Below are 143,808 nucleotides of genomic sequence, written 5' to 3'. Positions count from 1 at the left end.
GGTATGACTGTTCCTATTTCAGCAGTTAAAATCACAATCTATGTGCAGCTTGTCTCTAGGAGCTATTTGGGACAAGGCTGCATAACCTTCTAGAACAATAATGATATCCAAGGATGCTTGGGCAGAACTGGATTATCTTCTCGCTTTTTATGTTTCCCTCTTAACAAAGAAAGCACAAAGAAAGACTGTTTAAGTACGGTAAACAAGAAAAATAGAAGGTTTACTCACATGAAAAGTCTTGCCAGGATTCAATGGATACAGCTACAAGAATTAGGCAGGTAATAATCCTTTAAAGTTACAAAAGTCCATAGTCCAGTTGAAAATGGATTGCGCTCCCTGGAGGAAAGCTCAGAGACACCCTAGCCCACTGCAGGTAAGAAGAAGAGTGTGTAATGGCAGGAAGAAGTAAATATTACATTTCTATTATTCCTCTTCCCACCACAAAAGTTTAGAAGATATGATATCATAGAGTTCCCTATTTGTGATCATGTATTTGTGATTTGGCTGCAGATTCTCTGGTACTTAGACTGAGCCATTTGGGTCTGGGACAGATCTGACCCAACCCAAGGACAGAGCCAGAGTGCAGAGTGTTCCAAGCAGTTCTCGTGAAACAGTTCAGTTCCCAATTCCTGGAAACCCTCTTAGAGAGAAGATGCTCCTAAACCCACCACAGCATCCCCACAGGAGAGCTCGGGCGGGCACCAGTGTTGCGGCCCACCCACTTGTGGGATAATAATTGCTCAGAAATCCAGCCTCTGCCTAAGCAGAGAAAACACACGTCAGCCAGAGGCCAGCAAGCACAAAGGTGGTCCAAGGGACAGACTCCTGGCATGTGGTTCTTCAACAGCTTCTGGGCCTCTCTAGCTCTGTAACATCCCCTTCTTTTGGGGAACACATACCCCCAAAAATTTGTGGCATGTTTATTTTGGGACCTCTTAAGGGGAAACAGGACCATCACAGCTTCTTCACAAACCACACAAACTACATTTTCCAGGATTCTTTGGGGAAAGTTATGACTGTAAAAGTGGCACACAAATGCTTTAAGTTTATGGTATGGATGTATGATGTTCTTTTCTGAGTATAGTTTGGTATCAAAACTAAACTTCCATCCCATGGCACAGAGAGCTTTGGCTTTGGCAAAACCAGGTATGCCTTTCAGCTGCGCCCTTGAGCAAGTTCCTCTGCCATTTCCTCAACAACTCCTCTCCTGGAGCACCATGTGAGGAAGTGCTCCTTAATCAGAAACATCCCCATGTCACATCCAGTCTTTTGTTCAACAGGTTAAAAGGAGCACAGGGTGCATTTCATTTCATTTCACAAAATGTGCATACCACTTGCTAGAGCAAAATACCTCTAAGTGGTTTACAAGACAATGCACATGCAAAAAAGGATGGACAGGAGTTTCTTCAAAGTGAGATTTACTGAAAGCACAGAGGCCAGCCATCCTAGTGAGCAACAACTAACATAAACAACTCAGGGGTAAGCTCTGATTTCAAAGGGAGATGGATGGGAAAATGAAGGAGGGGCAAAGTGTCAGGCTTGCAGGGAGATCCACTCAGGAGGGCTAGAGACCAGAATGAGCTGAGGTTTGCAACAGATGTCAATAACAACAAGAGGGGTTCTTTGGTTTTGCCCAGAGCAAGAGGCAGAACAATGAAGTGGTTGACCCACTATGAGGAGAAGATGGAGAAATGTTAGTGGACGGCAGAGTGAAGGCAGAGCAAGCTAGATGCTGACTGCCTTACTCTTCTCTGCCACAGAGGAAACTGCTCAACCAGGCAAAAGCAGCTCAAAGGATGCAGAGAGGGAGGTGGCTTGAGAACACCTGGCCACTTTCAAGGTCTTCAGGGCCTGGTGCATGGCATCCTGGGGTAGCAAAAGGAGCTTGCAGAAAGACCAGGCACAGGCAGGTCACTATGGTTTGCATATTGGGCCCTTTAGACTGTGCCACAACCTACAGCAAGCAACCCATCTGCTGGGACACCAGGCGAGGGGGGGGAGGAGCTTCTCCCCTATGACACAAACACACTCACACACAAGGGGGAACGCTCTCCCAGTTGAGATCAGGCAAGCACCAACTATGGCGCATTCTGACCATCAGTGGAAGACATATCTTTTCCTCTTCCCCCAAAGACCCCTGGGAACTGTAGTTTACCCCTCACAGAGCTACAGTGCCCAGCACCTTTACAAATTATAGTTCCCAGTATTCTTTGCGGAAGCAAAGTTCTTCACATTTTTGGTGTGTATGCGGACTGGGACATATTTACTGCTGACTGTTGGTTTTCACCAAGTATTGTTGCATTTTCATGGTGTGAACAGTTTTAGCATTTCCTTTGTGGTATAGATAGACCTATTTTTAAAAAATAAATAAATAATAGCTGTAATATCAGTGTCTCATTTTTGAAAAGGTGAAGCACTGCTAGACTGGAGGTGGGAAAAGGCTGTCCCTGTCTTCAAAAATGTGGGGTGGGTTAGGGATCCAGGCAACTCATCGGACAGCCAGTTTGATGTTGGTACCAGGAAAGGTTCTAGAACGGATCACAAACAAGTCAAGCCAAATGAGACTTCTCTCCCTTTGGGAAGTGCTTCTAGCCTGGTAGAGCTAGGGGACATTTTGGGCACTGCACACCTCAGTTTCAGCAAGGCAGTCAACAAAGTCCCAGTCCCCCCCCCCCAAAGACAGGCTTGTGTTGTGTGTGCTACGTGGGCCAAAACCATTTTGATTGCCTGCCATTCCTTCCAAGGCAGTGGACGGGGCTGGATCTTATCCCAGACCTGGCAATGGGGCAGCACCCCCTTCTGCACCTAAGGCAAGTGCCCCAGCCATTGGCTGGTGATATTTCTTACCTGCCCTTCCGCATGAGGTCCCAGGATGTGTGACGGCATCTCAAAACACAATACAATGAAACGGCAGTCCTACAAAGCCCACCCATAATGTTGGGGCTACAGGGCGCCCAGCAACAGCCCCACTGCTCTGTCCTCCAGCATAAGGGCACAACTTAGCACCTGACACCCGAGGCCACTGCCTCCCTCTGCGTCTGCTACTGGGAGGTGGACTGGGCATCAGTAGCAAACGGATGGGCTGTACCCAAAGGATGCTCATTGATGGGTCCTCACCAGCCTGTAGAGTGTGGGAATGTTGAGGGTGGCTGTCAGGGAACCACCAGGGGCCAGCGAAGAGCCTGGTGGATCGGAGCGAGGGCTCTCGGAGGAAGAAGGAGATGCAAACCCTTAGGGATGTTGGGAAGACGGGAGCTCCAGGGGGAGAGTTGCAGAGGGCGGACCCAAGCAATCAAGAGGAGGAGGCTCCAAGAGCCACAGCACCAGTCCCTCAACTGAGTAGCTCTAGCGGAGAGGGTGCTCCACCAGCACCCTCACCCCAACAAGAGGGGGGGGGAAGAGGAGGGACCAACGGAGGAGGTTCAGGATGCCCCGGATGTTATGCTGGCGGAAATTGAAAGGGGGGCGCTTCCGGATTCTGAATCAGATTAGTACAGTCATGCTTTTTGATGCTCTGTCTTGTACATATGTATATAATAAAACCCTGTAAAAAACAAGGATGGGGTTTGGAGCCGCTTAATCGTGAGGAAGCTACCTACACCATTACAGTGGCAGGAGAGAATATATTGATTATTAATATCCTTCCTAACTCGCGCTTGCAAGTTTCTTTATATAGCAGAGTTACATTCCCCTTCTTATGCAGCAGAACAATTCAATCTGGCTTGCCCAGATTGAGATATATTCTATTATTCCTGGTAAGACCCCTTTGATCCCTCCTAAAAGAAAAAAAGACACCACAGTCTTATTCATAAGTAACAAAAAGTAGTTTTACTCACGATCAGGCCGAGCACAGTGTGATCCCGGAAGGCAGGCTTAAGGCTTAAAGTTACAAACATGTACAAACAGGTTTACCCCATATGGGAGATAACCTGGGGGAAGTGTTGGCTGGCAGCCAGCAGTCCAGTCCAGGTGAATCAGGAAATTTGCAGGACGAAAAAGAAGATCGAAGAGAGGAAGGTGGATGCGTGACTTGGCCTTTTACTAGGTCTGGAAGGGTCACGCCCACCTACTAGTCACATGCAAGGAAGGATGCTCCAGGCCAGGTGTAACAGGAAGGTTGACTGTCTGGACCAACATCCCCTGCATGACCACTCTAGCAAAACAGGTAATGTTGTACTTGACTGCTCCCAGTGGATTTCATCCCACATAGAGAAGGGATGGATGGGGTGCCAAAGGGCTCTGTCCTGGTCCCAGTGTTTATCAATGATTTGCAAGGAGGAGTGAGGCCCATCAGAGCTGCAAAGGACCTCAGGCTGGATGGGGTATCCGATACCTAGGCAGACAGAACGAGGCCTTAAGTTGGATAGAGAAGTGGGCCAAAACTAACCATTTCTAGTTAGGAATTTCTACAGGAAAAAGAAAAGGCAAAGATTATGGTTGTTAACTCTGTTTTATATATTATAAAATGAAATTTTAAAAGTTTTACAAAAAAATAAAATAAATCAAAGTTCTGCATTTAAGCAGGAAGAATCAAATGAAGGGGGAGTAGTACTTGGCTCGACATCATCATCATCAGGATGTTTATTCGACTTTACGCCCATCATAAAACACAACAAAATAAAACTAATAAAACAGCAGACTCGTTCAAGCCACAAATAATATAACACAATTCACATCTCACAAGGACAAATATTAACAATTAAAAAAAAAAGTTTAAGATTATAATTAAAAAATTTAGACACTAAATCGACAGCCACTCATGGGAAGAGGATCTAGGGGAAGTAGTTAGCCTCAAGCTAAACATGAGTCTTAGCTGCCCACTGAAAGTGATACACGTAGGAGAATGTGCAGAGCGCCTTGCCCTGGTGTCCAGTGCTGCTTCCCCCAACCTGGAGTGAGTGCTAAGAGTTCTAGGTCAGGGGGCATAACTCCCAGGTAGGCTGAATCCCCAGCATAGCTGCCAAGTTATCCCTTTTTTAAAGGGAAATTCCCTTATGCTGAATAGGCTTCCTCGTGAGAAAAGGGAAAACTTGGCAGCTATGATCCCCAGGCCCTTTTCTTTACTTCACCCATTCCTTTCCTCTGAGTCTCAGCAATGCTTTGGCAGACCCCCTCCCTGGGCTCTTCTTTTGAAAGTATGGGGCACATTTAACCCCACAAGTGTCTGGAAATGGTCATGTTTATGTCTGCAGGGATTTATTTATTTATTTTTTAAAAAAAAGTCAACAGGTGTGGGCAATTTCCTTAATCAGGTCCCGTTTCAATCCACCCTCAATTGGTGCCTTTGCAGAGGCTCTCTGGCCCTGCCCTGCAATTCCACAAGCATCCCTCCTGCAGCTGGGGCTGATTAGAGGGGCAAGATGTGCAGGAATCCAGACAGAGCTGGGATTTTATATCCGCTTTAGCCACCACAGCTACAGCCTGAGTCAACATTATCAGGCTTTTCACCTTGACCCCAAGACCTCTTTTCTGGCCAGTCATCATAAAAGCATCAGCCACTTTCTTAATGATCCCAGCATGAACCCTGCCATTTTCAAAGCAGCTACATTCCAGGCCAATGTCTCGTGATCGCCAAAGAAGAAGAAAGAACCATATGCATAGCAGGATTCATGTTAAGGGGGGCAGAATATCAGTTAGTTATCTTTATTGATTTACTTGATGGGGGGGCAGCTGCCCCCCTGGGCTACGACCATGACATTACCTAAATAGCTCCTTCCTAGCCAGCCTGACCCCAAAGCATAGGTATAAAGGGGTGGTTGACCTGAGGGGCATCACTTTATATTTGCTCTGAACCACACTAGTCAATTTACTGCCCATTCACCCACTTTGCAGAGATCCTTTTTCTTTGAACAATTGGGCATCATCAGCAAACTTGGCTGCCTCACCACTCACTCCAAACTCCAGATCATTTATGAACTGGATAAAAAGCGCCGGTTGCCATATCAAGCCTTGGTGGATCTTCCATTCCTCCATTTATTCCATCTCTCTGCCTCCTGTTCTTTAAGCAGTTACAAACTCCAAGGAGGACCTCTCCTCTGATCCCATGACTACTAAGCTCACTTCTGGCAGACCCCAACCCAGGGCAGACATTAGGCTAACTGGCCTGCAATTTCCTTTTGCACAGATGGGACCCACATTGCTCCTTTCCAGTACTTTGGCACACAGGCTGGTCTTAGGGATAAGGTGCACATTTTTGTTACGATATAAGCAATTTCACATTTGACTTTAAGAACTCTTTGGTGGATGCCGGTTGGACCCAGTGATTTGCCCACTTTTAATTTGTCAATAAGCACTACTGTAGAACTTGTCATCAATATTAGCCTCAGTTCCCCAGACTCCCTTCCTGTGAAAGTTGTTAGTTCAGGCCCTGGGATCTGCCCTATATTCTCCATTGCGAAGACAGATGCAAAAAAATCATTCTGCAATCTCCTTTTACTCCTTTAGCACCCATTTGACTCCCTTGTCATCCAAGACTCAAACTGCCTCCCTAGCTCCCAAGGCCCTTTATTGGTACATCAGGATGGTTCCCATTTACAGAGACATCAGTTCACACGTGTTTTGTGTAAGGCGATTAACGCTTGTGGTCTTCCCGCCAATGAATACGCAGCCCACTCTTTCAGGATCGGGGCTGCCACAACGGCTGCTCACCTAGGCCTGCCGACAGATAGAATAAAAGAGTTAGGACGATGGAAGTCAAATGCATATAAAGTTTACGTTAAGAAAAACCTTTAAAGCACAACCACTTACCTATCTTTTCATTCTCTTCTTCCTCAGCCCCATCTATTGTGCAAATCTGGATCTGTGGGCACAGTATTGTCCATTGGGCCCGTGTGCGATCCTGCAGTTGTGGCAGCGGCAATAACCTGGATTTGCCTGTGAAAGTTCATGTTTCCTGGATTTCAAGACGTGGCATGCGTTGGGATGAGCTTATGCCATTGGTGAAGGCGAAAGCAGCACATTGCGGCCCTCCCAACATCATTATTGTTCAGCTTGGGGGAAATGATCTGGCTTACAGAAAGAACGTGGACTTATTATCTAGCATAAAGAGAGACTTTGATGACCTCATGGCCTTATTCCCCCAAACAACATTGTTTTGGTCCGCCCTGCTAAAAAGGAGAGTTTGGTGTGATAGTTTCAACCCTGTGGCTATCAACAAATCCAGGAAACTCATTAATCGTGTGGTCGCACGCAAGCTGCGTTATTTGAATGGTCGTGTGATCGAGCACCCTGACACCGGTTCAGCGAGGTGGCTCTGTTTCGCAATGATGGCGTTCACCTTTCCGATCAAGGAAATGATGTATGGTTGGCAGATATCACCAAGAGCATTAGGGATTGGTTGCAGCTGTGAGGGTATTGGCAGTGAGCCTCTTTGGGCTCGGGTGGCGGTTAGGCATTGGATTATTCAATATGTGATGTATCTGTGTTGTGTGTCGGAGGTCAGGTTAAGGCCATCACCTACCTCCTAAGGGGATCCCATTAAGGGGATCCGGCGGTCGTGGATCCCATCCGATGCCCTACTTGGGTTAGTGCCATGGCACGACCCCTGGTGATGTCAGGGGAAGCTTCCAGTTGTATTTGCATCAACAAGCTCCTCCCACTGTTCGTTAACCTTTAAGTGTCTCCACACCGGTCGGGTGGAGTCACGTGTTGTGTTCCCGTCCAATGCCTAAGCCAATACCACTCACATGCTATATAACCAATAAAGTTGTGGCCTTTATTTACCCATTAACCTAAAACCACATGTCCTTGTGTCTTATTTACTCCACGCGGGTGACGCGTCATTGACGCGCAAGCAGGGCTGAAGTTACTGCTCACCAACTCAACACTGCTGGATTGGCAGGGTGACTTGGGAGCCCAAGTGCACAGCTAGCCCCAGATGGCTGCCAGGTGCTTGCAAAGCCCAGGGCAAGGGACTTTGGGTGGGTGGGACAACCCACCTTCCATTCTCCACTGTCATCATGATGTCAGGTGATTGACTGGTGGGTTTTTCCACCCAGCTGTCAAAGTTTGGTTGCTGTGTCAAAAACAGTCCCTAGCCCCATGTTTCAATAAAATCTCCTGGCTGGGACTGGCTGAGCCAAGGGCTCTCCCTTGCTTGTAGACTCATGCCAAGGGCCAGAAGAGAGCTGGGCTTCAGCACCCCCTGGCAGTGAGCACAGTGGCTGGCGGGGTTGACAGAATTGCCTCCCAGCCCACAGATTCCCACTTTTTATCCTCTGTCCAAGCAAAGCAAGTTCCAGCAACATTTTTATACTGCTAATTGCTTCCACTGCTACATTTTAAATCCATGCAATTCCATTAACTGTGCACAGGAGGGACCAGCTAACCTTTCAAAGGGTATTTTTATCCACTCTCCAAATGGCATAGGCAGGGCCCATGCCCATAACTTGTTTTGCCTGTTGGCCCTGAGTGCTAGGGTAGAGGAAGCCACAGTGCCTCTGAGGATGTTCAGAGTCCTCTTTCCTCACCTCAGGGTAAGCATTGGGGTGGGAGGTAACAGGTTGCAGAGAGCTGGACTGGGGACCTTTTCCAAATCAAGCTTTGCAGGTAGAGGGTGAAAGCAGTTGGGGAAATAGCTGTGCAAAGGTATGTCCAATTTTGCCAATGTGTGCAGAGGGGATATTGGGAGTGCCTTGTGCCAGGAAACAACAGGAGGTGGGGGACCAATCAGCTCACAGGTGCAGGCAATAGGGGGGAACAGTGGAAAGATTCCCAAGCCCCACCCCTTTTGAGAAGAGGGGTGAGGCATGCTAATGGTACCTTGTGGAGCTCCACCCCTTGTTCATCATTAGCTCCTGGGGGCGGAGTTTCTGCCTGGAAGATCTCCCAGCCTTCATCATGGAGCCAGGAGTCTTCATCCAGTCTGGAGCTGCTCCCTTCTGAGGAGAGGTTGCAAAATTTGGGACTTCTTAGTTTAGAGGGGAAAGACAAGCAGGTGTATAAAACCATGCACCTTGTGGAGATGTTTTGCACCTGTGGAGATGTTTTGCATGAAACCATCCATGAAGCCAAATGTTAGAAGATACAGGACAGGTGGGAGGGAGGCACCGCTTGACACAGTGCTGCTCCCACAAGATCTGGGGATGCCTTTAAAGCAGAATCAGGGAGAAGGTGGCCAATGGCCCACAACACCCAGGGGCTGTTTTTCCCCTCCACTGTCAGGAGGTGGTGGACTCTCCTTCCCTGAAGGATTTTAAACAGAGGTTGGATGGCCATCTGTGAAGGATTCTTTATCTGCGCTTCCTGCATTGAAAAGGGTTGGACTAGATGACCCTTGGGGTCCCTTCCAACTCTACAGTTCTATGATTCTAATGCCAGTTTCAGTGCAGCCGGTGCCCTCGGGTCCTGCTTGTGGGCTTCTCATGGAGCACTATGAAAACAGGCTGCTGCTTAATGGCCAGGGGGTGAGTGAGGAGCAGGAGGACTCCACGGGGCTTCCAGTCCCCACTGCATGATCTGGCCTGAGGGAAGGACCTGAAGCTCCTCTCCCCCACCTCTTGCTTGGGCTCCAAGGCCAGGCTAGATGTCCACTGGGTGGACCTTGTAACGCATGGCTCCCTGGAGTGCCAAACTGGCCAGCCCACCATCTTGCCAGAGCATCCCCAAGTCTTGCACATCACCAAATGCTTTCCATTTAAATGCAAATTTTGACTTTTCCCCTCTGGAGAATTTTTCACACTGGAATGAGGGTCATGATAATAATTTATCCACAGGCCTCTTTCTACAATTACTGTTTGTACAAGGAAAGTGTTTATCCTTCTGCAGTCAGACACAGGGTGCTCACCGAAGCCATCTGGGCAAGGAGCCAGCCGAGCCCCTCACTGATGCCTCCAGGAGAACAGGAGAAGCCCATGGAAGGGATGCAAGAGGGGCCTGCAGGGGGTGGAGCTCTGGGCTGCCTGCTGAGCCCCACCAGCTGAGGAGCAGAGTGCTTTTGTGTGATGGGCACCTTCTCCTGGTGGAGGGTTCCTTGGCTGAACTCCATAGTTGACAGAAGAATCGGCAGGGAGGGGTCCTTAAAGAGGGACAAAGGAAGCTTTGATGGTTGTGCCACCTCTCCCTCTTCATGATATTGCTGTTGTTTAAAATTGAGCTTCCAGTCCTTCCAAAGGTCACCAGCCCTTGAGGTTATACGGTAGGTCTCCTCTCTTGCCTTGCAGGGGACTCCCAGCTTGCTCAAGGGACTCAAGCCAACCCCAAACACCTGGTGGGGCTTCAGCCAGTCGCGTTTCACAGGAGTCCATCCTGAACCACCGCCCCCCCCCCCAGAGGCCTTACATGTGAGCAAACTCCAATACAGACTCTAACTGAATTTATTTATTTGCTTAATTTGAAGTATTTTTCTTTTTTCTTTTGAAGCAATACCTTGTATGCATTTTGGCAATATTTATTTTATTATTTCATTTATTACATTTACCTTTATCTTCCAAGGGGCTGAAGGTGGTGAAAAGGATTGTCATTGTTGCTGCTGTTTCAGATGTACTCTTGATGGGTCTCCCCCCTTGTTGATAGGCAACTGAGGCTGACACAAAGGCTCGTGGCACAGTGGCACAGTGCCTACCTTGCCAGCAAAGGTCCCGAGTTCAATCCCCAGATGGCATCTCCAGGTAGGGCTGGGAGAGACCCCCCCCCCTGTCTGACACCCTGGCAGCTCTTCTGCCAACCAGTGAAGGCAGAACTGCCTCGGATAGATAGGGGACTGACCAGGGCACAAGGCAACTTCTGATGTCCCTAAAGTCACTCATCCAAGAGCCGCAAATGCCCCCCTCTGCTCAAATCCATGCTGTAGCCACTTAGCCACACTGCCTCCCTGTAGGAAGGTCACAGAGGGCACCCGCTTCCAGGGTTCTGCTCCCTGGTACAGCCAGCCACATACCCTCCTGGCCTTTGTGACTCTACCCCCCCCCCCAAGAGCCTGAGGCAGGAGGGAGAGAACTGGGGGCTGAGGTCACCTCCCTTCCTCTAATGGGAATTAATATGAGTTCAGTCTTAATTGTGAGGATTTTCTGTTAACTAAGCAAGAAATCTTATAACAACACAATAAGGTGCCATTTCACAGCCTCCAAATGGAGCAATAAGCTGGAGCCTCATTTACATGCCATTTCGCCACCACCACAATTGCTGACGCGGCGCCTTTTAATGTATTCACATTGGCAGGCGCATTTGCGTCAAGATGCAATTATGAGTTAGGCGCTCCCTCCCCCCAAGCTCTAGGAAGAAGGGAGACTCAAACTGGGCTTGGGGGGGCCCCTTCCTGGTCCATCACGTGTGTGTGTGTGTGTGTGTGTGTGTGTGTGTAGGAGGGGGGGTCCAATTAAGGAGGCAATAAATTCACATTTTCCCTGGGAGGGGGGTGGACAGGAGGCCATCCAGCCAAAGCAGCTGAAGGTGTCCAGAAGATGGAACGTCCTAACACCTTCCTTCAGTGAAGAAAGACCACAGAGCTGAGGGGAGTGGGGCTCAATTCAGCTGGAAAAGAGCATCACAGAAGGACATAAAATCCTGATTAATGGTGCCCCAAAATCCAGCACCATCCATTGATCGGAAAGGTGGCAGGTTTTGGATAAACCAAAGGTATGTATTCTCACCATGCACGATCAGCTGGTGGAACTGACTGCCACAGGATATGTAGGGTTTAAAAGGATCCAATAAATGCATGGAGGAAGAAGACAGGTCTGTCCATGGGCGAGAGTGCAAGAGAGAAAGTTGGAAGGTGGGGGGGGGTCCCTCTGATGTCCAGAAGGGGGGAGCAGAGAGTGCCATTGTGGCTCCCCTGCCTCTGGTTCATCTGCTGCCCAAAGCCTACATGGCGAAGGAGACAGAGCCCAGTGAGCCTCAGCTTGACTCCCTGCTACCCATGAAAAGCACTCGCCCTCCTCCTGGGCTGCTTTGCACTAAAGGGGTGGGTGGGTCTCATGCCCCGCCCCCAGATGTTATTGGCTCTGGAGGGATGAGGGAGGGGCCTTGGCTGTTGCCCCTGAAACCTAGGAGCCAGAGGTGCCTGCAGCAGGTGCAGGGGAAGGCCTGCTGCCAGGCCCCCTGAGGGGCCAGAGGCAGGATCTCACCCTCTCTCCCTGCAGCAGAAGCACAGTCCCACATGGCAGTCCTGGGCAGGGATGCAGAGCAGGGCCCAAGGAGGGGAAGTTTGGAGGAACAGGTAGAGCATGGAGGGCCTGTTGTTATCATGATCATTATCATGATCATGAATGATATCCTACCTTTCCTCCAAAAAGCTCAATGTGGAGTACATAGTCCCCCCTCCATTTTACCCTCACCACAACCCTGTGAGTTAGATTAGGCTGAGAGAAGCAGTGACCAGTCCCCAAGGTCATCCAGTGAGCTTCATGGCTGTTAAGAGTGAGCCAGCAGCAAATCACACTGTGCAAGTTGGAATTAACTCTTTATGAGCAAACACAGGATCTGCACAGGCGGGTCAGGCCTCATGAGCACAGTGACACATCTCTGGTAGGTCCTGCCCCCATGAAGCAGATGCTGAGACTGAAGGTCCCGGCCTCCCCAGGCTTTCCCCAAGCAATCAGAGAATCCAACTGCATGAAGCCTGCTGCTGCCCCACCTGTTTCAGCCCTCTTCTAGTTCTGAGAACTTGTAGTATAAACACTGAAAACTGGGAAACCCTGACCGAGCGCTCCAGTTGGAGAACGGCCTTTACTAAAGGTGTCCTGGGCTTTGAAGACACTTGATCTCAGGACGCAAGGGAGAAACGTGCTAAGAGGAAGGCACGCTTGGCAAATCCACACCATGATCAACTCCCGCCTGGAAACCAATGTCCCCACTGTGGAAGGACGTGTGGATCCAGAATTGGCCTCCACAGTCACTTACGGACTCATTGTTAAAATCGTGTTTATGGAAGGGAAGAGAAACTTACTCGGCTACGAGGGATCGCCAAAGAAGAAGAAGGAGAGTTCTGAGAGACACAGGGGGAGGGGAGCTTTTTGCAGCAGGAGGGGGAGATACCGTACTTTTCACTCTTCCCCAGCCGGACTCATCTCTGCCTCTCAGCCTCCCTCCTCTCCTGCTTCAGCTTCTGCCTCTGATTCTGGACTTCTCTCTGCCATAGATTATCCCAGCTCACCAAGCCCTGTTACCTCTTCAGCTTCCATCACCTCCTCCCAGTCTGCTCCCTCTGACCACTCCCTCTGTCGCACCCCCACTCCCCGGGCTCTAAGCCTTCTTCCTTTCAAGGTTCCCCAGCCGGTGCCGCCAACCATTCCTCTGCATCCAGCCAGTCCATGACAATGGCCGAGTGGGAATTGGAATGCTGCCTTGCCACTCCCAGGGGGCAGCTCCAGCCTCAGCTTGCACCACTTGGTCCCTTGTGCAAGGTCCCGGGAGGCCCAAGGAGCCTCTTTGGCGGAGGAGGCACCCCCTCTGCCCAAAGCTCCGAGGCCTCCATCATGGTGGGGCACTGTGGAGGCACCCTCCTCACCCTTTCTGTGGGCTCCCTTTTTGCCCCCCCCCCATCTGCACCCTCCAGCACTAGAAAAGGTCGGCGAGAGCCTGGAAAGGAAAGCTTTGCCATCTGAACCCGGGAAGAGCTGGTGGAGGGGAGCTGCAGGAAGGTGGTCAGGGGAGCGGCAGGACTGGGAGAGGCTGATAAGGGGAGCTTCGGAGGGAGAAGAAGGGTGCCTTGTCTATCAGCCCATTAAAGGCTATTCTTACAAGTTCTTCTCTTCCCCCCCCCCTCATTAATACGCAGGGTGAATAGAACATTGAATAAAGATCAGTACTTAGTGCACAATTGTCAGATTGAAAGGTAACTGTCAACAGAAGGAAAGAGGTTACAAAAGGGCCCATTGCAGTGCTTAGCAAATGGGTTTCAGGCTGTCATCTCAATGGGCCCCTGTTTCGCAGAGATTGTGCTTCCTTGAATAGCATTTTATTACCGGCCTTTCTTTTTCTCTCTCTCCTCTCCATCCCCCCCCCCCCCCGCCCAAACCATGTTGTGTCTTTGCAGGCGCTATTCACATACAGATGGGGTGATCCTTTTCATTTGCCAGAGGGACCCTGCTTTAGAAACTGTGGTTTGTCCTAGAGAAGAAAAAGCCCCCCTGGAAGTCAGAGGCCGAAAGGGGGCAGACCCAGCCTCTCTGCTGGGACCACAGAGGAGGAAGGGAGCCCCACCAAAGAGCCTCACATTGGGGGAGGAATGCTCAGCAGCACAGATTCCCACCCCCACCCCAAAAATCTAGGATGGTGGAGTCCGTTTTCTGTCAACCCTTTTGGGAGTGCATCTTTCAGGACAGGGCCTTCAGTATACCCCAAAATTCTCTCGGAGCCCATTTTTTAAAGTCTCCCAGGCCTCAATAGTGCTGTGGGAGAAATGGGATTGTAAAAAAGAGCCCAGCATGATATAATAATAATAATAATAATAATAATAATAATAATAATAATAATAATAATATTTTATTTGTACCCCACCCATCTGGCTGAGTCTCCCCAGCCACTCTGGGCGGCTCCCAATTGAGTGTTAAAACAACACAGCATTAAATATTAAAAACTTCTCTAAACAGGGCTGCCCTCAGATGTCTTTTAAAAATAGGATAGCTACTTATTTCTTTGACATCTGATGGAAGGGCGTTCCACAGGGCAGGCGCCACTAATGAGAAGGCCCTCTGTCTAGTTCCCTGTAACCTCACTTATCGCAATGAGGGAACCGCTAGAAGGCCCTCGGTGCTGGATCTCAGTGTCCGGGCTGAATGATGGGGAGACGCTCCTTCAGGTATACTGGACCGAGGCCGTTTAGGGCTTCAAAGGTCAGTACCAACACTTTGAATTGTGCTCGGAAACGTACTGGGAGCCAATGTAGATCTCTCAGGACCGGTGTTATATGGTCCCGGCGGCCACTCCCAGTCACTAGTCTAGCTGCCGCATTCTGGATCAATTGCAGTTTCCGGGTCACCTTCAAAGGTAGCCCCTTGTAGAGCGCATTGCAATAGTCCAAGCGGGAGATAACCAGAGCATGCACCACTCTGGCAGACAGTCTGCGGGCAGGTAGGGTCTCAGCCTGTGTACCAGATGGAGCTGATAGACAGCCGCCCTGGACACAGAATTAACCCGTGTCTCCATGGACAGCTGTGAGTCCAAAATTACTCCCAGGCTGCGCACTTGGTCCTTCAGGGGCACAGTTACCCCATTCAGGACCAGGGAGTCCCCCACACCCGCCTGCCCCCTGTCCCCCAAAATCAGTACTTCTGTCTTGTCAGGATTCAACCTCAATCTGTTAGCCACCATCCATCCTCCAACCGCCTCCAGGCACTCACACAGGACCTTCACCGCCTTCACTGGTTCTGATTTGAAAGAGAGGTAGAGCTGGGTATCATCCGCATACTGATGAACACCCAGCCCAAACCCCCTGATGATCTCTCCAAGCAGCTTCATATAGATATTAAAAAGCATGGGGGTGGCATAGCTGTCAAGTTTTCCCTTTTCTCACGAGGAAGCCTATTCAGCATAAGGGAATTTCCCTTAAAAAGGGGGAGAACTTGACAGCTATGGGGGGTGGGCGGGGGTGGGGGACAGTTCTGGGGGAGGGGGCCGTTCTGCCCAACTAAATAAGGCCTTTCCATCTCATTGCTGTCAAAAGAAGCCTTCTGAGGGGGCTTCTCTCCCTCCACTGGACTGAAGCCCTTTTGCATGTGGCCCCTCTCCTATTTTGTACCTGGCTGCTTCTTTTTTGAGCATGCGGGGCGGGTGTGTCTGGGTGTGTGTGGAATCAGTGGAGTTATGTCTGGAGCTCCTCTCTGTGGAAAGAGCATGTTAAAAGCCTCCAGGACATGTGTTTGGGTAAGTGTGGAGGTCCTGGGGGAAGGTCTGGGAGAGATGCTGACACTCATCGGGCCTTGAGCTGATCGGTTTCCTGCCGGGGAAGAGAGAAAATATATATTCATCGCGACTAGCATCAAGTGTTGTTACGAATTTTAAAACCTGACCCTCATTCCCAGACTTGAGGCTTCAGAACATTTACTGGATGTTGATGTACATGGGAAATGTCATGGTGAGAGGGTCCATGTCCCAAAGCCCCTCCCCCCGAAAAGGCGGGACCTGCATTCTGCCCAGGGTGGCCCCTCTGCACAGACTCCGCAGTGGTGCTCTGGGGTCCCCCACCCCTCTTCCTTCCTTCCCACAATGCTCTGCCCATGTGGCTCAGGGCTCAGAGGTGCTGCTGCTTCCTGCCATCGCCCACCCAGGACTTCCAGGGGGCCTTGTTGGCATCTCTCCCTTTGGAGAGGGCTGCTGAATTGGGAGCACATGATATGCTCACCCCAAAGTCAGGGGGTTGTGTCCTGCCAGGCTGGCATTCTCCTTCCCCACCAACACAGAATTCCAGCTAAAGCCCAGGGGGCTCCAGAGAAACTGGCACACTCTAATTATAGGCTGAGTATTATTTTGGGATTGCCACTCGCTCCTTCTGCAGCTGTTGCTGGAGAGGGAGGGAAGGAAGGAAGGAAGGGGGCTGGCACAGCTTTGGCCCTCCCTTCTGGGGAGTAGGAACCCACACAAGCCAACCTTGATAAAACCACAGAAAGCAGAAAGGGGGGTCACTCTGCCCTATTCCTGGGGGCCTTGAAGTTGTTGAGAGAGTTGTAAAATTGAGAGACAGGGTGCCTCTGCCTCCAGCAGCCGCTGCCCCACTCTTCTTTCTGCTTTGGATGAACAAGATGCATGTCTGGATTTCCCGACACAGTTGCAGGGGTGGGGTGCCCCTACCTCCCCGAGGCAACCTTCCAACAGCAGAAGCCATCCAAACGGGCAGTTTGCTGGAGTAAAGTTCCAAGCAGTCCCACCCCCTTGAGCTGGGGGAGGCGAGCAGAGCTCCTTACCTAGGGCTGCCATATGCCTGGATTTTCCCAGACATTACTGGGATTGTAAAGGTGGAATTGACGTCTGGGGCAGAAATTGAAAAATTGCTGCACTTGCTGGAATTCAGAGCCTTAATTGCTCCTCCATGGAAAATCTGGACATTTGACCTTGTTGCTCAAATGGCAGGGAGAGTCCTTGCTGATGGCCCCTCAGAGGACTGGAGACACACACACACACACACACACACACACACACACACACACACACGTCTCAATGGACGTGAAACCAGGCAGGAGCAGAAGAGGAGGGCAGCCTCTGCTTTCGGTAGTGGTTGTAGTGGGAACTTCTGGGCTTCTTGCATAGCTGTCACCCCCCGGATTTGAAGATGAGGAATCCTATAGGGCTGTCAACTCCCGGATATGAAAGTAAGGGTGCTGAATAAGGGAATTTCCCGCAAAAGAAGGAAAAGTTGACAGCACTGGCATAGGTGTCCCAGGAAAAGGATTTGTCTGAATGGCTCCCTGGAAACACTCAGGAATTTGCTCTGGTAAGGAGGGGGGGGGCAAAAGGGGAGGCTGCTGGGCCTGTGGCAAAGGATGCAGAGAAGCCACTACTGGAAGTCACATTGCGGTTTCCCATTTCTTCCTGAGAAAGAGTTCTGTGTAATCCAGGATAGAAGCTTTCTGCTATGCTTAGTTTCCAAGACCAGATGGTGTTGTCCTACCCAGGGACATTGACTCCTAGGGGGCCAAACACTTTGGGGCCCTCTTAATATTTGTCATCCCCCACCCCGGCCAAAGGTTGGTGGAGCCTGGGATGCAGCAGCAGCAGCAGCAGCAGCCGTGTGCATCCTCCTCCTGCTGCTGCCAGAGCAGGAGGAAGAGGAAGAGGAGCTGCATTCCTGGCTCCTCCAGCCTGGTGCCACATCCAGATCTCGCACATGACATCCTGTTGGGACGTCGTCACAGGCAGGACGTCATACGCACAGCATCACACTCCCAAGTCAGCGCCTCTGCTCCTACCTGCAGGCCCCTCTAGGTGGGCCCAGAAGCTGCTCCTGTGGGAAGGGAGGCAGAATGGCTGTCACCTGGGTTTCTAGAGGCTGCCATGTTGACACAGGTGGTGGTCTGAGGTCTGGCAAGCAGTTCCCTCTTGTGCCACAGGACATAATTCTTCTCTTTGGATCTACCACCTGCACATGTTCTGTTGCTGGAGCTCACCTGGGTAGGCAGGTCACATCACCAGGTCATCTCTCTCTCTCTCTCTCTCTCTCTCTCTCTCTCTCTCTCTCTCTCTCTCTCTCTCTCTCTCACACACACACACACACACACACACACACACACACACACACACACACACACCAGCCCACAGACAACTCTCTGTGGTGGCAGGGAGCTCCATACTCTTGCTCATCACAGCACTGATTCAGCCACACAGAAGCAGCATTTGATACGACCTTTCCTGAAGTGTGTTGTGTCATTATGCAGGCAGGCAGGGGAGCAGCAACATGTACAAACAAAAACAAAGCCCTTTGCACGGAATGCAAAGGAGAAGTCTCCTTACCCATTTAAATGCTTTGGGTGAATCCTGCTAAGGACTTTTCCATGCCTTCCCCTCCCCCCACCTTAGGGCCCTGATGTCTGTCTTTCCTGGTGCAAGGGCGCTTGTCTCCTGATCATGTGCATTTCAAAGAGGCCAGCAACAGCTAAAAATACACACCTGCCATGTGTACAGGTCAAGAATTTTGGACCACATGCAAAAAAGAAATCGGCCTTGAGGGGATTCACCTTGTAAAAGCTCCCCGTCTCTCTCTCACACCCACTGCTGCCTTGCCTGCCTCCTTCCTCCAGGTCAGGACTCAGCATCGCAGCCTTTGGAATTGGCATAAACCTCCAGAGTCTCGCCAGTGTGCATGAAGATGCCAGCGTGGAACTGGGACTGGATCCCGCCAGATCATTCAGCAGCTGCTCAGTCCACAATCCTGTTCTTTAAGAAGCTCTGGGGAAGCAACTGAGGTGATCCACTTGCCCCCAGATTCCACCACACACAGAGGGGAGACCCTGCCAAGGTGTGGCTGGAGCTGAATAATGGAAAGTAGCCCAGATGGGGGGTGGGGGCACAAGGCAAAATTTATTTCTGTCAAGCAGTGGTCTATTTCCCTGATAGCATTTCCTTGTATACAGATAACTCCTTATCTTAAATGGCCATGTCTCTTTCAATTTGTACTTAACAGTCAGACCCATTTTCCTTATACTGTATGATTCTATCACAGTGGGATGAAAAATACATTACTATAATCCCCCAGGATCTTCATATATCAATATCAAATGGTCTGAAATTGACCCATTATAAAAAGCAACCTTTCAAGTGGGGGCTGGGGGGAGCCAGCAATAGGAATCCTGGCCGCTGTTGCTAAGGGGGTCCCGCCCAGCCCTCCCCAAACGGCAAGTCAAGAAGGGCAGTGCTGCACCCACAATACACCCCTGGTGACAGGTCAGGGCTGCCTCCCAGGTGGGTCTAGACAGGACCCTCCCCCTGCTTGCAGGGGGCTGAGTGGCACAGCTCCCAAAGGGTTTCCCCCAAAAATCATTCAGAGCCTTTGGACTGGGCCCTGGGACTGTCGATAGAAACACGCAACTTCTTTCCTGCCTGTGCCTCTGCCTTTCCTCATGGCACAATTTGTTTCTTTCCTGTTGTTCCCTTTCTTCTGGGTTTCTTTCTGCCTGGTGCAAAGCAGCTTAGGACTGAGGCTTGGAGGAGAATGGCTGCTCCTCACCCAGACTTCTCCTTCTCCTTCCATGGAAGGGATTTTCATTCGGGTGCAATTCCAGTCAAAGGGGGGGGTGCTCCCCCCGCCCTGTCCCCATCTGTGGAAACTGCCCTGCAGGCATTGGAAACATGGAAATTCTTAAAACACAAAGCCTAAATAGCTCCTGACTCTGCCAGGTGTGGGAAAGTGGACAAAAGGGGGTATGAAAAGTGAATTATTTTAGAAAAACATGAATAGCCACTGAGAGGGCCCAGGAGGAGGAGGGGAGGGCAAGGCTCAGGACTAGGGAATGCAATTCGGGACACTTTTAAAACTGAACCTATCAATGTGGACTTTCTGAAAGAAAATGTGAACTCAAATGGAAATTCACATTTGGCCAAATTTTGCAATGTGGTTCTCCAAGCAAACTATGTTTACAGAAATGCATATATTGCAAAGTATGCATAAAAACCAAGATATTAGTGGGGGACGGGAACAAAAAGGCCTTATACTAGGGGGGGGGCATTGCTTTGAAGAAATGTGTAGATTAATCAGAACTGCATACAAAAACGTGTTTACTCAGAGAAATTCGCACTAAAAGGCTGGTGAATTTTCACGATGATTTTTTAAAAAATTGTAAATTACTGTCAAATGTAGAAAACTGAATACAAGAGAGGAAAAATGAGAAAATGAAATTGACAGATCCTTCTGTTCCTACTCAGGAGGACACAGAGTACAAGAAAAAATTAAACAGCCAATTGCCAAGGCAAAGATACAATCACTGTCTTTGGGACTCTTATTTATGTAGCTATTTGTTTAAAACATTCTCAGCCCCACCTTTCATCAAGGCAGCTAACAATAAAACAAAACCACAAAGGATCATTTTGAGGCATCTATTTCAACACAAAACACACACAAAAACCCATCTATTCATTTATTTAAAAGGTGGCCCCGGGATGGGATTCAACAATTGTATCCACAAAACCAGAGAAAACCTTCCAACCTGTTAGGGAATTTTATAGGGGGGGGCACCCAAACGAGGCTTCATTTGGGAATCAAGATTGGCACAAATGCCCTCAAGGGGACCCCATTTGATCCTATAACACCACTCTAGTATCGCACCAACACAAACCCCCTCAAGATCAAGCCCTGTGTAATAAAGGCTCCCTTTCCTACCCTTTTCCTGTTGCCTGAGACTCTATGTAACCATATTTCTTTATGAATGAATACCGTGTATCTTTATTTCTAAATGAAACCCCTTTTGCTACTCTGGCCAAGGGCTCTCAGGGATGCAGGGAACAGCCATAATCCTTTAAGCAAGAGGTGAGGTAGCCAGGGTGGTGCTCCTCTGCATATCCATAATCCATTCAGGTACCATCTCCTGCCATTCCCAACCCTCCGAAGCCAGAGGCAATACTCACACCTGGACCCATTGTTTTTCCCTGCCAGGTACTCAAGGATCCCCTCCCAGATACTTACTGGTACTTGCTTAACAATGTCCTGAGATATTGTGCATTGTTTACCTCCTGTTTACTTGTATGCTAATGCCCCTTGCACCTTCCCCTTTTCTGAAGTTTTACCCTGTCACAAGTGATGTAGGTATGATGCTTTTGATGTGCATTATGGGATGGTGGTGGGAACTTTTAAAAGTTCTTGCAGCCCTGTTCACGGTGTTCAGTCTGGCATTGAACCTGCTGCGCAGTCATAAACCTTGCTGTTTGCTCCGGATCGTGGCTGGACTCCTTCCTTTTATACTCCGCAACGACCATAGGCCCTTGCCTGATGAGCTGGGTGGCTGAGCATTCTCGCACCCAGAATTTTGCCCTAACAAACCAAACCCAAAAGAATATAAATTCAACTATCCAAGATGCCCCAACACTCAAAGGCCAGGGGGCTCAAGGCCCCCTGTGGGGAGGGAGGGTGTTGCACCGGGAAAGCGCTGCCACCCCACCCCACCCCACTCAACTACTGTGAGTGGAGAAACCACACATCCAAATTTTGCTCGCAAAAATGCAAGTCCCTCCAGGCCTTTTGACAAGCATATTGTGTAAGGTTATTTTTCTAGCTATGACTTTGTAGTCAGTAGTTTGATCATTTGTGCTCCTTTTAGCATCTGCAACAGCTTCTTCGTTTTATTCTTTTAATTGCCAAAAGCTCCCTCGAGGGCAGACAGAGGCAGAGCAGGGCAGGGCAGGGCAGGGGTGCCAACATCTTAAAAGTGAGAAATAAAAACAGATGAGTTTGGTTGCTGCCTTCTTCTCTTTTCAGCAAAGATATGTGTAGCTTTGTCATGAGTACCTAAAGCCTAGGCCCATTTCCCTGCTTAGAACAATGGTCACTGAGTCTGTGGCGCTTGTTGTGGCCTGATCCTGCTCAGTTTCTCTTCTCAGAAATGCTTTATAAGTCAGAGTAGGACCCTTGGGTGGGCAGGGGGCAGAGCCATTTCCTTTGCAGAGTAAGCTATGTCATGGGTGTAGCCAAGTGGGAGCAGGAGGGCATCTGCTTCTCAAATAAAGTAAAACAATAAAAATACATAATTGAGGTTCTGCCCCCCCCCATTTAAGCTTGCTCTCCTAATAGGGTTGCCATGTGTCTGGATTTTCCTGGACATATAAGGAACACTGCAGTTGGCAGCAGGGCAGAAATTGGTATGAAATTGGTCTGGGAAAATCCGGACATATGGCAGCCCACATCAGCAGTGCCATTTCCCCATAAAAAATACCTCAAAACTTTTGCACAAAAAACTCAACAACTTTTCTGTCTGGATTTTCACTGTTTGAAACATGGCAACCCTAGACTAACACATGAGCCACATTTGAGCCAATGGGAATGTGGGGGGTAGGGAGAGACGTTAGAGGTTTTACACCCAGACCCCTGTCTCATCCTGCAGGCAAAGAGGAAGCACAGTCAGTCAAGCCACATCCAGCCCCCAGGCCTGGGCTTCCTCACCTCTTCCAGGAAGCCTGTTTAAACCCCACAAACACATTCAAATAGCTGAAGGGCTCTTACAAACAAGCTTGAGGGTAGGACCTGAATCAGTGGATCCACATGACAAGAAAGGAGATTCTGACTGATCATCAGGAAGAACTTATTGACAGTAAGGGCGGGTCAATAGTGGAACGATCTTCCTTGGAAGGTGCTGGACTGTCCTTCCTTGGAGGTTTTGAAGCAGAGGTTGGATGGCCACCAGTCAGGGATTATCTAGCCACTATTCCTGCATTGCAGAGGGTTGGAGTGGGACCCTCTTCAATTCAATGACCCACCTTTGGTATCTCCAAGCCACCTTTTTTCCCTTTAGGGGCTCTCCTTGCTCTTTTCATCAAGGTTCTCTCTCACAAGCACCTCGTGAGAAGAAGGGACATGGGTCAACATATGTGGAAATGGCTTTGAGACTTCTCTCTCTCTCTCTCTGTTTGCATGAGGGTGGCGGCGGCAGCAGGAAAATGAGTGGTGCGAAAGGGCTGGCTCCGGAGAGGGGCTGCTTAAAATGGCACTCAGCCAGCTCAGCCTAGCGCTCTTCCTCCTCTAGGCAGGACAAGGAGAATCCTGGAGGAGGGAGGAAGGAGGCACCACTGCAGTGTGTGGGAGGGAGGGGGGAAATGGAATGGTGCAGGAAAAAATGGCGCAGCCCAAACGAACAGAATCCCCACTCTGATCCACGGACAGTCTGCAGGCCGGATCCTGAAGGCATTTGGGCTTGATCTGGCCCGCGGGCCTTAGTTTGCTGACCCCTGATCAAGAGTGAGCACTTTGGCCTTGGAAACCCAGAGCAGGGGCCCCTTGAACCCCTGGCGCTCTTCCTCTTCCGCAAGCCTGGAGAGCAAAAGCAGCTTCTCCACTGGACAGACTTGGCTTGCACTGCAGGCTGAAAGGGTTAAAAAGCATTAGCCTAAAAGAGCTTTCAACAAGTATGAAAAAGGTGGCGGGGGAGGGGGGCAGGATGGTTGTAAATTCCACCTGGGGAATTTCACCATGAATACACTTCACCTTTTGCAGAGTCTCCCGCCCTGCCTCAGAGGATAACTGACCTTTGGAGAAAAATAATGAAAAGAAGAAATTCCTTGGAGAAAATCTTGTGGCCGGCCGCGGTAATGAGATCTGCTCCCTTTATGTTTCCATGGCAACAACAGTCATTTTATAATATGAAATACATGAATGGGAAGAAAGAGGCCTCCCCTCTTGCCAGAGTGAGCCGGGTGACAGGGCCGCATCCAGCTGCCCCAAAGGGCAAAGAACAGGCTCAGGTGGGGTGGGGGAGCCCTGGCCCTTTTGTCCCCTCCAGTCTCAGAATTCTGGTGGGGGGAGGCGGGGGGCAGTGATGAGAATGCAGAGCCCTCCCCATTCCTCCCAGGTCTTCCTTTACAGACTTTTGCCTGCAGGCCAGAGGTCAGCTTCACAGCACAGAAGGAATTTGGAGTGGACTTTGGATTTTGACCCCGAATCTGATCCTTGTAGTTGTTTTGCTTGCTTTCAGGCAAACCCCTTCTACCCTCCCTTGGATGGGTAGATGCCTGTCCAGGAGCAAGGCTCCAGTTGTGCCTGTTGGTTACGCGCCAGGGTCACGATCCTGTGATTCTACTGCTTGGTGCTAAATAGGGCTTAGCATGCTTCAGTCTCCGGGGGGGGGGGTGTTGGTTACCTGGAAAGGCTCTGCATGAATCATGTGGCAAACTGGCTTTAATTGTTGCTTTTCAAGAAGCAAAGTGGCAAATAAGAATTGGGGGGATTGTTTTCAAAGCAACAACATGTTTCCCTGGTGGGAAATGAGGCAACCTGCCAGAGAGAGACAGAAATGAGCAGAGACTTCTGGCTTCACCATGCCCAGAGAGGAAAACCTGCCATTTTTACTGTACCCACCCCAAGACTTTCTTGAAGAGACCCCAACCTTTGTCTTCTTTCTTCTGAAAAGCACAAACTGGTCAAGATAGGCAGCTCTCTCTCTCTCTCTCTCTCTCTCTCTCTCTCTCTCTCTCTCTCTCTCTCTCTCTCTCTCTCTCTCTCTCTCCTCTCCAAGACCCAAACCTGAAGTAGAAAACTGTGTGACCCCAAGGTTGACCCCCAGTATTTCCAAAAGTAAGAGAGAGGGGAACTCTTGCTAGCTCCTCATGCATTTCAGGAGACATGGCAACGTTCCTGGAAGACAGGCGTGGAGGAGACTCTTTATCGCCCCAACTGGAGAAGGAATTCACCCCCCTGTCGCAAAGCCTGCTGTGTGGCTCCAACCCACACAGTGGCTTTTGGACGCAGATGCTGGGAACTTTGCAGGACAGCTGGATGCTCAACCTCTGGAGGGCAACAGCAGTAACAGGAGGGAACACCATCCTGACCGGTGCTGAGCAGACTTGCCCAGAACAGAATCGCACCTCTAGGAAGAGGTGGAGAGGAGGATCAAAATGGGCAGGGTTTGATCACGGGGGGGGGGGGGGGGGCTGAGGGCAGCCTCTCCCCAGTTGCCTCATCAATTAACTTTGGGTCAAATTAGAAGGGCTGGAGAAATGAGCTGTAAAGAGAGGGTTTGGGAGTGCAGGGCTGTAATAAGAAGCAGTATTGATTACCACCACCAAGGCTTTATAAATCATTCATGGTCTCTATCAATCTCCCCAGCTGAGTTCCCCAAAGCTGTTTGCTGCGGAGGAGGAATTAAAATTAAAACGTTGAGCCCAGCAATCGCAGGCAAGGTTCTGATGACACGTTCCTGGCTCCAGGCATCGTCCTAGCACAGCACCAAGCCATACCTGGCCCAACCATATCTGGATCTCACAGGGGTCTAAGGAAGGGATCCTGGCCAGGCCTTCCAGGGTCTCCTGGCAAATGAGTGCCAGGCACTGGTGAGACTGACAAGCAAGGGCAGCTGCGTCTGGGGAGGGCAGGTGAGCAAGGAAGAATCCTGTGGGGTTTGGTAGAGCCCAGCCAAGGTGCGTGCCTCTTGCCTCCTTCTCAGCCCCCCCCCCAGCTGGAGGGCACCATGAGAAGGATGCAACAGTCCATGGCGACCTCCCTGCAAGGAGTGCCGCTTGCACAGCCCTCTTGCACCCTTCTCATGGTGCCCTCCAGCTGGATGCAAGAACTCGTGAAGGGTTAGGGCGCCATGATGCCCCCCCCCAAAAAAATACTGTGCCCAGGGCAATGCCAGAGAGGGGGGGGGAGTATAGGTGCAAAAATGGAGTTGTGTTTATCCTGAAAATAAAATACCAAATGAAGAAAACGGTGAAGCTGGCATACAAAGCCCTTCCTATAATTCTGAAAGAAAATGTCACCAATCCAATTTAAATACTGTCATTGCAATGCTTCAGCAGCCAGCCATTTGGTAGGAAACACGTGGAGTCTTGATTCCTTTATTGTAAATGGAGTCTTACACTGTTTACTCAGAAGTAAGTCCCACTGTATTCAATGGAGCTTACTCCCAGGGGAAAGCCTGTGTTGCCTTACACTGCAATCCTAAGCATTTTTACTCAGAACTAAGTCCCACTGATTTCAACAGGATTTACTATCTGTTATGTTCCTGATCATTCTCACAGTTTTTATTATTATTATTATTATTATTATTATTATTATTATTATTATTATTATATTATATCCTGCCTTTTCCCCTGACATGGACTCAAGGCAGCTTATAGCTAAAATTTATTTCGTTCCATATTTATCTGTTGAAAGTGTTGCACGTTATCCCTTCCCTCAAACATTTTTTCTTCACAACAATCCTGTGAGGTAGGTTCAGCTGAGAGGTTGCACTTGGCTCAAGATGACTGATGTCAATGTGCAGATGACATCTATGTGTGAGGGAGATCAAATGCGGGAGAAGCATCCTGATATAGAATAGGGTGTCTCTATTTTCCTCTGAGAAATGCTGGAGGGTATGAGAACGTGGGGTGCCCAAAGGGTGCCAAGTCTTCTTTCTGACCTGGCACACATACACACCTGGTCTGTGGGTCTGTGCCTTCCGTGCCCCTCTTCTGGCTCTCTGCTCATGCCTGGTATTCTCAGAAGAGGAGGAGGAGGAGGAGGAGGAGGCGCCATGCCTCTGCTTTGTTCTTGCCAGCCCCATCTCCTACTTCAGTCACTTCAGGCAAGAGGAGATAATGGCTTAATTGCTGTCAATTAGCCCTGCTGCAAATGGCATCTGCCAGAATTCGGCACATGCCCCCCAGCCCCACACCAGAGGCAGCCCCCAAGTTGACATCCTTCCAGGTTAGTTCAGAAATCAACAAGATTTAAATCTCCAGTTCCCGGGATGGGGGCAGCAGACGGAATATTGCCAACTAATTTGTATAGAACTAACACCCTTAATTAATAGCAAACTAATTAGAGGCTATTGACTCAAAGGCAAGCGACACCGCTCATTTCTTCGTGAAAAGGGGGTCAGAGGAATGCGGCTGCACAGGCTAGGCAAAGAGGGGCCGGGAGCCCACATCTCAGAAGGTGGGAGGCAGAGAAAGGGAGGCTGCCCCTTCAGGATATAAAGGATGGGTCCATTCAGCACACAGCCATGCGTTCTCTCTCACACACACTTGCACTCCCTGCAGAGAGCTCTCCAGGAACAATTATTCTTAAAAATTGATATCCCGTGTGGCAGCCACGCAAATAGCACTCGCGAGCCCTGTCTCCCTCATGCCCTTTTGGTTCCTCCTCTCAGCCCCCCGTTTTTCCACCCAGGGCTGCCACCCCACAAGGAGACCCACTGAGAAAGGGGGGGCTGTGCCCCCATGCCAGCTCTGAGCATGGTAGCAAAGGCCAGATCCTGGTCACAAGAGGCCAGGCTGAGAACCATGTTCTATGGATTTCCAAAGGATTCCCCAAGGCAAGATGAGCTGTGATGCTAAGTAGTGTACAGCATTTGACAGAATAGGGCCCAGACCGGGGGGGGGGGAGCGCTTGCTGTGGCTTAATGGTCTCAATTATGGGGTCGCTTTATTGTTTTCCATTTAATGTTTACTTCTGCATTGGGGCTGCCTGTTGTTGGTTTGAACGTATTTCCCACCCAGAGTGTTCCGGCAGATGAGTGGGATAGAAATGGCAGAAATAAATATCCCGAATCTCCCAGGGCGAACAGTGTCAACTTGTTCTGGGGCTCATTAAAATTCCCTGCCACTCTGGGCCTTTCCCACAGAGCCAGGGCACAAAGGCTCCTGTGCCCCCCAGGTCCCCCGAGGAAGGAGGGCCACCCAGAGTTTGCTGGGGGGGAGGGGAGCCAGGGGGAACCTGCATCTCCCCCCAAGGGGCTCAGTGAGGGTTAAGCCCAAACACCCAGCCTCATGCCCAACTGGCTGGGGGGGGGAGGCTCCATTTGTTTCTTTACATATAGAAGCGGGGGGGGGGGAGAGGATGGTGCAGCCCTCTCGCCTTTCTCTTTTCTTTATCCCAAAATCTGTGTGCAGGGGGGGGGGCAGGGACATCAGCTTCCCCTCCCTGCACTTCATCTTCTTGCTTCAGGCCCATTTCTCCCTGTTGGAGTCATCCCTATTTTCATTGGGCAGGGGCGTGTTAGAGGGTATGCTATGGGGAATTGCAGAGGGTGAGGCCTGGAGCTGTTCTCAACCCCTTGCTGTATCCCCAGTGAGGTACGGCTGACCGTGAGGTGTGCCAGGTGATGGGTGGTTGACCGTGGTGCCCCCCCCCCGCCAGGCCATCCTTCCTTCTGCCCAGGGTGCCTGTCCATGCTGCCTGAGGCTCTCCAAGGACACCTGCTGGGAATCGGGCTAGTTTTGTGAAGTTCACTGCCCGGCTGGCCTTCTGCTCAGGGCCCCTAAAAGCAGCCAACAGTCCGAGACTCTGCTCCAAAAATGCTCCCTGAGAGGGAGAGAGGGAGAGAGGGGCGAGAAGCATCAGTCGCAGTCAGATGCACTTTCAAAGGGCTTGCAAGGGAGCCAGGCGGTTGTTTAGAGATGTTTGGGGATTTGGCCAGGAAGTCAAGTTGCTACAACAAGCCCTTATCACTGGAAACAACAGCCGTGCAGAGATGTCCCGGAAGGCCAGTTCCAAAGGAGGCTCTCTCAAGCAGCCCAGCCAAGCGGGTGTTGGTGGAGAGGAGGAGGAGGAGGAGGAGGAGGAGGAGGAGGAGGAGGAGGAGGAGGAGGAGGAGGAGGAGGAGGAGGAGGAGGAGGAGGAGGAAGAGAGCTTTGCTCCCTCCCTCCCTCCTTCCACACCACCCCCAGCTGCCTGCACGGCTTGAAGGGGGCTCCTTCCCACCAGAGAAGAATTATTTGGGGTTTCACACAGTTGAAACAAATCCTGCTTTCACTCCTTGAATTCCTCCTTCTCCCCTCTCAGCCTGCTGGTGAAACAACACTGCATGCATCTCTCTTGCCAAGGAGGCTGAGGCGATGAGGCAACTCTTTCCATCCACCTCGCTGCAAAAAAACCCCTTTTACAGCTTCCAGAAATGGAGCCTTGCCAGACCAAAGCAGAGCGCTTGTCAAGCTCCCCGACCCTCCCTGAGCAGCAGCAGGGCCCAGTTGGTGAGGGCAGGTCCTCCTCTCCATGTCCATCTCTACCTCCAGCTCCACTTCCACGCTTGCTCTCACCACTCTGGCTGTGCCCCACCTACCCACCCACCCACCCCGCTCATGGTGGCAGCTGGGACCACTTTCTCTGGAGCAGCAAACTTTCCTTCCCCCTCACTTCAGTTGCCGAAACCAAGTTGAGGCCTCTGCAAGAGACGCTTGACTTGGCTTTGTCTGATCCATCACCCTGGCACAATGGCACATGCTTTGCATGGTGAGCCCTAGTGGGGGAGAGGTCAGGAGCAAAAGCTGGCTTCCCCGTTCACCTTCAGTCTGCCAGGCATCTTATTCCTCATGTGTGGCCATGGATTTATTTTTGCACCCTCCACTCTGCTTGCAAAAGGGACACAAATTTGCATCTGACACAAAGCATATGCATTTTTTGTGTGCAAATTGTGTCATTTATTGTGTGCAGGTTGAAGAGCCACATCCACATACTGTGTACTGGACTGTCCTGGCTTTCCCTCATGCTCACGCCTCAAAAAAAGAAACAAGCAGGGGCACTTTCTTGGACATAAGAAATAGATCTTTATTCTAGGAAATAATGATACAGGCTCAGCAGTAGACACAAGGATCAGGACTTAAAGTGCAGTACAAGACATTCAGAAAGACGAGCCATGGTGGTGCGCCTTGCGGTAATGTCAGGATTGTAAAGGCATACGCCATTGGAGTGGGGGGGGGCTGCTCCCATTTGCAGAGATGTCGCCTGGTTCTACCGTAGGTGACAAGGCAGCACCTAACTATCCCAGCTCTGTGTTCTACCATTGCCTCCTCCAGTTCCGCCTCCCTGTGGTGGGACTGGCACCCCTGCTCCCTCTTCCCAAGTGATGGAAGTCAGGGTGGAAAGGAGAGACCTCCCTCCTCCAACTCAGATCCCACCCCTATTTCATTCTGCCCCCTCCCATCCCAACATCACTATGGGGCTCGTGACATGGGCCAGAGTGCTGCTGCATTCATATCCAGCTTGCTGGCTTCTTCTTGGCATCTGCTTGGCCACTATGAGAACAGGATGCTGCCCTAGGGGCCCATTGGCCTGATTCAGCATCCAGGCTTTTTTATGCAATGAAATTGGCATTGTGCACTGAAATCTGCCTTCCGCAAGTGCGTGTCTGAGAGGCTAGAGCTAATGCTAAGAATCTTGCAGCACTGCAGTCCAATGTTAGATTTATCCTCATCAATGTCTGCCTTTGTTAGACAAGCTGCTCATGCACTGCAGGGGGCTGGACTAGATGACCCTCAGGGTCCCTTCCAGCTCTACAATTCTATAATTGTATACTTCTATGCCAACAACCTGTCCAGATGCTGTTGCATCCAGTGAGGAACAGGGCTTTGGGTCACACCAATCTTGCACCAGTGTGTGTGTGTGTGTGTGTGTGTGTGTGTGTGTGCGTGTGCGTGTGTGCGTGTGTGTGTGCTCAACAAAGGGCCTTCACAGATGCACTGTTGGCAGAGCAGAAATGCGTCCCCTTGAGTCCCGTCTGTGGGATCGGCCCTCCTGACCCTGCAGCAGGAAACAGTAGGGAACGTACTTTAATGAGATTTGAAAGCGGCAAGATCCTTGCCTTGGTGCAGTCGATTCAGGAACTGGTCTGCTGGGTGGGAAATAAGCAGCCTTGTCACAGGCAATTGTCTTTTGACCAATTCAGATGTCAGAAAAGAGCTGGCGGACTCGAATCCTCGCTGTTTACAACTCTGTGCTCTAAACATGCCCCTGCGCTTGTCCAGAGCCAAATTACCATCGGTTGCCAAGGAGAAAATGGAGAGGCCTCCTCTTCTGCTGGCCTAGTTGCACTGGAGCACACAGTTGCTCGGCACTCACGGGAGAGAGCAAAGGAGGGCAGGCTCCCTCCTCCTCTCCAGAAGCAGCCCCCACCCTTGGTCTGGGGATCAGCCTTGGACCTGTGGGCAATGGCAGGTCTCACTTAGCCCCCAACATGTGTGGAAGGATTCTCTTGAGTCCCCATGCCCACGACTTATGGAAAGGTCTAGGCTCAGTGTTTTTGCAGTAATCTGCAGGTGTACCAGTTGCGAGGCCTGAGAAGGCTGAGGCAGCCGGTGGACAGGCAGGGCTGGATCCTTCAGCAGCAGCAGCTCAGCCCAAGTCCCAAAGTCAGACCCCAGGTGTCCAGGGCAAGGGCACTAGCCTCCTCCACCCCTCATAGTCCATGGTTTCCCTCCCAGGGAGCCTGGCACACAGGGGGGGGGGTGTTTTTGTGTTCCTTGCTGCATCCGATCAGCATCCATGGCCCTCTTCAGTTTAACAGGGGGCAACATGTGCAGGACAGAAGGAAACGGGAAGCTGATAGGCCCATGGATGTGGCTGCAGCCTTCCAGAACCCCCCCGAGATTCCTTGGGCACAGCTTTGCTAGTGGCCTGTCCTGAGGAGTAACCTAATACCAAAGCAGCCCCTTGGCATTGCCAGGCAGTGGCTCTCCGGTCAGACGGGCCTTTCTCAGCTCTCCCTGGAGGCACCATCAGAAGCGGAACCTGGACCCATCTCCATGCAAAGAATATGACTCTGGCCACTCCTTAAACTGCTCCATGTCTTGAATCTGCACAGAGACAGCTGTTGAGGCGGTAAGAAACCATTGGGAGGTGGTGGCCTCTCCTTTGCTGGAGGTTTCTAAGCAGAGGTTGGATGACCATCTGTCCTGGATGCTTTAGCTGAGATTCCTGCATTGCAGGGGGTTGGACTAGATGACCCTGGGGTCCCTTCCAACTCTACGATTCTATGCTTCTATCCCATTTCTCACACCACACAACTGTCTCGTGGGTTCAGGGGTCATGCAAACTTGGGTCAGGCAGCTTCTCCTGAGATCAGGCACACACAGGACAGTCTGAGCAGAATAGTAGCCTTTGCTACACAACGAAGCAACCTTTGAGTAGGGTGGTGAACCCCGGGGGGCTTTCCAGATGTGGCTGGACTCCCCCTCCATCCCTGACCATTGGCCATGCTGGGGCCGCTGGGAGCTGGAGACTGGCCCCAGGTTCCACCACTGCAGGCCAGGCGACCCAAACACTGGGGAAGAGACACGCCCAGAGAGGGTGGAGGCAATATGCTCACATATCTCAAGACAGCCCCATGGCCAGAAAGGCCTTACAGACAAGGCATCGTCTCAGACAATATGTGGGGAGAATCCTTCCCGGATTCCTGCTGCCACCATTGGCCTCTATGTATCAGAGCTTCCAGGGCAGAGAAGGGGGTCTTCAGTGCCCCCTTCTTGCCTTCAGCCAAAGCCTGGCAGATGCATAATGGAGCCAGTGATGCTCTACCTGCCATGAGAGTCCATGGTGGGGGAGATGGTCGCCTCCTTGGTTTGTCCAGTTGTTGCAAGAGGTACAGAAGCGGCAGACGTTTTAAGAGATGGTGACCCTGTTCTGGGCTGGGCTGGGAGAGGTCCCAGCCTCCCTCCGGCCAGGGTCACTACTCTGACCACTTCTCTGCAGGGGGACCAACTCCCAGTGTTACTTCTGCCCCCCCCTTGCCCCTGCACAAACATTTGGGCCAGCCATGATTTGTAAAGCTCTGGCTTGTCAGTTCAGCTCCAGAGTAAATAAACTTTCCCCTGAAAGGAGAAGAATTGGATGCAAGAGCTGCCAGCGCTGAGAATGGCTCTGTCGGAAGACGTTAGGCCTGCAGCTCAGCCCCGGTGACAGTGGCAGGCAAGCGAGAAATGGGCCTGCCGGCACACGTTTGACGGAGAGGGATGCATCAGCTAAGTGTTTCCAGCAGCGTGCCGGGAAATCGAGCGCCTCTGCTCCAGCGAGGGCTGAAGAGCAAGCAGAGAGAGAGAGGGAAGTGGAGAGAGGGAAGGGGGGGAGAGGGGGGAGCGGGGGAGAGGGAGAGAGGGAGAGAGAGAGACCTACCCCAGAGCATTTTCCAGCAGCAGCAGGAAAGGACAAGCGCCCAAGATGCGCCCCCTGCTTCCTAGGTGCCTGGAATTAGCACCCCACAGTGGCTGGGAGCAGAAGCCACTGCTTAGCCCGTCTTGGGAAGGAGGCCTGTGGTGGACATGCTCTGGCATGGTGGCTAAATGGTTTCAACAAGCTGGCTCTCACAAGGCCCATGCCACAGAGGCAGCCAGGTCTGCAGCTGTGAGGGCCCGGCTCCAGTAGGGGACTGTTTCCTCTACCCCATCTCTGCCTCATCTAAAAATGAGCTCCAGTCCAGTCTGGGAGGGGCTTTCACTTCATGCTGGGTGGTTGTTTGCAGGGCACATAGTCACCCCCACCACAATATCTAAGGGGAATAATGTTTGCAGATTTATATAGTGCTTCAAAAACCTGCAAAGCCTGCTTTGACCAAGAATGACAATGGGACTAAATCCAAAGGGTGCCTGTGCCCTCCGGAGAATTATGCACTGTCCATCAGTATTTGCAGTGGCCAAACAAAGCCTATGGATGCTTTGCAAGGATCCTGTGCCAGGAGTGGCTTGGATTTTGCTGTGCAAAACCCACATGCAAGTCCCAAGCACAAAAGCCATAGGCGTATCCGGGGGGGCAGGCGGAGGCAGGCGGAGGCAGCTGGGGCCCCCCAAGCAAAAAAGTAACGTATTTTACAGACCATAACCAGCACTTTTCCCCTCCAAAAACTGAAGTGGAAAAGGGCAAACGGGAGACAGGCTTTGCTTTAGTGAGAGCCGCTCGGTCTCCGCTTGCTGGGGGGGGCGGGAACACAGCTGTAACAAAAACACATCAAATAAATAAAGCAAAGTGGCTCCCGGTAGTTAAGCAGTTAAGACAATGGAGCAGATATCCCCTTCCAGGCAAGATTTGATAGCTCACCACTTCACCCTATTGTTCTTCAGTGAGAGTTGTTAATGAGCATTCAGGGATCGCATTAAGAGTTCTATTGGCGATTTAATGAGGGTGCAGAGGATTCAATTTGACTGAGGTGGCTCTGCAAGGCTAAAAGGAAGTGAATAAGAAAAAAAGGGGGGCTGTAGCTTTGATAGACACAGTAATGTTTGTAAAAAGCAGTGGTGTTCCAGTCTGCCCCTCCTCCTGCATCTGTATACTGTAAATCAGGGGTGGCCACCTCCCAAGAGACTCTGATCTCCTCACAGAGTTAAAAACTGGGAGTGATCTACCCCCTTTTGGGGGGTTCAGGTCAAAGCTGTTGAGTTTTTTTTAAGGAAGGGAAGCCCTGTTTTGGGGGGTTTAGGTCAAACTTGTTGAGCTTCTATTAGGAGGGAGGGAGGCCCATTTTTGTTTAGGGCTTCAGGTCATAGTTCAGCTTTTTTTAGGGAGGAGGAAAATTTTGGGTGAGCTTTTTTTTAGGGGTGCCAGTGACCTAGCAGTGATCTACCACAGACATCCAGTGATCTACTGGTAGATCACAATCTACCTGTTGGATGTGCCTGCTGTAAATGAAGCAGAGAGAAAGCTGCTTACAAGGCTCCTGTACAGGCGTACCGGTATCTTCCTCTTGCTGCAGAGTTCCAGCATCACAGCGTCACCCAGAGGCACCCACTAATGTGAGTTATCCCTCTCTCTATTTCTTCCTTCCTTCGCTCCCTCTTCCATCCTTAATAAAATACTTGGGGGGGGCAGGTAAGCCCCACATAGAAAGCCCATCAACATGGAGGGGGATGACTCTTTCAAATACGGTATTTACCAGTAATTGGGGGACGGGGGAGGCACCTAGGCCTCTAGGAGTTGGCTGCTATGCCTAGGACAATTCAAGAAAGCAGAATGATGCATATGCTATGGTAATATATCAATAGAATCATAGAATTGTAGTCGGAAGGGACCACAAGGGTCATCTAGTCCAACCCCCTGCAATGCAGGAATTTCCCCCTAAGGTGGGGCTTGAACCCACGACATGGTTGAAATATTATGCTGATATGCAGCAATGCCTCGGAGCCGTCGTGACTGTGGCTGTGCCTTGCCTCGCCCTCACCCGCCCTGCCACCCCCTCTCGCCTGCCCGACCCTCCCGTCCTCTCCAGCCAAGCAGGGTAGCCACCGCCGCTGCCAGCCCCAGAAGCATAAGGTGGCTGCTGCCGCCGTGGCAGCAATGTCATCGGGCCCGCTGGCCCTGTAGCCCCGCCCACATTCCCACTTTGTGGCCACTCCCCTCCCGTGCCTTGGCCCCGCCCCTGAATGACCATGGCTTGCCCCCCCCCAGTTTTGATCCTGGGTACGCCCCTGACAAGAGCTGTGGTTCCCCTCCTGCAGTTTGCAGGAAGTGTTGCTGTCTCCACCATGGCTAGTTACTGCCTTCCAAAGCCCTCTCCTCCCTGAGTTTGTATCAATCCCTTTTAAAGGTCCTCACAGCCTCCTGTGTGACTGACTGAGTTGTTCCCTGTTTAACTCTGCACTGCGTGAAGAAGGACTTCCTTTCTCTGTCCTTAAACTTCCAGCATTCTGCTTCATTGGATGTCCACAAGTTCTAGTGTCATGAGAGAGGCAGGAAAACTTGTCTCTCCCCACTTTCTCCATTCCATACATCCCCTTTTACTCATCTTTTCTCAATGGGGAAAACAGCATGAAAGAATTGCATCTTAGTTGGCCCTTAGACTGCAACCCTATGCAAACTTCCTGAGAGGATATCCCATGGAACAAAATAGGAATGATTTCTAAGTAAACATGTATGGGATGGATACATGGATAGGAACTGATTCTTCCATTCCTGCTCCCCATGGAGCAGGTGGGCTTTAATTACCCGGTTCCTCCTTATTATTTTCATTTTTTATTATGGAACAAAAGTATTCTGCTATTGAAAAAGGGAAGGGAAACAAGTGAGAGGGAACCAGACTTTAAATGTTAAAGGGTGATTAATCAGTCATGCCATGTCCATGCTGAAGAGGAAGCAACTAGCACAGAAGCCAGGAGGAAGCTTCTAATTAAAATGGCAGAGGAACTTTGCAGACCGGGGCTTATTCTGACCAGGGCTCTTGGCCACCAGGAGGGCGACTGCCCAATAATCCAGTGCTATATTAAATGCCTTCTGGCATGTGTACTCCGATTCTGCTTGCACCTGATGCAAGGCTGTAGCAGCACTAAAGAAGCAATCAGGAGTTCAAAAGCAGCAACAGGAGCCCCAGTCTTGAGCCATAAGCAGGACCTTCCACCTCTTCATGCCCCCTGTAGAGTTGGGCAAAGTGGCAAACGTATCTATTGCTGGACAAGTCTTCTTGGTGCACAGAGCAAAGCAATCCATCTCCGCATTGCGCAACCGCACCTGGACAACCTGTACTGCAAGTGACAGAATCCATCCTCAAGCCCTGCCTTGGGAGCATCCAACAGGACTCGGTTAGTGCACAGAGCTCCTCAACATTCGTTTTGTTGAAGAGTTTGATCCTTTTGTTCAGAAGCACCAACACATCCCTTTGAGCCTTTCTGTAGAAATGATGACCAGCTGGCCATCCAGCCATCAGCCACCCTCACCCTCCAGAAGTTGCCTTATGGAGAAGCAGCCAGAATGGAGGGCAGGCCTGCCTTCATTGGGGTGGGGGGTATCTCAGTGACCAGTGCAATTGCTTGCCTTATTGGGGCAGGAGATGTCTGTCCTTTTAATTCCTGAGAAGCCTGCTTCCAAACAGTCCCAAAGCTGAACTGTCCCAACCCTCTCCTTTATCCCAGCCCAGAAGAGTGGCACAGCCTCAGCATCTGATGCCAGCAAAATGCTAAATTTTATGTTTTGCAAAAAAAGGGGGCTCCTCCCTGGTTTCTTGCCCTCTCTCTGTGGGGAGGCACATCCCCTTAGGGCCATGGAGACAGGCAGCGCAGCACCACAAACCAGGTGATCCCCTCAATGCAGCAAGAGCTGGTGGCCAGTTGCCTCTCCTCCCCTCCTCCCCCTCCTCCCCCTCCCCCCCTCATTTTGCTTGTCTCTCTAAATTAACATTTCCCCCTCTTCCTCCCTCAGTTTGCAAACTTTTAAAAAATTAATCCCATCATTTCAACAAGTGTAACAACTAAATTATCATCTTTACATGATTAAAGTCTGTGCAGTGTCTTTTCTTGGCAAACATTACATGCCCATAATTTTACTAAATGTAATAAATCAACCATAGAACTATTAATTTTACCATGGTATTCATAACAATTAGAAATGTGTGAACCTTAAAATGATAAAAACTGAACTGAATGTTAAAATAGCCTCAAATGGGGAGTGCCCCCCCCCGCCCACTCCACATGATAGTGGTAAAAGAATGTTTTGACTATATATTTCAGGAGGGTCCAAACAGCCACTGAGGCAGAGCTGTGTGGCTTTGGTGCACTCCAAATTGCCCCAGGATGCCTTAAGCCAGTAATGGGGGGGGGGAACTCTGCTTGGCCTGAAAAGTGAATGACAGAGCAGAGACACACTCCCCCCCCCTCTCTCTCTCCCCTCAACCCACCCACCCACTAAGAGCTGGAACTAAACCTTTTTGTGTGTGTGTGGAGTGGGGAGGCAAGAGAGAAAATGCTCCAAAGTACAGAAAGAATTTTCTGGCTTCTTGCAAAAGAAACCAGACTGAGGCCACCTGAGATCGCCTGGCCTTTTTGGTTGGCCCTAAATCTTCAGGTCTGCCTCTTTGGGAAGTGTTTGTGGACCACGAAGACGGAAGGAGATCAGGGCGCATTTTTCTTCCTCTGGGGAGGATCTTCTACATGCTGTCTCCTTTCATGTATTTTAGGCTCAGCCAGAGTTCAGACAAGCACACTGGGGGTAGCCCACAATGTCTCAGATGCCTGGACTAGAGATGGGAGACAGGGTGCAGGCAGCTTCCTCCAGCCTCATCTCATGTCCCTTCTGCCAATTGAGAATATCCTGCTTTACAGAATTCCCCGTGAGGGCAGCCCATTCATTCTTTGCCATTTCCTTTCCTCAGACAGCCCATCTCCAAAATGATATCTATGCTGTGAGCAAGTGGGTGGACCTGCCTGGGGGAGAGCCAAGGGGATGTAAGTGGAGAGGGAGTTCCCTTGCCCTTGGCCCAAGAGGTCCACAGGTTTTCCTCCTCCTCTGCAGGCCTCCCAGCACCATCCTGCCCCCCCCCCGGGCTCCACCAGGTCTAGATGGAACAGTGCAGCTGGGATGGGCCACTGAGCCTCTCAGGGAGCCAGGTGCTTTGGAGAGCTGGTCCATCCCCCAGCCTGGAGCCACAGCCTTTGCTGGTGCGCAGCCGAACAAACAGGAAAGCCTCGGCCTTCAAAAGGCATTGTTTTAACTCAAGATGGAACATTCTGATCCTGTCACATGTCAGTTGCTAAAACCTTCAAGAGGAGAAGCTTCAGCAGACAGGAGGGACCCTGGAGTCTGCAAGCGCCCGGCTGGTCACTAAAAAGAAATCCCAGTTCGAGTCTGCCATTTGCGGAACAGATTTGTGAACTGCCCTGCAATCTTCGGATGAAGTATACAAATATAAATAAAAATAATAATAAATCATCAGTCAGTCGGTCTGTTTTCCCCTCACTTGCAGGAGTCATGGAGAGCTGCTCAATCCACCAACAAGTGTTACTGCTCTTTAACAAGCTTGCTACAAAAAAGGGGGGGTGGGGGAAGGAGTAAAAAGTGGAAGAAATGCAATAATTAAAGCCTCCCCTGTGGGAACAGAAACTGACACTGGTGCATTAAAAACAGCCTATTCAGGGGGCAATTCATAAGAACCCCCTCCCTCCTAGCAGTGGCCAACAGCAAGTTATAAAAGAGTCAGCTGCAGTGAACAGGAAGTGTTTTAGCTCTGAAGCACAACATTCTGTCAGTTCCTACTGGATAGTCTGATGCTACTACTGTGCTTTATTTGTCCCAAATCACCTTTGAGAAACAACAGAAAGGCCATGTAGAAAACACTGGAACAGAAGAGGATGCTGCCTGGATGCTCCAGAACAATGAGTGTGGCACAAAGGGGGCATTTCTGGAGAAGAGTCAAGTGTGGCAGCAGCCTGGATCTCCAAGGGAGGCTTTGTGCAGCTGCTTCCGGCTCTTGCTGGGGATCTCAGTCTGAGAACTGCTCCTGCTACCCCAGTCTCTGCCAAACGGAGCATGAGATCCCTTGGCACCAGGGTCTGTGTTCCTCTGGTGAAAATGAGGCATGGTGGAGTCTTTGAAATAGGATTTATTTGCACATATTTACACCAGAAGCTTTCAATGGAGAGAGATTTCACAACACTCACATCTCGGGAGGAGTCCGCCCTTCACAGCCCAACACTGCATTCCCAGACATCCTTGAGTCTCTCTTCCAGCCTGCCTTCAGCCAGCCTGCCAAAATGGCTCTGGCCTTCACAACAGCTTGTGGAGTCCTCCCCCTTCTTCCCCAGCCTCCAAATTTCAAAAGGGTAGGTTTTTCCCGTGTGGCATCACACCTCTTGTAACCTCCCCCTCCCAACTCAGGCAAAGGGTCAGTTGCTCTTTAGTGGCCCAGCACTTAGTTCTCCTTGGTTCTTAATGGCATCGCTATCAGGGATCTCCTGAACAGAACTGATTTAGCCTTCCTTACTCCAAATATTATCGCAATTCTACCATTTATTTATTTCTAACATTCACTAACTCTAGCAGTTATGGCAGCCTTTGCAGCCCTAAACTCTCTTACCCCAGATTTGTAACAGAACTTTGCACAGAAGTGGAAAATCCATGCACTAGTTCAGAGTTACCTGGTGGAAGAAACTCTCCAGCCTGAGCACTAGCCGGGGAGTCAAAGCAATTGGGATCCCTTCCCTATAATGACTTTTCCCTCCTCCCAAGTAGACCCTTTGCTTCTTGAGCAGTCCTAGGTGGATTCTGGGCTTCCCACTAGTCCTGCTGTCTCCTTTGCTCTTGAGGTGGGGGAGCTCAAGGCTGAGCTTAGGGTGTGGCTGGGCCCACCAGGTACTTCAGGCTGCCTTAGGACTACAGCAGGTTCTTCTGGGTCCCCAACAGTGCTGGGGTTCATTGTGGGTTCCTACGCCTTGAGTGGAATGTGGGCACGATGGCACGAATAGTGGAGCCCACTTGGGGTCCACACAAAGGAAGCCCCCTGAGCCCACAAGGACTGCAGCCTCCAGAGGGAGGATGGTTGGTCACTTGCAGCCTTGGCCTGTGTAGTCCTTTTGGAGAGATGATGGCATGGATGCAAAGGCTCCCCAACAGACGCTTTTCTGACCCAAGCAGCCTGGCATCGAGAACTGCAGCAGGGAGCTGAGAAGGCCAGAGAGGCCATGGAATCCTTAGCCCCGCTCCCCGCCCTTTCCTCTACAGCTGCTCTCTGGAGAGGAGAAGGGGCCAAGTCTGAGGCAGCCAAAAATGAGGCCCCAGTGAATCACCAGCTAAATCCTTCCAAAAAGAAAAGGAGAGGAGTTGGCGCCCAAAGGCGGATTGGAGTCCCAGGCGTCCTCCGCACAACACGGGCAGCAGGAGAGGTGCCCCCAGGCCGGGAGAGCAAAGACCAGCCATTGCCTGTGGGGCTCTTCCTTGGCCCAGGCCCTTTCTGGGCTCCCACAGTGAACAGCTCTGAAGGACCCTCTTGCTTGTTCACTTGCTTGTTACGTGGCCTGGAGAAGGTGGAGAGAGAATAGCTGTTCTGCCTTCCCATCACACACCAACTTGTGAACACCCAGAGAAGCTGATCGTTGAAAGAGTCAGGACAAAGAAAAGGAAGGACTCATTGGCACAGCACTTACCGTAGTTAAACTATGGACCTTGCTCACATGGGAGTCGGGGGGGGGGGCTACCAACCTGGATGGCTTTAAGAAAGGATTAGACAAATTCATGGGGGGCTATTAATGGCTACTAGCCAAGGCAGCAATGGAAACCACAGGACAGGAGAGGCTCTTGGGCTCAACTCCTGGTTGCGGGACCCCAGAAGCCCCACTCCACAAACTGACCTGGCACACGTGCTGCTAATGGCCAGGAGCCCCCTCCCCAGTGGGCGGCTGCCATTAGCGGCAGGGCAGCGTGGGGCAGGGGGTGGCGAGCAGTGGAGGTAATTAAAGCACTTGTTTGATTGAACACTCTGTGATTTATGGGACCATAAAATCTCTCTCTCCACTTACTGACCAAGGCCTAGCATGTAAGCAATTGCCTAATGGATGCTCCTTTCCAGGGGGGTGATAGGACACAGCTGAGCTGGAAACCTCCTTGTGAAGCCCGCCCCCACCCTTCCCATCACACAAGGGGGGTCCTCCCTGGGCACCCAGAGCCAGGGCAGGCCAGGAGGGCATCCCTCCTCCCCCATGTGTCCCGCTGGGCGAACGTTGAGAGAGCACTTGGGAAGGAGCATGGGGCGCAGACAGTGGCCTGGATCCCATGCTTTGAGCTGTGCTGGGAAGGTGAGGGCAGCCTTGGCAGTGGAGGCAGGAGCAGCTCAGAAGCCTGCCAGCTGGAAGAGGGGAAATGGGGTGAGGCAGGGCAAGATGCTGGGGGGTTGCTGGCAGGAAGCAAGGCAGCAAGGGATGTTTCTTCCCAGAGGCCTGGCTCCTGCACTCCTCAGTTCAGGGCACCCATTCAGGGTCGCCCTCGATGGCCTTCTGACTTTCGGAACATGAAGGTGACCAACTAAGCCATGGCTTCATTTGAAATCAGACTTACAAAATTCCTTTTTGGTGCTAGAGCTTAGCTGCGTGACTTGTGGAATAAAACACTAGAGTGCTCTGAACATGTGCAGAGTGCCTTTCCCACCACCACAGCCCTACAGGGTGGTGGGAGTTGGCTTTCGTGTCAGAGGGTGTGACTGACTTCCAGGCTAGCATGAGTTCTCAGCCCTTCTCACAAGCCCTTCTTTTCAGAAACAAAATACTGATAGAAAGTGCCCATCAATCTGACAATTTTCTTGGGGAGACAGGAGGTCTTGGCAAACGGCCCCACCCTGCAATCCCCGGATGCAGTGCCTTATTCCCCGGTGAGGTGGGGCCAAACACTAATGGCCAGGACACATAGGGCAGGAGGCCTGGGCGGAAGTGCTGCCTGGCATGACTTTCCAAATCCCCTTTTTCTCCAGCCTGAGCTGCTTCAGCAGTTGGCACAACTGTCTGCATCTTGCTCCCAAACCAAAACTGCCATATATCTGGCAGTGGGGGCAGCCCTGGAGTGTTTTGTGGGGGCAGGTTCTGGGGACACAATCCATTGTCACCACCACACTCCTTCCTTCCACTTTTCTTCTGTCAGCAGGTCCCTGGTATTTTTAAAAAAATGAAATGAAACTGCTCTTTTGCAGTGAAGAGGTCTTGCACAAAACAGTTGTATTAAAAATAAACTGCCCTGGCAGATACAGGAGGCAGGGAAGGCAAAAGGGAAGGAAGGTGGGGGGGGGTTAAAAGCTGCTTTCACACAAATAAACACATGCTTGCCTGCTTCTGATGGTTGGGAAGTACTAATCCAGGGGAGGGGGCAACACACAGCAGGTATGCATCCCATAAAGAGTGCCTTGCCACATCCAGACCAGCACCTACCTTTAAAGGCCTGCAGCCAAGAAGGCCCCACCAGAGAGGCTGTTTCCACACGAGCCCTGTTCAATGGAATCCTTTGCTCTCGCTTTCTTTGAGGAGAATCTAGATGCTGCCCTTGCCCAAATCATTACCATCCACAGTTTTGCTCAGCAGAATGCTCTCTTCTCTGGTGTTGCGGTTCTAGGGCTCTCCTGACCCCCGAGAGCCCATTTGGAGGAGGTGGGGTGGGGGGACAGAGCAAGGAATGGCACTGCTGGATGCTATAGGACTCAGGGAAGCCATCCGTGGCCCCATCTCAGCTCCTCCATTGTGAGAACACCACTGGGGCAGAAGCAAGCTCCGTCTCACGGTGTGTGTGTGGTTCCTATTTGTGGCAACAGTTCAGATGAGAAGGGGAGACATTTCTGGCCAACTTCCCTGAGGTCTCTTGGGTGCCTTCCAGCCAAGCCTTCCCCAGCATCTCAGCTCCTGGCAATCTCTGCCCCCCCCCCACCTGCTGTCCTAGATGAACCTGGGGAGGATCCAGCCTTGACCAAGGCAGACAGAAACTCCCACTGGCCATGCTCCAGGGTTTCAAGTGCTGAGAAAATGTCCTTTGATGATAAATCTTGCCAAGCCCCCAAGACAGCCACAGATCTTGTGCTTTTAATTGCACACTCCATCAATCCTTCCGCCAGGGTGGTATAAATGGAGGCTACTTCACCCGTGAAGGGTGATTATCTTTTATGAGTGCCGGAGCTCCATAACTCAGGGATGGCAAAGAGCAGGAGTCACACTCTCTGGGGTCTTACTGGGCTGGGGTTTCCATGGTGGCCCTCCTGAGTCACATCTCAGCCAGGATCTCCAGCCTCATCCTGCACCACCTTGAAGCCAGCTGCACGCACCAGGCAGGCAGGCAGGCAGGCAGGCAGGGTTAGCCCCTGCGAAGACGGGCCAGTCTCCAAAGGGCCTCTGCGGCTGCCTAGTGGCCTCTTTTTATTAATCCAGAATCATTCATGCTCATCCTCAGCATGCCACAGTTGATTCAATACCACAAGGGTGAAAGTACTTGGGTCGTGTAAAATGTAGTAACTTCTAATATGGCTATTGCAGTCAAGTGATTTTTCGGGGGGGGGGGGTGTCAGTACAGCTGTTTGCCAAGCTGCATCAAGCTGACACCCCCCCCCCCAGTGTGAAGTGCAGAAGCACCTGAGGAAGCAGCATCTCACAACTCTTTAGCAAAGGAGATCCATCTTATGCAGATTCCAAGTGGGGTCTTTCTGAGTCCCACTCCTGCCTGGAGAAAAGAGAGGAGCATTTTTTGCACTGGGGCAGCGGGAGCAGCAGCAGCAGCAGCCGCCTTCTGCTTCTGGGCTGCTGCACATGTGCATTTGCAGTTAATAGATCTCACTGCTTCCACTGCAGCAACAGCAGCAGCAGTGGCAGACTGCACCCTGGCACTGGGTGGCCAAGGGGTGGGGAAGCAGACTGGTGGATTGTTGACCATTCCAATTTTGCCAGCAGTAAAATTAAAACAACTCCATTTTAGATTAACATGGTAAATAGCAGGCCAAGTTTGTTTCTGGATGCATTAGAGGTACCAACAGGGTGTAACAAGGTGGCCAGCGTCAACCTTTTCTCCCTTTGCAGAAGCAGAGAGACCCAAACAAAGTGGCCTTTGGCCTGGAGGACTGGTCAAAGTGCTGGGGTTGTAACGGGGGGGGGAGAAGGGTGGCCGGCAGGCTTTGTGGTTGCACAGTGGGCAAGGGTGGAAGCTTTGGCTTTGCCAGGGCCAGCGCATGGTTGGTAGCAAAGTGCCTGAACCCGGTCTCTAAAAAGAGGTTCTGGGGCGGTGGACCTGCAGCAAGGCAAAGGGTTATTGGGGAATGATTTGTAATGGTTAAAAAAGAAGTTTAAAGCGATGATTCCCCAGAAACCCGAGGCCTTTCTGCTAGGTATAACGGGACCAGAGCTTTGTTTATGTATACTATGACAGTGGCAGGAATAGTCTACATGCAAAAATGGAAAGAAGAAGAATTTCCAACCGAAGAAGAATTGCTCGTGAAGATGATGGAATATGCTGAGGTGGCTAGACCATATGTGAGAATTGGAGAACCGAATGAAGAAAAAATTCTTGAAGAATGGAAATATTTTGTGGGATATTTCAAAAAATATCATGATTATATTAAAATATATGCAGGATATTAAGTATAGCAGCAGATAAGAATTGCAGTTTAATCATTTATAATTATTAACGTACATAATCGGCAAAATACAAGTAATATAGCAACTGCTGGTTGTTTAAAAGATTTTGTAAAATTTGAAAAGCTAATAAAAATGTTTTAAAAAGGAAAATGGATTATGGGATTCAGCACCTGGTTCAAGGATGCTTGCAGTGAGGTGCAGAGCTCCTCTATGATGTCACACTGCTGAAGCAGGACGGGAGCAGGAGAAGCATGGAGGAAGAGGCAGGCTGGCCTGGAAGGCCAGGGGGGGGGGTCCTGGCTCCGGCATTTGGCACTGCCAGCCCTGCAGCCCTGTAGGCAGCAGGGGAGTGGCCCATTTCCAGGTGACGCTTCAAAGAAATGGGTGGGAAAGCAATGGATTCCTCCTCCTTGGCTAGGACACCCACATGACGCACCACAAGGTCAGGGGGAAGCCAACTAAGGCACAGAAGCCCCCTTGGTTTTGTCTCTCTTCCTCTCCCACCCCCAGCGTTCAGGGCTCCATAAAATCCACCTGGGATACTTTTGCCCCTCCTGCCCTGCAATGCTGCTGCTGGGCTTCAGATGGGGGACATTTGAGGGCTGTCCTTGCAGTGAGGCAGCCCACGGGTAGGGGCCCAGCCAGCTGGTGGTGATTACCACCTCTTAACTGGCACATTAAACGCATTGCAGGCATTAGAGTTTTCGCTCTGCTCCCTACTTAAGAATAACAAAGTCACTTGACCTTTCAGCAGCCACCACAATAGGCAAGGAAGCGACTTTTTGACAAATGCACTTTGTAATGGTCTCTGGTCTTCTTTATGCGGCTGTTGGAACAGTTAATATCTCATGTCACAGACGCAGACAGACTGAGGCTCATGATTAATTTAACTTGCCAATTAATCACCCCCAAATGGGCTGTTTTGTCACCTCTTCCTAATGGGAAGATGTTGATGCCTCCTGGTGAATCTGTGGAGAGGCTCTTGGCTGGTGATCAACTGGTGCCGTCCCAGCACAGCTTTCCAGGAAGGACCAAGAAAAAGAGGGAGGGGGAAATCCCTCGAAGAAACACAAGCAGGTTGGGGAGGAGAGCATTTGCTACGCAGTTCCACATGGACATCTCTGGGATGACCCGGAACATTTGCAAGGGTTGGATTCTCCTTGCCCTACGTAGCATCCTGGTGCTTATGCCTGGGCTCAAGCCTAGAATAAAGTGCCCCTGAGCTAATGCAAAGTGCATTTCTTTGCTCCCATTTAGGAGTTATTAGAATCAGCACCAGTAGGCCCACCATCTGGCAACAGGGCCAGGATTTGCACATTGACGTCTGGGGAGGTGAGGGCTGCAGCCCCACTTCTCTCTCTCTCTGGAGGAACTACAGTGGTACCTCTACTTACGAATTTAATGTGTTCCGAACACATTTGTAAGTTGAAAAAATTTGTAAGTCGAATCCCATAGGAATGCATTGGGAGAAAAAATTCGTAAGTCGAAGCAACCCTATCTAAAAATTCGTAAGTAGAAAAATCCTATCTAAACCGCATCCAATATGGCGGACGGAGCTCCATTTGTAAGTAGAAAAATTCGTAAGTAGAGTTATTTGTAAGTAGAGGTACCACTGTATAGGCCACTTTTGCCTGACCAACGTGTGTGCTGTTGAACCTCGTGACACACACACACACACACCCCTTTCGTGGGAACTGCATGGCTTAACTGCAGTGGCCCCCCGAATTGATGGGGAGAGGCAGGACTGAGAGGGAAGTATCTGCCTGCTGACTCCAGCATTTGCTGACCCTCCTTGCTGTGCCTACCATGGCACCCTGAAGCCAGGCAAAATTTCCACTTGGCACTCAGCCAGGGTTGTGTGTCTTTCAGAAATTAGCCACTGTGGAGACTGCAGGTTTTTTTAAAGAGATAAGGTTTCTTTACACATATTTACAACCTGTCTCTAGGTGGCAAGAGTTCAGAGCATTCACTTATCCAGAGCAGCTTGCTTCCTGCAGGAGCGCAACCTTGGATTCCAAGCACAGCCAAAAGCCATCCTCTGCGATTCTTTGTTCCAGCCTGTCATTCCCAGCTCACGTAGAATTCTGCCCCTGCTTCTATGGCAGCTTCCCTTAATACCTCAACCATTGAGTTATTCCTGACCTTTGCTAAATCTAAGAAGGTGAATCTACCCCTCCCCCCCCACACATTAGTATAACTCAAGGCATAGGAAAAGGGAAGCCAAGGAGTCTTATCCACCTGCCCACCTGCCCACCTTCTTGCGTCCTTCTTCTGCCCTTCCAACATTCAGGAGCCTTGGATCCAGAGGGTGTCCTGGGTTGGGAGGCCCTTCCTGCTCTTGACTGACTCTTTGCTTGCCCTCCACAGTCAGCTGGGATGTCTTGAATTAAAGCTGTGCATTATCACGGCCGCCACAAACCGCCATGAGCATGGCATGGCGCAAGCCTCATAAGTGCCCGAGTGCCACTCAATCTCAGCTGGCATCCTCATTTAACTTTTATTGACAATTAATACCATGGGAAGGAGCATCACTGTTGTGTCAGGGAAAACATAATGTTGCTTTATGGCCTCATCAATTAGATGTTTCTGGAAACAACAGAACTTTGGGCCCTGAGCCAGCCCTCCTCTCTGTAGCAACTGCCGCTGCCGCCTCCCGATCTCAGAGCCACAGACCAGGCAGACAAGCAAACGAAGATCTCCCTCCCACTGCAAAGAGGCAGCATGGATGGCAGCAGAGATCAGCACCACTCTGGGCATCCCAGAATATCAAGTGGTTCTCTTCTCCCTGCCCCACTGGCTGGTTTCAAGGGGGGGGCAGGCCTCCCCAGAGCACCCAGGTAGCACACCAGCCTTGGAGTGGAGCGAAGCAGCTAAACAACCACCTCCCCTGAAGGGAGGTGAAGCAGTTCCAATACAAAACACCCTCCCTAGAAGATGGCCATTTTGCTCTTGTTAGTTTCTGTCTCTTGGGGAAGGCAGGGATGATAATAAATCATCATCATCTTTTATTTGTATCCTGCCCTCCCCGGCTGAGACTGGGCTCAGGGCGGCTAACATCAAATATATAACATTGGTATAAAATCAACCTAATTAAATTAAAAACAAGTCAGGGTCAAATTAAAATCCAATTAGATGGCTTTCCTCAGGATTAGGGTTGGGAACAGTAAATGTTCATCAGGCCCAACTGTTTACGCTGATCTTATATGGGCCTGTGAGAATGCTGGGAGGCCTCTTTCTTACTAGTTCTTATACAAAAAGAGAAGCGGAGTCAGGCTGAGCCCTGACCAAAGGCCTGGCAGAACAACTCCATCTTGCAAGCCCTGTGGAAAGAGGTCAGATCCTGCAGGGCCCTGGTCTCTTGTGGCAGAGCATTTTACCAGGCTGGTCGAGGCCAGCCTAATCTCCCTGGGGCCCGGGATCTCCAACCTGTTATTATTTGCAGACCGTAAGTCCTCCGTGGGGCATACCAGGAGAGGCGGTCCTGTAGGTACAAGGGTCCTAGGCCTAGGGATAAGCAGTCCAGGCCAAAGTGATGATGGGCACAGAAATGTCTGGGGCTGCTTTGCCCTGCTCCTCCTCAGGCCACCCTGACCTCCGAGTCACGTGAGAGACTCCAAGGGTTGCAGCACTCACTCAGGGTTCTGTTTCCTTGAAATGAAGGTCAACAGAGACTCTGCTGTCTTTTGGATATGTGGTTTTATTTATACACATATATAACCTGAGCATAAGATGGAGGGGCTCACAGCATCAACACCCAACAGATCTTGCTTTGGATCCAGCAAAAGAGCAAGCATCTATCTGGCTCTCTAGCATTTAGGTGAGGGGGCTGGAGGAAAGGCCAACCCCTGAGTTGAGGTCCCATCTTGCAACCTAGACCATTTTTTTGAGATGCGGATGAGTGTCCAGCTAAGCTCATTGTCTTCCCAAAAAACTTGTGTGACCAGTTCAGCAACCTCCTCTATTAGATTCTAACCCACACCGGGTATAGAACTTCAAGAACTCAAAGGGACTCAGGGCATCATGCAGACTGACCCCCCCCTCCACTGCCCACAACCCTGTTTCCCTTCCTCTTTCTCAACCTTCTATCCAGTTCCCTCAGCCTTCTGTCACAGGGCCTGGCTTGGCTCCCTGGGTTCAGCAGGTGCCCTTCCCTAAGTCCATGGGCTGCTTCTCCCTTTAGTCAACAGGAGCAGAGGATTCATGGAGGAAGGATGCAGAGTGGGGTGAAGACTTGAACTCACCACCACCCGCTCCCTGTCTAGTTTGAGGGTCCTTCAGGTGGTGTTTCTGTTAAGTGGCTGGTGCTGAAGGACAATCTTCTGTTACAGACACACACAGGGGCAGAGGTGGGCACGGCAGCACTGACTCAAGAGCCACAGCTGAAGAGTGGAGCACCTCCTTTCATCTACCCCCAGGTGCAGCCCTGGGCATCGTTAGGTAAAGGAACCCGGTCTCTGCAGGCGATGTTGTCCTGGGGCTTGCAGAGTCCCAGTGAAATGTGGGGGGCAACTCCCCAACTAAGCTGCAGGACATGGTCACACTATTTGCTACAGCAGGGAATGTCAATGGGGGGTCAAAGCCACTAATATAAACAGATTTATTATCAACTTTGGGAAGAAAACTCACTGTCTGGTTAGTTAAAAGAAAGTGACTCCCAATATGAGCTTTGAGATCTCTCCAAGTAATAATTACACTTAAGTAGCACAGCGGGAGAACACAGAGCAATGCTGTAGCAGCCCAGGAAATCAAAGACAAGATCAAGGTGACTTAACTTGCAATATCCCCTTTCAAACAGTCTCCTTTAGAGATTAGGCACACAGCTCCTGCCTGCTGCCAGCAGGTGGCAGGATGCAACACACACCCAGGAATTGAAATACAGCAGAAAGGGAACCCCGTGTTTGCCTGTGGACCTGCAGGTGGGGGTGGGGGTGGACCTGCAGGTGTGAACTAGGCCAGTCAGATCCCTTTGAGGAGCCCAAACTAAGATGCTGTGGCTTTCCTGAAGCAATAGCTCCCTCTGCTGGCCATGAACAAAAAGGGCTGATTCCATGCACTTGAATGCGTTTGATGGTTGTTCAGTTAACTATGCAGCAAGCTCGCCAATGCAACTACTTGGCACATGTGGATGGATACCTGTCAAGTCAATTGCCCATAAAGTCCTGCCAAGTTGAGGGGAAATTCCCATCCATCTTCCTGCTGCACAAGATTTATGATCAGACTAGCTGTTCACGGCCACGCGTTGCTGTGGCTCAGTCTGTTAAATGGGAAAGTAACTCCCCCACCGATGCGCATTGTGAAAAGTCCCCCCACCCTGTCCTGACCCATTCATCCTCCCCAAACCCATGGGCCCCAAACCCATCAGTGCTCTGTTCCCCACCCCAGCCGCATGATATCACGACACCCCTCTCTCTGGTCCCCCCACTGTGTGACCTTATAATTCTCCCACGTGGTGGCATTCGCCACCCTGACCCCTCTCTATCCCCCTTGCATACCCCATGCGCATCTTGGGGAGGGCCAGGCCGGTTCCCCTTCCCCCATCAGGTCCTGGCGGACAAAGGGACAGGATCCGGCCCCCGCTGACCAGACATCCACACGCTCGCACATTTATATTCAGTAGGTTGCCATTCTTTGTGATGTCACAGATAGTCTTTAGCCAATGGCAGCAGCTGAGGCCTGAGATTATGATGCAGCAGCCTCAGCTGTGTTGCTTTAACATTCAGCAGATGGCGCTGGTTTTCTAAAAAAGCATGTTTTTACCTGTCACAGGTATGACATCTATATAATCTAGGTACTGTATATAAAAACACTCACGTATGCAAATGCAACGTTGTGTCAAAATTTCAAAGCAATCGGTCAAGTACTTTCGGAGAGCATAGATTAGTAACAAACGGAAAGTTAAATTTTTATTTATATAGATGTAGAAGTGTGGTAAAACTGCATTCATCTCTCAGCACAATGTTACAAAATAAAAAAAAATCCTTCCAGTAGCACCTTTTTTTCCCAACTACGGCAGACCAACATGGCTACTTACCTGTAATCACAATGTTAAAGGCTTAGCAAATGCTTACCCCAGGCGCACAGTGGCAGGAGACTTTTGCCTGAAGTCTGTGAGTTGAAGGTTCTAGAGGGGCAGCAATGCCAACAGGAGACAACATGGGGCTGCCCAGTGCAGCGCAGAAGGGAGAAGGGCAAGGGGACTTCTATGGCTCCTCTTCCAAAACTGCCGTGTTCCAAGGAGGGTCGTGGGCCTGCAGGGGCCTGCAAAATCATTTCTGCCTGGGAGCTGCACTGGCTCTGGCTTGCAGCCCTTCACTCTTCCATGAAGTTATGGCATCTCTGCTTCAGCTCCTGAGCGACACTTGTTGTTGTTGTTGTTTGTTGTTTAGTCGTTCAATCGTGTCCGACTCTTCGTGACCCCATGGACCAGAGCACGCCAGGCACTCCTGTCTTTCACTGCCTCCTGCAGTTTGGTCTCATGTTGGTAACTTCGAGAACACTGTCCAACCATCTCATCCTCTGCCGTCCCCTTCTCCTTGTGCCCTCCATCTTTCCCAACATCAGGGTCTTTTCCAGGGAGTCTTCTCTTCTCATGAAGTGGCCAAAGTATTGGAGCCTCAGCTTCACGATCTGTCCTTCCAGTGAGCACTCAGGGCTGATTTCCTTCAGAATGGATAGGTTTGATCTTCTTGCAGTCCATGGGACTCTCAAGAGTCTCCTCCAGCACCAAAATTCAAAAGCATAATTCAAAGTGACACTAGATATGTATCAAATGCATTATTATTATTATTATTATTATTATTATTATTATTATTATTAATCATGATGAGCCTGAGAGTTGAAAGCAGAACTTTGCTGCCAATCTCCCTTGAATGCCTGCCATCCCTATCGATCCTGCTCTGCTTTCTGAATTACACAAGGGTGGTGTTCTCTCCCCCCCCCCCCAATCCACAGCCATTCCCAAGGAGTCGAGATGTTCCACTGATTTCTCCCATCTTCGCTTCCGAAGGGCACTTGGGGGTTGAACATGTCATCTCTGGAGCACAGAAAATCTCGTGACCGCAGGGAGTGGAAGCGCTCTCAGGCCGCTGCTGGGCTGATTTAACTTGAAGTGACGTGCCTGTCATAGCCAGGATGGGGGCCTGTGCCACAAGGACCCCGCTTGGCTGCTAGTTCAGGCGGGTGACTCTCTCCAAAGGCACAGGAGAGTTGGCAGGATGAGGTGGGGGGGAGGAAGGTGCTGCCAGGTGGGGCAATGCAAGCCTCTTCCTGCCAAACACACGACACAAGAGCCGGCTCAGAGGCGTTGGCGCTCTCCCATGCTCTGCCCCTGGTGCTGACTGCTGTCTCTGAGGGGCTGATGACCCATGGGAATCCCTTGACTAGAGGAGGGGAGCAGCCAGAGCTCAAGTCCTCTGAAGGGAGGGGCAGGGTTGCCTGATGCATGGAGACTACATGTTATTATTTGGTGGGGTGAGGGGAGTGCACTCTGCACATGTTCAAGAGCACCCTTTTCTGTATTATTGCATCACATGTTCCAGGCTGAACCCTGAACTTGTAGGTGCTCTCTAGGAATGGGGGCACTTTTAACCATCTCCATAAAGCTGCTCGTTCAGTAACGCCAAAGCTGAGCATCCACAGAGACTCTGCTGCTGCTGGTTGTCAAATAAAAGCCACAGAGTGACAAGTCTTGGAATGCCGTGCACAGTTCCGGTTGCCTCACTTCAAAAGGGATATTGTGGTGCTAGAAAAGGTTCAGAAAAGATCAACCGGAAGGATCCAGGGGCTGAAGAAACTCCTGCATGAGGTGACAACACAAGGCTTCTTTGTTTGGAGACAAGGGGAGTCAGAGGTCACATGAAAGAAGAGAGAGAAAAGCTTTCCTTCCACATTCATAATACTAAACATGGGGCATTCAATGAAGCTGTACAGTGAAAGATTCAGAACAGACAAAAGTACCTGGTCATGCCATTAAACTGTGGAACTCCCTCCCACAGGAAGCAGGGATGGCCGCCAACCTGGGTGGCTAAAGAGAGGATTGGACAAATTCATAAAGCACTAGCTGGTCCTGCATGCGTTGCTGTGCATTAGTCTGTCAAATGGAGGGTAATAGGCCCCCTTCAGATCCCCCTGAGCCTCAGTCCCCCTGTTTTACAGGATCTCGTGGCGGAGGCGGGGTTTGTGAGTGTGTCAATGATCTATTCTGTTTGTCCCCCATCCCCCCCGTGACCAGCGTATCTCATGACATTTTGAAGGATGGTATTTATTTTTGTCTTGTGGTTATTTGGTGGGGGATTTGGGGTGGTTGTAGTGGTGCTGAATTTTAAAGTAAAAACCCCTTGCCATGCCCCCAAGTGCATTGCTGTGGGTTATCCCCCCCACCCCGGGTCTAGTGGGGGCCTGGGGGCCTGGCAGGGGCCTACATAAAACAAAGGCCATGCTGCGGCCTGCGATCCGGGCACTCCTCGTCTCCCCACCCCGGGCCTAGTGGGGGCCTAGCAGCCTGGCAGGGGCCTAGGGGACTGATAATGGCCGCCTTGGTGGTTTCAGTTGCTTGGCTGATGGTGTCATTTTTTGGTTTGTGGGTGTGGTGTAGATTTCACAGGAAGGGGGGGTGTACTGTGGGAGGAATTCCACTTGAGGATGCTGTTTTACTTTGTGGAAAAGCAGGTTCATACCTGACCAGGTGTGAAATTTGATGGATTTTTATTCTAACAACGCTCAGGGAGTGGCCTGGATCGTTGTGTCAAAATTTCAGGACGATCGGTCAAGCGGTTATGGAGAAAAGTGGAACACGCACTTTCACGATTTTTACATTTATATATATATAAGATAAATGGCTGTACTCCGCCATTCACTGCCTTCATCGTGGGAGGCAGTTACGCTTCTGAATCCCCCTTGCTGGGGATGCCAAGCAAGGAGTGTGCTGCTGCTGTGCTCAGGTCCTGCTTCCAGGCTTTCCTTGGACATCTGTGTGGTCCCTGTCAGAAGACGATGCTGACCAGGATGGCCCCACTTTGGCCTGATCCAGCCGCAGGGAGGGCTCCATTGACACAGCATGCCATGTCAAGCTACCGAGAAGCCCAAGCAGGGAGGGTATGCAGGGCTGCCCCAGGAAATGCAACTGAGTGGGCAATCAAAGAACCATCGAATTGTAGAGTTGGAAGGGACGCCCAAAGGCCATCTAATCGAACCCCCTGCAATTCAAGAATCTCAACTGCACAATACCCATAGAGTCACAGAAGCTCCAGAGCAGAAGCTGGCGAACAGTCTGCTCTGCTCACACTCTGTGACTTACAGCCCTTCAGTGTGAGCCAAAGGCAGTGGTGGCCCTTGCTCTCCAGGGTGGTCAAGGGCTCAAAGTAGGCCTACCTGTGTGTGAGGAGGACAGGGGCACCCTGCCAGCCTCGCTTCTCGTGGCCCCTCTCTTTCTAGGAAACAGGCACTGCTTCCTGTGCCCTGTCAGTGCCCTCTAGCTCTTCAAGGCCCATGGGAATGGCCTGCCACAAGCCGCAGTCTGCGCCTGGGCACTGCTTCAGAGAGGCTCGGTCTCCTGCCTCTCTGAGCTCTCTGCTGGTTAATTGCTGGCACACTCTCTCCAAACGTGCGAAACACCCTCTGACAGGGCGTGTGATTTATTGCTGCCCACTGCAAAACGGAACAAAATCAATTGCCTATTACCTCACTTAGCAAGAGCCTGTCACCGCCTGGGAGCAGCTTGGGGGAGTGGAAAGGCAGGCCAGGCCAGGCCTAGCCAAGCTGTGGCCACTCTTTGCCCCACCAGCTCCAGGACAGATAACATTTGCTCTGCGTGGCAGGGGGGCTGGGGAGCTGCTCCAGCTTGACCTGAATCCCTGCGACATTGGTGCATCACAAGACCCTTCCGGCCTGGTGCATTTCCAAGGTGAATGAATCCCTTTGCTTTGGTCTGGCAAGCAAGCTCATGATGGAAAGAGCTGCCATGGCACCCTCTGGCCCAGAACGCCCCCCCCCCAGCTGAAGCTGTGAGAGAGCTGGGGGGGAGGGTGCACCCCTTGCCCATCCTCAAAGGCATTCTCCCCCAGTTGACCCCACCCCAAGGATCAGCCTGGGGCAAGGCATTGAACCCCCCAACTAAGCCTCAGGCAGGGAGAGAGACAGGCTGTGGGGTGGGGTGGGGGGAGGCACATGGCTAGTGGGGGTGGGAAGCAATTGCAAGCAAGCGAGTGGCATTCCTTCCATTTTATCCCGAGGCTGAATCTGTTGTGATGGCTGTGCAGAGACTCTTCTGATGGTTTGGGGTCTGCTAGAGGCGGCCTTGGTGGAAGAGAAGCCCCTTCCCTGGACCAAGAACAAAGGCAGGATATGTGACCACCCAGATATATTGTCCCCACTGTGGAAGGACGGGTGGATCCAGAACTGGCCTCCACAGTCACTTATGGACTCATTGTTAAAACCGTGTTTATGGAAGACGGCTCCGAAGGATAGAAGAAGAAGAAGAAGAAGAAGAAGAAGAAGAAGAAGAAGAAGAAGAAGAAGAAGAAGAAGAAGAAGAAGAAGAAGAAGAAGAAGAAGAAGAAGAAGAAGAGGACTTGTAGCAGAGCCAGCAGCTGCTCCCGCCTGGGTGCTGCATGGAGGTGAAGCCCAAGCCCAAGTGGGTTCCCAGAACGATTCCAGCAGCTGCATCCCAGGAGGGCAAGGGGACATTGGGGCTGGCATCAGTGGCACTCCCAGCCTCCAGTTTGCCTTGGCTCCTTCCTGATTTCCTCCTTAGGTTGGCATGTTTAAGGGCTTCCGCAGTCCATATGTGGGGCAACTCCTGGCAAGGGGTTCAGGCACACCATTTAGGGAGAGGCGGGCTCAGCCTTCTGCTGATGTGTCACTTTTGGGAAGGGAGAATCATGATGCGCTGTGACTGAGCACCTGCTTTGAGTGCAGAAGGTCCTGCTCCAGACCTTGGCCAGCACTGCCCATTCAGCTTTCTCTGAGAGACTCTTGGAATGGGGACCCCTGAGCTGCAACCTGTGCAAGTGGGTCTGCTCCCGTTCCCGCCCCTGCCCGCCCCTGCCCCACTCCCTGCCTTTGCAACCCCACAAGGCCCACATTGTTCTGCTCTCTCCATAGCCTTGTTCTGCACAATGCATCTTGTGGGGGCTGCTTCTCCCCCCCACCCACCCACAGGTTGCCATGGCTACCCCTTGGGCTCTGTGACTACATCAGAGAGACCTTGGCTTCCCTCCCCGCTCCCTGCTCCTGGGAAGGGAGGGAAGGTGCTTGTGAGCATGCCTGGAGATGCCACAATGGCAGGAGGGGGTCTGCGTGGGAGGAAGGGGTCTGCGTGCATTTCAATGGGCCAGACAGCAAAGGCCTGGCAGCCCCCTCCTCCCCTCCCCCTCCCGGCCTTTGTTATGCCCAAGAGCCAAATTCCCTGAGCTCCTCTGCTGGGGACCCCCCTGCCTCTACCCCAGCTCTCAGGGTGTCAGGTTACCTGGACAAAGGGGGCTTTGTGGGGAAGAGGGGCAGGTGCGGGGGGGGGGTTGCTGATGCAGCAGCCCGCTTGTTGGTAGGAGGCTGGGCTTCAAGGGCAAGGGAGGGCAAGGCCTGGTGCCTTCCTTCTCTAGCCACCCTCCTCCCCACCTGCCGGCAAGGCTCTCTCCTGGCCTAGAAGCTGATGATGTGCCTCATGTTGCCCGGCCCTTTGAGGGTGGACCTGCCTTCCACTTACAAAGGAAAGGGTGAATCTGTGAGTGTGTCTGTATGTATGTGTGAGAGAGATGTTCAAAACATGCACAGAGGGCAACAGCTACTGAATCATCCAGGAAGCAGGGACGTCCTGTAGGCTAGTCTGCCTTCAAAGGAGCAGAAGGGTCCTCCATCCTGCAAAAGATGCTGTGGAGAAACGGGCACAGGGCGAAGAGAGCCTGGCACGGAGGAGCGTGCCAACATCTGGTGGTGCTGCTGGCCCCCCTGCTGCGTGGAGCCTCAGAGATGGGGCTCATTTGTTGCCAGGGTAAACAACCTCAGGCAACGGCCAAAGGCAAAAGCTTGTGGTGCCTACTGTGCCAACTTTTAAATGCCTGCTGAAAACTTCTTTATTCCACCAGGCCTATGCAGGCAATGAAGAAGACTTCCTCCCACAGTGGTCTATGGAGTTTGTTGTCTGGTTTCATGTTTTTATATTGTTGTAAACTGCTCACTGCTGTGATATATTTTTTATGATATAGCAATATGTAAGTATTTCTATAAACAAACAAACAGACAGCTGGGGTCCCATATAGAGGTCCCCCCCTGCATGCACATTCTGCCCCCTTTATGGTGCCTTTTCAGAGGAGGGCTCTGAGCTCATGCCTCTCAATTTAGCCTGCTGCTCCTCTGGAAGCTGCCTCTGGCATGCTCTGCTATGGGGAATTTTTATGGCTGGGATTTGCAAGGGTATTTTGAGGGCCAGCCTGTTGCCAGGCAGAGGGAATATGGAGGCTTTAGGGGGGGGCGAGAGGCAGGCTTCTTCCTACTGGGGCCTATATTTAGAGAGGGCCTTGCTCCACCCCTAGACCCCCCCCCCACTCCTGCTTTCTCCTCATCCCCAACCTCGGAGCCTGAGGCCCACAGGGTGCCTTTGTCCGCCTGTCCTTTGCTTTGGGGCTGGAACATCTAAACCTGGTTTAGCACAGGCTCATCTGCCAGAAACTTCTTCCATCCCCAAAGAGGCCCCCCACTGCCACTGCTGCAGCCACACACATGGCCTTTGCAAACCCCCCTCTGTGGCACTGATGACTCCGGGTTTGAGGGGTCCTGGCTGCCTCCTCCTCCTCCTCCTCTGCCATCCCATGAAAGGCAGCACACTGGGAAAAGAGGTCCAAGGAGAGCCTGCCGCTGCCTTTGGTACCTGATGCGGGAATCCCCCTTCCTCTTTTGCTGCCTTTGCCAACAACAAAGGCGTTTCAGTTCAAAGGAGAGATCTAGCCCACCACCAGCTCCCTGGTGGCCAAGCGAGGAGCCTTGAGGCTGCAGCCGGCCAGCATCCACAGGGGGCAAGGGGGAAGCGTCCACTCCAATCCATCCATCATGTGTTGATGACAGGTGACTGGGAGCCCCCTGCTGTGATCTGTGGACAGCTGACCAGCCCTCAGCTTCAGTTGGGGCTGATGCTGGGCTGGGGCCGGCTGGGTTTGACTTGCCTCTTTTTCTCCCAGCACAAGTGGCGGCTCCGGAAGGAGGATGACCTTAGTTGTCAATCACTTGTGGGACTAGGAGGACTCTGGCTGGCCAGAGGCAGTCCTTAGGCACACAGCGTATGCCCTGGAAAACCTTTGTCTCCCAAAGCTCCATGCGGGGGAGACTAGCCTGGATTTCTAACTGGGGACACACCCCATGCAGATTTATTGCAAATTCATCAATAAGCTAGTCAGGCTTGTGCCTGTCCAGAGATTTGACTGAGATTCACAATAAGGCAGAGAATATTTCCATGTGCTTAAAAAAGTGGTACTTTGGCAAAGAGGAGGGGGAGGGGGAGGAGAAGGAAAGCAAGGTATGGTTCAAAGGAGGACAAGAAGAGAGCAGCACAAGGGCACAGGCTGGGCAAGAGGAGAGTCTTAGCACGGCTGCCCACTCCTTAGTGCCCTTGCGAGGGAGCTGGCAGGCAGCCTCTGCCACCTGCCTTCAGCTCACCAGGAAGGGAGGAAATGGCCCTCCCCGGCAACCACCACAAGGGGAGCAGTGGCAGACCAGGTGGAGGAGGAGAGCTATTAATAGGCCATCCTTATTATTATTACCAAGAATCCTACCCAGTTGTGTCCCTGAGTGGGGAATCCTTTCCATGCTGAGGTCTGCTTTGGTGGGAAACTGCTGGCTTAGCAATTGTTTGAGTAGAGGAAAAATAAAATCATGGAATTTTACACTTGGAAGGGGCCCTCAAGGGTCATCTAGTCCAAGCCTCTGCAATGCAGGAACCTCAGCTAAAGCATCAATGACAAGTGGCCATTCAACCTCTGCTTAAAAACCACCAAGGAAGGAGAGTCCACAGCCTCCCAAGGGAGACTGTTCCATTGTCCAACAGCTCCTTCTGTCAGAAGGTTCTTCCTGAGGTTTCAGCAGAATCTCCTTTCAGCTGAATGAACCAGCATCTGAAAAGGCAAAACCCCTTCCTCACCCTGCTCTCAATTAAAGCTTGCGAGTCATTAGTCACTCTTGCTAATAAGTTGCTCTCTTACGTAAAGTGCTCTTAAGTGACAAATCTCTCCTGTTACCAGTCTGCAGAGCATTGTTATTATGGCGCTGAAAAGCTTGTGTGGACCTCTCTCCTGCATCTTGGGCTGGGTGAGTCCCTCCTTCGCTGCCATGTAGCCACCTCTTGGGAATCTGACCTTGCTGGAATTTACTCAGGGGGAGGCAAGAGCCAGGAAGGGGCGTGAGGACTCCCAGCCACAAAGTGTCCAGCCAGATGAACATAGCTGCCAAGTTTTCCCTTTTCTCGCGAGAAAGCCTATTCAGCATAATGGAAAATCCCTTAAAAAAAGGGATAACTTGGCAGCTATGCAGATGAAAATGTGAGCCACAGAGACAGCCCAAGCGCACCAACCCCCATATGAAGGAGCAGCCAGGCAGCCAGGTCCTGCGGCCTGATCCAAACCAGCGATTTGCTTCTTCTTGCTTGCCGCTTGGTCCTCCTCAGCCTGCATTTCATTCCAAGATGGACTTTGGACTCATTAATTTTAAGAGACTCTCCCTGGCAGAATCTCAAATAATTCTCTCCCACTAGATAGCTACAATTATGAATGGTGCTGGCTCCCTCGATGGCTGGCAATTCCCATTCCCTTCCCCTGATTTAATGACCTATTTGTATTCTATCAATAAATGAAGTTCTCAGGGCCACCCGTAAATGGAAGAGGCACACTATGCTCCGGTAGCCAAATCCGGGGGGGAGAAATCTCATCAGAGAGCCCAAATGTCTTGTAGGATGTGACTGCTTGACTTATTGGCCTCTCCTCTTGGCTGCACTTGAATATTAAGTGTTGTATTAATAGCTCACTCTTAATTATCCATGAGTAATGTACTACAACTGGAAAATTAATGGAGGGGAGCACTACAAAAATGAGAATTTCTACTCCCTCTCTTGGATACATTTCCGAGGAGGCTGCAGCAGGCACGTGTGGGCAGCAGCACCCCCTCCTCACCAAGGCTGGTGGGGCTGGGGGGCTACATGAGTCCACACAGACCCCTCCCTACAGAAGTTGCAGGAGGCTTAGAAACAAACACCTGGCCTATCAGGCGGTTGGCATGGGGGAGTACTATATCAGGCTGGGAAAGGTCAGAGTGGAAAAAAGCTGGGGGGGGTCCCAAGGTCAAGCTGATTTGCAGTGGCTGCCACTGCTCCCAGGTATATAGCAAGGTGCACAATCACTAGGCAGGGGGTGCATGGGGGGGCCATAGGGCAACTGGCTCCTTTATCACCAGGCAGCAGCAGCAATTGGGCAGCTAAGTGGGCCAGAAAAAGAGTCCTGTCCAAAGAACAAACCTGTCACTGGAGCCAGAACGCACCAGGCCTCAGCTCTGGAAACTGGTTCCAGTGCCAAGGACTGGAACATGTGACATAAAGAATAAGGAAACTGTGCCTCTGAGCACAAGCAGAGTGACTCTTTCTCAGCACTAAGAGCTTGCCATTGTGACCCACAAGTCTGCACTGGAAGATCGTAGTTTGCTGCCTCGCTTCCAGAGGGCTGTGTAATCTGCCCCCACCCTTGGCCTGGTCTCAGAACATCCTCTCTGGGGAGGGACCATAAGGCAAAGACTGCAGATCCCAACATACAGTCCCAGGTAAATAAGCTGCTTCCCGTGGGCAGGATCCCGCTGCTCCTAACAGTGTTTTCCAGAAGCCTGGAACCCTTTCCTTGTGATGCCAGGGGGCCCATTCCAAAATGGGAGCCCCTAAAGAGGAGCGGCACTTCTTTTGCTTAGTCCAGACCAAACCTGCTTCAAGCACCTGTCCACGCAGGCATCCAGTTTATCTCCTCTGGCCTTAAGAACTGAACCCCATTCAAGATGTCTTTTCCGCAGTCTACATCCACTGCGAGCTACAGCTCTTCTCCTTCTCATCAAATCTGACCTACTTGAGCTCACTTCCCCCCATGGGACAATATATACCTGTTGTCTGAGCTGCACGTCATGCAAAGGGTGTTACACCTGCTCCCCTCGTGGTCCTGGTGGAGCCTGGAGAGATGCGGGACGTTTCAAAAGAGCTACAGGAAGGAGCATGGCTGCATATTCTGCAGGGGTGTGTGGATGGCTGTATCTAACAGCAGCCTCTTCCCCTCCAATACGGTAAATGCAAACTGTTTCCAAAGGTTCTTTTGAGTCATGAAAACTCACGGTAAATCACTGAGGAATGACAGTGCTGGGTCACCTCCATAGCAGAGTGCTTTTCAGGAGAGATTCAATTGCATCCTGGGAATTCAGGTTTGCACAGCTAAGGGGGATTAAAGTGGCCCTTTGGGCCTGGGCTTCTCCAAGAAACCTGTTCCCTGAGCTTTCATCCTAACTTGCTTTTGCGGAGGCTTTCCTTCTTTCCCTCAATCAGTCATTTATCTCACACTTTTTAATGCATTTCCCGTTACTTTCCTAACCACAAAAAGTCCAGTTTTGAAAGGTGTTGCAACTGAGTGCTTTAATCTATTATAATTGTGCAAAACTAAATTTCTGATAAGTGATTAAATCCCACCCACAAAAGATGGAGAGTCTGGAGGCAACCTCCGTCACAAGAAGGCCACTTTTTAAAAAATGCCAAACCTTTTCAGGTTAGGAAAGTGACACAAAAATTCACTTAAAATGTGGGATAAACTTTGGTCATATCTGCACCATATATTATTACCATCAAAGAATCCTGGGAGCTGTAGTTTGTTCAGAGTGTTGGGAACTGTAGCTCTGTGAACTGGGGGCAGGGGAACGATGTGCTTCAAATGTATGGCACCATCTTCTCGGTTCAAGCATGGATGGATGCTCAATGAATCGGTTATGGGAGAAGCCTCCTATCTATCACCACACCAGATGGCTGACTTTTCTCTTTCTCTTTCCTGCTGCTGCTAAATATCTCATCAGAACCTAATGACGCCCCTGTCCCTGAATTAGGTCAAGAGCCCACCCAGTCCCACCCCAGTGGCCAACCAGAGACCCACAAGGGAAGCCCACAGGCAGGACCCTCCTCACTTGGGATCCCCTGCATGAAGGTCTCTGGCAGGGGAGGGAGAGCCCAGCCGCCAGGATGAGGAGCCACTCTCCTTCCATGCCACCACCATCCATGGTCAGGAGCATGGGCCTATAAATAAAAATGCTTAACTAAAAGTAGAAATAATCAGAATATTTGAAATGGAAATACTCGCTGAGGTCACTTGGACGATGCAACTGGCACCCCCATCGAGACGAGAGAGAGGAGTGGCTTCCTCAAACTGACGATCACATTGCAGGTAGCTTGGTTCTGGAAGCTTCTCATAGTTTCTGGCATTTTCTCCTAAATTTTTCTTATTGGATTTGCTGGAATGGTTTCCAGCAAATCCAAGAAAACTTGTTTTGTTTGGGTTATTAAAAAAATAAGATGAAAAAAGGGCAAAAATCCTGCAAAAATCCAGGCCTGCATGGTGCAAGGAAAATCCAATGGCAGATTTGCTCTGCGTCATGTACCACTTTTGGAATAATCTTGGTGGTTATCTTTGGATTTTCAATGCATTTGCAAACATGGGCGATCTCTCCCACCTCCCCTCTGTCTTTCCATGCCCCCTGCCAAAGACTAGTGTCTCATTTGAGTTTCCAGTTGCTGAACAACAAGGTTCTGGGGCTCACCAGGAGGGCTGTGGGGATTTCCTCCCAGTTACTTTCTCTCTCTCTCTCTCTCTCTCTCTCTCTCTCTCTCTCTCTCTCACACACACACACACACACACACACACAGAGAGAGAGAGAGAGAGAGAGAGAGAGAGAGAGAGAGAGAGAGAGAGAGAGAGAGAGAGAGACGGAAACAGCTGTGTCTTGGATGGGAATTAAACTCTGGAGGTTGAATGGTTGTGTTTTCTTTCCCCCACCCACACACCCACACACTTTAAAAAAAAAAATTCACTCATTTTCCCATTCTGATGATGGGATTCAATCACAAATCTGCATAAACCACATTTCTAATTGCTGCCATATTCGTATTTCTTATTGTTATATTTGATTATTAATCCAAATTTAATTCCATTGTGTTTTATGCTCGTTTAGTATGGTATGTAAAACTGGTCTGGGACCGTAATAAAATTTTTATATAATCTGCATAATCACAAATCTGCAAAGTGTGGGCTTGCAAAATTATGGAACTTCTCCCAATATTAAATACTTCCTTATGGAATTAAAAATGGTGGCACACACAGACACAATTTGGCTGCACATGCTCAGCCCAGACTAGCAAGCTGAGTGTAGTTGGCAGCAGATACAATTAGACAATAAGTCCAACTGAAGAGTGGACAGAGGAGGAACAGGGTGAAGGGGCCAAGACAAAATGCAAAGCAAAAAGGGCAAGTGTGAACCCAAAGATGACGCACAGAGCAATGAAAGTGTGGACAGGCCCTCAGAAACGATTCCTAACAAGCATCAGAGAGAGGCATGTGGAACAGAGGTGGGAAGTCATTGTCTGGCTTTTCTAACCAGAGATCAGTGATGGATGGTTTAGTTGAGATTCCTGCATTGCAAAGGGTTGGACTAGATGACCCTTTAGGTCCCTTCCAACTCTATTATTCCTCTCATGATCTGGGCAACTCCTAATGCTCCTCACTTAGGGCTTATCTGTACTTAACCTTTCCAGGCAGAGGTCCGTGTTTTAATGGTCTGTGTCTGAGCGTTCTTGTGTTTCCCTTCTTCGTTCCCCACAAAAACCCTCTCTTTAAACCTGAATCGGAGCAAACATCAGTTTGGATTTCTACGGATTGACGTTTTTCTTGATTGAGCTTTAAAGAGAGCCTGGGAGGGGGAGGAGCTCTGGAGCAAAAAGAGAGAGGCAAGTGGTGCTTGGACCTGGCTCATTGAAGCACAGACCATGCCTGGGAAGAGTAACGAAAGGTAAGTGTGGAGAAGTCCTTCCTTTCAGCCTTTTGCCTTCCAGTTTAATCCAGTTTAATTCTTCTTCTTCTGCTGCCTCTGCATAATTCTTTCTTTTCCTGCAGGTTTTGTCTTTGGCTTGCAGATCACCCAAGGATCTCTGGTCAGCCATTACTCCCATGCTGCTTTTTTTCTACAGAGGGGCAGATAAAAGCTGCCCTCTGCCGCTGCATGCAGCTGTCACCCATCTCTGGCACACACAAGGCCTGTGTCTTTCCCCCTCCCCCGTTCCCCACCCCGGAAGTGGCCACACCTGCCTGGCCAGATGCACAGAGGCAGAAAGGATGGCTGTTGGTGCCCCATGTCTTCACCCACCAGCTGGATCTCTTTTTGCATAACACGGCAAGAGCCCAACTCATCTCAGCAAAATGCAGAACCTTAGCTGACCCCTTCCCTCATTCCACCAGTTGCCCCCCCCTGCCCTGTCCCTGCTGCCCCCTCCCACTCTGGCTCTGCCTTGTCTCCTGAGGCTGGCAAATGATGCAGTCCCACAATATGGCCCTGATACCCGCCTGCATAAAGAGCCTGGCTGGCTGCTTCCACCTGCAGGCTGCAAGGCAGTTCAGGGTGTCTGCTAAATGCTACCTGGGGGGATCTGATCCTGCCATCTGGAATTAGAGGCAAGGCCTCTCTGGGATGCCCAGGCCCTCTGCAAAGTCTGCTTCTTGGCATGTCGATTAATGGTGGCGACAGGGAGGAAGAAGTTGCCACATCTCATCCCGGTTCCTTCTTTTGGGGCTGAGCAGATGACGGATGGCAGAGTCAGACTCCGCTCTGGTGCTCCTGGCACTGCCTTCCACCCTGCTGCTTGAGTTGCTGGTCTGTCTTCCGGGGGGGGCACTCTGGGATGCACCTGATCCATTCAGGAAGAAGGGAGGTGCCTTTGCTTGGCCCAAAGGCCAATTTTTTATTCCCTGCTTTGCAAACCCCCATCGACAGTAGCTGCACAGGGCAGGGGGTTCGTGTGAAATGTGTGCCAATGCCTGCCCTTGAAAAATCTTGGAAAGACAATACTGTCCACTGGCAGGAAGTGGGGGGGGGGCTGGTGGCCCATAAGGGTTGTGCCAACCTAATTGAATTCCCAGTCCTGGAATTAATGGGCTGAGGTGAGAAAGGCAGCAAATGAATCCAGAAGAACGATTGTCTGGATCCTTGGAATTCCAAAGGGGAAGAAAGTATAGTGGCTAAGTGGCTTTAGAGAGTTCAGTCCTCCATCTGAAGGACTCTCTGAGTCAAGTCCAATTTAAAGATAACAAGCTGCAACGACCTTGGGGGGGGGGAAACTCCTAATTTCTCCACACCCTGCTAAATATTAGAGGGACATAACCTCTAATAACAAGGAACATCACAAGGGAGCTGTCAGAACAGCCATCCATCTAGCTCTGTATTGTCTGACTATCAGCAGCTTTCTAGGGTTTCAAGCAAGCAATCTTTCTCAGCCCAACTGCAGGCAGATCTTCTGCATTCAAAGGAGGTGCCATACCAAGGAGCTGGGGCCCTTCTCACATTCTCACTGGTGCTGTGTCCTCCCTTACTCACCATTTTTTCAAAGGGAATGAACCTGCCAGGAGCTAGAAATGTTTCAGAGACAGGTTGGGGGCATCCCTGGCCGGGATTTCCTGGCTTTAGGAAAGGAGCTGCACAAGAGCTGTGTCTCTGTAGCCTGTAAAGGACACTGGCGGGCAGGGAGGAGCTGATGATCCCCCAGAAAAACTAGCCGTGGTGCCTCTTCCACTCCCCCACCCAAGGCCTTCTGTTCACCAACATCAAGAAAGGTGGTGTCCTCATTCCTGGCCAAAGGCTGACCATCCTGCTCCCTCCCTGTCACTTTAACAAGAGAATCATCCAGCAGAGATACTGCAGAAGCAAAGGAGTCTTGACAATCTTCCTCTGCTAGATGCATTTTCCCACTTGGGGATCTGACCTGCACCTTTGCCATCTTGCAGGTGGGGAGGAAGCCATTTGCTCCAAAGACTAGAAGGACGTCCCCACGCCCACCCCACCCATAGCTATCAAATTTTCTCCTTTCTCGCAAGGAAGCCTATTCAGAATAAGGGAATTTCCCTTAAAAGGGGGAGAACTTGACAGCTATGACCCCACCCCCACGAGGCAAGGTGCTGGTTGGCCTGACAGAGCCCTCCTGTTCACTAAGAGAGGGGCAGCCTCTTCCTCTGAACCCAGTAGGATTTCTCAGGCAGCCAGGGGCCTCCTTCCAAACCCCACCAGCAGTTCATGGTCACTATCACGCACCAGTTTAGAGCAAATAAGCAGAAAGATATGTTTGGCTCTTGCCAGCCCTTTGCAAGAGAAGGTGGCTAGGAAAGGGGCTGAGGGTCTCTGGCAGGTGATTCCCTGCCTGCTACAGCTAGCCTCCTCCAGTGGAACGGAGGCCCCTCTTGGCCAGCTCTGCTGCCCCTACCCAGGAGGGCAGAGGCTGCAGTGGGTGCCATGGCATCCCCCCAGCCTGGGGCCTCTGCTAAGGCAAGGCAAGGCAAGGCAAGGCAAGGCAAGGCAAGGCAAGGCAAGGCAAGGCAAGGCAAGGCAAGGCAAGGCAGTCCCAGGCAGGGGGAATGTGCCAGGCCCTGGCTGCAGTCACTGCTGAGTCATTTCCGACAGGGTGGGGGCGATAAGAGCTCAGGCCTGCTCCCATCCCAGCCCTCAGGCCGCAACCTGAATGGAATCAGCAGACTCCCATTCAGTGCCCTTCCCAAGACATGTGGGCAGGTGGGCAGGGATCACCTGCATGCATTCCTTTGGGTCCTCTGCAGCTGCCCAGCCACAATAGTTCTACTGCGTCTTCCAAGGCATGGCAGGTGCCATGGAGGTGCCACCCCACGCAAGATGCATCCCCGCCCACCGAAAGGAAGGGCCCAGGTTCCCCTTCCACAAGGCTGGGCTCTGCAGGGTTAGTGGGGAAAGCAGGAGGTGGCAGCTTTGGTGCCTCCAGTTGAAGAAGAAGGAGGCAGAGGTGGGCTGGGCTGGAGCTGTCCTGCCACCAGAGTGCTCTGCTCTCACAGGCGCTTTGCAGCCAGGCTGTTGGCAACTTACATAACCGGGCAGGGAGTGGCCCCAGCTGGAATAAACATACTGTTGAGCCGGGCGGCTGCCATGCATGTCTGAACGGGAGGCTTAGCATGTCATGCTCAACACCTCCGTCCTCCCTCTGGAGCAGCCAGCTGCCTTCCTGCTACACCTTCCAGGCCTCTCGGAGGGAAGGAAGGAGAGAGGGAGAACAAGAGGGAACACTCTTCTTCTTTGGCGATCACACGTCCTTCCACAGTGGGGACATTGGTTTCCAGGTGGGAGTTGATCACGGTGTGGATTTGCCAAGCGTGCCTTCCTCTTAGCACGTTTCTCCCTTGCGTCCTGAGATCGAGTTTCTTCAAAGCACATGACACCTTTGACAAAGGCTGTTCTCCAACTGGAGCGCTCGCAGGCCAGTGTTTCCCAGTTGTCAGTGTTTAGACTACATTTTTAAAGATTTGCTTGAGACAGTCTTTAAACCTCTTTTGTTGACCACCAGCATTACGCTTTCCATTTTTAAGTTCGGAATAGAGTAGTTGCTTTGGAAGACGATCATCAGACATCCGCACAACATGACCAGTCCAACGAAGTTGATGTTGAAGAATCATTGCTTCAACACTGGTGACCTTTGCTTCTTCCAGTACACTGATATTAGTTCACCTGGAGGCGGAGAGAGGTGCTGGGGTGGCAGGAGGTGAGGGGTTGTCTTCCCATTTCAATTGCCAGAGGTCAAGTGGAGGGACTTCTGCCCCCCCCCTGCACCAGAGGGCTTTCCACCCATCACCACCTACAAGCTGGCCAAGAAGAGTCACCCTGGGGAAACTAACCCACCAGCTCTCTTCAGTTTGCTCCCTGGAGCTGGACTTGTGCTCTTTTGTGAGATGCCTCCACTTCATGGATCCTTGAAGAAGTGTGCATGCACATGAAAGCTCATACCAAAATAAAAACGTAGTTGGTCTTTAAGGTGCTACTGAAGGAATTTTTTTCTATTTTCCTTGAAAAGTGGTTCTTCTGTGCAACTGGGAAGGCAGGGAGGAAGGGTGGGAAGAAAGAGTTTGTGAGGCATTTTTAGGATGCTGGTGGGGAATCATAGAATCATAGAGTTGGAAGAGACCACAAGGGCCATCCAGTCCAACCCCCTGCCAAGCAGGAAACACCATCAAAGCATTTCTGACAGATGGCTGTCAAGCCTCCCCTTAAAGACCTCCAAAGAAGACATCATCAGACAAGATTGAGCTTTGCATTGAGTACCTTGGCTTGGAGCTGTTGAATGGCTGCTGCAGAAGTCTCCCTCACTCTGCGCCAAGCAGGCCAAGGAAAAGGGCTTTCCCAGGTAGACCCCTCACTCTGCTGCCTCTTGCTGCAAAGGAAGGAGCCCTCCCTCTAGCAGGAAGCGGGAGATCTGTGCGGGAAGGAGCAAGGAGCAGCAGTGGGATGACCAGCCGCAGAAGTTAAAAGGAGGAGGCGGCAGCCAAAAAGAGCAAGAGGCGGGGAGCAGAGCATTCCTGGGGGGCTGCCGCTCCTCCCAGCTGTCTAGAGCCTGCCACCCTGAAATGCATTGCCCCACCTCGCCTCATGGGCGATGACTATATGGCTCTGCTGGCAATGCCCATCTTTCTCTGCCTGCCCATGCCACTCTAGTGCCACCCAAGCTGCAGAGAGCTCTCGAATGGCTGTGCCTGCCCACTTGCCTGCTCACCATTGAAGTGCTCCCTGCAGCTCTCTCCAAACCCTGACCTTGCCCTCCCTAGTCTGAAGCAACACAGCCTTTCCTGGTGACACAATGCCCCTCCAGGTGGCTTCCTGAGCTCAGCTCTAGTCTGGGTCCTGCTGGTTGGCAGCAGGGGCACAGAGAGGACCCAGAACCCCAGCAAGATGCCTGCCCCATGAAGACATGCCTTGAGCAGCTGCCGCAGAGTGCCAGCCTCTCACAGCCAGCGCTGGGTGAACTCAGCCACCCAAGAAGTGCCCATTACGAGGCCACCGTGCAGGGCCTTTGTGTGCTGCCCCAATGGAGGGGAGGGGGCAGTGGAGTCAGCCCTGTTTAGGGAAGCTTTTAATGTTTGACAAACTATTGTATTTTAATATTTTGTTGGAAGCCGCCCAGAGTGGCTGGGGAAACCCAGCCAGATGGGCTGGGTATAAATAATAAATTGTTGTTGTTGTTGTTGTTGTGTTGTTGTTGTTGTTGTTGTTGTTGTCTTTTAGGGTATCCTTCAGTCACTGCAATGAGTCCACAGAGCAAGAACGGCAGGCAGGCTGTGGGGGCACCAAATTTTGGTGTCGTACAGAGCACCCGAAAGTCCACCACTGCTGGAACCCTTTTCAATATGCCCCCTCAGGGCTCTACATACTGTTGTGCACGAGAGGGTTGAGCCCTCCAGGCAGGGGCGTAGCAAGGGGGGCAAAGGGGGCAGGGTGCCCCGGGTTCCACACTGGAAGGGGTGACACTCAGCACACACACACACACCCGCGGCGCCCGGTAAAAAGCCTTGCTCAGCGCAGCGGCAGCTGGAATGCAGCCGCCATGGCGCCGAGCGATACTTTTTCCTGGGCACTGCCACGGCGCTCGACTTGGGAGTCACGGGGGGGCACCCCGCGATGCAGCATCGCACGACGTCTGTGCATGTGCACAGCATCGCAGGGTGCCCCCCCCATGACTCCCAAGCCAAGTGCTGTGGTGGCACCTGGTAAAAAGAAAGCCTCACTCGTCATGGCAGCAGTTGGAAGCCAGCCGCCGCAACGCCGAGCGAGACTTTTTACTAGGTGTCGCAGAACATCTGTGCATGCGCCAAACGCCATAACGCCCCGCCCCGGGTGCCGCTCTGGCTTCCTCCGCCAGTGCCTCCAGGGACGTGGAATTCAGTAGGACAGAGTTGCCTCCACACAGTAGTCAGGCCATTGCCCCACACTGCAAATCCTACACCCACCAGGAAGCAGGCAGGCTGGGCTGCCTTTGTGCTAACTGCGTGGGATTAGCAACACTTACCTTTTGCCCTGCTTATTCCTGGCACAGCTCTCTCTGTCTGAGCCTGCATAGAGCAGGGGGAAGTGTGGGGAACCCCCTGGGGTGGCACACAGCTGAAGGGTGCCTTTCTGATTCATGTCCTGGGCGAAACCCAGCCCGATAAGGTGCTCAGCATCTCTGCTACACATGAACAGTGCAAGTTTCTAGGGTGGGCTGCCAGACACAGAACTTCTCCTCCTCTTGGATGGAACCCTTTCAACCTGGGGTGGAGCTCTTTCACTTCTCGCCAGCCAGGCCACTCGCAGCTAAGCAAAGCCCCTGGAGAAATCAGCGGAGGAGCCTCCCCAGCCAGCCAGGACTCTTGCTGGTGCCTGTGCAGATGTCCTGTCAGGGCACCGTGGAGTGCGGATGCTCCTGATCATTTCTGATCTCCAGCCTAAATTAGGCCTGAGGCAAACATGGCGGTCTGTGAACCCCAGATCTGTCAGCTAGGATTAGAGTCAGCAAAGCAGAAGCTTTGAGCTGTCTGAAGGCAAGGGGAAAATAAGGAATGGTTGGACTAGGTCCTCTGAGTAGGATTTCAGGGGGGCTGCCCAACTCAGGAGAGCCTTCTTGGAGTGGAAGCCCCTGCCCCGCTAGTTGTGGGATCAGGAAGAGGGCTGGCCCCTCTAAAGAGCCAAGAGATGAAACATTGGGGGGGGAACTGTACGAGAAAGGAGCTCTACCAAAATACCTTTATTGGGACCAGAACTGTTGACTGTATCCATGAAGCATTTGGTGTTTGGGGTGAGGAGTGTGGCGGCTGTCTTTGTACATGACACCCATTCATCACTGGGGAGATGAAAGAGACCCACAGAAGCCCCCACCAGGAACAAAATAACTGGCAGGGGACATTCAATGTGGAAGTGCAAAGTGGGATACACCCCATCCGCCACCCCCATTCCAGATAAGTCTAAGGACCCAGCAGAGAAATTGTGGGCAATGGAAATAGGCAAAGGTCATCACCACTAGGAGAAAAGGCACAAGAAGTGAGGGAAGGAGAACATTTGTGATCCATGGACTGGGAAGAATTTACCGTATAAACCACTTAATCAAGGAATCCCTAAGCTGGGCGCACAGAATTTATCACTATACACAAAAAGTCAGTAAAAATGGAAAACAGCTAAACATATCTTGTTTCTTTGCCAATAGAGAGGCTTCCCTAAACAAACACATTTTAATGGGTACCTCAAAGCGTGCCAGGCCTGCAGGGTGCCAGGTCTGAAGAGCACAAAGCTCCTCCTCAGGAGGTTCTTGCAAGAGTGCAAGCCCCATAGATTGAAGCAGTTGAAGGGGCATATGGTGGGGCGGGGCAGGGGGGGCAAGGAAATTCTTCAAGTAAACTGATGGAAGCAAGATAGAAATTTATAAGCATATGAATGGAGAGAAGGAAATTCAGAGGAAAACTATTATCTCTCCTCTGTGTGAGGAACAGCTTGGGGCCACCAGTGAAGATAAGCCTTGACATGGAGCCTCCACCTTCCAAGGCAGTATACCTCAGGGATGGATCTTTTCCTCCTCCCCTGCTCTGCTCAGGAGTGTCTGGCCTTTGCCCAGAGCTCCACGCTGCTTGCCACCAGGCTATGTTCATGGTGTTGCTGTGATACAAAAAGCTTGGGACCCGTTTGTTTGCAGGATTGTGTTACCACTTTCATCTGCAGAACTGGTCCTGTTGCAAGTGCCAGATGATCTCCATTCCACCCCTGGATCAACTGATCTTTGGTGTGACAGCACTTATACTTTGGAACTCCCTGCCTCTTGACATCACTCTTTTCTTTTCAGTGCTTGCTCATGACATTCGGACACATGGATGCTGGTGTGTTTTAATCTCTTTTTAGTTAATATATCCCTTTTAACAAACTCCTAACCATCATGAACTCCCTTCCCTTTTAGTATTGCTGTCCATGGGATCTCACCCAGCATTTCCCTGAGTTTTCTGAAGTCAGCTTTCTTAAAGTCTAGAATTTGAGTCTTAGTATGCTTGGTTGCTCCTTTCCACTGTATAATAAACTCCAGAAGAGCATGGTCACTCCCACCTAATGATCCTGCCACTTCTACCCCACTAACCAGGTCATCGCTATTGGTTAGGATCAGATCTAAAATGGCTGATCCTCTTGTTGCTTCTCCCACTTTCTGGACAATGAAATTGTCTGCAAGGCCAGTGAGGAATCTGTTTGACCTTATGCTCTTGGCTGAGTTTGACATCCAACAAATATCAGGATAGTTGAAATCCACCATTACTACTATCTCACTTCCTTTTGAATGCTTGGTCATCTGTTCCAGGAAGGCTTCATCTGTGTCCTCAGTTTGGCTTGGGGGGGGGTCTATAGTAAACTCCCACAATGAGATCATGGTTATTTTTCTCTCCCTTAATTTTGACCCAGATACTCTCAATATGGCTTTGAAGTTTTAAATCCTGGATCTCTTCACAGGTATACACATCCCTGACGTATAACGCCACTCCTCCTCCTTTCCTGTTTGGTCTATTTCTCTGAAATAGATTGTATCCCTCTATTACTACCTTCCAATCATGAGACTCATCCCACCAGGTTTCAGTGATGCCTATTTTGTCGTATTTAGTTTGCTGTACCAAGAGCTCAAGTTCATCTTGTTTATTTCCCATGCTCTGTGCATTAGTATACAGACATTGAAGACCATTGATCATTCCCCCATGTCTCTTATTTAAGGATTTTTTCCTCCCACGTGCTGTTTGCTCCATTTGGTCCTTGACATTTGGGTAATCATCTACAGCACTTGGTAGACTCCTACCTTCAGAACCACTGTCTCCCTCCCCCACATAAGTCAGTTTAAACCCTCCTGATGAGGTTTTTGAGATTCATGGCAAAAACATTCCTCCCAACCTTTGTGAGGTGCAGCCCATCACTTGCCAGAGGTCCATCTTCAAGAAACTGCAGACCGTGATCTAAGAATCCAACCGTTCCTGTTTGCACCATTCACTTCCCCTATTTTTCCCTCTCCCTGTGCCACGTCGTTCAACTGGGAGGACAGATGAGATGACAATTTATGCATTTAATTGCTTCAACTTCCTGCCCAGAGCCTCATAATCACTTTTGATCTTCTGGAGGCTATGGCTTGCAGTGTCATTGGTTCCCACATGGACCAAAAGGAAGGGGTATTTGTCAGTGGGTTTTATGATTCCTTGCAGCCGTTCTGTTACATCTTGGATCTTGGCCCCAGGGAGACAGCACACCTCTCAAGACGTCTTGTCAGGCCCACAGATCACTGTTTCTGTACCCCTATCCCCTATCACCACTACATGCCTCCTAATAGGCTTGGTCGGGATTCTTCCATGTGGTGTCCCTTCCAAGGTCACCTGCATATTCCTGGAGGACTGACTTTGCTGCTCGTCTTCATATTCCTGATCAACTGTGATGAGGGAGAGATCTTCAAATGGAGTCTCTGCATGTTCTCTGCAGTGATGCTCACATGCCCATGTTTGCTATAACAACAGCAACAGACCCACTGGTTGCAAGGCAGGGAAAGGGCAGTGCAAGGAGCAACACAGTGTCAATTTTAACGCTTTGGCCTGCCTGAAGAAGAGGACTCTGGGCCAGAGAGTGTGTGCAGAGAGACCCCAAGGAGGAAGAGGAGGAGCCTTTGGGGCATCCCTCGCATGAAGGCACTGCAAGCGGCTCTTCCTGAGGACACCTCTTGGCTACAGCCAACTTCATGTGCATTCTCCATATTAATAAATGGGGGACAGGGGCCCATAAATCTCCCAGGTGTCAATTTGCACGGGGCTTGCTCTTTCCCTGGCTATGCACTGGCACCTTTTACAGCCCATTAATTACTTTCCCTAATAAAGTTTGACAAAATGATAACTTGCTCATGAAAAGTGTTGTAATAAATACATTTTCCTTAACTTTAAGCCATTATTGCATGTCTGCCTCATAAACTTTGGTTGCGGTTCAGCACCTTAGTCCCTCTCTTTACATATATATATGTCTCCATCACCGAAGGAGCCAGGAAAGGTGCTTCCATGAGCTCGTCACCACAGGGTGGTGAGTCACATCATGTGGTGAGCTGTGAGGTTCAGAGGAAGCAACATGCCCTCCCTCCCACCCCCCACCCCTGGACCTACAAACCAAGGTCTCCTTTGTGTGATCCCACGGGACCTCCAGGGAGCTCCTCCTATTGGCTAAGTACCCAATGCTTGCCCTGAGTGCCTCAGGGCACATGGGCCTTTCCTCGCTGCTCGTGTGCAGTGGTGCCTTGGCAGGAGAGAGCCACACTCCTGTCCTTCTTCACGCTGACCTACCAGGGCTCTTCTCCTGTAACGTCACCCATGGAAGCCACCCAACCAAAGCTTTGGAAACGGAAGGTGATCCAGGGTTGGGGCAAGTTGCCTCATCTCCTCCTGTTCCAGAGGGGCAGAGAGGCCAAGCCAAGTGGGAGCCCAAAATACCTCCCAGGGTCCTTCTCCCAAGTGTTCTGAATTAGGAGCCATCTGCTCAGGGGACTTATTTATATGGTGACTTTGGCACCGGATCTTGTCCAACTGTTTCACTGCAAGAGCTGAGCTTGAAGCCTCTATAAAGACCTCAGTGTGTGCTTAAGCCGAGGAATTGTGGGAATGTTAAGGAAGGTAGGAGAGGATATATTGTTTCGATATTATTCCTCCTCACTCATGCTAGTGAGTAAACAGCAGAGCACATTCTGTTTGCAAATTATTGGAAGCAACCTGATGATTCGTTTGAATCCTTTAATTAAGGGAACATTTAGGGAACATTCCTCCACCTGGTGCTCTGCACATACCCCAAGCACAGGCAACCCTGTTTCCTCAATGGTGCACCCCAGGCATGCCCCCTTCACAGGCTGGGATATTCTGGTGCCTGGAGCCCCTTATGGCAGGAGCGGGTAGCTCAAATAGAGAAGCCATGCATTGCACACAGGAAGAGGACCCTCTGCCTGTCTGACAACTCCACTCTCCGCTCAATGCTCTCCTCTTAAGCCCCTGAAAGAGAGCCAGTCTCTCCTCCTAATGGGGAACAGGCAAGCTTTCATCCATAGGGCAGATGAGGGATCTCCCACCTCCACTGCCTCAAGAAGGCACCTTGTGAGCACTTGAAAGGCAGGTGATGCTATAAGGCTCCTCATTGGTCGACAGCTTCCCAGGGTGCCCCTCTTCCTATGAGAAGCAAAGCTGCTGGGGGCCATTGATCCTTCTTGTCCTAAAGCAGACTGAGCCAGGGAGAAGGGCATTTTGCCTTGACCAAGCCATGGTCTGAGGGGGAATCTGCCCATCTTCTGCAAGGCTTCACCTAGTCAGCCCTCAGCTGCCAATGGATACTTGTAGGCTGTGCATTTACTGCGGCTCCACCACACCAAACTCAGTGTATGCATGAAGGTAGCCCCCCATCCACACGAATCGTGTACATCAGGGGTGGCCAACTCCCAAGAGACTGCAATCTACTCGCAGAGTTAAAAACTGGCAGTGATATTTAGACCACAAAGACCTCATAACCCGCCTATTTTCAGCAACCAGAAATGTCATAACCAGGCATTGGAGAGACCTGTCAGGAATAAGCATGGACCAATGGTACCAAGGAGTATGGGAAACAGCCTTACTAGAAAAACTAACCAACAAGCTGAAACTGGCACGGGAACAAATAGAAGAGGATGCCTTCATCCCGGTATGGTTCCTCTTTATCACACACACCGCCCAACAAGATAATGACAAAAATTTACCGCCAGCATACAAATCAGTATGGCTAACCTGACCCCAAAAATACCCACCCACCCCACTCACACACGAAAACAAAGACCATCATAGCCAATCACAAATGAACAACCACACCCTTGGCCAACCCCAATCTCTCTCACCATCAAAAGAACACAAGCGAATAAAGGAGTACCAACACAAACAAAGCTGACATCAAGCCCTACATACATTAAGCAAAACAGAAACACCGTCACCTACTCTCACCCCCATCCACCCTCCCATCCCCTATCTACCTCCTTTTCCCTCTTTCTTCTTAATGTCTTAACAAATAAACTTGATTTGCAAAAATGATACATGTTAAAATATGAGAGACACTGCACACACCTTTGTAATTCAAGAAATCTTTAATAAAAAATATTTTTAAAAAAAAACTGGCAGTGATATACCCCCTTTTGGGGTTCAGGTCAAAGTGTTGAGCTTTTTTTAAGAAAGGAGCAAGGCCCATTTTGGGGGGGGTCCGGGTCAAAGTTGTTGAGTTTTTTCAGGGAGGAGGTAAAATGTTGAGCTTTCTTTAGGGGAGCCACAGTTGTTCAGCTTCTTGGGGGGGGGCAATGATCTACCGCAGACGTCCAGTGATGTACCGGTAGATCACTGTCTACCTGTTGGACATGGCTGGTGCACATCCTTGAGAAATGCTGCCATTTGATGAGTTTTCCCTCAAAGCAGCTTCCATCCTGTGGTGAAGCTGCGCTGGGGACATTTGAGGAGGGACCAGCGCATGTGCAAATGACACCTTGACAGAATAAGCATTGGGAGGGGGTGGTTTCAGGCTCAGGAAGAGGAATCAGGGAGTGCACATCGGGCAAATGCATCCCTGTCTATTCTCTGGTGTGTACAGCAGTGTAAAAATGCAAGGTCCAACCACCTATGGGACGACCGGGTCATTTTGCTACCCAAGTTGCAACCCTGGGCCTCCCTTTGCTGCGATTCAGAAGCTGTGACTTGGCTTCGGTGAGCCCCTCAGTTCAAGCCTTTGCCCCTCTTTTGTATTCTCATCAGGCCCACCAAAAGGAGTTTGTTCAAAAAACGCAAGGTTGCATTTTGTAGCTGCTGTCTCCTCCAGACCCAGCTCCCTCCTCCAGCCACAAAAGGTCTCTGCTTGTCCTAGGGTGCTAACAAAACAGGGCTGTGTGTTTGGGTTAGGCAGCAGGGGGTTAATGGAAAAAGCCCCACCAAGAAGGAGGAGGGCCGCAGGGTAGAGCCTTCCAACTCCCTGCAGCCTTGCACTTATTGATGAATGTGGTAATGTGCTGGATTTTATTCAGTGGGGGGGGGGCAGGGGCTAGAGCGCCTCTCTGTCCCCAGAAAATTCTCACAATGCGTGGTTAAACAAAGAGCTCTTCACAAAGAGCAAATTTACACAGCAAAGTTTTCTTGCAGGAAGAATCCCACCGTTATAATGGGGAAAGTGGGGGCGGGGTGGGGGTGCATTCTGCAGAGGATAAAAGGGCATGGAGAGCAGCTGCCCCCCCCCAACCTCAGAGCAGAAGTTTCTGTGTCAGTTAACTCGGCCTATTAAATCCCCACAGGCTCCTCACCAAAAGCACAGCCTCTGGGAATACGGGACTTTTTGTTCAGAAGGTAGAATTCCGTGGCAGGGGTCGTGCACTGGGAAACGGGGGTTGTTTGCAAAAAGGCAGGCAGTGAAATTATCATCCCATCAGCAAACAGGAGGCACAATTACATCAGGGCCCTTAACGGATCCTCAGGAGACCCACATCAGATACACCCCAATATGTACCTGAGCATGCATAAACAACATGGAGGTACCAGCAGCCCAATAGACCAATGGGGGTGTGAAGGCCGCCTGCCTGCCCCCCCCCCCCCCGCTCTGCAGAAGGCAGGCAGTCCCACTCAAAGAAGGAATAGTTGGTAGGGAGGAGGTGTGGATGTAGCCCGGGGGGGGGCAGCTGCTCCCCTACATAAAAAAACTTAACCAACTACCCAATTGCATTGCATATAACTCGGTTCTGCCCACCAACACAAAGCCTGCCCCCTAAAATCCTGGCTATGCCCCTGGGAGGAAGACTAGAAGATGCCCATCCAGAGTTAGCAGCACGTGAAACAGTGGACCAAAGAGACACAGACCAAACCTGCTCTTCACAACCATTAGGGGGAGATTTCCATGGGGCATTTCTTTTTAAAATGTTTAAATCCAGGCCCCCTCACACCAGCAGGCTCACTCACACAGAGACAGAGAGCCTTCTCCTCCGCTGATCCGCGCAGATCCGATGAGTGTCTTTGTTCCTCAAATGATCAGTCTGGTGAGCAGGAACTGATGAGCTGCATGCCCATCAAGCCACTGGACTCCATCCATCCCACTGACATGCCTGCCCGGATTGCCTCCAAAACTGGCTGGGACTTGGAGGGGTGTGAGGAAAATTGTAGACACACTCTGGGCTCATCCACATTTCCATTTGTCCCATTCCTAGAAAGCATCTGAGCAGTTTCCCCCTTGCCATGCCACTGTCCATGGAAAACCTGCTCTCTAGTGCTAAATTGGCACCAACGTCAATCCGCAGAAATCCCACAGGTTTTTCAGGAGGAAAACAAAAGGACGAGCCCTTAGCCCCCAAACTGGGGGGGGGGTAGCTACCCCAAATTTAAACAAGCAGGTAGGTAGCCGTGTTGGTCTGAGTCGAAGCAAAATAAAAAAATTCCTTCAGTAGCACCTTAAAGACCAACTAAGTTTTTATTTTGGTACAAAAGCTCATACCAAAATAAAAACTTAGTTGGTCTTTAAGGTGCTACTGAAGGAATTTTTTTATTTTGCATTTTGGTAGTTACTGCATATTAAAAGGATTTCCACCCTTTATCAAACACACTGTACTAAAGAGGTTCTAGGTCTTCTAATAAAGGCTAAAGAGGCCAAATAGCCCAGACAAAAGGGCCTCTTTTGTTCTTTGGGTAGGGCAAGAGGAGCCCATCCAACTGAATCAGACAGCAGCAAAAGCAACAACATTTTTTAGTTTTTAGTTTCTTTCCTCAGAGGTCCATAAAGCAATGCATAGTGTGGAGAAGGTGGATGGAGATATTTTGGGTTTTTCCATCCCAGTACTAGAAGCTGAGGTCATCGCATGAAGTGTGGAGGGATATTCAAGACTGAGAGGAGGTGGTACGATGGAACCTGCTTGCTTTGTAATGGTGGCCACCAACTTTAGTTGGCTTTTCAAAGGGCAATTAGACAACTTCATGGGCAATAAGGCTCTCCAAGGCTACCTGTTGTGATGGCTGTGCACTACTTCCAGAACGTAAGAAAGGCCTGCTGGATCAGGCCCAAGGGGGCAATAGTGCTTATATCGCTGACAGCATGTGCTTGACCACTGTAGGGAAGTGGAGGCTGGACACGCCTTTAGTCTGATCTAGGAGGGATCTCATGTTCTCAGAATTCAGTCAGGCTCATGAACACCTGGCTCAAAGCATGTAAGTGCTGCTGCAAGAGAAACTATTGGAAACATCTCTACTTTCCTGCTCCCACTCTGCCTCACCACTTTGATCTCAATGGATCCCAATATCTGCAAACACCTGCCCTGCAGATTTTGACTTTATATGGCTCGGCTGCTATGTTAACAGCAATGGCATCGCTATAACTCTTTGAGATCTGCGGAAAGAAAATGTTAAAATCATCAAAATGGCATTCCTTGACTGGCACAGATGTGGGTGGCAGTGAAAGTGAGGGGGATGCCCCATTTAGAGGAGGACAAGCTGAAAACATCTGGTCTCAAACAAGCACATCATGAAAGGGTGTTGACATGTTACAGCTGGGAGGGAGAAGGAAGGAGGGCCTTAAGAAGCAGAGATGAGCTTTGGCCAGACCCACCCAGCCCTTCTGGATAAGCGAGGGCATGTTGCCCTTGCCCGTCTCTTTCAGCAAAGAGAAGAGGACAGAGAAACACCCTCCGTGCAGCACTCCAAAACATTGGAGGAGAGAAGATATACAAAATTTAAGGCAAAAATATCCAATAGTCACCATTAACATCATATTTATTGTTATTTAGTTGCTCAGTAAAACATATACAGATATATACAATATGCATGAATACAGAAGACTGCACTTTACATATTTTAAAAAAGAAAAAATAACACTCACTTTTCATGAGCTTTTGTCACAGTCTTCCAACCAAGCATTGAAAAATGAATTTAAACAAAAAATCCAGAAAGGGGAGGGGGGCGAGAGGAGGGAGGGGAAAGGCTAGATTACGGATTGCCCTCCACATTCATATCTTACATGTGCAATAATGTTTGTCAGGCTGAATTTGCTATGCAGTAAGGATTTGCGAGGGATTGGGGAAGGGATTTCTTTTTAAGGAATTAGATTCAATACAAAGTAATAGCATCATTTTGTCTATAAAAACTGTTTTTAAAGCTGCAGTTGTTTTAGGGGGGGGTGAACACAGACAAAGCAGCAAAGTGGGAGTCCCCTGAAATTTAAATTTAATCTTAGAATCTCTCTGCAGAAATGAGTTGTCCAATGTTTCTGGTTTATTGCAGGTCAGTTTTCACCGGAAGAGAAAGAATTCTGCTGAACAGTTCCGGACTTCCTATTGAAGCGAGGCAAAATCTAAGAATTCAAGGAAAGAGGGTTCTGCAGCGTGCAGAGAATCAGACCAATGTCAGAGCAAATTAACCTGTTACAGGTAGGTAGCCGTGTTGGTCTGACATAGTCGAAACAAAAAATAAAAAAATTCCTTCCAGTAGCACCTTAGAGACCAACTAAGTTTGTCATTGGTATGAGCTTTCGTGTGTATCTGAAGAAGTGTGCATGCACACAAAAGCTCATACCTATGACATACTTAGTTGTTCTCTAAGGTGCTACTGGAAGGAATTTTTTTTTATTTTTTGTTTCAAATTAACCTGATTATGGTTCTGACAGAAGCCCTGCTTTTCAGAAGGAACAGCCAGGCTGGTAAGTGGAACATCCAGCTTTGGAGAGGATTTTCTGGATGTCATGAAAGCAGACTGTCCTCCGTGCCCAAGTGCCAATTAGGGCAAGCCACCTAACAGCCATCTCTCCCCAATACGAGGGCCTACAGTCAGTTTCTTGTGATTTCCAACTTGCATGGGGTGGGGTACCAAACAGGAAACTGTCGGCAGGAGTTTGCTGAGATCCATTTACTTAGCTGCAAAAGTACTTTCTGACAATGAAAAAGATTTCAATTTGGAAACTCCCACCCCCCAATTGCCTGAATGAGAGTTTAATCTACTGGATGATTTTTAAAGTTCCTATTTTGTTATCATCATTAATTTCTTGTTCTTGAATAATTTTCTTATTCTTTAAACACTTAAAATTTCAGTTGTGTTGATTGTTCAAGAAAGCATAATTTTAAAAAGAAAACAAATTAACCTTGTTTAAAATAATCTTTTGAGGTTTGATGGGAATGTCCCCAGGCCAACTGTGCTCCTAGACTGGGACTGCAAGCAGCAGCTCACCTGTGCGGTCTCAAGGGGGGGGGAGCTCCTCCAGCTCTGCTCCCCCAGCCCATTCGCCCAGAGGTGGCAGGTACCAAAGGGTGGAAACCCAAGCCCTTCTGAGTAGCAGATCTCCTGCCCAGGAGGCCTTGCTTCCTTCTCTTCAATGTGCCTGAAGCAAGGAGGGACACCTTCATTCCTGTAAGGCAGTGTTTTGATCTGCCTCCTGCAACAGGGGGGAGGGGGATTCAGTCACAAACCAAATTCAGGTTGTACAACTCAAGTGGGTTTGGCACTCCCACTGCCCTTAAAACCAGACTTTTCAGGAGAAGGAGCGTGATGGCCTAAAACACAAGAGAGCATGGGGTGGTTGCTAGGTGACACCATGTCCATCACCCATCCTGCACACAAGTCAGAACGAACGCTCAGTGAACAGGTCATGTGGAAGGGACCAAAGACTCTCTGGCTGGCCTGGAGTTGCACATTTCACAGGGAGAAAGGAAGAAAATGTAAAATCTAGCTTTACCTACATGAAAATAATTTCACACAAGTTGGAGTAGACATTTAAAATGCTTTCATTTGAATTTCTTGGGTTTAGGAAAGAGGAGGTGGCCTCCTCCAATTAAAGGAAACTAACCAGAAGCTCAGAATAGAAAGTCAGGAAAATGCAGTCAGTGAGGCAAAGGTTGAAAGAACTGCCTTGCCCAGAGCCTAAAAGGGCCTTTCCTTCATCCCAGGACACAGACTTGCTGGCTGGGGACTGCTGCTGCCTAGCTGTAATACATCCTGCCCAAAAGCAGGCAGAGGAGGTGCCTTTCCCCTCCACAACTTTCCGTTCCCATTACCTCAACATTTACACGGCTTTAAAGTATGATATGGGGGGGGGGGGGAGAGACCCCAAGGGCTTGGGAGGAGATCAAGTTGCAGCAACAGCCTGTGCCTGAAAAGCAATGGCCCAGACAGATGGAAGCTAGCAGACTCTTTCTGGGGAAGGCTGAGCTGAAGACCAACAAGTCCTTGACATCTTAGGGCTTCCCTTTGCTGTGAGAATCAAGGCAATGCCAGCCAGTGACCACTCGCCCAGGCAGCTTCAAGTAGCTAAGGCAACAGGCACCCTGCTTTAAAGGTGGCTATGGAATTAAGCCCTTTTGAATCCAAAATGTGTCCAGCCTGCGAATCACGCTCAGCCTGCCTCTTCTGGCCCATGGGAGGGGAGAAGGGGTCTCATGTGGGCATGAGAGAGAGAGAGAGAGAGAGAGAGTGAGAGTGAGAGTGAGAGTGAGAGAGAGAGAGAGAGAGAGAGAGAGAGAGAGAGAGAGAGAGAGCAGGGTGGGAGGCACAGACAGACAGGAGAGTCCTTGAAGTGCATGGAGGGAAGCAGCAGGAACTGGATCACAAAAGGAACTGCAGACTGTGGCAGACACCCACATCACTCAAGTGGCTTTCTAAATCTCATGTGGCCTTACCAACACATTTTGGGCGTTTTCCAAGGGCCTTTCCAAATTCTCTCTCACACACACTTGCCCAAATAAGGTCAGTCCATGTGTTAACTACCCAGCAACTGTTGCCTCAGGCAGTGGACTGGGAGGGGTGGCAAATGGTCCCCCCCATGCCAGTCTGCCCTGCACCTGCCTGTCATCGAGTGCCCCACTAGCAGTGCTCCCACAGGACTTGCTGGTGGCACTGGACCACCCAGGACTTGCTCTGAGCAAGGTCCTTCTGCAGTGACATATTCTAGTGCGGTGGCCCCAGAGAGCGCTTGTGCTACTCTTAAAATTTAAGAGCTATTTTTGGACACTGGAAAACGGCAGAGGCACAGAAAATATTTTGATCCCCTGGCTCCAAATGCCCCAGTCTGCCAAAGACCTTAGGTTCCCCAGGGTTCTTCACCAGAGCAAGACATAGTCAGCCGGGAGGTTCTGCAGAACCTCAGACTACCTGGGCAGAATGTCTTGCGCTGGCCTTGCTCAAACCCTAGAGGCGGAGGGACTGGAAAAAGCCACTCAGTAGTGCCAATGCTACTTAAAAGTGATGGGAGGGCAGCAGACTGCGTGCCATCTCTTTTTAGGGTTCCCTGGGTAAATGGCACAGGGGCACAGGACGCGCTCCTCTGGAACACTCCTCTAAAAGCCAGGGGCTCCATTAGACTCCAGCCAATGGTTGGTTGGCCTGTGCTAAATCTGCCCCAAATGATGAGGGCCCCGTCACTTTGGATCCCAGCAAATGCAGAGAAGTTGGGGGGACTGACCACCAATGAAACTAGCACCTTCCAGCACCACAAGAGAGAGGGGGGCCTGCCCAGCTTTTCAGCTCTGCCACAGGGTCACAGCTTAGCCCTGCCCTAGAAGAGCTTGCAGGATTCAGCAGCCGCTCCTGCCCTCAGCTGCCTCAGCCCGGTTCCACAGGATGACAATAGGTTTTTAAAATAAAATTTAATAAATCCCTGTTTCAATTGCTTTAGCAATGCACGCCTGTAAGGAAGCATACACTTGTCACACAACCAGGAACAACACTGAGCTCAGCCGAGACAAATTCTGCGAGGAAGAAGGAAAGTCACCCTCTGCCTCCTCACAGGCCTTGGGTGAGATGGAAGAATCGGTGCCCTTGGAGGGAAGCTGCCACGGAGACACTTGGCTCTGTCCCCTGCTTGGGCAAATGGCTCTGGCGGCCCCTCTGGCTGCTCCAAGAAGAATGGGGGATGAGACTCTGTGACAGAAAAGCAGACAGGCAGCAGGAACATTCCCCCTCCCCCCCTCCTAGTTTCGCTCTCTAGAAAGAAACAGCACAGGCTGAATCCTGGACTTGGCTTGCAGGAGATGCACAAAAGCTCATCATCCATTCGGTGGCTTTAGGGTGGCAATTTCACTTCAAGGACAGAACAAAGCATGGCGGGGGAATGTGTACAAAGTAAAACCGCCTTGCCTCACCACAGAATACAGAGAGACAAGGAAGGCCTCAGCTAGCAAGGCACACTGAGATCAGTCCTCCTGGGGGTGGGTGGGTGGCAGTAGTAACATACCATGGTGAGAGGTGTTTTTTAAAAAATCATGGTGAGCTTTATTTTAAATTAACCCTTTCCAGTCTCTATGCCGCTAAGCAGGTACCAACCTAGAAAAAGAGTCCAACTCGCAGGAGTGGCCCTTTAAACAAAAAAAGAAAAGAAAAGAGAAAAGAAAAGATCCTCCTCCCCCCCCTTCTTCTTCAAGTCAGGGCAGCCACAAAAGTCCCAAATCTGTTCGAGATGTCCGAGTGCAGGGATCTCCACGTTGGCACTGCAGTCCGTCCCTTCGCTTCGCCCATGTCGTCCGTGCAGTGGACAGAAAGGCACTGCAAATGGCTGCCACTCTGTGCCGCGGCCGAGGTCTTGCTTGAGGGGAGGTCGTGGGCTGCAGAGGGGGGACAGAGAGGTTATGGTTAGCTCAGTGTAGCAGCAGCAACAACAACAACAACAACAACAACAACAGAAATAACTCAATGCACAATGTTCTCAGGCTTCTGATGGCAGCCTCAAGATGTTCTGGGAAGAAGAAGGGAAAGGAATGTGGGAGGAGGAGGAACAGGAGGAGGGGAGACAGTGACATCTGTCAGGAAGAAAGGGTGGAAGGAGAGTGTGGCAGGACTGGGAGGGAGGGAGGGAGTCAAAGGCTCTATGGGAGTTGCTCTGTCGCCCCAAGGTGTGCATCATTTGGTACAGTGCTATAGAAATCAAATAAACCATTTACGCAGCAAGGTTCTACTTAGCCCTTTGTCCCTAAAACTAAAGAAATCTGAATGACTCGCACTGTATCTTTAATCTCTTTATTAAAGGAAGTTACACACTTGACAATAATACGGTACCTATATCTCAAGGCAGCAAACCCTGCAGGTATCACAGTAAAAAGCAAACATTTCACAACCTGGCATTATTATGCAAAAGTCTATGCTAGCAGTGTTGAATTCCGGCACTTTCTGGGTGAGAGAGAAGGAGAAACATGGGTGCCCATCTGCTCCCCACCCAGCCTAATCCACACACACACACACACCCGCCCTGAAAGAAGCCAGAAGACCAAACTCAGACGGTACTGGAAATGAGGAGTGGGCAAATCTGCCAATTTCACTTTCTAACTTTTTCCATTTCTCCAAATTTTCTCATTAGTTTGCTTAAAAAAAGTCCTCATGAAATTTCATCAGTGGATTTCTGCTAATGTTGTATGGAATTTTACCATATGTACATTTTTCCAAAGCCATTTTCACTATAATAAGATGATGATGATGATGATGATGATGATGTTATATTATTTATACCCCGCCCATCTGGCTGGGTTTCCCCAGCCACTCTGGGCGGCTTCTGAATATTAAAAACAGTACAGCATCAAACATTAAAAACTTTTCTAAACAGGGCCACCTTCAGTTGTCTTCTAAAAGTAAAATAGTTGCTTATTGCCTTGACATCTGCTGGGAGGGCGTTCCACAGGGCGGGTGCCACTACCGAGGAGGCCCTCTGCCTGGTTCCCTGAAACTTGGCTTCTCGCAATGAGGGAACCGCCAGAAGGCCCTCGGCACTGGACCTCAGTGTCCGGGCAGAGCGATGGAGGTGGAGATGCTCCTTCAGGAATACAGGACCGAGGCCATTTAGGGCTTTAAAGATCAGTACCAACACTTTGAATTGTGCTCGGAAACGTACTGGGAGCCAGTGTAGATCTCTCAGGACCGGTGTTATATGGTCCCGGCGGCCACTCCCAGTCACTAGTCTAGCTGCCGCATTCTGGATCAATTGCAGTTTCCGGGTCACCTTCAAAGGTAGCCCCTCGTAGAGCGCATTGCAGTAGTCCAAGTGGGAGATAACCAGAGCATGCACCACTCTGGTGAGACAGTCTGCGGGCAGGTAGGGTCTCAGCCTGCGTACCAGATGGAGCTGATAGACAGCCGCCCTGGACACAGAATTAACCTGCGCCTCCATGGACAGCTGTGAGTCCAAAATGACTCCCAGGCTGTGCACCTGGTCCTTCAGGGGCACAGTTACCCCATTCAAGACCAGGGAGTCCTCCACACCTGCCCGCCTCCTGTCCCCCACAAACAGTACTTCTGTCTTAACAGGATTCAACCTCAATCTCTTAGCTGCCATCCATCCTCCAACCGCCTCCAGGCACTCACAAAAGACCTTCACTGGTTCTGTACGCTGCTCTGGTTCGCCAGAAGCAGCTTTGTCATGCTGGCCACATGACCCAGAAGCTGTATGCAGACAAACGCCAGCTCCCTCGGCCTATAGAGAGAGATGAGCACCACAACCTCAGAGTCGGACATGACTGGACCACAGATCAAACTTCCAATGCAAACCAATCAGATCTCTCCCCTGTCCCTACCTGGAGCACATGGTCATAACAAAGAAGCTGCTTGCATCCCAGCAGGTCCTGCCCTAACTCTATTCTCCCCCATCAAAATGTGAAACCCAAAGCCACAGACTCACCACACAAACAATGGCAACTGCCACACCCAGAAAAACCAAACTTTGTGCCGAGGAAAGAGTAAATTTCTCTTACTTTGCATAATTTATTCTTGCTTTATTGTCTTGCGGGGTGGGGGTGTCTTTGCCTCTATCCCCAAACTACTGGAAATCTTATGCAGCTGCCCCCTTGGGCCAAATGGGACTTTCCCTGATGCAGATGGCCAATCTGCATTTCTCCCCTACCTCTCCTGGGAACTTCCAACAGTTGAATCAGACTCATGACATGATGTCACAGAGCTCAGTGTTCAGCACCCCTCCCCCTCCAAATACACAGGCAGCAGTTGCCAATTAAGTGGTGCAAGGGCAGGGAAAAGCTGAGCACAATGGCATCCCGCTTCATGTCAGTTTCAACTAGACATTCCCAGGAGAGATGGGGAGCGGAGGGGAATGGTGACAGTTGCACATTATAGGTAACATCAGGTTTGGGCTTCGGGCTTCTAGAGTTCCCCCAAGGACTGTGCACACAATTTCAGACATACATTTTAGCCATAAGGGATAGAAACTTGAAAAGGAAAGGAAAAGTTGAGGTTCCCAAGAAGCTATGTTGCCTGTTGTTGTTTCCCCCCCAGAATCCAGCCTCTAAAATAACAAACCTGGTTCCTGTGGAGCTTAGGAACTGCCTCCCTTTATCAAAACTAAGGGCTCATCCACACTTACCTTCTGTGTCCACTTTTCTTTTCTTTCTTTCTTTTTTGCCCCACTGGTTGTCTGGTTTCCCCAAGAAAACCCAATATTTACTGCTGAATCAGAGCAAACATCAATTCAGATTTTCTGTGTGGAATTGTTTCCACCACTAAAGAGTGGGTTTTTGCAGGGAAAGCAGTAGGGCAAAAATAAAAGTTCTTGGACACAGACCTGGAAAGCCTGGACCTGGGCCTAGAAATGCAGGCTCTTATACACATACACACACACACACACACACACACACACACACACCCTTGAAGGCCGCTTTGCAGTTCCAGAGCCCCCTACAGCCTTTAAGAGATTTGCCAGAGCTTGAGCACAGTGCAAGAGTTTTCTAAGCAGACACTTCTGTCTTGGTGACAAAGTTAAATAAGCACAGGTCATTTTTCATTATTATATATTGTAACCTTTAAAATACCATGCCACCCTGCCCCGAGTCTCATGAGTGAGAGATCAGTTCAAATCAGCACAAGATGTACCGCCAAGGAACACACGTCGGCCCCAACTGATCTAGTCCGTTCTTCCTTTCCTTCATGGTCCTAATTGGAGCTCAGGAGATCACAAGAACATCAGACTGCACCAAATTTGACGGCACAATCCTGTCTCGGGTTTTAAGTGAATTGGCTTGGTGGATATTTAAGCCTACTGGTATGAGGGTTTCCCAGAGAACTGGAGATAGGGAGGTCAAGCCTCGGAGTCTGCTCAACACTGGCAGCTCTTATTTACTATTTTCTTTTAATATTTCCATCCCACCACTCCACCAAATCTAGGCCTCTCTCCTCCTTGATAGAGAAATCCACAAACTAGGGGTGCCTATTCAGAGTCACTAACCAGATGGCTGAAAACGGCAGCAGCAAGTTTTGCTATTACTGTATGCCCTGATCTCACTGTGGATTGTGCAAACCTCCCGTCTGATCCTCCAATGGATCCTTTGGTCCCACATAAACACAAAACTGTCTCCATCAGTGCTGGCGGACTATAGTGACAGGATCCACACTGACTGTGTCGCTCAAGCCAAAGATCCCACCACAAATGTGGTCTCATGAAAGTCTGGCCACATCAATGCCAACGGGGAAGGAGATCCATCCGTCAGTATCTGCCGTCTTCTCCACCACAGCAAGCAGCTCTGTGGCATTTCTAAACAGCACCAGCACTCTCCTTTCCCTGCCACCTCTTTTAGTGCCCCGAAGGGTTCTGTGGCAGGTAATGCATATGTAGCAGCAAGGAGCTGAGCAGCTGTGATGTCACACAAGGTATACTTGGCTGCATATTACCTTTCCATAGACCCTCAATATCAGCTGCTGGCGACTGAACCTAGGAGATGCCTAGTGCACTCATATCCTGCTTGTGGGTGGGGCAGCCCCCCCCCCCGAGACATCAGGATGGCTGAGTGGGAAGCAGGACATTGGAATGCATGGCCCTCTTTGGCCCGATCCAAACAGGATTCTTCCTACGTTCTTAGGGATATTTTGACAGGCTCAGTGAAGATTTCTAAAAACATGAGACTGCCAACAGCCAGCTTCTGAAAGAGAATGAAAAGTCAGCTTGGCTGGAGAAAACTCTCACAGAGGCTTTAGGCAGGTGAAGACAAGCAGCATCAGCAGAGGAGGCTGAAAGGGAGGTGAGAAGAAGTTGCAGGAAGACAGAAGGCGGCCACAGAGGGGGAGCAAGGAGGAGCTCTGGGGAGGGGCGAGATCAGGGAGTCCAAAGGAAGCAGAACAGTGAGGCAGGGAGCTGGAAAGCAAGGAGCCAAGGAAATACTGGGGGTGGCAGGCTGGGGCCATGGGGCTGCAGAAGGCAAAGGAGAACGGGGGACCAAAGACAAGCCCACAAACCCTTTCTTCTCAGGAGCGGCACAGAGAAGGGCATGGGGATGAGTTTCAGAAGACAAAGAGTCCAGCCAAATCCTGGGCCAGGATGCTCAGTGGGGATGGGGGGGGGGAGGCTCTGCTTCAGCTCTCTTTGTGGCAGCAGTCACACTCATCCACTCGGGCACACTCATCCTTCCAATTGTGCAAGGAGCAGGAAGAAGCATCACACAAGGCCACGAGTCCCTCAGAAATATCACTGCCAGCAAAGAAGGCATCTCCCACGTCACCACCTGCAAGGAGTGTTGAATTATGAGCCTACCACAGCTTAATGAAGGCAACAGGAGATATGGCAGAAAGGCCAGAAGCCGTCTCTTTCTTCCGAAGCGATAGAGGAGGAGGCAGCAGAAGCATAGGCGCATGCGCGCGCACACACACACACAACCAACGAGCAACTGTGAGCCTGGTCAAGGTCTGGCCATCCAACGCTGTCAATTTGCTCTCATAGGAGGAAGAGACCTCCTGCCTCAAGGCTCATCCCTTGCACCTCTCAGAAGGCTCTGACAAAGCCCTGCAGCTACAGGCAGTCGTCGGCTGAGCCAGAGTTGCATCCTGGCCGATGGCACTCGGCCCTCTGTGGCCAGCCAACCGTGAAGCTCCTTGATTAAGGTTAAGGCTGAAGGCTCAAGCCCCATCTTCTGGGAGACTCCCTCCTCCTCCTCCTCCCCCGTCATGTGCTTTGGTGCACAAGGCCAAGCTCTCCCGAGTGGGAGTGGCTTCCAGGGCGGCGGCTGCATCTCGCTATTAAAATTACTGCCTTAGGACAAGATCTTTTTCACTAAGTCTCCCCCGTGACAGTTTGACATATTGGTTTGGACACCTAACTGTGCATCTGTGCACACCACAGAATACTCAGAGGGCACAACACCGACACAAGCGACATGCTGCCTTTCACACCAACGGAGCAATCTGCTCTTGCAACTGAACAGAAAGGCTCACCCACAAAGGGGTCATGGTCAACGCCAGGCAAAGGAGATGTGCCGTGCACACCCACCACTGTCCCACACAGCACTTTCTGAAATGACCACACCATTTTTAAAACGGGAAGCAGAAGCTTACGCTCCTCTCCATTTACCACAGCAGCAAAAACTACATTCCTTCCCACAAGCTGCTTCCCAGAGGCTCTCCTCGCTCCCTCCCTGAAAGAATGGGCTCAAGGCCAGAGGAGCCCAACCTTCTGCTCCTACAGAGGCCTCTGATAAGTCCACAAGCAGGACAGCAGTGCAGCAGCCCCCCCCCCCCCGCATGTTCCTCAGCGACTGGTCATCAGAGGCAGGCCATGGCTCTTGGAGGTGGCATAACTGCCAGCATGACTTGTAGCCATTCAAAACCATTTTGTGTGTGCCATTTCCCCCTCCAGTTGATCAGCCTCCCGCTGCTGGGTGGAGGTGCTTTTGCTGCACCTCTGACCAGTGCTCAAGGAGGCACACACAGCTCCTAAGTAAGTGCATGCTTCAAAATCTGGGTTTCTGACCCTCCCGTATGCTCAGCATGTCTTAAGCCCACAACGAGAGCCACATCTGAAGCAGTAGCATCATGCCATGAGACACTTGGCTTGCCTAGGAACTGGCTGCACTCCAAAGGCCAGGAAGAAGCATTTTTATAGCCATGCCACTCACTCAGCAAAAACCACTTTTTCTGGAGAAAGCAAAAGGCTCTTTAGCAGATGCTGTGGAGGTGCAGAGTGGGACGCTCTCCCCTGCTCCAGTCATTGAAGTATTAGCAGTCATCATCGCTCCCTGTGGAGACGGGAGAAGGAGGGAAACCTGGGTGAATGCACACATTTGCATTGGGAAGGAGCCCATTTATCCTTAATGCCGCCGCCTCTGTGCCTGGCCCTTCCTGCATCAGCTCTTGTCAGCCCTGGCAAGTGTCCTCTAATCTTCAAAGGCTCTTCCTTCACCGACAGGATGATTAATGGAGGTGCTGCCTGAGATTCTAAAGAGAGCATGGATCAGGCCATGTGGCAAGGATGTTTGTTTTGCTTCTCAGGCTCCAAGAGCTGGCAAGGAGCTGCCGACCCTTGGCTTTTGCCGAGAAAACCAGATACCAGCAGATAGCAGGGACCGGCTGGAAACTAAGACACCTTGGGATTATGTTCCTACTCAGTCATTTTGGTTTGTATTTCCACCCAGAGTGGAAGGTTGGCCTAACAGTGGTGGGAGGGCGAACAGTGAATTTCTCCCACAGGCACTGCTGCGGAAGGCTCTGCAAAGGAAGGAGCAACGGCAACCTCACTAATTCCACCGAAGAGCCTGTGATGCTGAAGAAAGGGAGGGTGACATTAAGAGAGGCTACATTTGCACCCCAACCAGCAGTGGCTGACCTCATCCCCATCATACATACAGGCACCCAGCCAGGGCCAAAAAGGAAAGGCCAAAAGGAAAAAGAAGAAAGCCCAATACTTCCCACAGGCTTACAATGCAGAGAAGGGCAGAGAGGAAGGAGCTCTTTACTGGCTCTTGCATGTCCACCTTCAGGCAGCAGTGGAAAAGCACAGGCAGAGGCCAACATCTGCACACACAAAAGGAGGCAACAGTTCTTTTGTGCTCAACAGGCAAAACTAAAGGAAAAGCTGTGCATGATGATTTGTCACATGGTATGTATAGCCTTTTGGTGGCTGGATTGGGGCCATGGAGGAAGGGAGTTTTAGTCCTTTGCTCCCATCAGAAATGTCTCCCCAGACAAATGTCTATTTGCACCCAGTGCAAATAGAAGGTGCAGCAAAGGCAGTTCTGAATAGGATGAGCGAGAGGGCAAAAGATGAACACAACCACCCAGCCTCCCTCGCAATCTGGCTCAGGACCCCCTCACACGGTCTCTTGGTCAGAGCATACACACCAGCAACCCAAGGCCAAACTCCATGAATCAATGCCATGGAAAGGTGCCTTGAGCCTCTGTTGTGATGGGGCAACATTTGTCTATCAGGCTCTGTGGCCAAGCTCAGCATTTCGGAAGCAGCCACCACCCAGAGTGCCCCCAGCAAAGACTACACACATCTCCTCACATTCTGGCCTATCAGCTACTCTCACACCCCAGAGCAGAAATTGAAAGGAGGGACTCCAACCGCCTGCAAGTATTTTGTCTAAACCCAAAACTATTCAGCACTGGTTACCTAAACCACCTCCAATTCCCAACTTTGTATCTACTAGTTTGGGAGAAACTAAAAGAGCAGCAATTGCGTCTGTTTAAATATCGAGCCCACCTGAAATAAACTGCCATCTTCTTGACATTGAAGTCTTGTCCACACTTCTGCTTCTTCCGCCACTTTCCCTCAGGGGAACCTGCTGTTTACTGCTGAATCGGAACAAACATCCATTGCTTTTTCTGCAGATTGAGGTTTGTTCAGATTTAGCAGCAAACAGCTGGTTTTCCCAGGGAAAGTGGCAGGCCAAACAAAAAGCCATTTGAGGAATCACACATTGTTGCACTTATTAAGCAGAGGCTGCTAGATAATGAATTTCAAAAACTCTATCCTTTTCAGCCCTCTGTATGTTCCCCTGCCTATCTGGGGCTGCAACCCCATCATGGAATGATACCTAACTACTTTTATGATTTAACCACTCCACCACATCGTAGAGCATTTATGTTGGCCCGCTTAAACGCCTTTCCGTCTTCTGTGTTATTTGGAAGGCCCCTGCGGCCAGAATGTGCCGGACTCTATGGACCACATGATTCTGGAATGCCCTCTTTCTAACATCTTCCATGCTGGCCCTTCGATGCCCTCTTTGTGGCTCAGGGCCCCTTCCAATAAACAGCACATGGTCCAGTTCCTGTTGAGGGACGACTCCCCTGTACTCACTAGAGTTATGGTGCAATACCTGACCAGGATTTTTGAAATCAAATCCAGTACATCTGGCCTCCCCAATCGTGACTGCTGAGGATTCCCTATCCTCCACCCTTTCCCCCTATTCACTGTGTGTTTTAGAATCTTTTATATATAGATGGTTTGTATGATTCTATTGTTTTATATATGCCAATAAAGGTGTTGAAGAACAAAAAGCACACATGGCCCTCTGCTTGCTAGGCAGGGGACAAGCAGAAGTGTGGATGAGCCCTAAGAAGGGAAGCCCATCAAAGAGGATGGATGGCAGCAACCTCCAATCTCGTGCTTGACTTTGTCCTGCCCCAACATTCCCCCCATCCCAGCCACTGGAGAGCTAGTCATTGAAAAACTTCAGCAACGTTAAGAACATCATCTTGCAGGTGGGACATTGCCCTAGCCACAGATTCGTGTACTGCAAAAGAAGAGGCTGGGTGTTGCTTGAAAAGCAGAATGCGGCTAACGTCTGGTCACCACAACTTCACACTGATTTAAAAAATATACCATATATACCAAATATACTGATTTAAAATATATACCATAACCTAACACATTCCAAAACATAGCAGGAGCCTCTAAACTGCACTCATAAGGCAACATTTTCCCTGTCATGTTTCTGTCCCGTTTACTCTTTCCAATGCTTCACCTTACCTAAATAGCGCATAGGGTACACTACTCAGATATATCACCAACTGCTCCTGATAGCCTCTCACACCAAAAGCAGAACATTATGGACCTTGGAGGGAAAATAAAAGTCCAGCAAACTGAATACATGGGGAGAAAGCCAGGTAATGGCAGCCATTAGGAGGCGCTCTGAACAAGTGACTTCCGTTGTCTGTGCCTTGGGCAACCTTTAGGATGGATTGCAACAATGTGTTGTATGAGGGGCTGCCTCCGAAGACTATTCAGGGACCGCAGCTGGTGCAGAATTCAGTGAGCAGATTCCTAACAGGCCATATGATCAGAGTACATAACATCCGATTCTAGTTCAATTGCATCAGCTGCCAATTCATTTGGGTCCGACTCAAACTTCTGATTTGTACAGCTGAGGACCAACGTCTTGTGGAACATCTTTCCCCATCCATATGAGCCTGAGGTCATCCTTTGTGTAAAGTGACTAAGTTGAATAAATTGTCATTTTCAGAAGCCCTTCATTTTGGTAGCAATTCAGAGGCTGGCTACAAGAGGACAGGCCTTATCCACCTATGAAATGCCTTCTGTAGGAATCCTGATGGAGTGGTGCTGGCACGGACATCTTTTCGGCATCAAGCAAAAGACCTCTCTCCCAGATGCAGGAGTGTTCATTTTCTGAAGCAGTTGAAGGTATTGGGGGGCATCTGTTTGGTGACTGAGTCTATGGGGGTTTAGAGGGATTTGTTTTATGGTTTTGAATACCTTCTCATCTGTCTGTATGATATCAGGGCTCATCCACACTGTCTGTCTCGCCATTTTCCTCTGGGAAAACCTGCAGTTTAGCCCTGAATCTGAGCAAATGAGGTTTTCTGCAGATTGCTGTTTGTTCCAATTTATCACTGAAGAGCGGGTTTTCCTGGGGAAAGTGGCAAGGCAAAGGCAAAACTATTCAGACCTGTGCCTAGAAAGCATGAGACAAGTGGAAAACCTCTTGGACTCATGCTTTCTAGGCTCAGGACTAGCATTCATTGTGAATGAGCCCTCGGAAGTGAAGTGAAGCCCATCAGAGGACAAACAGCATGTCAGATTTTAACACTGTATTTTGGACTCTTACTTTCAAGTTTTTTGTTAAGTCACTTTGATACTTTGTGGGAAGAGATTCCTAGATTGAAACAAATGAACAAGAAAAACTACAACTATGTAGGAAACGTCAATTTCCTTAAGCAACACGTAAGAATCAGCCCTCCACTCTGGCTGGCACCATCCAGGCAAGGAATCTTGGCTAAGAAGAGGTTTAGAGTTGGAACGTATCAGCCTGTGAGACTACCCTCTATGACCCAATCTAAGGACCTGGAACAGGGATCAAGGGGGGTGGGATAGAGAGGGAGAAGGAAAAGGAACACTCCCCACTTCCAGTGGTGCAGCTTCTAAATACAGTCAATTTATAAAAGGTGTCATTTTATTACAAAATGAATTATTTACCAGCATTATGTGGGTAAGTGGACAGAGGTATCAGGGGTACTATCCTGTAGATGCCCATGGCACTCATGCACCTTTCAAATGCAATTGTAGCTGCAGCACCAGACATTTCCCCCACAATGGACTACTGCTGTAACAGGGCTTTAAAAAGAAACAGGCAATACAGGTTTACACAAGACCATTGTGCATTTCCTACAGAAAGCATCTTTAAAATCCCTAAGCCAGTCAGGATGGTTCAAGTGAGGCTTTGCCCATCTTGTGAAAGCCATATGGTCTCATAGCATGCTTTAAGATCCCCAAAACAGCAAGGTAAAGCCATATGGGGAGAGAGAGAGAGAGAGAGAGAGAGAGAGAGAGAGAGAGAGAGAGAGAGAGAGAGAGAGAGAGAGAGAGCTGTCCCCACTTTTCTCCTCTCCTCCAACTTGGGGACCAAAGAAACAGAGACTCCTATAGATTATTTGCCATTTTGCATTTGCAACATGCTTTAGAAACTTTATTGCAACTGCTGTGACAACTCTTAGAAAAACACAATGACTGTTGCCATTTTGCAAATTGGAAGAAAGCAACTTTGCAAGGACATGGCAAAGGCAGGACTTGTATCCAGGCCTCCAAATAAATTCCTCTAAATGGGCTGTACAAAGAGGGTCAACAGAGATTTATCCCAGCATCTGCTAATGCCCCTGGGACAAAGGTGCAACATCAGCGCCTGTGTCTCGGGATCCACTAAGGACTTGTCCACATTTACACTTTTGCTCTGCTCTTTCCAGGCACAGGTCCATACTTTAAAGCTCCATGTCCAAGCGGTGGGCTTTTTTTCACTCCGGAGCTTTCCCCATGAAAACTTGCTCTTAGTGCTCAGTTAGAGCAAACGTCAATTTCCGTTTTCCACAGAATGCTGTTTGCTCTGATTGAGCTTTAAAGCACATAGGAAAAGGTGCAGAAGCCCAAAAGCTACAAGGCTCCCCAGATGGTCAAACCCTGAGGTCTTTCGACTCCAATGTGGCGATGCAGCAAAACTTTGGTCCCAGCTACCGTACTGTGCAAACCAAGAGAGTGCAGCGCAAGGTGAAGCCTGTCCTTCACTCACGCTCAGCAGCTTGCCGTTCTTTAGTAAGCAGCAGTGCTGGAAAGAGTTAATCTTCCCCAGCGAGAACTATCCAAGGCTGTGGCTGAAGCTGACCTGCCTGTCTGCAGCTTGACCCCTGACATTTCCACTCCTCTCTCATTGGCACACACAAGCTGCCTAAGGCCACACGAACAGGCGGGGCAGACAGGAGGAGGCCGGCATGGCCAGGGCTCCATTTCCTAACAGCTCAGATGCAAAAGCAGTATCATCAGCGTCTGGCTGCTGCAGCTGAACAAGGTCTATCTGTTAATCGCAAAACCTGTAACTGGAGGCCCGAATTTCCATACTCTTGGAAGGCCAACCACATCTTCCTCTGCACAATTTACAGTGGGGAAAGATCTGCTCGGAAATGTCTTTGTAGGTGACAGACAAATTTACAAAGAGACACACCAAACGCTCAAATTCTAACAATTTCTTTTCTGATTTAATGACGTAAATCTGCACAGCAACATTATGACACAGAACTGGCATTATCCTTCCTCAGTCACATTTTGCTATTTTTAAACAGAAATGCGCCAAACAGGGCTCCAAGGTTCCTGTTCCAGGCTGCCTGAAGCCTTGGACTGGATCCATGTTCTTAAGGGCTAGGGATAGAACCCACTTATTTACTTTTACTATCTTGAATACGTTACCCAGCAGTCTCTCCACGGTGCTCCCGCTGCTTTTCCAAGGATCCATTCTCTGTGGCTCTAAAGCAAAGCTCGGGCCTGTCTTCCTTCCCCCTGCCAGAGGACAGCAGCTAAAAAAGCCAATGCAATTCTGGGCTGCATCAATAGGAGTATAGCATCTAGATCAGGGGTCCCCCAAACTAAGGCCCGGGGGCCGGATGCGGCACAATCACCTTCTAAATCCGGCCCACAGACGGTGCGGGAATCAGCATGTTTTTACATGAATAGAATGTGTCCTTTTATTTAAAATGCATCTCCGGGTTATTTGTGGGGCCTGCCTGGTGTTTTTACATGAGTAGAATGTGTCCTTTTATTTAAAATGCATCTCTGGGTTATTTGTGGGGCATAGGAATTCGTTCATTTTTCCCCAAAAAATATAGTCCGGCCCCCCACAAGGTCTGAGGGACAGTGGACCGGCCCCCTGCTGAAAAAGTTTGCTGACCTCTGATCTAGATCAAGGGAAGTAATAGTACCACTGTATTCCGCTCTGGTCAGACCTCACCTGGAGTACTGTGTCCAGTTCTGGGCACCACAGTTCAAGAAGGATACTGACAAGCTGGAACGTGTCCAGAAGAGGGCAACCAAAATGGTCAAAGGCCTCGAAACAATGCCTTATGAGGAATGGCTTAGGGAGCTGGGTATGTTTAGCCTGATGTGATGTGATAGCTATGTTCAAATATATTAAAGGATGCCATATAGAGGAGGGAGAAAGGTTGTTTTCTGCTGCTCCAGAGAAGCGGACACGGAGCAATGGATTCAAACTACAAGAAAGAAGATTCTACCTAAACATTAGGAAGAACTTCCTGACAGTAAGAGCTGTTCGGCAGTGGAATTTGCTGCCGAGGAGTGTGGTGGAGTCTCCTTCTTTGGAGGTCTTTAAGCAGAGGCTTGACAGCCATATGTCAGGAATGCTTTGATGGTGTTCCTGCTTGGCAGGGGGTTGGACTGGATGGCCCTTGTGGTCTCTTCCAACTCTATGATTCTATGACATTTAAGACAGATCAACGAAGTCACAAACAGGTGTGTGGCCTGAACGCTTCACCCCTTCCCAGCAGCTCACTCAACTATGCCCTGCAAAGTCCTTGCCCTCTATGCAGAGGCGCCTGCCAAAAATAGCTAGACGAACGACAGATGCACGTGGGTCAATGTGATATACCAGGAAGAAACAAGCAGAGGGGGGCTCAAAGGTTTGGAAGGTGTCACTAAACACGTATGTGATGCTGTATCCTTAGACTTTTCACAAAGGGCCTAAAAATACCAGGAGGTTGCTGTGTCACAAGAACATCCTGTTTTGAGAGCCTAAGGGGGGAGAAACAGGTGTGTGCCACTGAATGTCCCAGGCACCTAAACTGTGGCCCATGCTCCTCTATTAGCTAAGCAACACAGAGACAAAACTGGGCTGTGGAGCAGCACAAATTGCGTAGCAGCAAATGAGTTGAGCTGCTGCTGGCTGCATACACAACATATATTTAAATAAAACACATCTAATGCACATGGCTTTCCTCAAAGAATCTTAGGAACAGTTTATTAAGTTTATTAAGGACTAGTGTATTGCAGCCCGTTTAATAACGGGCGCTAGAATATCCTGGAGTTCGGAGAGGCGCTTGCGCAGCGCTTCTCCGAACCCTGGGACCTGTCCTTGCTGTTGGCGGCAGGGGGACAGGAACGGAGGAGGAGAAAGCACTGCGTTCTCCTCCTCCGTTCCTCTCCCCCAGCCGCCGACAGGAAGGACGCGCACACTCTCCCCCCCCCTGCCTCCTCCAACCGCCGCTCCTCACGGCCAGGGAGGGTTGTGAGGAGGCCTTCACCGGCCTCCACCCTCGCTTCCCTGACGTGCCCTGCAGTGAGGCGGTGTCCGGCAGGAGCGGCGGTTGGAGGAGGCAGAGGGGGGGGAGAGTGCGCGCGCGCAGTCTCTGCTGTCCAATCCCTGTATCCCTGGGGCACATGCGCAGTGACCCAGGGACACACGGGACAGCTTGGACGCAGGGACATCTTGGACATTATTATATAGGATGCTGAGAATTGAAGATCTGTGAGAGTAAACTACAGTTTCCAGGATTCTCGGGGAGTGGTGTGCTTTTTATCCATTTTAAAATAATGGTGTGCATGCAGCTTCAGTCAAAAGCAAATTGTCAGGAGCCAATCCAAACAGAGGGACCTGAGAGAACAGACGCAACACTCAACAAATCCGTGTCTGTGAGGAACCTTTTGTGCCAACGTCAACAGCACCTGCATCCAGCATTAGTGGGTTGGCTACTTCTTAACTATCCTGCCACGATTCACCATCTCAATGGCTGAAAAAGAGGAGAAGTCGTTCCTGGATTTTATTGGTTCTTTCAATGCATATGCATGGGTGGAACGAAAATTCAATTTGTGCAAATACAGATTGAGGGAGTGGTACCTAGAAAGCATCCAGTGCCCAGTACTGACCCCTCCCTTCCTCCAGCTGCCACCAGAGCAGCTTCTAAAGAATATCTTGCCACAGAGGGGAGCTTCTCCCATGATAAAGAGTTCGCCTGTCTTCTCTATTTTATTGCTTTGTATTCATTTCTGATGCTTATTGTTTTAATAATTGTATATAATAATTTTATATAAACTGTTCTCAGAGGTCTGCCTGAAAAGTGGAATATGAACACCTTATCAATAAATATTGCCTATTTCTCACCATCAGCATGAATCAGAAGTCCTTGTTTGTTACTGTGCCATCTCACAATGTATCTAAACTAAGAAAACTAAAAGAAAGAAGCAAAATAGAAAAAAATTCCTTCAGTAGCACCTTAAAGACCAACTAAGTTTTTATTTTGGTATAAGCTTTCGTGTGCATGCACACTTCTTCAGATACACTTGAAACAGAAGTGTCAGACCCATATATATATATACACACACCCACCCTCTGTATATGTGTGTGTGTGTATATATATATATATATATATATATATATATATATATATATATATATATATACATATACAGAGGGTGGGGGGGTGGGAATGGGTGATGGGCTGATGGGAGTGGTAAACCTGTAGATGGCTGTTAATGACTGCTGATGGCTGCAATTAGTCCTGGGGGGGGGAAGCAAGGGCTGAGGCACTAAAAAAAGCTTGATCATGCATAATGAGATAAGAATCCGATGTCTTTATTCATCCCAGGTGGCTCCATGGTTTTAAACTTGGTAATGAGAAAAGAAAGAAAAGAAAAGAAAGAAGCTAGACTTCAACAATATAAGGTGCATAAGGTGCTGTAGGATCTGGAACTACTGTAACAGGAAGGAGGATTCTTAGAAAAAAGCAACCCTCAGTGCAACAGCACAACCTGGGAAGAGAGCCCTGGACTTGGGCCAATGCCACGGGGAGAGTTTGGAGAACGGTTTGCGGCATGACGTAGCATTGCCTGTGCAAACCTCCCTCTTCAGGCATGCACATCCATCATTCGGCATGCCTAAGGTTGCTCTTTTGGATCCCAGCCACAGTGTGTACATCAGACTACATTATATAAGTTGCAAGAAGGATCATTTTATTTTATTTTTGCACCTCATTACTGGGATGCCTTGTGTAAGAAGCCAACAGTATGAACTCTATCCAGAAAACAGGAAGGTTAAAAACTGGGTTGGTTAGGTATGCAAATTATCTAGATATGCAAAAAAATAAATGAAGCATATTCAGCTATGCAATGTAGATATCCATTTTAAATCATTAAAATCACAGATAAAATAGGCAAAACTCAAAACCAAAATTCCTGCTTTACTTACTACTTTCATATGTAAATTTTATTTTTATTTTTAAGATTACCTGATCTGCAGTTTTCAATTAATAAGCAAGTCCTTATTGGGTGTGGAACAAAAATACATTTCACTGGCTACAAGACAAGACTTAAGGATGTTCTTCCAATCTGACAAGGAGCTAGTTTCTGAGTTAGTCTATGTCAAAAAGCATTTGCCGCTGGGCATAGAAGCAAACAGAAGACACCGGGGAAAGTATTAATTAATTAATTAAATGATATCCCTCCTTCCCAGGTTCAGCTGCTCATCTACTGTTTGGCCAACTTTTGTCCATTATTTTGTAAGTGGCTCCTCTGTCATCAGAGCAACACCTTTTGTTCCCCAAACCAAGCAAAGTCGGGGACTTTATAGATAAATGGTTGTCCAATGGAATAATTTAAAGCTTAATGAAGTAGCCCTCAACCCCACTATGCATACCTATTTAAGTCGCTGGGAACTGATCTGATTTTTGTTGAAGCTTAAACAAAATGTGTGCCCATCTCCGCTTGAGGGTAAAACACAGTGGAAAACTCACACAATGGGAGTTAGGAATGCTGAAGAACACCACAAGAGCATATTCAAATGGGCACACAATGATGTGACTTGCGAACACTATCAGAAACATAAACGGCGTTTGCCATTTAAATGGAGTAAGATGGAAATATCTGCAAAACCAAGAGGGATTTTGCAAGGGAAATCATTTGTAATAAGGAAACGTCAGGAGAAGATAGCCCACCCTCAACACACATTTTATTGCATCTCTCTCTCTCTCTCTCTCTCTCTCTCTCTCTCTGGCAAACTGTGAGACAGTCAATATAGGTATCCCTCATAAACTGAAGCAAATAAATATCTACTTAAAAGCAGGGGCTTTGCCTAAGTCTTCTTTATGCTATGACAAGGCTAGGGAGGTTTATTTATTAATGATAAACACAGACACGTTAAAGTCAAAATTAGATTTGTGTGTGTGTGCTAGGAGATGCTTGATTGAGTCCTTTGCATTTGCTTACTGTAAGACAAATAGGTTTCTTTATCTTACAAACACACCGTGAAGTCAGTAGAAGAAGGGCCATTACACAAAGCAGAGAACTGCTCCTTCTAATCTTACAGGAAAGCTACAGAACAGAAGAAACCATATTCATCTCTACTAAAGCCAGCTAATAACCCAGGATGGCATGACACCAGAGTCAACAACACTGGCACACTGTGCTGAGGTGCCAAAAATACCCACACCCAAACTCACTGCAGAGAGTGAGCCATAACCAAACACCTACTGGCTCCCTGACCTATCTTAAGGGCATCAAGCACTCTCGGCCTCTGCATCTTATGAATGGATGTATTGTAGTTAAGCACAGGAACAGGCAACATAAAGCACTCCATGTAAAAATTCTATATAAACCAACTACCACCAGCATCCACCAACCAAAGCTCACCTGCTAAGCAGATTTTTAGTGTTGAGGCACCTTGCAGAAATACTGTGTTCATATACTGCACTAAAAGCCTTGAGACAAAACAAATATTTTCAGCCTGAGGAACGTGACACACCAAAAGCACTTCTCCAGGGTCAGATAAGCCTCTTGGCAAAAGGACCCAGCAGTAAAAGAGTCTCCTTACGATATTTGGCAGGATTTGTAGAGTAAAAAGCTCCAGGCATGGATTACCGTATTTTTCATTCCATAAGACGCAGGTTTTCCCTCCTAAAAAGTAAGAGGGGGTGTCTGTGCGTCTTATGGAGCGAATGCATGGTCCCTGGAGCCGGATTGCCCAGGGGCGAAAAGCAAGGCGTGCTTTTTTAAAAAATAAAAAAAAAGGGACAGCTACTAAAGGCTAATGAGGGAAAGAGGGAGTTGAAAGGAACCCGCTCAGCAGCTGATTGCAAGAGATCGGGGAGGGAGATAAGGGACACTAGCTCCCTTCCAGGCCCCGCCCCCTTGCCCAGGCCTCCATTGTTGAATGTTCTGCAGATGGAGACTGCAGCGACATGTGACTGGCTGATTAGATTATCTGTCTGGAAACTGTAGAAATGGCTCCCTTACCTTTCCTTTCCTAAAGAAGCTGCAGAACTGCGAGTTGTACCCCATAAAACAGGATATTTTTTCCCTTTGCAAAGTAAGCTCAGCAACTTTGAGCTGATCCTCAAAAATGGAGCTTTCCCCTTTTGCAAAAAAAAGCTGCAGAACTGTGAGCTAACCCCCCCCCTGATCCACCCCCAAACGGGCTTTTCCCATTTGCAAAAGAAGCTGCAAGAAGCTGCACAACTTTGAGCTGACCCCCCCCCCCCAAACCAGGGCTTTCCCCCTTTCCTCCTCTAAAAAATTAGGTGCGTCTTTTGGTCAGGTGCATCTTATGGAGCGAAAAATACGGTAATTTATTCATTCAGTAATGGCAAATTCAAAAGTGAATATTAAATTCAATGTTATATAGACATGCTCCCAGCAAAAGGGGCCTGGTGTTTATGGCACTCTCATGTATGTTTAAAAACAACAATACATCAACTCAGGCAAAGAGCTGGAAATCTGGGCCAATTTATCCATATTATGCAATCATATGAAGTGTTGTCTTCATCACCTACCGTACTTACAAAATCTGTTGTATCCTCTATAGCTTTAACTAGGTTGGTATAATAGATTTGCTGTGAATCCCCCAAGAGGTGGGATGCTCAAGTACAGTGGTACCTCGACTTACGAACGACTCGACAACCGAATTTTTCGACTTAACGAATGGGGCAAATGGCCACACACTTACGAATTTCTCGACATCCGAACGGAAGCCACGGCGGTTTTAGATAGGGGTTTTTCAACTTACGAATTTTTAGATGGGGTTGCTTCGACTTACGAATTTTTCCATTTCCAATGCATTCCTATGGAAAATCGCGTTTCCAATGGCGCTTTTCGACTTACAAATTTTCGACCTACGAAGGTGCCTTCGGAACGGATTAAATTTGTAAGTCGAGGCACCACTGTACTCTAGACTAACCAGATGTTGGGTTAATCCCCACATTTTTGCTGAGCAGGTATGGGAAAGAACATAAAACAGTCAACTCACTGATAACCTTTTCTACTAATTCTCACACAAGTGACTGCATGGCACTTTAGACCTGCCTGCTCTCCAAATGTGACTAGAGGTAGTAAGAATACAACGTGCAAGCATATTTATTTAGGAAGAATATGAAATTAGTTCCTAGAGCCAGGAAGCAAGAGTTACATTCCCCCCTGATATATATCCCATTTATACTTCTTAAAAAAGTAAGGCTGTAACAGGTGGTTTGTGGACCACCCCTGACAGCAGAACAAGTGTCAAATATATGGGGAAATAGCTCATGGCATCTATTCCAGCAGAAGCATCACACAAAGTGTGTATATAAGCAAAGCATCGGAAGCTGGTGCAAAGGGAGATGAGGACAAATCAAAGGCCAACGATACGTTGTATTACAGCCGTGACTCACATTAAGGAAGTAGGAAAATGGGCATTTTGAACTTTCCCCCCAAGACTGTTTAGGAACAAGTAAATGGCAGGAAAGCCAGGAGCCATGCGCTCCCCCACTCCCCGCAGTCACTTACAAAATAAGAAATAACAAGCACACAGAAACACATAACACAGTGTTTGCCCATAACCACCACACACAAAAGAAAGGCTTTCCAAAACAATCTGTTTATACACAGTGATCATACATTTGCTACTCAGGTTCCAAATATGCATTTCCAAGATTCAGGAAACGCTTCTGTCTGGAGGATATAAAGATTTCCAGGGTTCAAAACTGCAATATAATTGCTGCAGGGAAAATGCAGCTCTTTGAACACATACAAAGCGGCCGTATACTGAAATGGACCATATTGCAGCACCCTATAGATTCTGATAGGCAGCAGTTCTGCAGAGTCTCAGGCTAAGAGGTCTCCTGGCCCTTTTCAAAGAAGATGCAGGTGACTGAATCTGCAGCTGGCTCTGGCCTTTCCCCACATAAGAGGGGAATCTGAAAAATCTGAAAAAAGAGGGGAATCTTGCAATCTGAAAAGCTGCACTGACTATGGAAGGTTGGGCAAATATCACAAGGAGTCAAACTCCTTGAGACAAACTCATCAGCATTTAGTGCAATTTTTTTCTAATTCATTTTTGTATTTCCACTAATATAGGCATTTTATGCCCACTTTACCCTAGCATATGCATTTTGAAGAAGTGTGGAATTTTGAAGGGTGGCTTATGTTTCTGTTTGTGTATTGTTTGGGAAAGTGCAAATTATATAAAAGCACCTTGAAATCTGAAGTGGTTCAAATTCCTCCCCTGTTTCTACCTCCCACTCTTGGAAATACAGTGGAACCTCGGTTTATGAACAGCTCGGTTTACGAATTTTCGGTTTACAAACACCGCGGACCCATCTGGAACGGATTAATTCACTTTCCATTACTTTCAATGGGAAAGTTCGCTTCAGTTTATGAATGATTCAGTTTATGAACAGACTTCCGGAACCAATTGTGTTCATAAACCGAGGTACCACTGTAACAGACTCCTGAGACTAAGCTCTCATAAGGATTTTAAAACACACACATGTCATCAGGGCCATAGCATTTCAGGAGCCAGTCTGAAATTTGGAAGAAATGTATTTCAAGAGACACTGGGGAGAACAGAGGCCTTTTAAGCAGGGAGTCTTTGCGGCTTTCCTCTACCTCACCATAGTCCTCCTCCTATGAGGCCTTCCCATTTCTCATTTCACAGTACAAACAAAAAACAAGCCCGCAATAATAACAATGGCAACAAAGCTCTTTTCTTCTTCTTCCTTCCTTCCCTTGGAGAAGCAGGACTACAGGTTCCCATGCAAAAATGCCCAAACCCGAATATTACCTTCTGGGGGCTTGCTCTGGGCGGCTCTACCTTCAGAGGTTAGGTTAGGTGGGTAGCAGACAGAGAAAGGTCCTTTGTGAGGCTGAGGAGACCTCCTTGGTGGAAGGCTCTCTGCAGCAGGGGGACTGACAGTTGCTGCCGTATATTATGCCCTCCTGCTGAAGACTTTGTTTTTTTTATTTATTTATCCAACACTTTTATTATTTGTATGGGACTGTCCTTGCTGCTTTTGCTCTGGTGTTCTGCTCTTTCACTGTATTCACTGCTTTTTATTTATTTTTTAATCAAATGTGTGTTTTTTTTGGGGGGGGGTTATTTGCTTTTAAATGCCAGCTGCAAATTGCTGTGCAAGTTGTCAAACTGAAGTGCAGAGTATTAAAGATTTTAAATAAATGAATAATACTCTCCTCCCCATGATCCATCCTCTGGAAAAGGGCTAACAGAGGCCATGCAAGTTAGTGCCAGAAACAAATTCTTGTTTTCACACACAGGCAGCTTCCGCCAAGATCAAAGACTGCAGAGACGCTCTACTGTGGCAATCCTACAGAGCGATTGACCGTGGGGTGTCCAGTTAAACATCAGGTCCAAGAGGCAGAATGAGAAGCAGTAAGATTAACAGAAACCTCACCAAAGCTCACCAAAGGGCACCCCCCCCCCACCTTTCAGGCTGAGCCTGGATTTCTGCCTCCCCATGATGGAGCCATCTGTACAGGCACTTTGCCCTGCAGACACTGCTCTCGGGGAGCAAGATTGCAGCCTGGGTGGGCAGCAGGTGCCTTCAACAATGCCACCTAAATTCAGAATCACAGTTTGGGGATTCTGCATGTCGAATTTAGCTGAAAGTAACTGTAGCAATTAATCTTTCTGAAATAACACTATCATCCCAGAACTGAATTAAGGACTACATCCTTTTCCGTATCATTTAAAATCAATAATGATATTGTCCAGATTTTTAAAATCAACTGTCTTTCGAATTCTCTCTCTCATTTCCTAGATGCACACCCCACATCTCCATAAAAATGTCGCAGGAGTCTTGTAAAACATTAAAACCAAATAAATCAGATTCAGAAATAGAGAACACAACAGCAGAACACAGCCCCAAAGCCCCACTAAGAAAACAGCAGCACTTTAAATACAAAGTTAAAAGTCCAGGTGAAGAGAAATGCCTTCCCCTAACGCAGCTGGCACTAGACAAGCACCAGCACAGTCTCCAGGCATACCAAGAAATGGTGAGGAACTCACCAAAACTCAGTTCCATTGCCGTTACAAGAGAACAAGGGAGGCGTTCATGGTGAGTTCCAGCATCTCCTTCTAGAAAAACAGCACTGCTTAGGAGCCCACCTCAACCAGGGAGCCACCAGAGAAGAGTCCTGGTGGTGGAGGAGGAAACCTCTAACTAAAGCATGGTTATAAGCATTGTCACAGCAAGTACCAGCCTCGCACCACTGCTACATCAGACAGGCCGCCATCTTCTATTTGCCGTTCCCTAACTGGGCTATTGTGTACAATCCCAGGGTGAGACAAAGCAGCAACTTCCGCTTGGAAGCCCTTTGAAGTTTAAGGCCCTTTCTCACAGGCAAACATAAAAATGAAACTGCAGGATCCATCCAGTCAACCTCAAGGGACACTCCTCACCCTCTTCCCAGTTCTGCCAACTTGCAACCAAAAAATTTGAGTCGTTTACACAAATGGATTTCAAGGAAACAAAGGACCACAGGTCATGGATAAATTTAGACTTGGCAAAACTCAGGTATATTTACGTGTATACAGACAATCTTCAACCAAGAGAGACTCTTCCTGCAGATGGCTGCCTCTCCAGGTTATATCCAAAAAAGGATGTTTTAATTATGATGTGTACACAGTTATTGTTTATTGATTTGTTCTTGCTTTATTGTTTTATTCCTGCCTTAGGACCAGTTAGTAAAGAGCTAGAAATACCCATGAATGAATAAATGAATAAATAAAATAAAAAAATAAAAATAAATAAATAACAGGAGATAGAAAAGCAAAGAAGCACCCTTCAGGCAATTCATCTAGATATATCAATTGCAACCCTAAGAGTGTGTGAAGTGGGGGGGGGGGGGTTAGAAAGCTTCATTTCCTAACTTTAGAAATGCCAACTGACATCATCGCATAATCTGGCCTGACGCTGTTCATTTGGCAAAGAGCTGAAATGCATTCAATATTGGCCCCACCACCAGAACTGAATGCAGGCTGGAAGAAAAGAACAAAGGAGCACAGTGGCATTTATCTGAGTTTGCAAGCACCATCTTTTCAGAACAGCTATGATCAAACTTATATAATATAATATATAAACATATAATATATAAACATATATAAAAGGATGTCATATAGAAGAAGGTGAAAGGTTGTTTTCTGCTGCTCCAGAGAAGCGGATACGGAGCAATGGATTCAAACTACAAGAAAGAAGATTCCACCTAAACATTAGGAAGAACTTCCTGACAGTAAGAGCTTTTCGACAGTGGAATTTGCTGCCAAGGAGTGTGGTGGAGTCTCCTTCTTTGGAGGTCTTTATGCGGAGGCTTGACAGCCATCTGTCAGGAATGCTTTGATGGTGTTTCCTGCTTGGCAGGGGGTTGGACTGGATGGCCCTTGTGATCTCTTCCAACTCTATGATTCTATGAAACTTGGGTTGAACAAGTTACCATTCTTGCTGGCACAGGTTCCTTGTAGTCACACCACTCCATGCATGGAATATCAGAATGTCTCATATTTCCTGAAATTCCACCATTTGGAAAAGTTATGACATAAGCAGCACTGGTTCAGTGGCTGTGGCTGGAATCTGAAAGCACAGTCAGACAGAGCACATCTATGGGGAAGTGTGGGGAATGGACTTGGTTTTCTTTCATTGATCAAACATGAGGCCAGCATTCAAGAGTTGGCGACTAACAGTAATTAGATTCCCTCTGCTGCTCTCATGAAGTACAAGTGTTTTCAAAGTCATTCTCTGGCTTATATATTTGTATTAGTTGGATGGAAATAGCCTACTGTAACTCCTTGCCTTCCCCGAGCACACATACAGAAATATTCACTAAGAACCAGTTAATGTAAATTGGAACTGCCCAATTTAGATACCCGCTGTTACACTTCTGCATTATTTACACCTCCGGCATACCGTATCACCAATACAACCGTGCATTAGCTGTGATCAAGCATACAAAGAATTGCAAGTTTCAGAACCTCTTTGAAGAGGAGATTGGGAATTTGAACTTTGCCTTTCAGCTACTCCAGAAAGAAATGAAAGAGTCCATTTTGGATCCATTTTTGCTACCAGAATTCTGAGTTCAAAACATTGCCTAGTTGGTTCTGTTCCCTGCTCCCTTGCTTAGGTTCTACCGGTAGTACATTTTTCTCTTTTACATAGAGGGAGAAAGCTGGGGTGGCAACTCCAAAAGGGAAATGTCACCCCATCTCTCTCTTTCCTGTTGGGACGTAACTGCATCTCTCTCGGATTTGCAGTTCACCTCACAATGCCAACACCAGCTGCAGGAACAACTAGTTGGTGTTTAAAGACTGACTGATCACTGGAAAAATATAAAGGGTGGCTTAGGGACTGACTTGGGCTGAAACAATCTCTCTTGAGCCACCTTGTCCATAAAAGTCAACACAGATATCTTTGCTACGGGACCAAAATAGCTTACAGCCCAGTCCTCTGCCTTGAGATATAACCCTGGAGGTCAGCAGTGCCAGAGAATAAATTAAAAACTGAGCTGTGGGTCATCTTTAAAGTCACAACAAAATGTTAAACACTAACATGTCAAGAGGCTCTAGGTAGCCATTCTGCCCCCCCCCTCACCCGTCCACTGCATGCTCCGGATTCTTGCTATGAAGGAGATTATCTGTTCTCTTCATTCCAGTGTGAAAATGTAAATTGCATTGGGGCAGAGCGGGGGGGGGGGTCATATCATAGAACACACTGGGGGGGGGAAGGAGAGAGGAGAATCGTCAGAGCCTCAGGCACTCCAAAACTTAATTTAGTTCTCCTCTACATGTGTTAATAGTTCATGTTCCTTCCAATATATTCGTATCAGCAAAGGGGCTGATATTTATTTAAACATTAAATGACAACCAATTCTCCCAAAACGAAGGTATATCTCCATTTTTTGTTTGCTTAGCCTTAGATGAAGCAGTTACAAGATTTTTATTATTATTATTATTATTTAGAAAGGCTGCTGGTTGACGTTTTACTCCAAGCCATTTTTCTTCAGCAATTAAAATTTACATAAAATTGGCCTGAAATTTCTAAAGATGCTCTGCCAGTGATTGGAGTGCAAGAAAGTATTTCAGTGATCAAATCCCCATTCTTTTAAAAGAAAAACCAGATTCTGCATCAGTTTCCCAACAGCTCTCTTTTCAGGCAATTCTGCACATGAAACAGGTGCCCAGAGGTCTGTGCTTGCCTATTTTCCCCTTCACTGCTATTAGCAGGAAGGGATGAAATTTGAAAACGGAGGCAAGGGAAGGGATTTAAAGCCCTTGCTGTGGACCCCAATCCAAATTGGGATTGTGGCTGCATCCGCCAAAGAAAAATATGTCAGGAAGTCACTTAATAAATATCCCACCATGTCACATCTAGAGCTCTGGCGTTGTGCACTGGGGCTCAAGGGCTACAGAGAATCCCACACAAGTGCCACAAATCCAGCACAAAGAGCCCAACACTGAAGAGCTACGTTCGAAATGAAAATGATGTTCTGCAGTTACAGTATCCAGAGCCTTGAGGTTTGTTACTTTTGCATATAACCTCAAATGAACTGTTGCAGTTTGAGAGGGGAAAGTGTTGTAACTCTCAGAACAGGAGCAATTTGATGTGCTGAACTGGATTTTATTTTATTTTAATGTATTAATAATTTAAAAAGCCACAATACCAAATAAATCTGATTACTGTGTTTTTAAGCTATGTTTTTAAATGGATTTCTAGTGGGGAGATAGCCTTAAAATTTCTACTCTTGCAAAACTTAATGTGTCCAAGGCACAATGAAGCTATTTACATTTTTAAAAAAAACCAAGCTCTCCTTGAACAATAATTACTCTAACCGCTACATCTTCAACCCATTGAAACTATACTAAACATACTTCCAGTTTCCTGCCGCTTGGAAATGGCGGCATGGTGCTGATCGCCCCTCAAGAGGCGATCGGTCCAAGGCTTGCAGGGGCAAGAGGGGAGAGTGCCAGGGCTAGGCACCCCCCAAAAAGCTCCACTGAGGATAGCGGAGTGTCGAGGGGTCCATTTGCAGCGCTAAGCTCTCGCTGCCCTCCCGAAAACCAAGCCGAAAGGGGTTTTCTACTGCTGCAAAACTTAATATGTCTAAGGCACATTAAAAAAAACCCAAGTTAAACAGCATATGAGCTCTCCTTGAGCAATAATTACTCTAACCGCTATATCTTCAACCCATTGAAACTATACTCATCATAAGCACATTTGCCTGAATAAGTTCTTCTAAAAAGGGAAATTTCCACAAATTGTGGTCATTGTGCTATTTTGTCCAGCTGGTAACTTCCTTTGATTAAATAATATATTTAGGATGCAATCCTAAATATAAGTCATAGAAAATCCTACTGAACTGATCGCCCTGCAGTGTTGCAATGCTACACACACCTTCTGAACCCAGTACTGAACCCAGACGTACCTCTTAATAAACATACAGATAATTCCGCGCTAAGTGATCAGTTAAAATATTAAGGTCTAAATGTCGGCAACATTTGATGCTATTTAAAGAGTCGACCATGTTCTCAGCTTTTTGAGAAAAACAATGGTCCCACATAAAAATTAAATTATTCAAACAAAGTCTTCTTTGTACAAAAGTCTTCAGCACTTAATATCTCAGGTTAGTCCAATACCTAACACACATTGTTATAATTTATTTATTAAAACCAATAAATCTACAGATTATTCCAAGTAGTGCTTTGGCCCCTAAATAAAGTTGAGAGAACCCACGTTGCAAATTTATCTTAGGTGCAATTATTGGCGGCTACAAACAGGTTTCAAAGGCTCCCAGATCAACAGAAGTTACACACCCACCAGCCACACATGGCCTCTAGAACCCCCACAGACCCAAAAGCTCTTTATTTGCTTATTGAAATTTAAAAAGAAAATGTAGGGAACAAATCCTTCTCAGCATCAAACTCTGAGCATTAACTTACACAATCCCTTGTAACATCCAACTGGCGCCTCCATGCTAAGCACATAGTAAATTACACTCAGGAGGTCCAGGCGACTCAGTTCCACATAAAAACTAAACATCACTTCCATCATTTGAAAGCAGAGGAGCCAACAATTAGAGGCTTTTGGCTAATATTTTTTGCAGTGCACTATCATCTAAGATGTTCCCTTTGAAGCATTAAGAAAATCAGCTAGTTAAAATTAATGGATTATCCCTCCAGCTGGTAAAATTCACACAGCCCAAGGTTTAAGAGGAATCTGAAGATCTCTGCCACGTAATCTTTAAATGTATGTCATGCTGAAAGAAATGTGATTGCTACATTTGAGCAGAAAGGGCCCAAGGGGGAGAGAGGGACCAGTGGAAGGGAGCACCTAATCCCAGTTGTCCCATTCATGCGCAAACTGAACATTGCAACGGGCTTTTCTCCCACATGCTTTACACCACTAAAAACAACTGAGGTTGTCCACCCATTTTTAATGAAAACTAGAGGCCGTAATACAACAATAGACCAATGCCTAGAACTTTATTAGGCAGTATAATTACATCACATTTCTAAACTGCCTGTGCCCCAATTAATACTTAATTTTAAAATGCAGACTATAAATAGTAGGTTATCAAGTCAGGTTCCAAATGCATTGCTAATCAAAGAGAAATATTCTTAGGATATCACTGAAGAAGCTTTTGCCCACCTTCCAATTTTAAGCAGGATTTTTTTAAAAGTTAACACTCTTCCAAAGATTCCTGTAATGTGCAAAAATAACTAGAAAACACTAGTGGAAGGCTTGCTCCGGCTCACCAAAATAAACTATCAGTTGTTATAGTCAACACACATTTACACCAATAGGCAAATAGTGCATTCCTGGTTTAAGATGGGCTACAGGAAGAGCACTACAAAGGATGCAAGAAAGCCAAATTTCCCACATCAGATATTCTAAATGTCCAATGCAGTTTCAAAAATCTACAGTGGGAAATCTAATAAATTATTTTGTAGAAAGAGGGGGGGAGGGGAAAAGGCAAGGCTCATTTTATGAAATGTGATTTGGGTTATGTGGAAACACATATCCAGTAAGATAGTGGTTGTTCAGTATTTGTACCTTTAATGTATGTTTAACCTTCTTTTGGAAGATGCCCAGAGTGCCTGGGGAGAGCCAGCCGGATGGGTGGGGTAGAAATAATAAAATTATTATTATTATTATTATTATTATTATTATTATTATTATATTGCCTATGTAAATTTATATGTCTACGAATACTTCTGTATGTACGGGAGAAGCACTAAATTGTCACTGGGTTGTATTAAAACGTTACCCACATCCTCCTTATCCTCCTCCTCCTCCTCTGCAGTTCATGCAAACCACTTTTAGTGTAAGATTCTTACAAAATCATACTGTATAAACAGTAAATCAATACTGTACATTTAAATGACACCTAATATTTGCATTTCAGAAAAACTCAATTCTAAACATACGCCATTTCTCCTAAACCTGATTTCACTATGCTACACATTCCCTGTGTTAATCTGGAACATGCTACTCAAATTTAACGCCCAACAATTCAAGGCAGCAGAACATACCGTACTTTCACACAGCATGTTGAGAACAGGGGGGGAATTCTCCTGCTTGCTCCAATTCGATGTGCAAATTAAAATTCCCGTTTACATGTAGCACCACAAATGTGCCACAAACTGAGATTTAAGGTTTTTAAAAAAATATGGGGGGAACGGACGGACTTAATTCAATGCAAGGCTATTTGTGCTTATGTCAGTCAGCAGATGTAAGCTACCTCCAGTTATTCTCACAGATAAACATGGAGAAAGGTTTTAACCGTTCTATACTTACAGCCCAATTCTTCAGCACCAGCTGTTTTATAAAAACTATGCACATTTTCTCCTGAGAACTGTCCAGAAATGTAGAAAACAGAAGACAGGAAAGACAAATGAAAAGACTGACCAGAATTATTTTCCCCATCAAATGACTATGAAATACTTCACTGTTGAGAGACAAATGAATTAAATCAAATCACCTAAAAGAAGTTTGGTTTATTTCATTTTTTTAAAAAAAATTGCACAAATAAATTTTTAAAGCTTGTTAAATGTAAAACTCGAACTACATGAATGTCTTAATCTCTTTCCACAAGTGAGTTTGTCTCATAAATCACACCACTAACCCAGATTATTTATTAATGATGCATATTTCATATCAATAGACTGTATCATGTAACAACTTGGTGATGGAAGCTACATTGTCAATGTTGTTAAAATACCTCACATAAGTTTAAATGCTGCTTTGGAACCAAATAATTGAGATTAACAGTTTTATGACACCGGCAGTATTTAATCAGGTTACCTGTTTATAATAGCTCTTATGTCATAAATCTATTTCAACCTAAATACTGTTTTTTGAGGGTGCTTGGAATTTTCTGCAAGTTATAAACAAGTCTCGACAAGTGAAGCTATTCCCTCATGCAGATCAGAAACTTTAAAAATAAAGACTACCCAAGACTACACTAGGAGATGAAAGAGGCCACAGCTTTGGCCCACAGACTCATCCAAGCCTTCATTCAGGGCACAAATAAATGTTTCATGCTAAGCAGGTTGTCCCGTTAAGAGTTCTGTCTGCTCTACCTGCTGGCTTGTTACAAGGACAGATTTATGAGAGCTATGACATGCTTCCAGACCAACAAACAGTAGCTAAATGCCCTGCAAAGGCCTGTGAATAAAAATGCAACAGCCGCAGAGCGTAACCACATCTATTTACATTTTGCTTGACAGCCACCTAAGTTGTTTAAGGCTGCCTGTTCCTATGGGACTGCGTCAGGGGTGTGTGTCCAACTGAGATGGATCTTAAGAAGTTCTAATGAAGAAATCAAGGACAGAAGAAATTGAACAGAAAGAATGGGCTTTGTAGCACTTTTCTTGCTTATTCATGAAAGAAATAGAGTGTGCAACAAACGTGACTGTATATACCGAAACAAGGAAAAATGTCACCTTGATTTAAGTTGGCAATATACTCCCAAGTAAATAAGAGGAAACTTCCTTCTCAGGAAGGTGTCTAGGATCCGAATGCAGGGGAGCTTATTTCTAGACAGAATCTATCATCACTCCATACTGATATTTTTATACTCAAAGATAAATTCCACTTAGAAATAAAATGTGTATACCACCATGCATATAAATGGTACAACGGTCTCATTCTGCTCTATGCTACTTTCTAAACGTGAGAAGTAGGAGCAAAATAGACAGCTGCAGAATCCCCCCTGCTGCTACATGGGAAACCACCCTGAGACTGTAACCCCAAAATACCTCCTCACTCCATTCATCCCGGGAACACGCCCATTGAGTTTTGTGGAACTGTTCCAGAGCAAAGGACAGACAGATAAATTGATATTGCCTTTCCAAGTTTGTTTTAACTGTAAACGGCCCTATCACATGTTTGCTACTGAAATGTCATCCTTTGCTGCTAGGAGTCACTATAGAAGATTCTAGTCCAGTCTTTTAAAAAAAGGTATGGGTTTTGCTTATTTTGGCTTCCTAGAGTTTTAAACCTGTATCAGATCTGTATTACATTTCTGACATACACAAATTCAACAAGGTTATTCATAAATATAGATCCATGTGTTATATCTACGCATACTAATTTTAAACTAAAATTATTTATATATTTACTAAGCACTTTTCTCACAAAACTGACCCAAAACTACTTACCAGTACATAAAGAGCATATACATTAAAACCAATTATAACAAAACCAATAGAAACCTAAAAACACATCTATACAAATAAAATAAACAGAAATGAGATATGGTAGTTGATTTCAACAGTGCATTTCTCCAGTAAAAAAGGGTCTTCACAGATTGTTAACTGCTATAATTAGAATAGCTATGGGATATATGACAGAGAGAGAGAGAGAGAGAGAGAGAGAGAGAGAGAGAGAGAGAGAGAGAGAGAGAGAGGGTGGGGATGAATTCTTACACTGCAGCTGATGTTAAACTGCAGCTAAGCGTGGAAAAAAGAAAAATGCTTATGTCTGAAGTTCTTAATGACCAAGTGTTTCCAAGAAATCCTCAGGAACAAGGCACAGCCTAACTTCCAAAGCCTGGTAGCTTCCAATCCCACTATTCTTCACTCACAAACTCACAGAATAGCAGCACTGCATGAACACTTCTAAATAAATGTTTGGCTTTGTTTCATTTTATGTATCATTTTTAAAAAATGATGATGCAGCAGCAAAGTGTGAACAGGCTCTGTTTTAAAGGTCCTGGTTGACTTCTAATATAGGTATATTTGCCCTCTCAAAAGTACAGTATTGTAATAAAAAAACAGAAACCTACATGCTCTGGATAAAGCAGAGCGGCTGCCTTGGCCTCCTTTCCCTGATTTTCTGTTTTATTTTGCTTTTGAAAATGTTTTTGTGGGTCTTTGGACCAAAATAAATATATTATATTTGTCAGATTATTATTTTTTAAAGAATGTAAAGGCGGCCCCTTTTCCTCCTGCATACGGTTCATTTGTTCAACTGCATAAATCCTGAAATATTTGGTAACCTTTGGCAAAAACACCTCCTGTAATTCTCTACATACCTCTGTTAGCCTTCTTAAGGACAAATGTTCAGAAATTGGCTATGTTTTTCTACTCATGCCATTGGCAAAGTTAGATCAGTATCTTAAGTTTAATTTTAGACCCAGTAATATGATGGTAGCTTTCTGCTCAGAAAGCTGGCAGGTTAAACAACAATGCCTTTTTTTAGCATGGTATGAACAATAAGGGCTGCTGCCTTTAAAGTTGTTGCAAATCACAACACAATGAGAGGAATCATTGAAATGAAAATCATGCAAATATCAGGCTTAAACCCACCTAACTCTTTCACTGCATTGTGGCCAATGTGTGATCTCAAAACATCAATGATATGAAGCAAAGCATTGCTTAGAAGTTTTTCACCTGTGTGTTTCTTAGAAACAAATTAAGATGGTCAAGTTATTTCTCTCCTTTCTAATCCGATTGTACTTATAGGGAACAAGTGTGCACAACTTACGTGTGTGTCTGGCAAGGTAGAGGTGACGGGAGCTGTGATTTGTGCTAACTAGCTATTGATCCAGTCACATCTAGATGTTGTGTACAAGAAACAATAAAAGAAGGAGCCAGGAAGGATGCTGTGTGAAACTCCATTTAAAAATGGAAAAGCCCCCACCCCCCAACAAACCAATTTATGTCCTTGCCTGGATGAAGCCTGAAGAATGCTGATGGGCTCCACAGCATCTGCAGCGCATGCTAAACACTCTCTGCCTCAGAAAAAGAAGCTCCCTGCACTGGCTTGGCCAGGGAACAAAGAGACAAACAGCAAAGGCAGCATTCATATTCGACAAAGCCAAAGACAGGAAAGTCAGGGGAGTGGGGAGTTTCTCAAACAGCCACCCCGAAACCTTTCCACATACCCTAAAAACACAAGGCTCAACAACAAAAAAAGGAACACCCGATGGCTAGTATTCCCCAGTTGTCAGCTCATTATCTTGTTTCACAGAGATCATACCCATCTACTGAATTCCATCTACAAATGATCATCAAATGAAGAAGTCACTGGGCACAATTCACCAGGTCCTGCTGCCCTGCCTTTCCATTCACTAACCTAGAGTTCCACCAAATGAAGAATAACATTGTAACTGCCTAGCTTTAGCAATCAACACATTTTAAGTCTGACCTAAAAAGGAAAAACTAAGCAATATCTGCTCCTCTAACTTTTTTATTTACAGTATTACTATATTTAATTACTTCAACGCAACACCTGAATTGGGATCAATCAAATGCACCTTAGGAACGACAACAAAACCAGAGATTCCTAAGATGAATAAATAAATTTAACCAGGCACACAGTTCCTCTCCTCTTACTTAAATGCTACTGAAGTGCATTTGTGCATGCAATGCACTGCGCTTATTTCAAAGAGTCAGGCAAATACGCTCAAAGAGTCTGCGCTATGTGATGCTGCCATGAGTACCTTTCGATAATTCTGAGGGCGGAAGGAGCAAAACCCCAGCACAGCTAAGGGCACATGTGGGACACCTCAAAGGAATTATTCACACATGAGCCTTGAAGAAGCTGCCTTTTCCTAAAGCAGCGATCCTGGCAAGAACATACATCCCATTGTTGGAAACTTACACCCTGCACTAGCACCCCCACATCACACAAGCAGTGCGGGAGACACAAAAATACTAGCTCTGCCTTCTGCCTCTCCTCCCACATTTCTCAAGCATGAGGAAAGGCAAGGGGTCGGTAGGAATGGGGCCAACCTTAGTTGGCACAAGTTTTTGTGGCTGATCCTTCCCAGCGCCTGCTTCATCCTCCACCTGCATGGGACCCAAGAAGAGGGAGGGCCAAGAAGGGCCATGTCCTGGGCCAAGGGGGCTGGATTCCACTTCCTACCTGCCTTCCGCTATCCTTTGGCAGAGCCACCAGGTTGTGCTTCTGTGAGCAGGAGGAAGGAAGGGGAGCCCCGAGAAGCAACCCAGGTCGGCCGGACCAGCGCCGCTTCCCCCCCTCCCCGCCGCCCCCTCTTCCGCGCGCCCCCGTACCTTCTTTGCTGGGGTTGAGCGACTTGGCTTTCTCCCAGGGCGCCAGGGCCTTGTCGTCGTCGTCCTGCCCCTCCAGGAGGGCCTTGTCGCTGGGCAGGTACCAGGCGGCCGAGTGCTCGGCCATCAGCGAGTCCAGGTCGATGGTGCTCATGGCTCCCTTGCCGCTCTCGGCGGCGGCGGCGCAGCAGCTGCTCAGCTCGGCGCTGTCGCCGTTCTGGGTGCTGCCGCCTCCAGCTCCGGCGGGGCCGTCGGGGGGCTTCTTGGCGCTCTTGAGGCCCAGAGGCTGGTCCTCGGAGATGCTGAACTGCTGCCGCTGCAGCTGGATCTGCGCCTGCAGGATCTCCAGCGGGTGGATCTCGTCCTGGACCGGGCCGCCGGCGCTGGTGGGGGGGCCGCCGCCGTAGCTGTCGGGGCTGGAGGTAGAGTTGCTGCCTCCGCCGGCGTGGAGGCTGAGCTGGGCCAGGGAGGCCTTCTGTCCGTTCAGTAGTGCGTGGTCCCCCGGACGGGGCTGCACCGGACTGCGCCCCGCCGGGCAGCCCTTGGCCAGCTGGTTGTCGGAACTCGACGACACCTCGTCCTCGTTGCCGGCCTCGTCGGGGAAGTCACCTGCGCCGCGGGGCGAGCAGGAATCCGCCTTCTCCAGGGAGGGCAGCAGCTCGGGCTGCTCGGAAAGAGGCGGCGGGGGCGGCGGCAGCGGGAGGAGGAGGTCGCCGCCGCCTCCCTTGGCCCAAGCCGAAGGGGGCGAGCTCAGTGCCTTGTGGGGCTCGTGGAGTTGCGGAGTGCCGCCTCCCCTTTCTGTCCCCTGCCCGGGACTACCGCCTTCCACCCCGGCCGGGGGGCCGTACTTGTCAAAAAAGCCGCCGCCGCCGCCCGCTCCGGCGGCTGGGCTGACATGCCCGCTGTCCCGTTTCCTGCGCCCCCGACCCCGCACGCCTCCTGCCTTGGCGTCGGGGCCCGGGCCGGGCGAGTAATTGGGGGACAGGCCGCTCTCGCCCGGGGCCGGCGGGGCCGCAGCGGGCGGCTGAGGTCCGCCGCTGCCTGGCTCGGGAGGCTCGGCCGGGCCGAGCTTGCTACGCTTGGGGCCTTCGCTCCCGGCCCCGACGCCTCCGCTCACTGCAGCCGGAGCGCCCTTCTTGCCGAAGGTGACGTTGAGGTTGGGCGCGCCCAGGCTGGCGATCATGTTCTGGCACGCCGTCGAGAGGGCCGCCAGGCAGCTCTGCCCGAAGAGACCGCTGCTCTCCTTGGGGCCCGGGGCCCCGCTGCTGCTGGCGCCGCTACCGGGAGGCCCCGCCACCCCGCCCACCACGCTCCCTTTCGAGAAGGAGCCGAGAGACAACGCGCCCAGCTTGTTGCTGGACTGCGGCGGCCGGGGCGGCTGAGGCGGCGGCCCAGAGGGCTGGAAGTCCGTCGGGGGCCCGTAGGAGGCGGGCGAGGCGCTGTGCGGAGTGGCCTGGCGGCTGGAGGCGCCGAAGGGGAAGCCCTGCTGGGCCGCGAAGTCCGGCGGGCCCGGCCTGCTGCGCTCCAAGGGCGGACTCAGGCCGAATTGGCCGTGCAGGCTGCCCGGCGAGGGCACGTGTCTTTCGCCCCCCGGCGGAATCCGCAGCGGCGCCGGCGGCTCCTGCAAGCCCGGCATGCCGCCCACGCCTGGCCGGAAGAGCAACTCCCCAGCGCCCGGCGCAGCCGAGGGAGGATGCGGCGCCGGGAACCAGGCCCCCTCCTGCGCCTCGAAGGCGGGCTCGCCGTGGTGGTGGCCCGGGTGGTGGTGATGGTGACCCGGGTGGTGATGGCTCAGCTGCTGCAGGCTGGGCTGGCGGAGGCGCTGCTGCTGCTGCTGCTGCTGCTGCTGGCTGCGAGAGGCCGCCATCTGCTTGATCATCAGGGCGGCGTTCTGGCGCTGCTGCTGCTGCTGCTGCTGCAGAGCCGCCTGGTGGTCAGCGCCCGGCGGCGGGAAGCTCTCGGGCCCCGGCGGCGTGAAGTCTCCCGGCAGACCCGGGTAGGCAGCCGAGGGCGAGAGGTGACTGTCCAGGCTGGCGCTGTGCATGCCCGCGCCGCCGCTGCCGCCGCTCCAGGAGTCGAAGCGGGGCCGTTTGGCCACGTTCATGTATGCAGGGGCGTCGAAGTGTTGCAGCCGCTGGTTGGGAGGCTGCTGAGCCGGCGGGTGGTGGTGAACGCTAAAGACCGGCTCGCCCGGCCCGTAAGGATGCTGCAGGCTCCTGTTCTCCAGCCGGTGGATGGGGTACTCGAACTGCGCGTGCTGGCCTTGTAGGAGCGGGCCGCCGTCCTGAAGGCCCGGGTTGGCCGCGTTGCCCTCGGGGCAGGGCTGCTGCCGGGGCAGAGCCGGCGGGCACGAGTTCTGTCTGGCCAGCAGGACCCCCGGCGGCGGCGGCGGCGGCTGGTGCTGCTGCATTAAAGGGTGCCTGCCGGCGCCCAGGCTCGGCTCCAGGCCCACCGACATCTTGCGAGCGCTCCCAAATCTCTCGAAAAACACGCCGCCCCCGCCGCCGTGCTGCTGCTGCTGCTGCTGGGGATGCACCTTGCCTAGGCCGCCGGGCCCTCGGGGCAAGGCAGAGGAGGGCCCGGGAAAGTTCCCCCCGCCTGGTGGCACTTGCTGCCTACTGGCCCCGTAGTGGGGCAGTTGCCCGTCGGCCTCCGACGGCGAGAAGACGGGCAGGTCGAAATGACTCTCGCTGCTCGGGTAACTGTACTCCAGGGACTCCACCGCGGCCGCTCCTTGGCTGGGGAGGCGCCTTTGCGAGTCGAGGCCGTGCGGCTCCGAGGTGGCGGCCCCTGGCAGGCCGTGGAAGGAGGCCGCGCGGTTGGGCGACTGATCCAGCGGGAGGCAGGGGGCCGGCACGCCTGGATTATGGTGCTGCTGTTGCGGCTGGAAGTCCTGGAGGGGACCTGCCCTCTGCTGCCCGAAGCCGTCCCCGCCTGCCTGGCCCTCAGCCAGATGCTGTTCGTAACCGTCAGCAGCGAAGGTTTGCTGGCCGCCTGGGTAGCTGAGGAGCCGGCCGCCGTGAAGGCAGGAGGCGCTCGGCTCGGACCCGAAGCCCCCGCTTCCGAAGTGCGGCGGCGGCGGCTGGTGGGCGCCGTGCGAAGGCTGCTGGCTGCCGAAGAACCCGTGGACAGGCTGGGCCTGCTGCAGTTCCGCGTGGCCCCCGCGTGAGGCGTGGAAGCCGTACGCCTCCCCGGGCAAGTTCAAGTTCATGGCCAGCATGGCCGAGGAGGGCTCGCTCAGGGCGCCCAGGGTCCCCGACTCGCCTCCGGGGGTCCCGCCGTGGAAAGGGGACGGCTTGAAGTGCGAGCCCATGCTCGGGCCGAAGCCGCCGCCGCCGCCGCCGCCGCGCTCGCCGCTCCTGCCGCTACCCTGCGGCTCGAACTGCTCCAGCCCGAACATCCCGCCGCCGCCCGCTCCTTTCCTCGTTCCCTGGCCGGCCGGGTCAATCCGTCACTGGGGGGACATGACGGGCGGCCAGCCGGCTGCTGCAGCGACGCAAGGAGGGAGGACACCCCGCGCGCCCGGCTCACATCTTGCGGGAAAGTTGCTGCCCGGCGCTGGAGCGGCCGCGGGCGAGGCGCGCCCGAAGCTCCCTCGGCGGCCCGCCGCTCATGGACTCGGCTCGCAGGGAGGCGGGCTCCGCCTCATGGCCAGCCGACAACTGGACCCCGAGCCCCGCAAGAAGCTGAGGTTCGCGGGCTCGTTGTCCTCGGCTGCCGCGCGGCGTTGCTGCTGCGAGGCGCTCGCCCGCCCGCCCGCCCGCCTGCCTGCCGCTTTTGCGCTCGCTCGCTCGCTCGCTCTCACGCCGCGCACAAGAAACAGCAACAAGTTTTGCATTTCAGCAATCCATTCCAGCCATTAGGGCTGCGCCAATGAGCGCTCCGGCGGGGCGGGGCTCCTCCTTAAGGTGGCTCTCCCGAACGCGCACTCGGCGAAGCTGCTCGCGACGACGGAGGGACTCAGCCCTGACCAGCGGGAGGAGCGCGGCCGGGGGGCACTGCTTGTCCCTGCTGCCACTCGTGCACGGTGTCGCCCCCGCCCTCCAAACGGATCCGCGTCCCATCGCGAGGCGCCGGGTGTCATCTCCAGCGTTTGCTGGCGAAAGGGGAAGCCTGCTGCCGGCAGCCGGCGGACTTCGCTGCCTGGTTGCGCCGGAGCCGGGGAAACGATGGAGGCCGCCCGCCGCCCTGCCGCTGCGGCGCCTCCTTAAGAGAGCAATTAGTGCGCCGGCGGGGGAATGAATGGGCCTGGCATCCCCGAATCAATAGGGTGTCATTTAATATCTGCGCCGCTCTTTATGAAATATTTATCCCCATCATCTGGGTGCGAACACGCCTCGCCCGCCGACCTCCACGGGGGCTGAAATCTATCCGGCCATTACAAATTTATATCCCGTCCCCGTCCTCTCCTCGACTGTCCCACGAAAAGTCCGCTCTGGCCGTGCGGGAAAGCCCGAAGCAGACGGCGACAAACAACTGGGGCAAACAACTTGTTTACACACACACCCGCCCCGCCCCCCAAGCAGAAACAAAAGCGCGGTCTTTTCCTTTGGGGCCTGACTCGGGGTCCCGAGGGGGAGCCCGCTGCCGCCCCTCAAGCCTTCTCAGGGGGGGGAGCCCGCTGCCGCCCCTCAAGCCTTCTCAGAGCCGCTTGGCGTCCACCACCTCCCCACTCCGAGACTTTCGCGCGCTCCCCCCCCCCCTTTAAAATACACCGCGGGCGCTTCCCCCGCCTCCCCAATGAGATCTATAAATAAGCGGCCCCGAAGAAGTCTTTGTATATGGCAGGAGAGTTTTTAAAGGATTTTTCTGCAGGATCAGGATGCCGGGCTGTGATTAAATATTGATTTTGTGTAATTAGTTTTCATGTGAACTATCCTCCTTGCTGATGGCTTCGAGATTTCAGAACTAGAAAAGGAATGGAATTGGACAGGGAAATTATTACTTAGCAAAGTGACGGGCGGGCGCTGGAGAGCGACCGGCAGCAGCGGTAGGGGCTCCTCCAGGCAGCTCGCTGGTCGCCCGCGGCAGGCGAGTGGCAAGCCCTCCCCTCCTACCGGTACCGCCGGAGTCCGGGTCCCAGCCTACCCTGGCTGGCGCCGTGAAAAGCCTCCCGCCGACTCCGTGCGCTCTCCGCTCCCCTTTCAAGCCGGCGACGCGCCTCCGACGGGGCATCCGCAGCAGCTCAGCCGTCGGTTAGTGCCAGCCGTCGGAGAGTGCCAACACTCGGAGAGTGCCAACACTCGGAGAGAGAGACCACCTTTACATTTTCATGTGAGATATAATCCTGATGTGTGGTGGAGCAGTGGCAGTCCAGCCTGATCATCAATCCTGTGGACATTTATACATGTGTAAAAGTCTCTAGTTTATGCCCAGGTGTTGTTTGCCTTTTCTTGTTGTTTTTTAATATCCCAGCCCTAATCAGTTCAATCTGAAGTGACACAGTGAAAGGAACCGATTGACTCACTTAATTCGCCTCTTAGTCAAACCATTCTCGGAAGTCATTGCTTCTCAAAATCCTCAAAAGACTGTGCAGTCTCTCCATTTCAAATACCCTTCTGAGTACTCGGGTTTGGGGCTTGGGGGTGGGTTTATCTGTTCACCCAGCCTCCCACTAGGCCGCCAGTAAAGCAGAAGCCAGCAGCACTGTATCAGGAGACCGGATACATACCAAAGTTAATTGGGCACCCAGGAGGAGACTCTCCAGGATGCCGCTCCTCGCATACAGGAATACAGTTTCCACTTCCGCTACCACACATTTAACATCTAGCACTGGTTCCAGAGGTGGCTGCTGTAAATGTGAAGACAGCCATTTGTAACCTCAGCAACCCACACCCCAAAAAAACCTTTCAGAAGACACTCGGGTTATATAGGAAGGCGAGATTAACATTTGCTCACTGCCCTACCAGATGAGTTCAATTTATTGCAGGAAGGAAGGGAAATGACCAAGAAGCATGCAAATAAAGACCTGTGTAAAGTTTTAAGAGGTGATAAGAGGTAGGAATGACTTAGTGCAAAGTCACCTCCAGAGACTGCCCAGCTGTCTTGCACTCCATACTAATCACCAAGCCTGTTGGCGGAACAATGCGGTATGGACACATGTGTATACCAGACAGCTCCCAAAGAAACATGCAGGAAACACCTCAGCTGAAATGTGTACCTGCTGCTTCTCTGTGTTCTCCTCCGCTCAGTGATCCTCCCTCTTTCCTCTGTGCTGTCTCCTAGCACTTCTTGCATGCAAGCTGAAGCAGCACAATCCCTTTTTGCTTTCCCTACATAAAACGTGCTCCAAAGCTTTCCTCATTCAGGCTGTGGATACACAATACCCTTAAAAGCGCGCACACACACCCCACCAAAAAAAGAATTCTGCACACTGTCATTTGTAGGCGTAGAATGCAGGGAACTGTAACTGTGAGGAGTAAGCTACAGTACCTACAATTTCTGAGGCAGAGGTTTTCAACCTTTCTGAGTCCATGGCTCCCTTGACCAACTTCATTCTTTCTGCGGCTCCCTTGTGGGAGCCACTTACCCTGGGGTTCCATTACAGGAATTTCCCTCTTCTGTCCCCACCCCACCCCATTCCACCCTTTTTTGACCCGTGTGTAAGTGGAAGTGCATGTGTTGATGGGAACCCAAGCAACACCACTGCTTTACAGTGTTGAATGGTTTAAGATTTAAAGTTCATTACTGTTCCACAGAAATGTGTATCTCTTTACGAGAAAGAAGGAAATATAATGACCTAGTTTTGCAGCTGTGGGACAGTGCAGCACGTGATGTTAAATTTGTATTGTTTTAAGGCAGGGGTCCCCAAAATAAGGCTCAGGGGCTGGATGCGGCCCAATCGCCTTCTAAATCCGGCCCGTGGACGGTCCAGTAATCAGCATGTTTTTACATGAAGAGAATGTGTCCTTTTATTTAAAATGCATCTCTGGGTTATTTGTGGGGCCTGCCTGGTGTTTTTACATGAGTAGGCTCGGGTGCTGGATGCGGCCCAATCGCCTTCTAAATCCGGCCCACGGACGGTCCAGGAATCAGCATGTTTTTACATGAAGAGAATGTGTCCTTTTATTTAAAATGCATTTCTGGGTTATTTGTGGGGCCTGCCTGGTGTTTTTACATGAGTATTTAAAATGCATCTCTGGGTTATTTGTGGGGCATAGGAATTAGTTCATTCCCCCCCCCCAAAAAAATAGTCTGGCCCCCCACAAGGTCTGAGGGACAGTGGACCGGCCCCCTGCTGAAAAAGTTTGCTGACCCCTGTTTTAAGGCATGTCAGCAATCGGATAGAGTATATAAGGTGGACTGCGTACCTCTCTCAGTACCCTGGGCCACTGGATGGGTCATGCTTCTGCAACGTTCTTGTAGTTAATACTGTATAATTTCTGTTATTTTTCTTTAATTAAAACAACTCCTAAGTATACTTTGCAGTCTCCTCAGAATCCTTTTTGCTGCGCAGTTACTCAGTTTAAATATACCAACAACTGGTTATGGGCCCAGTTCCTGAGTTGATGACTACATAGATTTGGAGTTGGAGAATAGCTTAAGAAAGTTTTTCTTTTTCTTTTTGCTGTTGCGGAATGAGTTTGAGAAGCAGAATGGTGGACTGGGTTTCTGAAGTTGAGAAGGCTTTGACATTCCCACAACTTACTGATGAAAATTATAGTTTGTGGTCATTTCGGGTGGAGGTGCTTTTAACTTCATGAGATGTTTGGAAGTATATAACTGAGAGCCCTCCTGACCCCATAATGGATGCTTGGTTGAAAGGTGATGCAAAAGCCAGAATGTTAATTAATTTGGCTGTAAGCAACCAGCAAGTAGTGTATATAAGGAATAGGAAAACTGCCAAAGAAATGTGGAACAGTCTTGCAGCAGTTCATGTTAGAAAAGAGTCGGCGTCTGCCTTAACATTTTTTAAGCAGCTGTACCAGACGAAGTTACAGCCTGGTGGAGATTTGGCAGCACACTTGACGCATCTGGAGGTGATACGTGGCAAATTAATTCAAAGAGACATGGTGATATCTGACATTCAGTATGTGTTTATTATTCTTTGTTCTCTTAATGAGGATTTTGACGGCGTAGCTAGCCAGATATCTGCCGTTCCTCCAGCACAATTAACTGTGGAAGGGGTAACGGCAAGATTAATGGGTGAGTTGGACAGAAGGGAGGCTTGTGCAATAAGCACTCCTAGTCCCAGAAATAATGAGGAATGCCATATGCAAGCCTGTGGTGATTCAACTGCATTTAAAACTGCCAAGCCTTGCTGGCTGTGCAACAAAAAGGGGCAGTTGGCGAGGAACTGCAGATCCAAAAGAAAGCAAAATGCTCCCAGGTCTGTTCCAGTTCGTCAATCACAGGCATCAACCCAACAGCTGACAGCGTGTGGTAAAGATGGACATGCGTCGCGAGCCTTTCATGCTCGAACAACAGCATAAAAGATTTAATGGTGCCAAGCGGGGTTCATTTGTTATTGACACTGGAGTGTCGTCCCATCTTTGCAACGACAGAAGCTTGTTTATTTCTTTTGAAGAGGAAGTTGGTAATGTACATATAGTCAATTCTGAAGTCCTGCAGTTGCTTGGCAGGGGTACTATTAAACTTGACTCTCTAAACATTATGATAGCAAATTGCATTTACTGTCCGTCAGTGGATAATTTATTATCAGTAAGTTGCTTTGCTCGTCAAGGAATAACTGTGTGCTTTACTAAGTCAATATGTGAGTTTTTCAAAGGAAACAAACATGTATTATATGCCTGGGAGTCTGAGGGCTTATATAGACTGTACTTTCAGAGCTATTCACAACCACCTGTAAATTGCAGAGTATTACAGCCAAGACAAGGGTTGAAGAATGTAAAACCACATTCTGGGTGTATCCATGAAGCGCACAGACTTCTAGGACACTTGAACTTTGCTGACATGATAAAGACAAAGAATATTGTTGGTGGACTAAACTTAAAGCCATGTAAATATTTTATGCAATGTATATCCTGTTGTAAGAATAAGGTAAAGGTTGCACACAAGGGTAAATGCTCAGACAGAAAAGTACCAGGGCCATTTGAGCGCGTGCATTGTGATTTAGTTGGGCCACTCCCATCATTATTAGGAGGTTCAAAGTACTGGCTAACTCTGATAAATCAGTATAGTAGATATTGCTGGGTTTATACAATTGCTGAGAAGTCACAAGCATTTGAGAAGTATAAAGTTTTTTGCAACTGGGTAAAAAGGCACTTTAACAAACCTATAAGGAACCATTTTTTTGACCGGGGAGGGGAATTTGTTTCTGAAGAGTTTGAGTGTTTACTGGAAGTGCAGGATAACTCATGAGTTATCTTGCCCCCAAAGTCCCTGGCAAAATGGGCTTGTTGAAGTTGTGCAACGTGACTTGCAGACAGGTGTTAAAACTTACCTGCATGATGCTAATTTCCCCAAAGGGTTTTGGGCTGAAGCGCTCATTGCCTATTGCTATGTGAAGAACCGCAGTTATCATTCTGGTTTAAATGTCACTCACTCTCTATGAAATGTTGTTTAGAAAACGCCCTAACCTGGACTTCCGGTTGTAGTCGGTTGAAGTCCGTTCAGCGGAGCGGACCTCGGCACTTTGAAGAAAGGGGAAAACGCTCCAGCAAATCGGATCCCCTCGAAAATCCCCAAGTCGAGCGTCTTGGGGCCAGGTCGTCTGATGGGCATCAAAAGCGGGCTCCCCCTCGGTAAGGCTCTGTTTTGAGCCCCCGAGAGTGGGGGGGATCGGAGCTGCGATGTGGCAGACATCCGATCGCTAACTTCAAAGTGCGATGCTGCAGGACTACGAGGCTACAGCGATCAATTCTCCCAAAGACTTGGATTAAAAGTGTGCGTTGGATTTATTGGATTTTAATTCGGACAATTTGGACAAGGGAAGAGACTTAAAAAACGGGAGTCGGTCTCTACCCACTGAGAAATTAGGAAGCAGTGTTTTAACCCTAAGCCAGGGGGGAAAGGACACAGAGGCTTAAAATCTTCAAGGAAAGACTATAACTTCCCCACCTAAGGCAGGGTGAAGGGGGGAAGAGTTATAGGAATCATAAAAACCCTGCAAAAGCAAGAGAGAGATGTGGGGGAAACCCCTTCTCAACCCTGGATTCGGCACCCCAGGAGAGTCAGCAAGGTGCCAATGAGAGGAAAGTTTGACAGCTGTCAATAATAAAGTTTAAATGGTTTGCGATGGAACGAGAAGAGACATACATGTTGCATTATAAGAACTTTGGAAATTATTTTTCAGCCATGTTGGATTCTTTTGTCCTGGAAGTCTGAGTCTCCATTGTTCTTTGTCCTCTAATCTCTTTTCTGCCCTTGAGTTGGAAAGAATGTCAACATCCGGAACACCTGCTTTCCAGAGGACAGTGTTAAAACTGCTGGGAGACCTTGTAATTGGGCAGCAACAGTTTAGTGTACAGTTAAGAAGCACCAGGGAACAGTATCAGGAATTGGAAAAAAAAAACTATTCAGAATGGGATGGATAATGGAAAATTAATTCCTGATGACAAAATGCAAGAACACATAGAAGAAGGAAATACCCAACAAAGAAAAAAGAATGATCAGGACTTTCATGACAGTTGAATTGGAAGATCAAGAACTGGAACTGATTTCATGGGAAATGTGGGGAAATGTGAATAGGCAAGGGAAAGAGTTTGAGGAGATGGGGGCAGGAGGAGGGGAGGACAAAAATATGGGTGGCAAAATGGGAGAGAATGGGAGTGGGATGAGGAAATTCTGAACTTTAAGCAGGGCAGGAAAAAATGGATATGGAATCTGGATTGTATTACGGAATTGCTGTATCAAATGGGGGAAGGAATCTAGGGGAGAGGAGGAGGTATGGAATAATTAAGGATAGAAGAAAATATATGGGAATAGAGAAAGGATTAATTATATGAATTTTTTCTTGGGGGAAAGATTAGGCTAGGGAAGAGAAAATATGATATTTGTTAGAAAGAAATGTTTATATGAAGTTTGAAAAATAGGCAGAGGTGTAGCAAATAGAAAATTTAGGTTTAGGTAGATAGTTGGGCGGCTCACTGCCTTTATTCATCTCCTCTATTCTAGGGCCCCTTGGTGGCAGGGGGAGGTCCTGGGGGGGAGGGAGGGGGGGTGAAAAACCCAATTATAAAAGGGACCATCTGGGTCTGTCCACCAGCCACAGGGTTCTCTCGTGGCAGGAGAGGGCCTGTGGAGGGGGGGATAGGAAAAGATGGAATATGTTGAAGAAGAAAAAGAGATAAAGTTTAGGAATAAGGATTAGCTGTAAGAGTGTTTATGTTAAAGAAAATGAGCTGAAATTGGGTCATATGAAACTGTTGTGAAAATATAATTTGGTCAAAAATGAAAATCAGTTGGGAGGTATCTGGGGAAGTCATCAAAACAATGTCAAGCAAATTATGAATTCGAAAATGGGATATGTGTTTTTTTGTTGTTGTTGTGTTTTTTGTGTTTTAATCAATAATGTTTGCTTAGATAGATAGTTGGGTGGACACTCGCCTGCATCTCTCCCTGCCATACTAGAGCCTCTTGGTGGCAGGGAGGGGTTCTGGGGGGAGGGAGGGTGGGGTGGGGAAAAACCCAATTATAAAATGGACCACCTTCGACTGCCCACTGTTCATGGGACTCTTTCGTGGCAGGAGGGGGCTTGTGGAGGGGGGATCAGAAGAAGGGGGACAATATGTTCTGTATGTGTCACAGGGGTGTTGATGGGCTACTTCAGAGTAACGACGCCACACCGCTCTGCATTTTATCTTTTATTTGGTGCTGCGTATTTACAGTGCTAAAGGCAATGCTATTTACAGAGATACATCTTAACCGCTTGAGTCAGAACCTCCGAATGGCGTTTGGCGCGTCTTTCTCCAACATAACAACTTGGGGAGACCCAGCCTCTTCCCCCGACGCTTCCTGCGCAATTCCAGAGTTGGGGGGATCGGTCTACCCCCCTTGCTTTCCCCTTCCTGTCCCACCTGGGATGATGGCTCCGCTACCTTGCCAGAGCCTCGGACACCACTTCCTGCTTCCCCACTTGAGTCGGAACTCTCCCTGCTTTCCTCCGTGCTCGGGGATGGACTGGACCTCAAGCTGGGAGGGACTTCGCGATATCCCTTGTCCCTCACAGTATGTTTTTTCTTTATTATGTAAAATCAATAAAATTTATTATTAGAAAACACCCTAACCTAAAATATCTACGCATTTGGGGTTCAGATGTTATTTATGCATTACCCTGCTAATCAGTAATTGCGTGAGCTTAGTGTGCAGGGGAAATTAACAGGCTACCAGCAGGGTATACAGAGTTTATATACCAGCCACTGGCAAGTTTCAAATAACCAGAAGCATAATCCCAACTGTAAATTGGAATGGTGTTGCTGTTTTCCAAGATAATTATGGTATAGATGATAAAGAGGAGGAAATAGAAGAAGCAAGAGGAGAAGCAGCAGCAGCAGCAGCAGGGGATAGTGGTGATGCTGAAGACGAAAAACCTGTTGGGTCTGGTGACTTATTTGAAAATGTAAAGTTACAGACACCCAAAAGGAGGTTAAGTTCTTTTGAGTTTCCCGATTGTAAATGAAGCCCGCAGGAGTTTCAGCAGTCTGACAAAAATGATTTAAAATCTGAGACTAGTAGTTCCACTGAGTCTGAAGGGTCTAGTTCTCCTTCTGGACTCAGACGGTCAGGTAGAAAGAGACAAGAGCTTAAACAATTTCAGGGCAGTCTCGAGCAGGTCGGCCGCCCTGGCGCTGAGGGGCAGAGATCGCTCCGGCGCCCCTGCCCTCGCAGGGTGCAGCATGGTTTCAGCCGTGCGGCGCCCTGCCTACCGGCCCGGCGTCTTGGCACATCGCGCCACCAGGGGTCTACCTAGAGCCGGCCCTGAACGATTTGCAAATGAACAGTTTAACACTGTGTATGCCAAGAAGGCGATTTTTTAGCCAAAAAGCTACCATGAAGTTCAAAACATACCTAAGCAATAAGCTGTGAATTGGTATAAAGCAGGCATCCCCAAACTTCGGCCCTCCAAATGTTTTGGACTACAATTCCCATCTTCCCCAACCACTGGTCCTGTTAGCTAGGGATCATGTGAGTTGTAGGCCAAAACATCTGGAGGGCTGCAGTTTGGGGATGCCTGGTATAACGCAATGGATTCTGAGGTAACTTCTTTGAAAGAGCATAACACTTGGTCTCTAGTACCACAAACCCCAGATATGAGAGTAATTGATTCAAAGTGGGTTTATAAAGTTAAAATGAATGACAAGAATGAAGTGGTAAGATACAAGCAAGATTAGTAGCCAGGGGATTTCAACAAGTTCCAGGCAAGGATTATGATTTATGTTACTCACCAAGTGTAAAATATGAGACAGTTAAGCTTTTGTTAAAAGACGCATCCCAGCGTGGACATTCTGTTTATCATTTAGATATAAAAACTGCATATTTGTTTGCAGATTTAAAAGAACAGATTTTTATGTGTGTTCCTGATGGTGTACACGCCTCTGAAGGATTGGTATGCAAACTAAATAAACCCCTTTATGGTTTGAACCAGAGCGGAAGAAACTGGCACCAAACATTAGCAAAAGAATTACTGGATTTTGGCTTTTTGCAAGGAAAAGCAGACAACTGTGTGTTTATAAAAGAAAATGCAAATTCTGTAACAAAAATATGTGTTTATGTAGATGATGTGTTAATTTCTACAAAAACTAAACAGGAATACAGTGGTGCCTCGCAAGAAAAATTTAATTCGTTCTATGAGTCAATTCATTTTGTGAAAAATTCGTCTTGCGAATCCCATAGGAATGCATTGAATTTTTTATTTAATTTTTTTGCCCATAGGAATGCATTAATTGAATTTCAATGCATTCCTATGGGAAACCACGATTCGCTAGACAAATTTTTCACAAAACGAATTCATCTTGCGAGGCAACCTCCGATCACAAAACCCATTCGTCTAGCAAAAAATTCGTCTAGCAGGGCATTCGTCTAGCGAGGTACCACTGTATACCACTGATGGAAACTGGGCATAGCCAAATTATGTATCCATGCAAATTGAGGAAGGCAAAAATGGATCTTTTTTGGTTCATCAAACTATGAAAATTGATGATCTTATAGAAATGTTATGTTTAGAAAATGCAAATGGGAAAGAAACACCTATGGTGTGTGGTTTCACCTTTACCCATGAAGATAAGCCATATCTTAACAAAACTTTGTATCGTTCTGCCATAGACAAGCTTAAGTTCATTCAAAGAATTTCAAGATCAGATATAACGCATGCTTTACATTTTCTGGCAAAATTTGTGGAAGAGCCCACTACGCAATGTTTTTCTGCTCTTAAGAGAGTGGTAATGTATCTCAAACATACAAAACATTATAGGTTGCAGTTTACATCATGTGTTGACAAAGGTTTTGAAATATTCTGTGATGCATCTCATGCAGTGGAGCAAAATAATTACAGAGTGTGTCTGGTATGGTGTTTTGTTATAACGGGTGTCCTTTTGAATGGAAGTCTCAAAATCAAACAATTATTTGTCTCTCCACAACTGAGATTGAACTGTGCGCATGTGTTCAGACCATTTGTGATATTGAATGGTATTTACAAGTATTTGAAGATTTGAAGATGCAAGTTACATTGCCAGTAAATAATTATCTTGATTCCCTGAGCAGACCTGCTATTCTGTGTTCAGAGACTAACACACAGCGTACTAGATTATTAAGATTACGTTTGCAATTTGTAAGGAAATTGATTGCTGACAAAACAATTGTATTTCAGTATGTTCCAGGTGACAATCAAATTGCGGATATTTTTACTAAAGCACTTCTGAGGGTCACACATGAAATACATGTACAAAATATGCTTAATGTTGTTCCACAATAATGAACCGCAGGGGAAATGTTGAATGGTTTAAGGTTTAAGGTTCATTACTGTTCCACAGAAATGTGTATCTCTTTAAAAGAAAGAAGGAAGGAAATGTAATGACCTAGTTTTGCAGCTGTGGGACAGTGCAGCAGGTGATGTTAAGTTTGTATTGTTTTAAGACGTGTCAGCAATCGGATAGATTATATAAGGAGGACTGCGTACCTCTCGCAGTACCCTGGGTGGTGGGTCACGCTTCTGTAACGTTCTCGTAGTTAATAGAACTTCTGTTATTTTTCTTTAATTAAAACAACTCCTAATTATACTTTGCAGTCTCCTCAGAATGCTTTTCGTTGCGCAGTTACTCAGTTTAAATACGCCAACATACAGGGCCGAGCTGACACACTCCACGTGGCAGCCCCAGCCTGCCTTTCCCAAAATTAGTGTGCAACATGGGTGGGGGGGTTGGAGAGAGCAAAACAAGATGAAGACCAGAAGCAGACATATTTTGTTACTGCCGGGAAGGAAAGTGAGACACACAGCACCAGACACACAGGCAGACGTGGTCCTTTCTTACAACATTCTCCCTGTCTCCATAAAGCTGGGTGACCATTAAGGAGGAGGGATGTTGGGGGTAGAAGGAGAGAGAAACTTTCAGGGTTATTTTTAAATCCCTCCTTATAGAGAACACACCCATCCTCAAGCTAGTTTACTATTTTCTTGCATTTCTCAAGCCCTCTGTGTAAAACTGAGGAACTTAGTTACTGAAGCTTGGGAGGATTTTTGTTTGTGGGAGGAGGAGAAAAGATTTAAAGAAGATAAGCAGTTGTGCAAAAGTGTTTCCCCACTTTTCTTTCCAGTATTTTATTTTGGGAAGATAATGAGCTGCAAGTTATAGCTGCCTGCTCCCTTGAATGTTCCTGAAAGAGAGAGAGAGAGAGAGAGAGAGAGAGAGAGAGAGAGAGAGAGAACGCAGGAAGATATGGGCTGCAAGTGAATGGGATGGCCCCCCAGGGCTCTCCTGAACATTTTGAGGAACAGTCACCCCAGGGTGCCACAGCACACTGGTTGAAAACCAATGCTTTGAGGGAAAGAGTGTGCTTCCATTTGTGAGTTTCCATCATACAACTGTGATCATCAATTGGTTTGCAGCTGTGTTTTGCTTTTGAGTCTCAAATAACATGGAAGACTAACTAGGCACAGTCAGGTAGAATGCGAACTCAGGAAAAGGGTACATATGTTAAACTGTGCGTTCTTGCAAGTTGTAATTTAAGCACCCAGTCCCAGGCCAGGTCAAAAACTATGACAAAGTGGCATTCCGGGGTAGGAATGGACTGGTGTGGGGCTATGTAGACATTAGCAGCTTGAAAGCTCATCTTCCTCTGCTGCATTTCAAGTCACAGGTTCCCATTGCTGTACACGCTAAAGAGGGGTGGAGATGTCTTCACCCGATGCACATTGCCTGACTTGTTCCCCCAGCACCCAGAACTCCTATTCCACCTATTCCACCTATTCCAGCAGCTGCCTCAAATGTAGGCATCTCAGCTTAACTGAGTCTTAAGTCTTCAAATCAGATGGAAAATGGTTTCAGGAAAAACGCATCAAACAGCAGTGTTTCTCAAGAAACTACAGGATGCAGATGGATTGTGGCTAACGTCATATGTATTCAAGCTTTAAACAACAATGGTGGGAGCACACGAGCTGGAGTAAGCAGTATGCAAGAAATGCATGTGCAAGTATCTTTTTATTAAAGTTAACATTTAGAACCCGAAAAATATTATAAATATTTCTCCCCCTGCCCCCTTTTAATCTATTTTAAAAATGGTTAAATATCAAGGTCCCTAAGGGGAAAAAATAACTAGATAGCATGAACCCACCATTTATAATTCTCTTTTCACATGCTTATGCCAGCTGAATTCCATCATGAAGCAGAATCATTCTGGCCATGATTCAGAGAGCTCCTTTACTGAGCATGTAACCAGAAGGAACTTTGTCCTTTTTAAGTAAATGCCCCTCTTACACCATATGCCAAACTGCTGTTGAAGCTCTCCATGATCTACTGCAGCCCCTTACTCTTCCCAGATGCGCAGTTCTTGGCAGTTTCCACCATTCTGAATTTGTTTACGTCTCTGTGTGGAGTCCTTTAAATGGTTTAATTTTGCTGTTTGCAGCTCAGTGCTCCAGTGCATCAAGGTTATAAGTGGAAGAAAGCAGCAATTTGAAAAACAAAAGCTGAGATAATTTGCTCTCTCCCCCTTTCAGCACCTGCAGCATCACAAAATTGCATCCTGGAAGGGTGCAATTAATTGCATCACAGGACCAAACAGTCCTATACAAGGAAAAATTGGCTGCTTCCCACAAGCCACTTAAACTGGTTTGGAGCCGCTGAAGTTGATGGGTTTGAAAACAATTTAAGTGCAACGTGGATACTTTAAAAGGCTTGTGGTTTGTAATGATTAGACCCTGTAACAGTTAAGAGTCTGTTAATTAATTAAGGACCAGCAGGTGAACCCAGAAATACACAGCTATGACATGTATCTCCCTAGTTTAAGACAAGATCACAAACATGGAAGGAGTAGCTTAAGCACTCTCTCCTTGTGCTATTTTTCTATTTGTAGGATTGTTATGTAGGGGACCATTTAAAAGTGGCCTGTCTTGTTCCTTCTATGGGCATTGGTATCAGAGACCAATGCTGTCTAGAAGACTCACTTCTTTTTAAATAATTATGTTTAGGATGGTGGTATGAAGTCTGCAAAACTCAGGAGAACTGTTACTAGCACAAAAGTACATTTCCCAAATGCTACACCAACATCTCTGCAATTGTTCTGTGCTGTCTGCCAGAAGAGCTCAGTGAAGTCAATAATTGTTATTCCTGTTTTCTAGATATGCAATGAAATCTGAGAGCTAGCACCTACAGGACTCTGAAAATCCAAGCATGCTAATAAGTGCATCCCACAGGTGTCTTCAAACTGGATGAATGGGCAAGAAAATAACTAATTAGATTCTCAGTTAGTGTAAAATTATTCAACCTCCCCCCACCCAACTTCACATATATACTGATGAGGTATGAACTGGTAGTGAGAAGACTAATCGGGAAGGAGATGATGATGATGATGATGATTTTATTTAGTGTATTTAATTATTGAATTTATATATACTCAGAGGTCTCAGGGCGGTTCACATAAAAGGATCACAGTATATAACATAAAAATAAAAATAAAAGCAATATCCCCCCAAAAGAGCCACATTTTTAATATATATTTTTATTAAGAGAAATTTAAATCAGTACAATTTGTCAACACTACAACCAATTACATTTCCCCCCTCCCTGGACTTCCCTCAGCTCCCTTATCTGATTTGTATATTCATATTGTTTCTGCATATTATACAATTGTACCTATCAATTCCCTATAATTCATATTCTACGAATAAAAGTTGTGTATGTTTATTCAAAACCTGCCAATGAATCTAAGTCTCTTTGTTGTCTTTTCAAATAGTTTGTAAATAATTCCCATTCTTCCTTAAAGTCCCAATTGTCCTTTTCAAGTATTTTATATGTTAATTTTGCCAGTTCTGCATAGTTCATCAATTTTTCTTGCCATTGTTCCTTCCTTGGTATTTCTTCCTTCTTCCATCTTTGTGCTAGCAAAACTCTTGCCGCAGTTGTGGCGTACATAAATAAATTCTTTATCTTCTTTGGCAGATCTTGACCTAAAATCCCTAACAAGAATGCTTCCAGCTTTTTAACAAAAGTCATTTTAAACTTTTTTTTCAATTCATTATAATTCATTTCCCAATATTTTTTGTCTACTCTGCATTCCCACCACATATGGTAAAAAGTCCCTTCTTTTTCTTTACATTCCAACATATATTTGACCCAGTTTTATACATTTTTGCCATTTTGACTGGTGTAATATACCATCTATACATCATTTTCATATAGTTTTCCTTCAACAAATAACAGTCTGTTAATTTCAAATTTACTTTCCATAGCTTTTCCCAGTCCTCAAATTGTATATTATGTCCAAAAACTTGTGCCCATTTAATCATTACTGATTTAACCTCTTCATCTTTCGTTTCCCATTCTAACAGAATACTGTAAGCTTTCTTCAATAACTTCACATCTTCTTCTACGGCCTCTCTTTGGAGTCTAGAAATTGTGTAATTGAACCCTTTTCTGCTATCTTCCTTGTACATTTCGTTTACTTGTCTATAATGTAACCAACTCTGAACATACCCTTTTATTTCCTCATACTATTTTAATTTCCATTTACCTTCTTGATCTCTCAATAAGTCTCTGTATGTAGGCCACTTTTCCTTTTTGCCAAGTGGCTTGAGTAGTGAAACCTCAACTGGTGATAACCACCAAGGTGTTTTTTGCTCTATTGTTGTTGTTTAGTCATGTCCGACTCTTTGTGACCCCATGGACCAGAGCACGCCAGGCACTCCTGTCTTCCACTGCCTCCCGCAGTTTGGTCAGACTCATGTTGGTAGTTTCAAGAACACTGTCCAACCATCTCGTCCTCTGTCGTCCCCTTCTCCTTGTGCCCTCCATCTTTCCCAGCATCAGGGTCTTTTCCAGGGAGTCTTTTCTTAAGTCTCTATATTTCAATTCAACACCTTTATTGGCATATATATATATAATATAAAAACAGAAACAAAGCATACAAAACATATGTCATTAGTATAAATAGTGACTCTACATCATACAGAAATAATGGAGAGCAGGAGGAGGAAAAGGCACACAAGGGATCCTCAGCTATCATTGTTGAAGGCTAAATGTATTGATTTTAATTACATAAATTCTGGACAAGTAGTGGGCCATAATTCTGGTAATTTCGGGAAAGTCATCCCTCAACAAGAGCTGGACCACTGTTTCCTTGTTGGGGAGGGTTCCAGGTCTCATAAAGGATGGGGGGGGCAAAATCAAAAAAATTAGAAAGGGGACAGTCCAGAATCATGTGAGTCATAGAGTCTACCTCTTTCTGGCCACAAGGGCATAATCTATTCCAGTAGGGGATGCCTTTGAGTCTTCCGGATAACACGGAGGATGGAAAAGCATTTAGGCGGGCCAACATAAATACTCTGCGATAAAAAGGAGATACCAGGTCATATATATAATTAGGTATCAATCCTTGGTGCGGCGGCAGCCCCAAGAAGGCAGGCGGGCATACTAGAGGTTGGGCAGGGTGAAGTTTCTGGAATTCAGTATCAAGCAATCTCTGCTTAATAAGAGTAAAGATATATGAGTCCTCATATGTCAAGAGGGAGTCCACTGAGAAGCCTAGTTGCCTAAGTTTGTTGGAAATATTAGAGAACCATATAAAGCTGTAGCTGTCAGGAGTATGGGCAAGAGTCAGGCTCTGGGGCCTGTAGTGCTTTGCAGGACTGGGGCATGCCTCAGCTTGTGCTGGAGAAGTAAGGCGTGGCCACACAGGTGGAGACCTCAGCTTGTGCTGGAGAGGCAAGGAGTAGTCTCTCAGGTGAGGCCACTTGTTATCTCACTGCACCTGGTAGCAGGAGCTGGGAGGGATAAAAGCTCAGCATTTCCCTTCAGCTCTTTGCCACAGCAACGCTATCCCTGCCTGGTTGCCGCTGGCCTCTTGCTTCTGGAACTCTTGCCTTGTCGACGCCTTGCTTCCTGTTCCTTGGACCTTCGCCTTGCTTCCTGTTCCTTGGACCTTCGCCTTGCTTCCTGTTCCTTGGACCTTCGCCTTGCTTCCTGTTCCTTGGACTTTCGCCTTGCTTCCTGTTCCTTGGACCTTCGACTTGCTTCTTGTTCCTTGATCCTTCGCCTTGCTCCTTGCTCCTGGGACCCTTGCTTTGCCTTCGCCTTGCTCCTCGACCCTTGGACCTTCGCCTAGCTTCTTGTTCCTTGGACCTTCGCCTTGCTTCTTGTTCCTTGAGCCTTCGCCTTGCTTCTTGTTCCTTGAGCCTTCGCCTTGCTTCTTGCCCCGTGGACCTTCGTTTCTGCCTTGCTCCTTGACCCTGCAACTGCCTGCTGCTGGACCCTCAGCCCTGCACCTGTTCCTGCTTCTTCACCACCATCTTGCCTCTGGTCCTGACGCCCACCGACCGGACCGTGACAGTAGCTATCTTTCAGAAGATAGGATATCAGGCTATCTGGATCGGTATTAAAATGGATTTTTAGCCAATACTTAAAAGTAATGATCCAACCTCTTGTCTCAAGGAGGTGTTGGCCCAATTCTGCACAGATAGCCAAGTATGGCGCATATTTTGGTACTCCAAGGATTTGCCGAAAGAAGGATGATTGAACTCCTTCTACTTTGTTGTTAAAGCTGGATATCCATAGGGGGATCCCGTATAGAAGCTGGGAGGCGGATTTTGCCTTATAGGCACCAATTGCTGCAAGGTCTCTATATTTTTCCCACACTCTCATTAATGATTTCCTGATTGTATGATTATAAAATCCTTTATATACCTTTCCTTTCCCATACCAAAGATATGCATGCCACCCATATCTGTTGTCGTGGACTTCCAAATCTAAAGCTTCCTCCTTTTCCAGTTTTATCCAGTCCCTGATCCAGACCAAACATGCAGCCTTGTAATATAATTTAAGGTCTGGGAGGGTGAAGCCTCCTCTTTTTTATATATCTGTAAGTATCTTATGTTTAATCCTTGGCCTTTTGCCCTCCCAGACAAACTTAGAAATATCCTTTTGCCATCTTTTGAGACAATCGTCTTTAACCATTACTGGGGCTGTCTGGAAGAGAAAGAGCATTTTTGGTAACACATTCATTTTCACTGCCACATTTTAAAAGGGTGTGGGATGTTGATCAGGTCAACCAAAGGCCTAGTTATAAAGGAATATTGGGCTTGTGTGGATAGCTCAGTGAAAATGTCAGTTCCCTGTGTAGTGCAATGAATGAAAAAGCCACCACAGAATCAGGGCCGTCCCTAGGCCCAGGCTGGGTGGCGCAAGGCGCCAGGGCACCTGGCCATCAGGGGCGCCGAACACTGGTGTCTGCCTCCGCACGCCTCTGCTGTTGAGCAGCTTCAGGCAGCTCTCCAGAGGCGCATGGGGAGCACGAGCCTAGGGCCACCTCCTCCGCGCCTCTCAGCTCCCCGCGCACCCCTCCTGCCCGCCTCACTCATGGGGGGCGCCGGAAGGATCTTGGCACCAGGGTGCCAGATATGGTTAAGACAGCCCTGCACAGGATATTAGGCAATTGAAAGTATTAGGGATTGAAAGTATATTTATATGTTTGGTAATCTATAATACAACCATACTGGCATATTGGGTACTCTCCTGATCACCTCATTTCAAGGTGAGAGCTGGAAAAGGTGCAGAAAAGAGCAACCAATTTTTCAAGGGACTGGGGCAACTTTTTACGAGTAACGGCTAAATTGTCTGAGCCTGAGGCTTCTTAGCTCAGGAACATGTCAACTACAGGCCAGGCCTGACAGAGACCTCTAATGCTGTGTTACATAATGTTAAAGTGTGGAGAAAGTGCATAGATCTATGGGTCCCCCGTTTCCTTTCCTCTTGGAAAACAGAAGAACTCAAGGTTTTCTAATGAAACCAAATGCCAGTAGACTAAGGGCAGACAAAAGAAGGAGCTTCTAAACAAATCACATAACTAATTTATGGAATTGGTTGCAACAAGATGTGATTATGATCAATAGCTCAAATGGATATTAAAGATGCTTATAGTGCAATCCCATACATTTATGTGGAAGGTAGGTTTAGTATGTTCAATTTACTTACTCCAGGTTGCAGTCAAGGGTTGCAGCTGGGAGGCAACATAACAGGTATATTAGTAGCTACGTAATATCAACTGCTGTGGGCCATTATAACTAAACAAGCCTCCATGTTCAGAGGTAGTATACCTATGAATACCCAATTGCTAGAGAGAGCCATTGTTTTCATGCTATGCTTTTGGCCTTCCTAAAAACCTCTGGTAACCTACCGTTAGAAACAGGGTGCTGGATTTGACCTTATTCCATACAGGCTGCTCTTATATAGATTTGTTGAAGGCTGTACAATAAATCCATGTTACTTGCCAAGCCTAGCCCAAACTTGGTATTCACAGATCCAGAAATACTATTCAATATTATCCTGTCACTGTAAATAGCAATTGCTCCAACAAGAATGTTTCAGATCACAGTGCCACGTTCGGGGAAAAATTCCACTGGAATCCATGAGACTCGCACCTCACTTTGAGACTACCAGTGCCAGGACCATTCAGTGGCATCCAAATAACTGAAAATTCTCAAACTCAATTTGGGAATACAACAGAGTTATTGCTGCCATATCCATGTGGAATTGGGAAAGGGTGCGAGGTTTCTGACATGTGAGGTAAGGCTGCTGTTTCAAGCATGCCAAGGCTGAGCCACAGGATTGGATGTTATACAGGCACTATACAAAGGAAGGCCAATTCAACTTGCTGAGAAAAGTTGCTACACGGCAAAATACATGTCCCTGAAAACAAAATGAATGCACCAGACATAAAACATCACAAACCATATACAGTACAGTGGTACCTCGGGTTGAGAACTTAATTCGTTCCGGAGGTCCGTTCGTAACCTGAAACTGTTCTGAACCTGAAGCACCACTTTAGCTAATGGGGCCTCCCGCTGCTGCCGCGCCACCGGAGCACGATTTCTGTTCTCATCCTGAAGCAAAGTTCTTAACCTGAGGTACTATTTCTGGGTTAGCAGATATAACCTGAAGTGTTTGTAACCTGAAGTGTTTGTAACCCGAGGTACCACTGTACAATTAGCAAGGAAATGCAAGAGTTTAGCTTAATTCATAATTATTCAGCAAAGCTATTGAGAATGATATTCTCTCCCCTGCAGCAATCAACTTTGTGGGCAGATTACCACTGAGAATCTAACTAGAAATACTGACATGTAAACTGCACAAAACAAGCACGTACGCGGCAGAAACTTGAGCTCAGTCAGTCAGCAGCAAGAAAGACTCTTTTAAATTACTTCATCCAGCAAAAATGTGTCTTACCTTTGCTTGCTATAAAGAAGCCAATTCAGTAAAATGCAAGTCAGAGCTGCATATACTGTATAGCCTTTGAGAATCAAAGGTTCCACTCCAAAATTTGAATTGTGCTTCCTCCTGTCTGAAATGGTGGGGGGGGGTTGATTAGCATATTCCTATGGCTAATAGAATTAGTTTCTGTCACTGAGCATGGAGCTTCAAAAAGGGCCTGTGTAAATTAATAATAGTAATAGTAGTAGTAGTAGTAGTAGTAATAATAATAATAATAATTTATTTATACCCCGCCCATCTGGCTGGGTTTCCCCAGCCACTCTGGGCGGCTTCCAACAGAAATATTAAAATACACTAATTTCTTAAAGATTGAAAGCTTCCCTAAACAGGGCTGCCTTCAGATGTCTTCTAAAAGTCTGGTAGTCCAAAGAAGGAGACTCCACCACAATCCTTGGCAGCAAATTCCACTGCCGAACAGCTCTTACTGTCAGGAAGTTCTTCCTAGTGTTTAGGTGGAATCCTCTTTCTTGTAGTTTGAATCCATTGCTCCGTGTCCGCTTCTTTGGAGCAGCAGAAAACAACCTTTCTCCCTCCTCTATATAACATCCGTTTATATATTTGAACGTGGCTATCATATCACCCCTTAACCTTCTCTTCTCCAGGCTAAACATACCCAGCTCCCTAAGCCGTTCCTCATAAGGCATTGTTTCCAGGCCTTTGACCATTTTGGTTGCCCTCCTCTGGACATGTTCCAGCTTGTCTGTATCCTTCTTGAACTGTGGTGCCCAGAACTGGACACAGTACTCCAGGTGAGGTCTGACCAGAGCAGAATACAGTGGTACTATTACTTCCCTTGATCTAGATGCTATACTCCAATTGATGCAGCCCAGAATTGCATTGGCTTTTTTAGCTGCTGCATCACACTGCTGACTCATGTCAAGTTTGTGGTCTACCAAGACTCCTAGATCCTTTTCACATGTACTGCTCTCAAGCCAGGTGTCACCCATCCTGCATTTGTGCCTTTCATTTTTTTTGCCCAAGTGTAGTACAGTACTTTACATTTCTCCCTGTTAAAATTCATCTTCTTTGCTTTGGCCCAGTTATCTAATCTGTTAAGGTCATTTTGAAGTGTGATCCTGTCCTCTGGGGTATTAGCCACCCCTCCCAATTTGGTGTCATCTGCAAACTTGCTCAAGCCCATGCCCTCAAGCCCATCATCCAAGTCATTGATAAAGATGTTGAATAAGACTGGGCCCAAGACAGAACCCTGTGGCACCCCACTAGTCACTACTCTCAAAGATGAAGAGGAGCCATTGATGAGCACCCTTTGGGTTCGGTCAGTCAGCCAGTTACAAATCCACTGAATGGTAGCATTGTCTAGCCCGCATTTTACCAGCTTCTTTACAAGAATATCATGGTGCACCTTGTCAAAGGCCTTGCTGAAATCAAGATAGGCTATATCCACAGCATTCCCTTCATCTACCAGGCTTGTAATTCTGTCAAAAAATGAGATCAGATTAGTCTGACATGACCTATTTTTCAGAAACCCATGCTGACTTTTAGTGATCACAGTGTTCCTTTCTAGGTGCTCACAGACCGTTTGCTTAATGATCTGCTCTAGAATCTTTCCTGGTATTGATGTCAGGCTGACTGGGCAGTAATTGTTTGGGTCCTCCCTTTCCCCCTTTTTGAAAATAGGGACAACATTTGCCCTCCTCCAGTCTGCTGGAACTTCGCCTGTTCTCCAGGAATTATCAAAGATTATTGCCAGTGGTTCTGAAATCACCTCTGCCAGTTCTTTTAATACTCTTGGATGTAGTTCATCTGGCCCTGGAGACTTGAATACATCTAAATTAGCCAAGTATTCTTGTATTACCTCCTTACTTGTTCTGGGCTGTGTTTCCCCTGCTGAATCATCTGTTCCATATTCTTCAGGTCGGGCATTGTTTTCTTTTCTGGAGAAGACTCAGGCAAAGAAGGCATTGAGGAGTTCTGCCCTTTCTCTATCCCCTGTTC

At 48.8% G+C, this 143,808-nt stretch overlaps 1 protein-coding gene across 1 annotated transcript; it reads right to left on the bottom strand.

Moving 5' to 3' along the window:
* Positions 1-79,436: 79,436 nt before the first annotated feature.
* MN1 (MN1 proto-oncogene, transcriptional regulator) lies at positions 79,437-121,765 on the bottom strand. The gene is made up of 2 exons (XM_060269286.1): positions 117,980-121,765; positions 79,437-84,265 (listed from the first exon to the last, which is right to left on the bottom strand). The coding sequence occupies exons 1-2, from the start codon at positions 121,374-121,376 to the stop codon at positions 84,081-84,083; spliced, it is 3,582 nt and encodes a 1,193-aa protein (XP_060125269.1). The 5' UTR covers positions 121,377-121,765; the 3' UTR covers positions 79,437-84,080.
* Positions 121,766-143,808: the final 22,043 nt, after the last annotated feature.

This window comes from Zootoca vivipara, chromosome 17 (assembly GCF_963506605.1).
Source record: "Zootoca vivipara chromosome 17, rZooViv1.1, whole genome shotgun sequence".
Lineage (NCBI taxonomy): Eukaryota > Metazoa > Chordata > Lepidosauria > Squamata > Lacertidae > Zootoca > Zootoca vivipara.
The sequence above is the reverse complement of the archived record's forward strand: the minus strand, read 5'-3'. Positions and strand labels throughout refer to the sequence as shown.

Excerpts from the sequence above, each read along its gene's own strand:
- MN1 (XM_060269286.1), bottom strand. The coding sequence starts at position 121,376 with ATGTTCGGGCTGGAGCAGTTCGAGCCGCAGGGTAGCGGCAGGAGCGGC. Across the intron at positions 84,266-117,979 it reads GCTCAACCCCAGCAAAGAAG|CCCACGACCTCCCCTCAAGC; the intron begins GTACGGGGGCGC and ends CCCCCTCTGCAG.